Raw genomic sequence first — 140,700 nt, 5'->3', positions numbered from 1 at the left:
TGTTTGTTGCCATGATATTTTGTTGATCTTATATCGTTGTCTAATTTTTTTGTCATGGCAGATATCCTTCCAGCCGTTGGTCCAGTGTTTGGATGTTGATAATCTCATCAAACTATTTACTGCAGTTCTGCTGGAAAGAAGGATTTTGCTGCGCTCTGCCAAGTACTTTCCTTGGCCTTTTACACGAGGAATGATTTTCTACTAATTGAATTTTCTGGAGGGTTTCCAGTCATTCTTAGAATCAGTTTTTTCATGCATGAATAACACTATACATTCATTGTGCGCTTTGCTGTTCGTATAATCTCCAGTTCCCAGGATCCAATATACTTTATCTATATGATATGCATCATCAGGGAATGTGGATACTTATCAATTTTACGGGTCACTCATTTGCCTTTGAATGATCTCTGCAGATATTCTCTTTTAACTCTTGTATCAGAGGCCATATGCCATTTAATATATCCATTTCGATGGCAGGTAAACTAGTGTTTATTTTACTTTTTTTAATGTAATATGGTTACATAAACAATGCAATGAATTCTATATAATGAGATAGTTATTTTCCATATCTTCCAAGGAGATTTTCTGATAGTTTAATGTTTGTTGTGCTGAAGCATGTCTACATTCCATTGCTATTTTTCAGTGGAGTTGACTATATTGATGCTCCTACACCCTATATGATGGGCCTCCATTCAGGTGTTGATACTTTTGGCCTACTCATGGATGGTGTAAGTTCTTGGATTTAAAACATATGAAGACTACATATTACATATTCTGAGTTTATTCCGGTTTTAGACTTCTAAAAGTACTAGCAAATGTGGCCTATTCCTTTAAATTAATAATTTAATAATTTCCAAACAAGCATACTAATTTTAGAAATGGGATAAAGACGTAAAAGATGTGGTGTTGATGTGGAAATATAGAAGTTGTTTTTCTAGGTACACCATTGTAGGGATAAATAAAAAACTAGTGGATTTTAACTTTTGATGTGGCACTGATATGGCATGTCAGCCTCAATCATGCAAGCAAGTTACAACGTGTGTGTGTCTGTTTGACTGCTACATTTCGTGTCCTATACTCCTATTATCCGTTTCTAATTTCAGTCCCAATCTAGATCAAAAGCCATCTCTTTCTCTCTCATGCTCATGTTTAAGTCTAGCATGTTATATTGCTTCTGAACAACAAGAGCTCAAAGTCAGTACCATAAAGGTTCCAGTGAAACAGAAAAAGATACAAATATAACTAATTATTTGTGCTGTAAGTGACAATGAAAGTGATATTTTATGCCTGAAGTATTTTGGTTTTAGTTCTGTTTCTGGAAGTTCTTCATAAGCCTTATAAAAGGAATGACACAGCTGATTCATGAAATGCCGTTAACAGAACTATGTTATCTTGTCCCTGCTGTTGCAGGTAGTTGTTGTTGACCTTGAGCATAATCTCATCACTACAACAGAAGAAATTCCTCCATTACCAGAACCAGAGTATAGTTCATTGCGGAGTGAGATAATGAAACTAGCACATCCAAATGTTTTTGGCATAGATCACATGAAGGGTGGTTTTTTCACTGAGCAATATCCTAGAGTTGGCAGCAGGCTGTGGGAAGAGGATGATGATCTCCATTTTAGGTGATTATTGGTGGCTAATTTGAATTTCTATGAAGTAAATATTGATGTTCTGCCGTTTTCATCCAATCTGAATTAAGATGAGTTATTTCTAACTAAATTAAATTTTTTCGTGATTTCAAGTTTTCAACCTAAAAAGGAATTTTACTGGTTTTTGTTAATTATGGTTCAACCCCTCCTCTCTCCACGCCTACCCAGTTACTCAACCAAACATGCTCTTCTAGTGTTTTATATATAGACGTGGTTCACATTTGTTGAATTAGATCTTTGAGTTCCCCTCTCTTTAGAAAATCTATAAGCATCTCGTGGCCTTTAGTTATGGTCCTCTTATGGATCTAACTTATATACTCGGAGTTTTCAATGGTGTCAGAATATAGTCAATGATACTATGTGGAATACATCGTGGAGTCCCTTGAATCCTATTAGTTATTCTTATTGGCAGTTATACTTTATACTAGCCTTGCAGTACTAGTAACCTCATACTTATTAAGTAGTTAGATTGCTACCCTTCGCATAAGTGGTGTTTCTGATAAAAATATTGAGAATTTATTATGATCTAATGCAGCTTCTTCACTTTAAGAGAATGTCTTAAAGTCTATCTACATTGGACAATGATTGAATAAACACAGTTGAAGTACAAAACATGAAATTAATGATGGGGCTTAGTGTTCATGCTTGATATTTTGTACTACTATTTATACAGATACATGCTTAATTTTGAAGTTGTTTGCCAAATTGTTGCTTTAATACTTATGTGCTATTTTTATCTGGCCTGACCCGTATAAATGAAGAAAAATGCGTATAGTAGTACTTTCTTCAGCTCTGGAATAATTATTCTTTTTCTAATTTTTGCAGGATTATGTTCCTAAAATTCTTTGCATCAATTTTAGATGGCTATCGCAATTTTGTAGTATGAAGCTTTTACCTTATTGTTCTTAGAAATCAAATAGTTGATTTAGCAGCCTACATAAAACGAGCAACGGAAATTTTTCCCCCCTTTATCAGGAAAATGCTGGTACTAATGTCTTCAACAATCAGGCTTTTCTAAAGAAGCGTTCTCGGTCAACAAACCAACCTCCAGATCCAATGGTTAGCTGTCCCTGTTTTGCTTGACCTTCAGAAATTTAGACCTCCTATTCTTTAATATTCTATTATCCCATAATGTCAGTTTTTGTTTTTTTTTCTTTGGATGTAATAAGATACATGACCTTGTATTTCATGCACAACTTTAACAGATAACTCAGTTTTTAGAATCCCAAGGGTTCTTAGATTATCTGGAGAGAGGCATTGGTTCTCAAGTAAATGGCAATAATCTTCTTGATAAGTTACAAGATGCTATTAGCATGGGACAAAATCCTATGTCAATATTTTCTTCACTTTCCATAGAGCCTGAGGTTATAACTATTTATGGTCCTGCTAAAGGGAAGCCAGGTAACATCAGTACTTCTGTATCTAAATGCATCAAGATTAACATGTACAGTTAGATGAAAAAGGTCTTTGAGGTGCTCAGAGTTGGACTTCTTGTTGACCTACAGGATCGGATGTCAGATATTGTTATGACAGGTTCCCTTCAAATTTTAGAACCGAAGAGCAGGAAGAAAAAAGGAAGCAGATTCTAGCTGCAGCAACTGGAGCTATAGAGTATTCTGCAAAGCAGAACATGAGGTGTGACATAAAAGAAATGGAGAGGAATCTTTGCATTCTAACTAAATCGATTTTCTTAATTCTTGAAACCATAAATTTTCTTATTTCTCTTGTAGTTCAACTTGTGTGGACTCTAATTCTGGAAGTGTGAGTCCAAGAGAGAGGGCTGTGAGTATCATAACAATGTAGTTTATGTGGTCATCCAACTCAATGTATGTAACACCAATAATTGGACTAATACATACTTCTTGCAGGCTGAAAAGGAGCGCATGGTTTTGGACATTAAAGTGAAGCTTCAGGTCTGTTTGATCAGTTTTACGGATATCTTTCCAATTATTAGTACTTTAAATTGTTCTCATGTTCTGTTAGTGTACATTTCAAGACCTCTTCATTAACTGTCTATGCCTTTAAACTTTTTTGAATAATGAAGAATGGGTAATAGTTTGAACAGTAGTTTCATTCAAGTTTCTGATTTTGGGCTGAAAAATCTAAATTCTTAGTTACTTCCTGGCATTTCGAGTTGATATTCTTCCTGCATGTCCTTCGTTAACAATATTTTTCGGTAGGATTCATAATTTTATCAGTTGTTACAGAGATAATGATATTCTATGAGTTATATTTTTCACTTTGGTTAGGGCATAGCCATTTCTGAGCTAGCTCCAAATTTGTACCATGTCTAAGAGTACTCAATTAAAATGCTTCCTTGGAAGCATAATATCTTTGTCCGTTCTGTTAGCTACCAGAAAAATATCTTTGATTTCTTGAGTATTGGGCTTCCAATTAAACAGGGTTTGTGGCTACGCCTCTTGAAGCTTGAGACCACAGAAGATCCTCTTTCATCCTTTGAGTATGGAACTATTCTAGGTATGATCTTGTAACTGGATCGAATATATCACCCTTCCATAAAAGTAGAGTAATGCCCTTTGTTAAGGATGCAGAATCATTTACTAGAACATGTTTATTACTTTATCAGCTCTGATTGAGTATGATGCGGAGGGAATTGGTGGTAGTGGATTTGTTGAATGTATAAAAGAGCACATTTATTCAGTAAGTACTATCCCAGAGGCCCATGATGTATGTCCTTATGTTGATTTGTTAAATCAGTCGCTGTTTGCCCCTCACAGGGATGGAACTGTCAATTGACGGAAGAGCAGTTTATTGCAGTGAAAGAACTGGTTTGTTAAGCTTTCACACTCTCTTTTTCTACTATTCTTTTGAAAGCAAAAAAACACTCAAATGTTTGAACCCCTTGCACCAGAAACTCTATTATCATATTTAGGGAATGTATATAGCTTTTATATTAGAGGAACTCTTATGTAGATAATAATTTATCCTTTATTTGATTATTTTGATAGCTAAAAACAGCCATTAGTCTTGCTATTGCTCGGAATGACATGGAAACTATCAGAGATGCTCTTGAAGTGTCTGCTGTAATGCATAAAATGGATGTAAACAATGTCTTAGATTATGTTCAGCGTCACCTACGTTCTCTTTCCATCTGGGATGAGCTGCGGTATGCATATCTTCATTTCTGTTTGTCTCCAGAGTTGAATGTTATTTTTATGTAACATCTTTTATGCCATCTGTTCAATCACATAATCTTGCATATTAATCAGCTATAATATTAAGCTTGTTTTACTCTTATCAGTTCATATAGTGGGCATTAAATTATGTAGAGTCTGTTCTCAAAGATATCCAAATCTTTTATTTTGATGTCAGCATCTAATGATGGGTAATTGGAGCTGCCACTATTGCTAGTAAAGAGAATGTTTTATTTTAGCATAATATGTTGAACCATGAAACATGTTGCTCGTCAACTTGTAATGTTCCTGTGTTTAACGAGGAGGTGGAATTTCATGCACTAGTCAAAGGATTAATTGAAGTCCTCACATTTTCTCAAAAGAAACACAGTGATGCAAAATAATGAAACCTAATATCACAGAAATCTTTTTACAATCGAAGAATGCGCCTGTTAGCATAATATTTCTCTCAATGACGGTGTATACACATTGCTCAATTGTTTTTATAATCATATTTTACGTGATTAATTGCAGGTTTTGGGAAGGGTACTTTGACTATCTGCTTGACTGCTTCTCTAGCAAGTAAGGAACTTGTTGGCTTAGCCTGTCTATATGTCATATCTAATAAAGCTTGCAATGATGCAAGATATTGACTCACCGAATACAAAGGGAAACAACCCAATAGATTTTTACAGCTGCCTTAAAATGCCAATATCTGGTTATAATTTTTATTCTTAATGTCATAAGGTTCTACGCTATTGCATAATTCCTCTTGATGGAAACACTTTCACAGACTTTTATCTGGTCATATAAACTGTCATTTAATATATATCTAAAAAATGTAACTATTTACATGTAGATTGCAAAATTTATCACCAATGACTGGCTTCTGAGTTCTTTTATGCTGTTCTTATGTCAGATCAACCAACTACGCAATATTGGCGACAACACAATTAATCATTGTGGCAATACATATGGTAATTATTTATGGGGTGTTTCCTTCTCCATTCTCAATTTTAATAGTTGATATAAGTCTGCCACTCCAACTATCCTTTCTTCCTTTTCATGGAGGCTGGTCTTGGACTTCCTGACAGCGAAGCGTGGTATGTGATAGAAACAATAGCTGGAAAGAATAACATTGGGTATAAGCACATTGTAAGTTGAAGCACACTTTGGTTAATGGCCCTATTATGAATGCACTGTGGCTCAGATATTGCTATATAGATGTGAAATTTCTCCCTCAGTTTTTCAAGCTATGCATCACTTAAATTTGGTAAAGTTGAACACGTGTACATGAGTAAATCATATACCATGTCTTACTCCCTGGTTGTCATTTGGAATGCAGTGTAACTCGGTTGTTTTATTTCAACTAACCCTCGATATGAGCAACAATGGCAGCTGGAGAAAACTCTAGTGCTCAAAATCATGTATAGTTCTTAAGGTTAGACTGTTCACTAGTGAATCTACTATGTAAAGACTGTTATTCAAGGTGTGCTGCAAACTTCAGGCTACAATTAACCTTCTCATCATCAATCATTGTTCTGAAATCGAGGTACCTTTTTGCTGCAGCTGCTGCAGGAATTCTCAGTTAAACCAGACATTGTTTCCTTTCATAGAACTAACACTCATTGACTCTCTTTCATGTTGACTTAAAACTACTTCTCCAGCTGCAGCCGGTTCAAACTAGTTCCTCATACTACAGCAAATTCTGCTCTTACAAATTTCACACTTCTGCTCCTTTTCTCCATTCTCCTTTTGTGTTAAGATACTGTTATGCCATGAGAGGGAGCAGGAATCAGAATTTCCATGCCCATGACTGATGGAATTGATGTAACATTTTAAGTTGTAGCATTAGCCCTTCTGGGATAAGGTTATCTTGAAAATTTAATAGAAATGTCTTGTTTGCTTTAAAAAACTAAGAAAAATAACAATAGTTAATCCTTTTTTACATTTACACAAGAATATCACCGTAGAAGAATATCTTTAACAAATTATTGGAATTAATATACAGTAATCTATCTTACAGTTCACCGTTCCTAGAATCTTTGTTTGACCCATGACTTTGTAGATCTCTACATCGTTATCCTGAGCTTGTTCAACAATATTAACATAGAATGAACATATTTCATGGCTTCCTTCTTGAGGATTTCAATCTGATGCACATATACATTATTTTGATGGTTTTCTTTAGATAAATCTCAGAGGGTACCTGTCACACATAAGACAAACTTGTATTGGGTATTGGGGAATCCATGGTGGAAAATCACAGTTTGTATCTTGCTATGGATTGCCTGCTCTAGATCCACTAGAATCTCCAAGTACTGGTGAACAAGGTTCCGAGGCTTCTGGTGTTGGAAGGAGCTGGGTACAAAGCATGTTTAGCAGGGAAAGAGCCATCTCTTTTACTCGTTCGGGTAAGTGGACATCTGATAGTGGCAGTGTAGGTACATTATACTTTGTTTGGAGTTGAATCTTACATAATTTGATGGTCCTGAACCAACGATGGAATTTTTCTGATTCAGTTCCAACTTTGCGAGATGTGCCAAGAGTGGGGAAGAAAAAATCTCAGACGAACATACGCATGCTAAGAGGTCACAGTGGAGCAATCACAGCTTTACACTGTGTTACGAAAAGAGAAGTATGGGATCTAGTTGGTGATCGTGACGATGCAGGATTCTTTATCAGTGGAAGCACTGACTGCACTGTAAGGTTTTCATTGGATTCAAAATCTATGCCCAACTATCATTTTATGGCCAAATGGTAGTGTGAAGATACTCTCCTCCTACTATCTCTTTTATATATAAATTCTTCATATCTCCCGTCAAAAGGTGCTATTCGATAATGTCTGTCTAGCAACTTGAGATTCAAAAAGTGCTATCTGATTATATATTTATACACTGGAGGATCATATTTGATACTGTATATTCATTTATGGACATCTTTGCTATAGATTAGGTTTACTCAACACTTAAAATTTGCAGGTGAAGATATGGGATCCCACTCTCCGTGGTTCAGAACTGAAGGCAACTTTAAAGGGTCACTCCGGGTATCATTTTACATGCCCATCTTGTTTTTGCATGCTTTTGTTGATTATAGGGTAGGATAGTTGATCTTCACTTGCATGCAGATACAACACAATGCATTCCACACACAGTACTAGTTTCAGTTGCAAATGTTTGTTATTTATTCAGAATTGATACTTTCAAAAGCTGGTTTTAATAGTATTTAATATGTCATCATGATTTATCTCTTAAGAATTGTGAGAGCCATAAGCTCCGATAGGCGGAAAGTGGTAGCAGGATCAGACGACCAGTTTGTTCTAGTGTGGGATAAGCAGACGACTCATCTTGTTGAAGAGCTGAAAGGCCATGATGGCCAGGTCTGGTTAGAGTATTTATTGTTGTATCATACATATATAACTTTTTAATTTTTCTTTCTGTTGGGAAGGTAGAAAGTCATTATTTGTATCTTTCTAATTCAATTCTGTTCTTTTGAAAACACCACCTATCAATCAATGTTAACATGGACTTAGACACTTGGACATCTCACGCTGTGTCCCTGTGCAGAAGTATAATTTATTTTCTTTATCCAAAGGGCTGAATCAGATAAATATTTGAAATAAAAATTTATTCAAATCAGATTATACTTGTGAAACTCCAAGTTACTGCAAATCTTTTGAGATCGGTGTTGCTTAGGATATTCTCTAACAACCTTAGGCACTTCATCTGGACAATCAATAGAAATCAGATCATTCATTTTTCTGATGCTTCTTAAAAAATTTACTTTTAATTTCTAGTCAACAACATTTATTGGCTTATCCTTTTTTTATGTTGCCTTATAGGTCAGCGCCGTGCGCACACTGTCAGGTGAGCGTGTTCTCACAGCTGCACATGACGGAACTATAAAGATGTGGGATGTGAGGATGGACACCTGTGTTGCTACTGTAGGACGTTGTTCAAGTGCAATTCTCTGTATGGACTATGATGACTCCACTGGTATCTTGGCAGCTGCGGGCAGAGATGAGTACGGCACTTAAAATCCTCCTCTATATTTTTGATACATGCATCTGTAGATAGATCACTGCTAGGATGGTATCTGCTCATTACTCATAAGTTGTGTTCCTGGCTTCATTTCCATGGTCTGAATTATTGACACGTCCTTTTAAGTGTTGCAAACATTTGGGATATTCGGGCTGGAAAGCAGATGCACAAGCTGTTAGGGCATTCAAAGTGGATCAGGTGAGTCGCAAATTTACATATACTCGTGCCGGAATTGTGGTAACTGATAACTATAATACTCTATTGACACAGGTCCATAAAAATGATTGGAGACACTTTAATAACAGGTAGTGATGATTGGACTGCTCGGGTGTGGTCCGTCTCTCAAGGAACTTGTGAAGCTGTATTGGCTTGCCACAATGGTCCAGTTTCATGTGTTGAATACTCTAATGCAGATAGAGGAATTATTACAGGTTAAAATCACATCTCGGTCATTGTGGTGTTTCATGTTTAAAGTTTTTTTCTGAATAACTTTTCATTCATTATTTAGGATCAAGTGATGGCCTTCTCAGATTTTGGGAGAATGATGATGGTAAGAATGACTAAGTTAAAGCAATTATTGTACATGTGACCATCCTTGGTATTAATTAAGATTACACCTTTCACCAACTTGCTTCTTCTTTACTCAAAAAAGCACGAAAAAAATTAGTTATGTTGGAATTTGCAGTAGGGAGACTTGATGACATCATGCGGTGGACATGCTTGCTTTGCTCATTCATCATGTATACATCTCTGATGCATCGCACTCAAGGATGCTTGCCATGCACTTTTGCATCGAAATTGTTATAGATTTGGTTTGCTGAGACACCACTTAGGGCTAACAAGCTTACTCATGTTATACACCTTCACGATAGAGTTTGTATGTATTTTCTGCTTGGTTCATTGCTGAACTAACTTGAAAGGCCTTCATCTCGCATTAATATCTGGTTTAGAAAGCCTCTCTGAGATATTCGTGATTGTTGTGTGCATCACTCAGGGGCGGATCTACCTTAGGCTTAGGTGGGGCATTTGCCCCTCATATTTTTTACATGTATATTTTTTTCCATTATAAATTTTATTTCTTTTAATCTCTCACTAAATTCCCCTCCTCAAGTTCTTATAGTTCCTTCGTATATAAATTTGCCCCCTTTCTACAAATTCCTAGCTCCGCCCCTGGCATCACTCCAATTCATCGAAGATTATAATCTGATGATCTAACGATCAAGGTAAATGATTATTCTAGGATGCTACATTTTCTTTTGGTCCGGAATGATGTAACAAAAAGGTGACACAGGAGAGGGCCGTGCATGTAATCGAATGAATTAATTTTTCAAATTACACTTCTGACTGATAAGTTAAGGTTTTGATATTTGAAATGTAAACATGAGTGCATGATATCTGGATTTTCATAATTGTAGGTTCTGTAAAATGCATCAAGAATGTAACAGTTCACAATGCTCCCATATTGTCCATAAACGCGGGGGAGCAATGGTTGGGAGTCGGGGCTGCTGATAATTCTATGTCCCTCTTCCACCGGCCTCAAGATAGGCTCGGGGGGCACACAACAACAGGTCCAAAGATGGCTGGCTGGCAACTCTACAGAACTCCTCTAAAATCAGTCGCAACAGTAATTTTCTTTCCTGTTCACCGAGTTCATTATCATTCTTGCTAACATTTAGCTGTTTAAATATGGTGCATTCTGAACTTGTCCTAGCTACAGGTTCCTATAGTTTTGGTCCTTAACTGTGTTACAAATGACAATGTGGTATTTATCTGTTTCAGGTGAGATGTGCGGCTTCGGACCTTGACAGGAAGAGAATATGTGGTGGGGGGCGTAACGGAGTGCTTAGGTTGTGGGACGCAACTATAAACATCTAAATGCTTCATCTAAGTTTTGCTTCAAAATATTGGCCATGTTATACTCTCAAAATTTAGTATAATTAGCTCATCGTCTGCAGAATAAGATTACGTCTCCAAGGAAACTGATTATGTGATCGTCTAGTTTTTCTTCATACGGAGTTTAGTTCAGTATATGTAACTATGGAATAGTTTTCGGACTACAGTGTTAAGAATGCAACTAACGTTTATACTTACTTTCGATGACATTTTGCTACAACATTATTGTTCGAGAAGTCTACAATTTATCCGACATCCAGGGCTTATGAATTAGTATAACTTCTTTGTTCTAAATTTATTTGATCGTTCGTTCATTCAGATTAACTGTTTTCTTTCCTCTTTCATTTAAATAGTACTCCCTCTGCGGTTAATTGGCATGAGTTGACTCGATTCAAGTTTTAAGAATGTGGGTTCAACTTTTATGAATTAGCATTATAATAAAATATGAATGAGTGTTGGCGAAAAAAGAAGGTTATGTCAATTAATCATTGGCGGAGTAGGATATCTCTTAATTAATTATTTGTATGGAGAATTGCATAAGTTAGGCACATTGATTTTCTTTTCCTTGTCGGCCTCCGAAACTTAAAACATATTGATGGTACTGGTGGAGTTACTATTACAAGTTTTTACTATAGAAATAACATTATTCGAAGTCATTTCAACAAGTCGTTGTAGTATAGTGGTAAGTATTCCCGCCTGTCACGCGGGTGACCCGGGTTCGATCCCCGGCAACGGCGTTACTTTTTAATTTATTATACTAACGAATCACATTTTTGGGTAATTTTAGAGAAACATTAATTCTTTTCATGCTAGGTTTCAAAATGAAGACACTTCAGTTATGCTTGCTAAACTACAAACTTTCTTGCAAGCACTTGGGGTATGTAAAAGAGCATAATGGGCATTCACATCTGCATGAATAATGTTTTTTCTAAGAACAACTGGTTCATTGGTCCTCCAACATGTAGATATCAAAAACCATCATTAGTAGGTTTCTTACAAGTTACTACTACATAGAATAAGCCCAAAAGTGACTTGTTTCCGAGAACAAATCAGAAACATGAAAAAGCAAACCCACAAGCAGGGACATGCGAAGGGACCCCTCAAACCCCAGACTACAGAAACCAAAACATCATATACAAAAATCAAAGTCCAAACTTCAATAAGGAAACCAAATCCCCACTTTGGTTCTGCGGAAGATGCTACTGGGACTGTTCACCAGAGGAGGCGCTTGGGAAGACTTACCATCTCCGTAGTAGCATCGCGGTGCAGGGACGTTGCACCAGAGGAGGCACTGGGGAAGACATCCTTCTCTGTTGTAGAGCCTACGTCTGCACAGCCAAGGGAAGAAGAGCTTCCAAGAGAAGAGCACAGGGAAACCAAATCCCCAACTTGGTTCAGGGGCGACGGGGACATCTCAGCAGAGGTGGCGCCAGGGAAGACTTCCTTAGAAAAACTGCCCGTCTCACCAGAGGTGGCGCCGGGAAAGACTTCCTTAGAAGAGCTGCCCGTCTCACCAGAGGTGGCACCGGGGAAGACTTCCTTAGAAGAGCTGCCCATCTCATCAGAGGTGGCACCGGGAAAGACTTCCTTAGAAGAACTGCCCATCTCATCAGAGGAGGCGCCGGGGAAGACTTCCTTAGAAGAGCTGCCCATCTCATCAGAGGAGGCACCGGGGAAGACTTCCTTAGAAGAGTTGCCCATCTCACCATCAGGCGGAGACATTTTCTGGACAACAGAGAGAAGGGCGGCGTCGATAGCATCTTCAGAAATCTTGTCGGCATTTATTTCCCTCATAAGCTCATTAGCAACAGTGACAACAGTTTTGAAAGTTGCAATATCAAATAAGCCAACGGAATGAAGATAAGCAGCTCTTCCGTCATCAGCCATGTGACCCTCTTCCATTGTAATCTCACTGATTTTCTTCTGCTTATCATATGATGCCCTCACAGATTGAAACCTTCCAGGGTTTATGCTTCGACCGATGTCGATCATGTAAGCAATGTGAGCCGATACAAGTGCAGATTTAACGAGATCATCGCAATTTCTCGGTATCAAAGCAGCAAAACCAGAGTGCTTCATGCAAGCAGGCAATTCAGGAGTTCTCATGGTAGAACTATGATAATCTTTAACCAAACCAGGATATCTTTTAAGTATCTTACTAGCAATACCAGGAAAACAAACAAAGGAGCGAGTAAAAGTGAAAGTACGTTTTGAAAGCTCGATCCTGTCAGCTGAATTCCTCTTAGTAGGTATATCATAAATCCGAATCAACTGTCGAATTCTATCAGAGCCCCTTTTCACAATCCTATTAAGCTTGTCATATCTTATATTTCCATGGGATAAACCAATTCTGACACAATGATGCATGTCGAGAGTCAGCTGACTCCGAGTTCTTCTTGCCTTTTTAGCATTAGCAACAAATTTGTGAATGATGGCATTTAAGTCAAAATTATCAGAATTAGGCTCCCAAGGGGGACTATCATCATCCATTGAGGTTAGGAAGTCGCCTGACTGAGATGTATTTACAGTATTTTCGAGTGAATCAAGCAAATTTGCAATGTCAATGGAATTAAACAAAGTTACAAAGTCAGTATCCATTTCAATCCTTCAAATTGGTTCTGGATTGTAGCCTTGTGAAGGGAGCAATATCTAACAGCTTACCTTGAAACACTGTGCGTGAGAGAAGGCCGACGTCGACAGAAAACCAGAAGGAGGCGCCGAAGAGGAAAGAGTTTCCGGCGGTGTTGGCAAGGAAAGGAGGCGGTCGGCGGCTCGTGGTGGTGGGGCTGACGTCGCCGGAGAAAGAAATGGAAGCAGAGAACCGGAGAAGGATGCCGCTGTTGCTCAGCCTTCCCTAATCGCCCTAATTAGGGTTTCTAAAAATGTAAACCAAACACAATAACTTTGATAATTCAAGATCATTAGAGCATCCGCAGCGGTGGCGGTTGGCGCCACCGCCGTCCGTGCCAGCGGCAAGGCGAAGAACCGCCGCCGCTGCAACCGCGCCGCTGGCACGGCGCTGCTCGATGTATCGAGCACGTCCGTGCCAGCGGACGCACACGTGTCACTCTCCCACTCGCCAACGGCATAGCCGTTGGTTTCAAACAATTTTTTATTTTTTTTTTTAAAAAATCGGTTTTTTATTAAAAAAACCGATAAAAAATAAAAAAAAAAAAAATTTCACTTCCCCAAAAAATTATATCCGTTTATAACCGTTTTTCCCCACTTTTTAATTTTTTTTTATTTTTTTACCCCAAAAATACACACTTTCATCTATAAATACCCCCAATTTCACTCCCAAAAATTCACACTTTCACTACACAATTCTCATCATCATTCTCTCATCTCCATTCTCATCTTCAATCTCTCATATCCATTTTCATCTTCCTCTCACACCCTACAACACCACTATGTCCGGTAACGACGACAACCCAAGCGGCTCTCACGGTTGGAACCCCGAATGGTTCGGTTCGCAACCGTTTCCTAGTCCGGAAACGGAATATTCGGCCCCTCCTCTCACCCAAGATTCGGGCGTTCCGAGTGGCTACCGGCCATACCCAATCGACGATCAAGGTGCCTCCGATGGGCGCTACGGGTGGACACCGGAGCCTAGGCCTCGCGCCCCTTCCCAAATGCCGAATCCTCCATCTCGCGCCGGTGTCCGCACACCGTACTCACCGGCGGAGATGGAAAGATTGTTCAAGGCGTACTTGGAAATCTCCGAAGATGCGGTGGTTGGAACGAACCAATCCGGCGATCACTTTTGGTGGCGCGTCTCTAGCCGGTACAATGCACACCGGCCGCCGGGAACGATCGAGCGCAACGAGAGTATGGTGCGCAACTGCATCGGCCGAGCCAACGAAGAAATTGGCAAGTTCAACGGCTATTTCATCCAGGAGTCCCGGAATGCCGGGAGCGGCCAAAGCGAGGTCGACATCATCACCGCCTCGCTGAGCACCTACCAATCCATGAACGGTAAGTCGTTCAAATATCTTAACGTTTGGCAGGAGACGCGGACGCACCCGAAGTATAAGGGAGGCATAACATCCTCCTCTAGCGGCTCCTCCAAACGCTCACGGTCGGTAGCACTATCCAACTCCGGCTCGGAAGAAGTGGCTAGCCAACTCGCCGGAGCTAACTTGGGTAGCCCCGATGCCGGACCAAGCGGTTCCCGACGCCGACCGCAAGGTAGGAAGAAGGCGGCGGCCGAACGACGTCGCGCCGCGACTCCATCTGCCCCTGCTCCCGAACCCGCACCCTATGTTCCACCTCCACCCCCGAACAACTCGTTGTGGGCCCTTTTGGCCCAACTCAATATGGCCGATAGGTCAACTATGACCCCCACGCAACTTCAAACGCACGAGTCCATGATATTGGGTCTCCAAAAACAATTGGGGTTGGTGCCGCCGGATGCGTAGTCTTCCTCGGGTTATATTAGCCAATAATTATGTAATTTTTAATTTTTAGGAGTTTAATTATGTAATTTTTAATTTTTAGTATTTTAATTATGTAATTTTTAATTTTTAGGATTTTAATTATGTCTTTTTATTTTATTTGTAATTTGTAATTTTTATTGTGGTTTTTTTAATGAATTTTAGTATTATGAAAATGTTGTTGTGTAATTGAATTTTATATTAATTGTGCTCGTCCTTGCGGAAGAGCACAGTTGTGGGTGTTGTGCTCTTGCCAGAGAGCAGGCATGAATAGTACCGCTCGGGCCCACAACCGTGCCGCTGGCAAGAGCACGGTTGTGGATGCTCTTAGTGCCTTTGCCCTTTATTGGTCAAAAAGCTACATGTGGCTCCAAGCACTGCATGCGCTGTTGTTTCACACGACATAGTATATTATAATTTGAAGAATTTTTTTAACATACTCTCCCCGTTCATAAAAATATGTACAATTTTTATTTTCGTCCGTCCCACAAATATGTGCATTCCATTTTTGAAAAGTTATATCAATTTAATAATGTAGGTCTCACTATCTACTAACTATACTTTAACTATTATTCTCTTCATCTCTTCTACTTTACCATACCATTCACCTCATCTCTCTTACTTTACCAATTTTGTCTTAATTCTCATGTCATCTCATCCGCGTAAATTTTTGTGGGACGGAGGGAGTAATATTTTAATATTATAATTTATTATCAAAATATACTCCTTTTGTCACGAAACATTTTCCTTTTTTGAATTGTCTCATTAAAAATGAAACGTTTCATAAAATGGAAACAACTCTATCTTTTTTTCATCTCTCTTACTTTACTCTGTCATCATTAAGTCACAAACCAACACTACATAAAATCTCGTGTCGAAAAGAAATCTCGTATTCCATTTTGGGTTGTCTCAAGTTATTTGAGTCATTTCTCTTTTTGGCTAAAAACAAAACATCTAATCACACTTATTTATTTTTTTCTTTTACTTTACCCTTTCTTATCTCTCTTACTTTATTCTCTCTTCTATTTTATTTAACTCACTAAATATAACTTTCTTAAATATCGTGCCGAAAAGAAACACTCCAAGTAACATTGGACGGAGGAAATATTAAATAGTGCTCGAAGCCACAATAGCAGATCCAAATTCACTATTACACACATGAATTGTTACAACTTCATAGATAAGAGCATTTTCGATTTGACATAAAATTTAATATAATAATTTGTGGATGATGGTTCCGCGAATTTTTGATGATGATAAATGCTCGTAAAAATAAATTACGACACAGAGAATTTTACGTGGTTCGATTTACTGAGGTAAATCTACGTCCACGGGGAGAAATGGGGGCAGGTTTGTATTGCTTGATCTGCGAATTACAGCTTACAACACAGACTTGCTATATGATTATTTCTCTAGAGAGATTCTAACCCTTTTCTACCAGATCTAAGTTCTATTTATACATTGGACTAAGATCGTGGCTTACATCATCACTCTAGGTCGTGGATGTCGTGTAGGTCATGGCCTAAGATCGTGGCCTGAGTTGACGCCACGTGGTAGTGGGTGTGTTGGAAGTTGTGGAAATCCTGCATGGGTCCACTAACTCCTTGTTCGGTCGAATACTGAGACCGAACTGCTTTGGTTGCCGATCTGAGAGTAGAGCTTGATGCCGACCTGAGAGCAGAGCTTGATTGGTTGGCTTTTACCGAGCTGTAGGCTGAGGCCGAACTCTTTGGTAATGCCGAACTCCTCCGAACTCTTTGGTAATGCCGAACTCATACTCTTCCTTGGGCTTGTTTAGTTCGTACCCCATCACTACCCCCCCCGAAAGACGAAGTGAATCACTTCGGCGAAGCGAGTCACTTCGGCATTCTGGATAAAGGTACGGGGGAGGCTGACGTCAGGGGACGTGCCTTGCATGTGACTGCATTAAATGCGACAGTAAAATCCGGCCGTTGAATCCTGAAAAGGTGGGATTCGAAACGGTGCAACGATTTTGAAATCTTCGCCGAATCTGATAAATATGCTCTTTCTTCCTCATTTGAACACCTTTGCTGTTGCGTCTTCTATACTCTCTCTTTCTCGAGAAATTTTCTTCCGCTTTCAAGAGCTTCTTCAGACTTTCTTCACTTTCAAAAAGTAAGAAAAATGTCTTCTTCTTCTTCTTCGGTGTCGGGTAGCGGTAGGAAAGGGGATAAGGGGTCTTCTAGCCGGAAAGAATCCGGGGAGAAGACCGTAGAGTATTTTCACAGTATCTTGAGTAAGGATACTGTGATATCCCTTCACGAGAAATATTTTTTACCTGGGGGGAAGGCGGTGGTTCCCGACGATGATCATAGGGCTAACGACCCGCCGGAGGGTTATGCCACCGTTTACGAAGCCTGCTTAGAATGCGGGCTTCGTTTTCCTCTTCCCCCACCTTTTGTAGAGCTTCTTGATTTTTTTCAACTCCCTTTAGGTCAGGTGACTCCGAACTCTTGGAGGCACTTATCGGCTTTTGCTGCCGAACTGCGTAGGCTAGATAAGGATCTGTCTCTGAGGGCAATCCTTAATTTTTTCCAGTTTAAAAGGAAGGGATCTTGGTTCTACTTGATCCCCTTACAGCCTTTTAGGGCCTTCTGCCGAACCAAGTGGCCGAAATGGCAAAACCGTTTCTTTTTTTATAATAGGACTTCGGCTCCGGGCTTTCCTTGGAGAAGGCCGAAGTCCGTGATTCCCCATCCTCGGTTAGAACCGTTGGCCGAGCTCGAGGGCGAGCTCAATAAGATTCCTATGATTAGGAAACAGTATTCGGAAACTGAGCTCGTCAAGGGCGACCTCGTGTTCAATATCTCGTCTTCGGACGAAGAGGCCGAGGGTGAGGATTTCTCTTTATCTTTATGCTCTACTGCTTTAACGAAGAAAACTAACCTTGTTTTCTTGCCTTTTGGCAGTGTTCATGCTGAATAAGGCTATCCGAAAGTCCTCCGAGCTTGAGGAGCCGGAGAAAGAGAAGGCTACCAGCTCGGCGCCTGATGCCGAGAAGAATCCGAAGAGGCAAAAGACCTCTTCGGGTCCAAAGAAGCCGGAGTCGACTTCGGCAAGTAGGAAGGGGAGGACCCAGAAGCCCCCGAGAGCGCCAGAGAAAGATGTGGTCTTGGCGCCTCCTTCGGAGCATATCTGTGAGCCATTTTTATGGCCCACGGACTTCGCCGAGGTGAATTGTCTTCTTGATTCTTTGGCTTGGCTTCTGTCCTGTATTTTTGGTGCCCTCTGTTGACTTTTTTCCTTGTCCATTTTCAGAGGAACGATATGCTCTCCAAGCTCGTCGCCGTCGAACTCTCCAAAGCGTCCAACGACTATGCTGAGATGCAGAGGAAATTGGCGGCTGCTTGTCACCGGGCCGAGCAGGCCGAGGCAAACTTTGAGAAAGCCAGAGCCGCTAGGATTTCGGCCCAGGATGAAGCTCAGTTTGCCAAAAACCAGCTCGTCATCCAGCGAGAGCAGACGAAACGGAGTGATGCTGCCGCCGTGGTTGCCCAGGGGGAGGCTCTCCGTGTTTACACGGAGAAACTCTTTTTGAGTAGCCAGTTCTCGGCTTTTGTCGGTAGTCTGGTAAGGCTAATTGCCGATAAGGGCGAGCAGGGGGCCGATGTCGTACTGCCTCTGTACAGCCGAGAGATAGCAGCTCGGCTTCAGAATCTGCCGCTCCTTGAGGAGCTCGCTTCATCTTCGGTCCTGCTTTCTGCAGACCGAGTCCGGAGTTGTCGAGCTGATCGGGACGAGAACCTGGAGGCTATCTTTGCCTCCGTGGGACCCGTTTCACCCGCTTCGACTTACAACGGAGAGGGTGAGGCCGAGCCGCTGGAGCGGGAGGCCGAAGTCGAGCGAGCCGGGCATCCGGAGAAGGAAGCCGATCAGGAGGCGCAGCAGATCGGCTACGGTGGCGCCGAGCAGGCTGGGGAGAGCAAGGAGGCAGAGGCTGAAGCTGAAGCAGATAAGGAGAAGGAAGCTGAACCTCACCGAGAAGGCGGAGACGAAGCTAGCGAAGTATGATTTCGTCTCCCTTCTCTTAGTTTAGTTTCTTCCTTTATGTAAAATGGCCTTGAAGCCCTCCTTGTATAGAAAAATTTTTTTCTTATGAATGAAAAAATTCTTCTTTCTGCTCTTGTGTCTTCGTATAGCCTTTCGTACTCTCTTACTCCTGTTGTGGTTTACTACCTGCTCGGTAAGCTGAAATGCCGAACTGACGTAGCTGCTTTGTATTCTTAACTCTCAAGGAGCTGGAGATACTTCACTGGAAACGGCTGTACTCTTCGGCTTTAGACGAAGCTGAGAAAAGAGCTATAGCCGATCAGACGAAGAATGACGAGCTTCTGGCTCGTTTAGTGAAGCTGGAGGCCGATAATAAGGACTTAGAGTCCGATAAGAATGATCTGGAGGCCGAGCTGAATACGACCATTGCTGAGAGGACTGCGTATGAGGATTACATCCGTGTGCGCGGGGGAATGACCATATCAGATGCTCAGAGTCGAGTTGACGAACTGTGGGAGGAATATAATGTACTCCGGAGGAACAATGCGCTGGAGAGCTCGGCTTGCCAACAAGCCGTGACATCATTGCGGCGCTGGGCTTCTCGGTACAACATTGTTCTTTCTCGGCGCCCCTCCATAGAAAGATTCCTTCGGCATATCGCGCCAACAGATGCTCGCACTCCAGATCAAACCTCTGGTTCCCTTGTTCAAAATCCTACTCCCAGCCAACAACGAACTCCGGAACAGCCGGAAACGTCAAGACGAGAACGGGCTCAGGAGCAACCGGAATCGTCAAGACAGGGACGGACTGAAATTCGCCGAGGAGTTGTGACTATGAGCGAGCAAGATCAGCAGATGCTTATTGCAGAGACTCTTCATCGCCGAGGTGTTAGGACTTCTCGAGCTCGGGGAAGAGGCGTTGGGTCGAGGATAGCATCTCGTCGACCTGCTTATTCTTCATCTGCTCGGAACAACCGAAATCGGCTTCCAGAGGATTTTGCAGATAGGTGGCTTAACTTCAGCAACCCTGGACAGTAGAATAGTCCTTTGTAATAGCGTAACGCCATTTTGTAGGGTAGCGGAGTTGTGTGCCGAACAAGATTTGAAAATGAAATTTTGTTTTTGTTTTCGCTTCTAACACTGTGTATTTACAGCTTAGCGAAAAAATTTCATCGTACTTGTCCTCGGTCTTATGAAGTAAACTTCTTTGACCGGACTTGTCTTTGGTCTGATGAAATAAACATCTTTGACCGGACTCGTCTTTGGTCTGATGAAATAAACATCTTTGACCGGACTCGTCTTTGGTCTGATGAAATAAACATCTTTGACCGGACTCGTCTTTGGTCTGATGAAATAAACATCTTTGACCGGACTCGTCTTTGGTCTGATGAAATAAACATCTTTGACCGGACTCGTCTTTGGTCTGATGAAATAAACATCTTTGACCGGACTCGTCTTTGGTCTGATGAAATAAACATCTTTGACCGGACTCGTCTTTGTGTTCTAATTTGGCGATTTTCGTCGCCGGGATCGAACTTTCCCTTGTCCTAATTCGGCGAGTTTTATCGCGTGGATCGGACTTTCCCAGTTAACCGAAGTGGTCTTATGCAGTAAACCTCTTTGACTAGACATGGTCGTCCTCGGTCTTATGAGGTAAACTGCTTTGACCGAACTTGGTCGTCCTAATTCGGCGAGTTTTATCGCGTGGATTGGACTTTCCCTTGTCCTAATTCAGGCAAGTTTTATCGCGAGAATCGGACTTTTGTTGCAGTTCGTTTCAGACGAAGTGCTTGATTCTTAAGCAGAATTGTGGTCTTGTATCCTCTTTAGAAGCTTTGACACACAATCGTGGGCTTGTTGCAGCTCGTTTCAGACGAACTGCTTGTTTAAGCTGAATTGTGGTCTTGTATCCTCTTTAGAAGCTTTGACACACAATCGTGGGCTTGTTGCAGCTCGTTTCAGACGAACTGCTTGTTTAAGCTGAATTGTGGTCTTGTATCCTCTTTAGAAGCTTTGACACACAATCGTGGGCTTGTTGCAGCTCGTTTCAGACGAACTGCTTGTTTAAGCTGAATTGTGGTCTTGTATCCTCTTTAGAAGCTTTGACGCACAATCGTTGGCTTGTATGTTCTAAAAAGGGGATCAGCCTTTGAAGAACGAGATACCTCAGTTTTATTTGTAAGAGACGACACTCACATAGACAGACACAACGCACGTAGAGACAAGAACAAGTAAAAAACAAAGAAAACACATAAGACTGACTGACCGGACTGTCTCTTACAAATGGAACTTCTTGAGGTTGGAAACGTACCATGTTCGGGGTACTTGTGCTCCTGACGCGTGAGTCAATTTTTAAGACCCTTTGCCGAGGACTTCTGACACCCGATATGGACCTTCCTATGTGGGCTCGAGTTCGCCCAGCTTTTCTGCTCGGCTTACTTCGTTGTTTCTCAAGACGAGATCTCCCACTTGAAATTGCAGCTTCTTCACCCTTTGGTTGTAATACCGGGCTACTTGCTCCTTGTACTTGGCTGCTTTTATGCAGGCCAATTCTCTTCTTTCTTCGGCCAGATGTAGTTCGGCTCCGGTGTGACTTCGGTCATTTCGCCGGCCTCTGATTCCGGCTGCTGTGATTGCTATGCTTGATGGTGCCGAACTGATTGCTCGGCACTTTTAAGCGCAATCTGCGAACACACTTGCTCTTTTTCGATCACCTCGGATGACCGCTATCTCTCCTTTAGTGGAGAAGGTGTTCGGCGAGGATGCCTCTGATCGCTATGACCGGGCTTCTTTTTGTCTTCTCTAGATGAGCTGTCTAAAGACCGTTTTCGACGGTCTGCCTCATCGGCACGAGAAAACTTGTCCGCAAGGTCCCACATCTCTTGAGCTGTTTGCGGACCGCACTCCACGAGCTTTCTGTAGAGAGCTCCGGGCAGGATTCCATTTTGGAATGCCGAAATGACAAGTAGATCATTGAGATTATCTACCTGTAGGCATTCCTTATGGAATCTCGTCAGGAAGTCGCTGATCTTTTCGTCGCGACCTTGACGTATGGAAAGCAGCTGGGCCGAAGTATTTCGGGCTTCCGCTTTCTGAAAGAACCTCCTGTGGAAAGCATCCATCAGATCTCGGTAGGATCTAATGCTGCCTTGAGGAAGGCTGTCGAACCACCTTCTGGCGTTCCCGATGAGCAGCTCGGGGAACAGCTTGCACATATGGACCTCATTGAGACCTTGGTTCGCCATATTATACTGATAGCGTCCCAGGAAGTCATGAGGATCCACGAGTCCGTCATAGGTTATCGACGGAGTTCGGTAGTTCTGTGGAAGGGGAGTTCGGGTAATATCGTCCGAGAACGGAGTCCTCAATACTCCGTACATGGCGAACCCGACATTTCTTCGGTATGGAGGAGATGGAGTTCTCCTGTGATTCCGGTACCGAGGATTCTTTCTTCTGGAAGACATGACACTACTGCGGTAGTGACTGTCTCGTATGGAGGGAGAGGGAGAATCTGCCGTTTTTGTCCCCGGCTGCTTTTGGCTTTTTTGCAGGAAGGTTAAGAATTCCTCCTGCTTTTCCGCCAAAAACAGCTTGACAGCCTCGTTCAAATCGGGCTGCTGGGAAGACTCGGTGTGACGGCTTTTGGAGCGGCTTGTTCCTCCACCATGAGAACTGGTGGTGGATTTATCCCTAGGCTGTTTTCCCGACCTATGGGATGGATTGGCTTCCTCCTGGTTCTCACGGGCAGGAATACGGGTACTCTGCGATCTGGTATGCATTTTTTGGGTGGAAAAAATGGATCAAAAATTCGCTTTATCACAAATTTTGTTCTCTGTTTCCCACAGACGGCGCCAGTGATGGTTCCGCGAATTTTTGATGATGATAAATGCTCGTAAAAATAAATTACGACACAGAGAATTTTACGTGGTTCGATTTACTGAGGTAAATCTACGTCCACGGGGAGAAATGGGGGCAGGTTTGTATTGCTTGATCTGCGAATTACAGCTTACAACACAGACTTGCTATATGATTATTTCTCTAGAGAGATTCTAACCCTTTTCTACCAGATCTAAGTTCTATTTATACATTGGACTAAGATCGTGGCTTACATCATCACTCTAGGTCGTGGATGTCGTGTAGGTCATGGCCTAAGATCGTGGCCTGAGTTGACGCCACGTGGTAGTGGGTGTGTTGGAAGTTGTGGAAATCCTGCATGGGTCCACTAACTCCTTGTTCGGTCGAATACTGAGACCGAACTGCTTTGGTTGCCGATCGGAGAGTAGAGCTTGATGCCGACCTGAGAGCAGAGCTTGATTGGTTGGCTTTTACCGAGCTGTAGGCTGAGGCCGAACTCTTTGGTAATGCCGAACTCCTCCGAACTCTTTGGTAATGCCGAACTCATACTCTTCCTTGGGCTTGTTTAGTTCGTACCCCATCAGTGGACAACATTAACTTGAAGAATAATAAGAAATTACCCTTTTGATTGTCGTAAGAAGGGACTTCACATCCAATCCCTAAGCATGGAGAGTTAAAAGCTAAGAGGAAAGGAAAAAGCAAGAAAGGAACTAGCCGTTGGAGTTAGTTAGTTTGTTAGGAAAGATCCGTTGGAAGCTCTTGTTTCTTGATTCTTGATTCCATTCTGTTAGTGGCAGTTAGGGATGTCAATGTAACCCGAACCCGCGGGCCGGCCCGAATAACCCGATAAAAATACAGGGTTAGGGTTGTAATTTCGCAGCCCGAATTTAAAATCGGGCCATTCGGGCTGACCCGTTCGGGTTGTCGGGTTAGGCGGGCTGACCCGTTCGGGTTACGGGTCGGCCCGTCGGGTTGAAGGCTTCTGCACAGCGAGCAGTTTTTGTAACGGTCATAACTTTCTCTACAAAGCTCCGATTGAGGCGTGCAATATATCCACGCGAAGCTCTTTCGAAGACGAAGAGAATGATATGTATTAGAGGTTTATTAGACTTCAAAATCGCGAGAAACATTGACTCAAACAAGGCTGCTGCACATCCACGTATTTTGTGTACATTTTCTAATCAATTTTCTATCATTTCTCAACAAACATGTAAACATACCAAAATATAGAAATATAATCAAAATCATCCAAGACAACCCTCTAAAACCATGCAAAATCCAAATACGTCAACCGACTATATAAGATCACGAAAAAATTCATCATGTGGTTCATTGATTCATAAATACTCGTATATAAAAGCTTTCTTTTAGTATATTTCCAATATAATAGTGCAAAGTGTTTTGACGCCGCTTCGTTATTGAATTATGCGTACTTTGATGATTCTTAAAACAAAGATAAATTATTATTTGACTTATTTTACAGCTGGAATAAATTAAATTTGACCAATCATAATTCAAGAAAACTTAGAGTTACTCCAATTAGCTAGCATCTTGATAATTCACTCTTTAACAATTCAAAATATTTTTGTTACATCTACGATGCACCTCTCACGTTATGAAAATTTTATTTAATTTTCTACGAATTGATTTATGTTTGAATTTTGAAACAAAGTGTTTATTTATGTTTTAAATACATAAACATAAACATACTATTGATAGATATTTTGTAAATAATTATGTAATGAATAAGTTATTTAAATTTAAATAACTTAATCTTTTTTTAAATATTAAAGAAAATAAAAATATGTATTTCATTGTTGAATGATTAATTAAAAATATGTATATAATTAAAGAAAATTTAAAATACGTATTATTTTTTGAAAATATTAAAAGAATTAAAAATACGCATTGGCCCGAATAACCCGATGGGTTAGCCCGAAACCCGAAGGGTTAGGGTTAGGGTCGAACTTTTATAACCCGAAAAAATCATAACCCGAATAGCCCGTACCCGAATGGCCCGACAACCCGAACGGGTTGGCCCGAACCCGAACGGGTTGGCCCGATTGACATCCCTAGTGGCAGTTACCACAATTGTATGAGCTTTAAGTAGCTCGGTTTTCACTTGTATTCTAGTGTTAGGAATCAATCAATAAAAGAGAATCCTTTTTCTCCAAGCAATCATCTATCTCTCTTCTTCTTCAATTAGTGTGTGTTCTCTGTGTGTGAGTGTTCATACTGAGTGTGTGTGAGTTACTCGGAGAGTGTGTAAGTCTTGTGTGATGTGTTAACAGTGATAAATATAAATCTTTACATCTTTTACATTATTCGCTCTTGTACTTTATTTTTTTTCTCTTTAATTATTTATCACCATCATATATTTAAAATATGTATGAAAAAGAAATATGTCACTTGTTCTCAGACAAATGAGTAGAAAATTGAGGATTTTATGCACAAATAGACATAAATGGCACAAGTGAAAAACTCAATATTTAAAAGTTCATTGCCATTTACACCCTTTGATATTACTAATATATCACACCACATCATATATAAATCCACCCTTTGATATTACTAATATATCACACCACCCTTTAAAGCAGAAACAGTTATTTAGGACAAATGCAATGTACATGATACGGCAAGTAGCAGCCATCGCTATGGCTGCAGTGGTTGCTACATTTCCAATGGAAACTCCTGCACCCAGTGCACTAACAGCGGTTCCTACCGCTGCTCCACCGGAAACTAAGTTTACTACCTCACTTCCAATGTATTAATTGCTTCAAGAGATTTAGCAATTGTTTCCTGAAATTATTCACAATAGAGAAAAATTATTGATCTTTGATATACATTCATCACATGTGCACATATACACTTTTGTAGTCAGAATCTATTCCATTAAAACGAACACAATCATAACAAACAAGCACAAAGCTTACCATGTTACTTGAACGCTGAGAGTCTGATTGCATTTCTCCAGCTTTACCATTTTTCTTGGTTTTCTACATTGTTGATGAAAGTATTCTAGATTTAAATTAAAAAAGGTAGATTTATTAATGAAGTGAGTGACTGTTATTGCTAAGATTAGTTTGGTTCCTACTAGAAACAAATTAATGAGTACTATAATGAATGCATCATTTGGTAATTCATTTGGGATTTTATTAGTCGTTGAAATCTTATATTTCACACCCTATTGAAATATAAAGATTTCTACCTCACTTTCCTTAGCATTAACAGTGGGATTAGGTTTGTCACATTTGTCCACTTCCTCATGCTCCTCACCTTCTTCAGCTCCCTCCACGCCGCTCTTGAGAAAAATACATTCAAAAGCACACATATTATCATGTTAATAGAATTACTTAATACAAGCAGGGGTGGAGCCAGGAGATTGTACAATATGGGGCAAAGAATTGCATATTTTCTCAACAGCCCGTATAACTTTTCTTTTGTTTTTTTTTCTCTACAAGTTCCAGAGCTTTGGTCTTTAACACTCAATGACTTTTTGTTTTCTTTTTCAGGTTTTATTAAATATTACTCCTAATTACATGTCTGACTTTTCATTTTTTTCCAAGTAGGGCAATAAAGGTTTTTCTATTAAAATACTAAGGGGGCAAAAATAATATAAAATACACATATTATAGTGATATTATCTATATATCTTTGTATAAATGGATAACTGAAATGGGGCAATTGCCCCATGTATATATACACTAGATCCGCCCTTGAATACAAAGACAAGAAGTTAATGAGTGGAGACACTAAGACGTATTCAACATATTTTAGTTGTACAATTTACGTAATAGAATGACTTAATAAAAGCACAAGAAGTTAATGAGCAAAAACACTAACTAAATTATGCATTAAAACTCGTGCCGGACCAAGAGTTCAAATTCTTATGGGATGGAGAGAATATTAAATATCTCATTTTACTCACATAATATTACTATAAAATTTACATATAAAAATAAAACTCAATTTCCACTAACTTTTTTTACTCGCCTTTTCCGTTAAAAAAGTTTCTTAGAAGCCGAATTGGTGAAATATGAGACATTTGCTTTCGGGTACAAGGAGTAAAAAAAATGTACTAGTGAGAATTACCTACATGAGATCAAACTCATCCGTTTGATGGTTAGTAATCTGTGACTGCTTCAAGATTTGATCGAGCAGATTAAGCATTGCCCTTGTGTCGCCCTCGGCCGTAGCAGTCGCAGCAGAGGTAGTAAGAGATGTCGGCCTGACATCGCAAGCACGAGAAATACGAATCTAAAAGAAGAGATTCGCAAGCTCTGCACCTTGGAACCGAGACTTTTTCCATGTAATAAAGAGCCAAGACTTCGTCGAAATCGAGGGTTTTGTTGCAGTCAGCGTCGAGCTTCTCGAAGAAGTCGTTGTCAGTGAAGGAAGAGGAGTTCCCCACCGCCTTCTCGTACTCACACCGGCTTACTTTTCCGTCGCCGTTTGTGTCGAGTGATTGGAAAATTTGCCGAGCTAGGTTTTTCTCGGCTGCTGCTGCTCCATTGTAGGTACGCCTTTGCAACTTTTCTAACTTCATCCATCTCTCTCTCTTTTCTCTATTTTAATGTTTTCTATTTCCCTATATAAGAACTATGTCAATGTGGGAACAATTTATAAGCGAGGAAAGTATCTATTATAAGTTTTTATATAAATGCTGATAATGAAATTAAGAGCACCCACAACTATGCTCTTGCCAGCGAGCACGGTTGTGGGCCTAACCTCACTTTTTCTGCCTGCTCTCTGGCAAGAGCACAACACTCACAGTTGTGCTCTTCCGCAAGGACGAGCACAATTCAATTTAAAATTCAATTAAACAAAAATATTTCCATAAAATTAAAATTTATTAAAAAATCACAATAAATATTACAAATTACAAATAAAATAAAAAAGACATAATTAAAATGGAAGGGCGAGTGGAAGAAAGATTGAGAGTGGATTCGAGAGAATGAAGATGAGAATGAGAATGAGAATGAGAATGGGAATTAGAGAGTGTAAATGAGAATTGTGTAGTGTGGGGTGAATTTTTGGGTGTGAAAGTGAGGTATTTATAGATGAAAATGTGTATTTTTGGGGGAAAAAAAATAAAAAAAAAATTAAAAAATGAAGGAAAACGGTAAAAAACGGATATTTTTTTTGGGAAGTGGTTTTTTTTATTTTTAATCGGTTTTTTTAAATTAGAAAATTTTTAATCGGTTTTTTAAATTAGAAACCGATTTTTAATTTTAAAAAAATTATTCAAAGGCAACGGCTATGTCGTTGCCCAATCGCGTGCCGCCACGTCAGCTGCTTGCTGGCACGGACGTGTTCAATGCATCGAACAACGCCGTGCCAGCGGTGCGAGCGCAGCGGCGGTGGAGCGCGTCCTTGCTAGCGGCACGAACGGACGGACGCCGGCCGTCCACCGTTGCAGATGCTCTAAGTAGTAAAAGTGGTAGTATTTTTTTTTATTGTATATCAATATCATACCTACTTGTCATTTGATGGTTTGTTATTAATTTGGTACATAGAACCAGTCAAGGTGGGGAACTCACGCATGCTCTATCGCCACTTGATTTTTCAATATTGACATTTAAATTATTTTCGGATTTATTTTGGTATTAATTAACATCCTCATACTTGAAGGTTCTTTTTCTTTAATTAACTTCGTTCTAGCTATATTTTTTGTTTCATCGTCCCGGACAGGGGCAGATATTGAATTTTTTTAGCGGGTTTAATTGAAACATCGAGGGGAGAACTTTTCTATGATTTTCCCCATTGATAGGAGCTTTTGCATGCATGATTATTTACAAAAATTATCAAATATTCGATCATTTTAATTATAAGTAAAAATAGCTTGGTAGGAAAAATGGGCCCGTGCAATTGATTTATATTTTATACGTTTAATCTTGTGTTATCATGCCATTTTTATTAAAAAAATATATGTAGTTCTTATAAGAAACAATCTCCACATACATATTATACAAATTTTATCTTACGCATTTTTTATATTAAACCATTCTTACCTTCTTTTTAGCTATAAGTATGACTTTAGGTACTGTTTTTTTTCCTTATTTCAGATTGTGGACCATATACTAATACATTATTTAAAAAAATGAAACACGCGAATATAAAATTGAAGATAAAAGTAAAAAAAATGGAGTATTTAAATTCATTTAGGGTTGGTGCCAAATTAGACGTATACGTTTAAATCGAAAATAAATAACTTTCGAGTGTTAAGTTTTGAGTAAGTACTAACAATTAATTAATTAATAATATGAAATTCAACTAGTTAGGAAATACACTAGGCCAACTTGTGAACTTGGCATAATATATTTCAATACTCCATAGTGTATAAATATAAAGTTTACCTGTTACAGTACTTTTTAAATTATCTAATATAGTTAGGTGTATAAGGTTAAACATGTTGATATATTATTATATAACGTGATTAATAAAAAAATAGTCCACTAGAGTTATTTACAAGTGGTGAAGTTGAGACATTAATATTATGGTAGGTCCCGTGAACTAGATTAATTTTTATGGAATTGATCATACAAATATTTCAAAATTGTACTGTTACAACAAATTCTGCACAAACATTTTGAAGATTCAACTCGCTTTTATTCAGAATAAAATATAAATACGACAAACTTTAACCAAGCTAAAATAAAGTCCTCGCATTTGCTGGGAAACAAGAACATTTTAATACATTAATAGACTATATCAATTTTATAAACACCCCAACAAAATAATAAGTGATCATGCTCACTTATGGCTTTATATTTAGTCCATGTATATACACTGTTGAAGCCCACTTTCTTGTGTTTGGTGGACTTTGAAAATAAACAAGAGGACACTAGTAAACGGAAGATGTCCAAATTGTTAAAGTAAGAGAAAAGTAGAAAGAAGAAGTAAATAAAGTATTGTTAGTGGAGAATGGGTTCAGAGAGAAGACTTTACAAAATTAGAAAGTGCATATTCTTGTGGGATTGACTAAAAATGAAAGAATGCATATTTTTAAGGGATGGAGGGAGTATGGGACAATTGTGATTTAATTTGCTAATTTTATAAGTTATGAGATTGACCGGAAGTCAATCAAAAGTTATAATTTAAATGACAATTTTTTCAAATTTTATGTACTTCAATATCAGGAATGTATATCGCCTGATGGCTGCGCACTATCGATTACTACCTCCGTCCCTCAAATATTGTCTCACTTTGAAATGGGACAAACTTTCAGGGACGGAGGTAGTAAAATTTATGCTATTAGTAAAAGGTTTGTTTTGTATCTTGAAATATTGTATACATATCTGATAAAAGATTAGCTCGGAAAAATATGAGCTTAAAAAAATAATCTAAATTACCATAAATTCCAGTACTGAACCAAACTCAAAATTAAAAGTTTTTATCAATCAAAATTGAGTAATTTTCTGATAATTTTTCGTAAACTCATTCGATTATGCAAATTATTACCAAAGTTATATGTATATGCTGTATGCATAGTTTAAATATACTATGCATGAGATGAAGAATTAAAGGTGGACAAAAGTATGATGCAAGATTTAAAGGGGATTATTGACTATTGTAAAATGATTTGCATGTAGTTTATACTAAATTAATTAATATTTTATATTTAATTTCAAAATAAAATAAAAAAATCAATTATGCATGTATAGATATTCTTAATTTAGTTCCTCAAATAAAAAATTATGTTAATCGGTTTAAATAATTGTGACTTGTCGATTTTGACTGACGTGTTGTCGTTTTGTCGGACAGGTAAAAGTCGTTACTCGTTACACGAGACGGGAGGAAATTAGTAATTTCCAACCGGAAACAAAGAAGCGTGGCCGCGACTTCCATCTCCTCCTCACGAAACTCAATTTCCAAAACCAGAGATCGCCGTCGCCCTAACCCTACCGGCAGCCGCTTCCTCAAGGTACTTCCTTTTTATATTTCTCAAATTGGTCACGCCTTATTGCCCCTACTCCCTCTCTAATACAGCTATGTACCTTCACGCCAACTAGGGTTTTCTGGTTATAGTGAATTATGTGAGAATCTTGCTGTTTCATTAACTAGCCTTTTGAATTGTTATGTGCTTTTATTGGTCCATTTCGTCCCTTGTTAATTGGTGAAGCTTCGGCATCGTATTATAATTATTGTTACTATTTAACAAAATTCGAATTTGGGGTGATTTTAGTACAAAGATTCCCTTAATCGGAGATTTATTTTATGAAAGGGAAACATGCCAATGCTATTGGCTTGTTTAAAAGAAAAACACACTGATGTTATTGGCGTATTAGAGAACACACCAATGATATTGACGTGTTTCATTTAGAAGTAAAATAAAATTTGGACATGCCAATAACACTGGCGTCTTTGGCCTCAAACATTATCGCTCCACTGCTTGGCCAACTCACACACACAACTTTTTAGTACTACCTTACCTCCGACCCACAATAGGAATCCACATTTGACTCGTCACAAATTTTAAGAAATGTAAAGAAAGTGAGTTGAAAAAGTTGGTGGAGTTTGAGTCTCACTTTTATATACTAGTATTAGTTTCATAATGAAATGTGAGTGGAATGTGAGGCCTACTGCCTACTTACTATTTATAGTAAAAGTGAAAGTGGACTCGTATTGTGGGACCGGGACGGAGGTAGTACTCCCTCCGTCCCCAAAGAGTATGAACTATTTCTTTTTTTGTCCGACCCTGAAAAGTATGAACTTTCTAATTTTGAAAAATTCAAACAACATATTACCGCTACACATCATTTTATTTACGCTTATACTATTACCATTAACAACTTATACCATTACAATAATGTGGACCCCACTCTCCACTAACATTATTTCCACTACCCTTTCTCCCTCTCTCTCTTACTTTTCCCCTTATTTATTAAAACCCATGCCTAACCCGTTCTTCATACTCTTTGGGGGCGGAGGGAGTACTTCTTTTGGTTATTGATGGTGGAACCTATTGTGATCATATAAAACATGGATAAAATGTATAAGGTTCGTTTAGAGATCACCAGGAAGTTTCAATTTCTGAAAATATATGGGGAATCAGGGATGACTACGAACATCAATGTGATGATCACAGAAGGTATCCAATACCAGTGTAATATGTTTTCAATACCTGTATATGATTCTTTTATATTTTGTTAGTAAAGGTCATTACTTACTTCAAGAAAATCTGAAAGTAGGAAGTAGATACTGGAAATCCTTAATTTAGTTGAATGAGGTTACTACTGATGCCAAAGTGCTGCCTCTATCTCTCATGACTATGCTTTGAACTGAAATTTCCAGATCTCCTTGTCGAGAATGTTTCTCTTCTAAAACCTACTCTCCAATATTTTAAATTGTCTGACACAGTGAATTTTTGATCTGTAGACATGAGATCTTGATAGAATCAAAAGGTTTGAAGAGTCCAAGTACATCTTTCGGCATGTTTGACTTCAAAGAAGAAGGTCAGCTGAGTGAAATGACTGTCAGAAAGATTTCCCTCGAGTTTGGGTGTCCTCATGCCCTTAATGGTAAGATAACATCGATTATTATGGCTCTCTATCATGGTGTGGATGATGAACTTTCCACTTGGAAGAATCGTAATTTAATAGAATTATAGAACTCGAAAAAATGTAGAAAGGAGTCTTGTTTAAGTGATAGTAATAAATTTGCTATGCATGATCAAGGCCATAAAATTAAATGCTCTTTGTGTTCCGAGGTTTTAGCATTTTATTCTTGTACGCTGCTCATTTATCACTTTATGCATCTTTCGTAGTAAGCATTTACGTGTTATGTATTATGGTTTCCGTAACTTAAATCCAGCCTTAGGAGATTTCAATTGAATGATATGGTTGTTCAGACACTGGCATGATTGGTTCCATCCATTATGCTGATGGATGATGTTATTGCAGCTGAAAATTATGATGAGGAGATGGCTGAACTAAGCCCGGTTCTGCAAAGTGATCTTGTTAGCCTTGGACAAGCTGTCGGAATTGAAGAAGTTGAATCAAGAGTTATCTTGTCCAGTTTGGAATATGGTTCAAAGCCTAGTGCTACTCGGCGGCTGGAAGATCATTCAAATAACTCATTTCCAGTATATTCATGCAACGTAATGAAGTTAGCTATTTATTCTCTCTTTGTTGGACCTAAAAGTGCCTCCTGATTCCACATTATTTCTATCCAAATAATCTGCAGGTTAAGTCAGTTTGCTTGCCCTCAGATGCCACTAAAAGCATTAATGAAAGATCAACATCTGATACTTCAGATAATAATGGTTCGACCCAACAAATCTGTTTATATTATTGCTTTCCTTATTCATTCCTTTTGCTTTTGCCTTTTAATTTTAGAAAGGACACAGTTTGTTTAAATTGCTTTTCCTTATTCAATCTGTTTATCATATTTTTTCAGTTGCACCAGCTTCTTCTGATGGACCATCATCTGATAACTGTTTAGATCGTGGGGATTTGGTAAGCATTGTACAGTACAGACCCACCTGTGTATTCTTTTCATACCTATATTTTTACTGGGTTATGGACAATAGGTGAATATCTATTCATGGTTGCTAGTAAGCTGCTAGACTCATTTTTGGAAAATCAAAGTGGTTGTTGCCACATTATATGTATTTGTTGACTGTTGTTTGCAATGACAATTACTGTTCCATAATATTTTTCTTGTATAGCATGCTGTCATTGACTGTTATGAACTGTGTAATAAACTGGCTAAAGAAAAATATTTAACTCGTAGACTGATTAAACTCCTTTATTTTGTCAAGAAAAGAGAACGTAAAGTAGTACTTCTTCATAAGGGTAGCTTCATAAGTAGTGATTTTGAAGCGTTTGATGCTGAAACCTATGCTAATTGCTTTTTCTCTCCCTTCTCCTTTTGGATTGAATTTTAGGGATTAACCAGTTATGCAATTTATGAACCAAAATATGAGCTGATAAATGGCATTAGCTTCTCAATTATTTAATTTTTGAATTACGAAGTAGAGTTTAAGTTTCCATTAAACCATTTGTTTGTAGGTGTTATGTTATTCCCATCTCCTGTCGTATAAAAGTTCTTGATTCTAGTTTTGGTTATATTTAAATATTTCCATTTTCAATCTGATGTTCATCTTTAACTTTCTAGCTGTCAATACCTGATTTGTTTGACTATAATGATCCAACTTATAATATTATGGGGCTAAAGCAAACATCAAATGCCAAAGTTCTAGAAAATAAAAGTTTGCTTCCGAAATATTCAAAGCTTAACATGTTACACCCATCTCATGTTGTTAAGAGTTCTTGATTCTAGATTTCTAGTGTTGGTTGTATTAAATATTTCTTTTATCAATCGGGTGTTAATCTTTAACTTTCTAACTGTTCTTTTTGTTTTTTTTTGTGATTTGCAATTCTTGTTTTTTTGTTTGACTAGATTGATCGAACTTAAAATGTTATGGAGCTAGAACAAATCAAATGCCAAAGTTCTAGAAAAATATGTTTGCTTCCGAAGTATTCAGATCATAACATATTACACCGTGCTTATCACCATGATATACTACTATTTCCTTTGTCTCGTAGATTTGTAGTCCCTCTTCTCTCTCATTTTCTGGGACTTCCACTTGTTTCATAACTTGCAGACTCTGAACTGCAAGAATCGAGTTATTTGCTAGGGCAATTGGAAGGAGGTCATTCTATAGAGGTTCACGATGATGTTAGGAGGTGGGTTTTGGATACAACTGGAAGGTTCTCATGACAATCCCTTTTCAAATCATTATTTTTTTCCTGTGGCTTCCTCCTTATTTCCCTTTCTATAATCTTATTGGGGGGCTCCTATGCCTAGAAATGCTTGAGCCTTTTCATGGGTTTGTGTTCAGCAAGTTACGTTGCTTCTTTTCCCTTAGTTTATGGCGTTGAGTGTTAAGGAATTGGGTGAATTTTTGAGGATCAAGGAACCCTTAGAGGAGGTATGGGATAAGGTTAAGGTAATAGTTTCTTGAAGGGTGATATATCATAAACAATTCTAGGCCGTTTTAAGAAGAATATATAAAACCCAGATATAGATCAGGATTGAAATCATATGATATGATTAACTAGAAGATTATCACCAATCTAAATGACTCTTCATGTTGTTAAACTTCTCATAAATTTTATCTTGTTATCCATAAAGAGAAAAGAGTACTTCCACTGAATTTTTGTGTTAGGTGCTGCTGCTATGTGCTGCCTTGTATTTTATGATGTTTCATAATTTTCATTTAGTCCTATCTACCATATTCTTAGAACGTGGATCATTTTGATTGACCGAGTGCAACTCAACACACTTAAATCACTCTTACATCGACACTGAGCTTGTCAGCTTGCTCAAGCACTAGTCTTTCTATTTGGCAGGGTGACAAGGGGGAGGTAATTCATTTCTATGCTGATTATCTTGATTACCGGGGTACACAATACATGGATTATGTGGTAAGCTTCTTTAGAAGTTATGTTGAAGCTAGAAGCAGAACTATCCATGGAGATTTTCATATTCATATGGAAACTGAAGATATTGTCAAAATAGAGTCTCAGTGGAGTGCTCAGGTAAGTAAAATATGCTGGTAGATTTATCTTATGCTCTTCATATAATATAATACAAAGCTGAAATTGACATAAAAATTACCTTTGTTAAGATTCAGGCTGGTACAATTAATATATATTTCATTGCAAAAGATGCAGAACAAATCGAATTTGACGCTGTCCACAATGCTTCAGGTTGGTTGACTTGGTTTACTTTTACTGCTGCTTGTATAACGAAATTACTGTTGCAGTTTTATGAGATATCCAGATGATTCTGTTAGCAATCAGCACACTATTTATTAAACTGAATGTGTAATGTTTATTTTAACTAATTGTATGATACTTAATCCAGAAGTTTAGCTTGTTTAGTTTAAAGTTTTGATGAGCATGATATTTTATATGAAGACACAAAAGTGATAAGATTTGGTTAAATACGGTTGCAAATTATAGTTTAATTACCTTGCTTCATAATAAATTGTTGCAAGTGTACTACCATGATCATATTGGAGTCATTTTTTTTCAGTATTTTTGGTTCCTTCCTCCACTCACATATGGTGGGTCCCTTTCTTCACTCAAAACAATTTTACCACACATTTATTGAAACCCGTGTCGAACCCAAAGTGATACACTTATGCTGGATGGAGGGAGTATTATTAATATACAGTAATGATCTCAATGAGATTCTTGTGGTCCTGCTGCTGATGGATCTCAAATCTTTGCTCTCTCAGCTGTATCAAGAGTCCAAGAGCTAAAATTCCCAGCTGTTGATCCGAACTGGTACCAGAAACGTGAAGCAATTGAATCTCTGGATGGCAAATATAAGGCAGTTTGGAATGTCCTACTTGAGTGAGTATTTAAGCACCTATATTCTCTACAAATATTAGGTATATGACTGACACAGGAATTCCCTATGCTTTCGTTAACATGCGTGATTGTGTGAATAACTTGCTTGTGTTATGAGTTGTAGTTGATATTTCAAGGTGTATTGATTAAGTGGCTATTAACTTAGACTAGTAAACATTTGGTTTATATGATTCTTTGTGACATTTTCACTGGAGGAGAGCTTTTGGGTGCATGTTTTTCTTCACTGGTAGACTCGTCTAACATGCTAAGATATACAGTACTAGTTATTATTAAATCTAAAAGAAAGTCATGTAAATTGGATTAGGTAGACTTAGCAGTCCATAATTAGATATGATATGATTTATAAAATTGTGTCCTCTTGTTACTGATTTTTCAGCCTTGTGCTTAGGATCTGGCATAATATGTTTCTTGTGACTTTAGGCTGGAATCGTCTAAGAATTGAATAATAAATCATGTCATGTGCTACAGATGGAGTTTATTGCCTTCCATTTATATCATGAAGAAGTTTGCAATGTTTCATGTAATCTCACTAATCTGGGGGCTTTAAGCAAGGCAAACAGGGTCAGTCAGCATGATATTGGTCTGCACATCTTGGTGGGAATACCACATGTGAAAAATGCATCTATTAGCCAATATTATGTTTAAGAGTCTTCATTTTCAACTTCAAATAATTGAGATCATCATCCACTACTCTACCAATAGCTTTTGCTATACTGAGACAAACAAGCCCATTACAAAACTTCTAGCAATTTTCTTTGATTGATCTTGTCTCTTGAGGTGGATTCGTTTCCATTACATGTGTTTCTTTACGTCTTTCTTAAGTTCCCTGGAAAGTATCTAATGATAGTAGCATTGTGAAGCTTGGAACGTTATAAAAGTATTGCATGACTATGTTATATTCCAATTCCAAATACTACAACATCAACGTTTATATGAGTTTCTTTGATATGTAGGATGGATATTGCCATTAGTTCAAATCTCTAGATCTTTCATGTATTCATGTGATTTAGGTTCTTTGTTTTGTATTTAATGGGAATTATATAAGTAAGTAAATAAATAAATAATTGGTGTTATTCAGTGAACCTATTTTTTAGATCTTTTAGGTTCAGACACATTTCTTGAAATGTTTTTATTGTATTTTTGTTCATTGGTGATTATTGGTTTATTTTGAAGCACTGGAGTGGATTCTTCTTTCAGAGAAAGGGAAGATCAGATGCTCACGAGAAGCTACTTTCCCAAGTGAGTGCAATTGTGCCTAGGGATTGCTTGAGTTGTGTACTTTTATGAATGCTATCATCTGTTCCAAGGATTGAAAACTGTATGCTTTCTGTTCTCCTGTTTCCAAATTATTGTTACAGACCTCTTTGGTCACATTATTTTGTCATCAGTTCCTTAGCACAGACAATGTTTTAACATTGATCACTGATTGAGTCATTATCAATTTGGTGATCTGGTCAGATGTCTTGTTGTCTGGAGTGACTGAAATTTTTGAATTTTACTATATTCCCTTGCTACGTATATATTTTAGGTTTATATCTGAAAATTTTCAGGCTTCTCACCCACGTATGAATATTAGTTTGTAAAATTTTCTTTTTTTAATATTGGATCAAACTGGAAATCGTAAATTATAAAATTGGATATGGAAGTACAATATTCCCACTGGTTCCTGCGACATAATAGATGCCAGTCTTTTCACATTTCTTCCTCTTAGCATCAAGTTGAGGAATCAGTTAAGTAAGACATGAAGTAATTGAATTGGGAAATGGAAAACAGCTTGTTCTTACATGCGAATCAACCACATACTGAAAATTTGCAACTCTTCAGTTTCATAAAAACCGTGTTGAGAGTAGATCCACTTTCCTAATTTAATCCCAAGTTGAGCCTTCTATAATCTATACTAAGTAGATACTATAGCTGATCATTCCAGCTAAATAAGACTGTCAGCTGCATCTTTTATAATGTCAGGTGGATAACAATTTGTTTCCCATTATGACCTATTGTTAAGCCAAATAGGTTATTCTATTTTGTTTGTTAGTTATCTGCGAGAGCTCTGTTGATATATATATAAACTTTCATTCCTTCTTTTTCTCCAGGATGCAATATTCTTAAAACAACCCTGTGCATTTTAATGGTTGATGAGGAGATGTTTTAGGGCTTGCTATTATTGGCATGACATATTTTATGTTTATGAAGCATCCATTGTATTGCAGCTTGAGAAAGCTGCGAAAGATACACTGTTTCAAACAAATGAAATTATAGTAATCGCTATCTGAACTAAGCTACTTTTAAATGTTTCAGATTTGAAAAGCCTTTTGAAGAATTGATTTATCCAAAAGGCGACCCTGATGCTGTTTCCATCAGTAAGAGAGACGCAGATCTCCTACTACCAGATACATTTGTTAATGATACAATCATAGACTTCTACATCAAGTGAGTTTGTATACAATTGTAAAATTCTTTTCCACTAGCATTGCCCTGCACCTCAAGCTTTACATTGCTCTGGAGATTTGAGGAATTTACCTTTATGTATTCTCTTATTTGGTAAATGTGTAGTAAGAATGGGATTCCGGTAATATTTTGTCATGACTAAACCTGCTAATGTATATAACATCATATTTGATAAAAAGTTTCTCTACATTAGCTGGAGGTTGACTAAGAATGAACAGAAGAAAAATATTCCTCAAGTACATATAGCCCTTTGCAAGAATAGTTGTTAGACTTTTCATGTCGTAATTTGTTTCTTGTTCGTTGGTTGTTTTTGATAACTTCTCATTTCTGTTAAATTCTGCTGACATTTGAAGTCTTTTCAATTGACAGATATTTAAAAACTAGACAAATTGTGGATGAGAGGACTAAGTTCCATTTCTTCAATAGTTTCTTCTTTCGAAAGCTGGCTGACATGGACAAAGATCCATCCAGTGCTTTTGATGGCAAGGCAGCTTTTCAGCGTGTTCGTAAATGGACAAAAAAAGTAAATTTACTTGAAAAGGATTTCATATTCATTCCCATCAACTACAAGTAAGACACTAAACATAAACCCCAGTTGAGATTTTGGTAGATTTTCCGTGCTTAACTTCTGGTATCAAGGCTTGGAGAGTGGTAACTTACAGTGCAATGATATGGCAGTCTCCATTGGAGTCTTATTATAATTTGTTACTTTGGCGAAGTTGCTAGCTATAAAGGCAAGTTCTTCACAACCTGGACACTATACATAAAAGATTTTCAACTCACTGATATCATTATTTTGTTTCTCTTTTTTGCTTTTGCTGCAGGGGATGACGAATCGGGAAGAGTTCCTTGTATATTGCACATGGATTCTTTGCGAGGAACTCATTCTGCCCTTAAAGATCTTATGCAAAGGTATATTGTTACTATGTTCTATGTGGCTTTGTTTCTCTCTGTGTAAGCGTAAGAGCTTGTAGGTTTTGCTTTTTCTTCCCGTGTTAAATTGTTGGCTGATGTGTTTGGTTTTTCATCTTTAACTTGAACTGACAGCTATTTATGGGAGGAGTGGAAAGAAAGGCAAAAAGGAACATGTGAAGATCTTTATTCCAAATTCAGTAACTTAAAGTTCGTACCGCTTGAGGTATGTATGAATTATGACTAGGCTATATGCTCATATGATGTTTCACAAGCACAGTAGGATTTATGAAGTATCTAAAAAAGGGTATTAAGCAACCGCCTCTGGAGATCTTTTTTAGTCTGGGTTTTGAGTGTAGCATGCATCTTTATCTTTCTCAGATATTCTCTCACTTAATATGGATTTATAGTTTAGAATGTGAGAACCACCACCATTATGCATCATTTGTTAATCTCAGTTGTTGGAATCTGCAGGTTCCGCAGCAACAAAATTTATATGATTGTGGTCTATTCTTGCTTCACTATGTTGAGCTCTTTCTCGAGGAAGTTCCCACTAACTTCAATATCTACAAGATTACACAATCCCTTAACTTTGTAAGTACTCTGTTATATCGTATATCAAACTTACTCTCTTATCTTGCCTTATATATTCAATAGACGGTGGTATTCCCACTCAAACAGAACACTCTAATGACATTATCCTACCACAAGTCCTTTGTTTTTATCCTCATTTTTTCCACTCATTTACAAATTTACCATACATGGGCCACCTTTTCTCCACTCACAACATACTCTACCTAACACTAAAACAACATGTGCCACACGAAAGTAATGCATACGCTGGGGGACAGAGGGAGTATATAAATTGGTCTCTCTCAGCATTTTGTTAAATATGACGATATTTTATTTTATTTTAATACACTGCATTTTATTTTCTCGCCTGTGATCCATAAAATATCACAAATTTTAATGATTATGTGAACCTTTGTCCATGTTTCCAGCTCCAGGAAGATTGGTTTCCTCCTGCAGAACCCTCCATCAAAAGAACTCATATTGAAACATTAATTAGTGGTTTGCTGGACTCCGAATCTGAAGAGTGTCTTCATTCTGGTAGAAGTGGCATGCATTCCCCTAAAGATCTGAACACCAATCATGGGTTTGACGATGGCATTCAGTTAACTTTAAAATCTGGTCCTCCGTTGGGTGGTTCTCAAGAGAGCTCACTATGCGAGGTCGGGCAGGGAATTGAGATGACTTTACTACCTACTTCATCTGCCAGGAGCACCCAATGTACCAAAACTTCAGGATTGGTTTTAAAGGAGTTGTTTAAGCAAGAATCTACTCCAGAATCTTTAACTGATGTACCTTGGGGAGCTTTAGACAGCAGAGCATCTATTTTTGAGCTTAAAAGCCCTGCCTCTCTCCCAGAGGTACTTTAAATACCATCATTCTTCGGATAGCCTTAGGTTTTGCTACTCGAGGTTGATGATAATGGATTGTCATTGATATGGCTGAATGGCTCTTTATTATCCACACTATTGTAGCGCTGCTTAGATTTTTGACAGGTTTATGCATATTATGTGTGTGTGTGAGTTATGTCCTTACTACAGAACCAGTCACCGATTGAATGCGAGTATGGGCCTGAAAGGCTGTAGAAAGACTCCCTATCTTTCTAGGTTTGTGAATTGACTTAAGTGATAGGATTCTTTAGGTTCGGAAATACATATTCGAAACTCTTTGCAGATCTAACTGTTTGATAACCAGAAGATAAATTATGCTTGTTTCTTTCCCCTTTATTTTCTGCTGTTGTTTCTGTTGAGTCTCTTGCTGGTTAATTTCATTCATAACTATATGTCTATCAACAGGAAGAGGTGAAAGCTAGTGAGTGTTTTCCGACCACAGAGACAGAGTTAGCCAAACAAGTCTTCCAGCATCCAGATGATGTCACCCCGGAAGCACCTACCGTTCCCTACCAATCCGAAGATTATAGATCAGAGGCAATTTACCAACCTACACCAGACGATGCCGACTCAACTCCAGTGGCATCAGATCAAGTCTCAGGTGAATATTTAGGAGTTTATCGAAGTAGTTTGCTTGATACGCATAGATCACGTACACAAAGGTATATAGTGTATAGCTTGATTGCTTTGTCTGCAGGAGCACTGCTTAATACCGAGGGTCTTGTCGACATCAATGCCCCAAGCGATGACTCCTTTTTCCTGAAGATTTTCTCAGAGATCGGTCAAAAATTAAACCAGTTGAGCGATAATGTCCTCCCAGACGAGGCCGAGGGTGCTTGTGCTTCATTTGCTTCTGGTGACAGATTGAATGTCGTGGAGTGTGAGAGCCCGCATCAGATTCCTGACTCCAACGATCAGGACGATCCACACCTGCTGACCTCTAACTCTCATCCCGGGTCAGGTGAGCAGGGTAATGATGGTGTTGGGCGAGAACGGGTATCAGAATCGACGGAAGAGCAGCATGCTGCGAAAAGGATGCGAACAAGCCCTGCTGATGATGGGGAAGAGCTTCGTGATCATCTGTTGAAGGACCTTAACTTGTAAGGGCTAAACTCAAATATTTTTTTGGCTTCTTGTTTTTTATGAGATGCTTTGATTGTATTAAGTCCTGAAATGTGTAGATTATTATGTGGCAAATTGGATTGTATACTTAAACTTGCTCATAGATCACAAATTACTAATTTAAGGCTTCGATTTTCATTTGTTTATGAATTAGTTGAATACAATGATGTAATTATTTGCAATACAAAATTTTATGTCTATCGCAGCCCGTGTATTTTACTAAAGAGAATCTACCTTTTTAAAAGAATGGTTCTAGTAAATACAAGTATATACATACAAAATTACGCTGTGGTCGTGGCAATGTGTGTTACTATTAATTATACTATTTTCCTCCATTAATTTTTATTCTTTTTATTTTTGCAGTGAAGATTAAAGAAAAAAAAAAGTATACTAATTTACATCAAGGCGAGGATATTATAGAGATTTTGGCAATAATTTACCGTTAAATATTGAAGTCAGACGTTTATTCATAAACAAAATTCATACCCCAAGTAGAAATGATCAATTGAAATCTTTAGTGAACCTCTTCGAATAATTTGCTCAACTCAATGATATAGCTATACTATTTAATGACTGACATATCTTCTGAAATTATTAATTCAATCAATATTTCACCTGTAGATATGTGTAAATTTTTCTCCACCAGTAAGCTAGTATGTATATGAACATGCGATATAAATTTTGAATTATTGGGGTGATGAATTTAGTAAATATTTGAGGGTAAAGTCAACAATACACGCCACCAATAATTATCCAATGTCCTAATGTTCAAAAGCGTTCAACAATTGTCCTTTTACTTTTGGCAAACCAACATTTTAGAATTTCACATCTTTCGATACATCTCAATCAAATTGAACTATTTCCTTTTTGTTGTATAGTATTTTGGAAGAATATGGTCTGTTGTTACGGTGGAGTTTGTACAATTCTTTTCCCACCATCATCGGAGAACTACATTGCCCTTTTGCATAGTTATGTCACAATTTGTGAATATTTAATCATTCTCTTTCAACACCATTGTTATATACTCCCGTCGTAGTAATATAATCATTGTCATTTTAGTACGTTTTAAAGTAATGAAGTCATTTCTCTTTTTAGTAAAAATTTCAATAGATTTTTTCTCACTTACTTTAATATCTCTTACTTTATTCACTATTTATTTATCTGTCTTTTTCATTTCCTACTTTATTCTTTCTTTATTTCACTCACTTAACACATTTTTCTTAAATTGCGTGTCAAAAAGAAATAGGTTCATTTCCCAAATATTTGGACATACTAGCACTTTAAAGTAAATGGATAAAAAAAGGTTTAAAAATTTTAAATCTTTTTTTATTTATAATACTATATTAATTTTACAGTGGAGCGTGACTTAAATAATGTTTAAAAATTAAAGAAATGAAAATCTTATTTTATATATACTATATTGAAGTGTGACTTCAATAATTTAATGTAGTGTGTGATTTATTAATTTTTTTAAATGAAAAGAGTAATTTTTTTTTTTAAATTTCGAATATACTAATGTGATAAAATAAGATGTTTATAGTGTGCTACTTATGAATTGGCCAGCCAAAATCATAATAAGTGCAAAAGATCAGCCTAGTAGATTCCAATTAAAAGGCAAAAAGTAGCTTGTATTCTACTCAAGAAAAGGCTTTGCTTCAATTATTTCTGATTCAAGTGATAATAACATCTACATTATTATCAAACTTAACAATAAACCTAGGGTAAGTTGAAGCAGTAGAGCATATTATAATTTGATAATTGCATGGGCACTAATTTGAATTGGAATAAATGCATACAATTACCACCTTTGGAAGGACAGAAATTTAACTAATTAGGAATCGAAATTAATTAGTTTGCGCTCTAGCATTTATTTGGGCTGAAACCAACAACTTTATTAGCGAGATCGTAACTGACACGTGTCCCCTGCTGCTGCACGTTGCCTATGATCGACAGCGACCCGCTCGTCGCCGCGAACGCAAAGCAGTACTTCCCGCCTTCGTCCACCGGAATTAGGAAATTGCTCGGCCGCAGAGCCACCGTCTTCCCCCCCTCGAACCGCAGCGCCACTGTCGGCACCCTCGCCCTCGCCATCCCCGACAGGTCGTAGCACGTGTCGAAAAGCGAGAACCCGCCCGCCGCCGGCAGCCCCCGCGCCATTCCGGCAAACGCGTCTCTCACAGCGCCGTACACCTCAGACCGCAGCCGCGTCACCGCCGTGCCGGAGTCGATGATCACCCCGCCGCGGCCGTCCCGGCCGATCGAGAGGAGGCTCGGGGAGAAATTCACCGGGCGGCCGCCGACGTCGATTCCGGATAGGGCGATGTAGCGGTAGGTTTTGACTCGGGGATTGGCGAGTAGAGGGGCGAGTACCGAATCGGCAGGGCGGGGAGAGTTGAAGTCGAGAGTAGATGAGGAGGCCGAGTCGCGGTTTACTAAACAGTAGGAAAACGACGTCGCTTTGATTTGGGAAGTTAGGGAGAGGGGCCCACCGCCGAGCCCTAATAAACCGGCGGCTCCGGCGAATAAGCCCTCGTTGTGGTGGCCGCAGCCGATTGCAACATTTGGGACGGAGGCAGAGGAGGTAAACGAGACGGTTTCAGTGGCGAAATTGCCGACGGTGTAGGAGCCGTCGCCGTAGGAGACCTGTGTTGAAATAAATAAAATATGTGTAATTAAATTAAGTTATCAATATTTACGATTTCTCTAGTAAAATAAGTGTAATTAAATTAATTAAAAGGTTGTAGTAAACTAGTCATATATTACTGGTACTACAACCTACGTTTCATACTGAATTAATTAAAAAAAATAAAATAGGAAATGAAAAAGGTAGAGAAATGAAGAAATGTGAGGTAAGTAAGAAGAAATACGTTAGACATGCTCGACTACTATGAACGTACTAAAATGACCAAAAAGACTCGAGTAAGTCTTATATTTCTGCATTATTTTTGGTATTTTATTTTGTATGAACCTGGTAGAGGCAGGCGTTGGTGCGGCAGGCGGAGGTGTCGAGGGCGGAGCACTGGGGGGCGGCGCAGGGGAGGGGGCGGTAAGTGGAGGAGGTGGAGGGGTTGAAGATGGGGTCGGACTGGTTGTAGCAGGCGGCGCAGGGGCGGCATTGGAGCCAGGTGACGTCGCTGCCGCTATCAAGGACCATGTAGAAGTTTTTAGCGGGGCGGCCGACGCCGAGGCGGGCGAAGTACTCGCCGCTGCCGAGGCGGATGCCGGAGATGACGGGGGACTGGAGCTCCTGTGGGGAGAAGTCAGGCGCGGAGGTGGCGGAGAGGGCGAGGGAGTGGCGGAGGAGGAGGGAGTGGACGCGGGCCTGGTCGCAGGCGAGGCGGGAGAGGGTGAGGGCGGTGTAGTTGGCGGTGGGGGGATGGAGGGAGGAGCGGGGGTGGAGGGTTAGGGAGAGAGGGGGGGAGTGTGGTTGGTGGTGTGTGGTGGGAGAGGAGAGTTGAGGAGGTTGGTGGAGGTCGAGGAGCTCAAATTGATGATCGGATGAGGAGGTGGAGATGAGAATCAGAGAGAGGAGGATGGAGGAGGTGAGGGAGAGGGAGAGGGAGGGGGAGGGGGAGGGAGAAGCCATGTTTTTTTAAGGGTTGTAGTACTACTCTAAGAGGGGAGGGAGTTGGATTTATAGAGGTGGAGTAAATGTGGTAGCTGGTAAGTGGTAACATAATACAATTGGAACATTAATTTGGATTTTGTTTTTGGTTTTTAACAATTGGGGTTCGGCGACAGCACACTCTAACTACACATTAGTTGGGGTATTCCGTATATATTGCTTGTAACTCTGTCTATTCTCCGATATAGGAAGTGGTTTGCACTCCAACACTAAACTTACATTTCTACATCTAGCTATGCTCGGATATATATGCATGTGAAATCACAAGGCGTGAGTTTGGATTGTAAAAGATAATATACACTATTTAGAATTTGAATAATCATACTCCCTCTGTCCGAAGTTACCTGAGTCGTATTCCATTCTGGAATTTCAAATATCTAATCTCACCCATTTTATTCTTCCTTTTATTTTACTTTCTCTTCTCTCTTTCACTTTATTCTCTTATCTACCTTATTTTATCTTTATTTAACTCACTAAACACAAATTTTTTAAATCTAGTACAAAAAAAATGCCTCAAATAATGTTAGACGGGCGAGTATTGTCTTTTAGACTTTTACCCTCTAAAGAAAAAGGTTTGTGAAGGTTCACTTACCCATGCCCTCATAGACATTATGACCAGTTTTTTTAGTATGCCATAAATAGGGATCCACTTAGTGCCGTGATGATATTTTCTTGCAATCCCCAAAGTATTCAAGAAAAACATCATAAATTACTCTTTCAACTATTTTCTTTTCAGTTTGTATCTACTTTTTAGGAAATGTAGGCTAACAAAATATATCAACATGAATACGTGCTCCTTAATAATCTGAATGATAAATCATTGTGATTTGTAATTAAATGGAGGTTATATTCTCATTTTTTAACATCAACAAATTAAAAAACAATTTTAAATTATTAAATAATAAAAATTTAAATTAGGTTGTAAGAATTTAGATAAATGGGCATCAGCAATAAGGTCAACCACAACTCGGTTACAACCTCATTTTTCTCCAGTTAAGTGTGTAGAGTTGTCAACTGTGAACAGCCGATCCAACCCAGCATGGCTCAGAATTGTAAAATCAGTCTACGCATGTATCTCCCTAAAGAAGTGAGTTACCATAGTCATAATATTTACATGTGTTTAAAACCGGTTGCAACATCATTGCATATTTCGCCTAAAAGAAGTTGAATGGAACAATGGCGAAATTCTCAACTTTCATAATTTAATTTTCAGATTTTGAAATGTGTAAGACAGACCAAACTTTGATAGTTTATCTTGATTTAATTTAATCGCAATCTGCCCAACTAAAAAATAATGAAAGTATTAACAATGTCATATCCAGTTTGAATAGAAATAGTTTATCAATAAATTATGGAAAAAAAAGTAAATACTTCGTCCATCTTATTCAAAGTGAGACATTGATGAAAATAAAAACAGCTCTCTTTGCTTTACTATCTCACCATTTAACAAATTAGGTAATGCTCTATACTTCCCAAATTAGTTGAACTGTTTATTTTGGACACAAAATTTAAGAAATTAATATTTGCATGAAGAAAATAAAGGACGAGAGAGAATAAAATTTTATTACCAAAAAGGAAACAAATCTAACTACCTTGAAACGACTTCAAAATAAAAATAATTTAACTACTTTGAGACGAAGAGAATAGTACATTAAATTACATCTAAAAAAAGAAATGTTTTACTTTAAAGAAGACGCAAGGAAGCATAACTTACATATAGATATAGGATAAAGATGTTAATTTGGGCCTCATTAGAATGTACGCCCTTATTAATATTACAAAGGGCTGTGGCCCTAGAAAAGTAGAAATATGGAACCTATAGAATATGAGATTGTACTTATTTAACTACACTGATTTAGATGATAAATTTGGAGCGATTCATCGTGTTGTTTTGTAGAGTTCATATGTGATGGACATAAAATTAATAGCCATTTTAATGGTAGAGTAACTATTTTTTAGAGAAAGTATTCCTAGTCTAGAGATACTAAGTTGGCAATATGACTTGGCGTGTCCAACTAATAGTTTTTTGACAAGTGCAATAGATAATCATATATAACATGGAAACTATTTATGCTTAATATGTGGAAATTTTTTCTCAATTTTATTGGTCTTTTTTTTTAATTTGAAGTTTTGATCTATATAAATTTTGGTACATATAAAATTAAAGTTTTCTTCTGCCTTTTTTTTATTGGACTAAATATAGCAAATTGGGACTCCTAATGAACTGAGGGAGTACTATTAACTTAGAAAACTTCATTTTTTTCACAATTATGTTCTTTGTCAACACAACAAGATCCATTTAAAATGTTGAAACAACTTCGTTTTATTAAAATATTTTTTTTTCCTTCAATTTTTTATTCTAATAAAACAACATCGTCTTAAGCGTTATTACTAGGAGACCACACTTGAGAAATTTTTAATTTGTAATCTAAAGAGTAAATTTTATATTAAAATTTGATAAAATTTCATGATTTAAATAATTATTAACCTATGCAGGCGAAGTACTCGCCGCTGTCTTGGCTGAGTCCAGACGTGACGGGCGACTCAAGGCGGGAGAGGAGGGACTGGAGGTGGGCTTGGTCGCGGGCGAGGCGGGAGAGCGTGAGGGCGGTGTAGTTGTTGTTGTTGGTGGTGGTGGTGGCGGAAGGGAGAGAGGAGCGAGGGATTAGGCCATCCACTACGCTGTCTCTATACCGTCTCTTAAACCGTCCCTTAACTACTATTTGAGCACTATTTGAGGAAGGCGGCGGCGGTTGGTGATTGGTAGGTGCGGAATTTGGAGAGACGATTTGCCGAGTTTGTTCTAGGGAAGCAGAGACGTCGAGATTTTGAAAGTGTTTGTGTGGAGATGACGAAGAACATGTGATTGAGAGGAGAGACAAGATTAAGCATGTGGTGCATGATTTAAGGAGGGCCATTGTCTTAATTTTTTTCCTTTGGATTTTATTCTTGTAGAATCTGGTTTATTTATACGTGCCTCATGCATATATGAATATTGAAAAATAGCCATTTTGTTCAAGCCAAAATTGTTTAACAATTTATGTATATGATTACAGGGTTGGGATGAATTATTAACTAGTTACTCCGTCCCTAAAGAATATGCACTTTGGATTCGACACAAGTTTTAATGTAAAATTAGTAAAGTAAGATACGTGTAGAGAGAAAAAGTAATTAAAGTATTGTTAGTGGATAATAGGTCTCACCTCAATAGAGAGTAAAAACTTTTCAAAATTAGAAAGTGCATATTCTTGTGGGACGGACTAAAAAGGAAAAAATGCATATTCTTATGTGACGGATGGAATATTTAGCAATCACATTAAAGGTAATTTTATAACGCTTTCAATTTAAATTATTTTTCATAAAAAAGTTATCCAATTAAGGTAATTTTATAAGGATTCTAACAAGATCTCAATTGCATATGTGTTGACGATGATCGGATGATGAAATTTTATAATTTTTATTTTATTTTTAATTTTCGTATATGTTGATAAGCATATTTTATATCAATAAATGAATTAAAAAGTTTAAATATAATGCATCTATCATATCAATAACATGGTGTTGAAATATTCCTGTCATTGTGTTGATATTTTTAATAAACTATGTTGATATTAGAAAAACCGCGAAAATTAACATATTATGATAGATTGACGATTTTACCCTTTTATTGACATTTTATCTATTCCCCCGTCCCATAAGAACATGCATTTTTTTTTCCTTTTTAGTTCATCCCAAAAGAATATGCACTTTGTAATTTGGAAACTCTTTACGTATATGTTGATAAGCATATTTTAATAAACTATGTTGATATTAGAAAAACCGCGAAAATTAACATATTATGATAGGTTGACGATTTTACCCTTTTATTGACATTTTATCTATTCCCCCGTCCCATAAGAACATGCATTTTTTTCCTTTTTAGTCCATCCCAAAAGAATATGCACTTTGTAATTTGGAAACTCTTTACGTGAGACTCATTCTCTACTAACAATACTACTTTTTCCCTCTACCACGTTCTTACTTTACTAATTTTACATTAAAAATTATGACGAATCCAAAATGCATATTCTTTTAGGACGGATAAAGTACTATTTATTGAAATTCATAATATTTAATCCCATCAACTCATATTAACATCTAAGGGTTAAATATTAATCTTAATTTTATACTGTTCGAGTAATGTATGCATTTTAAAAGACCCACACTATTAAGTATATATGCTATTTACCCCTAATGAATATTGTACTAGTACTTAAGTTGGAGTAATGTATGCATTTTAAAAGACCCACACTATTAAGTATATATGCTATTTACCCCTAATGAAAATTATACTAGTACTTAAATTTTTTTAGACTCGTTGACCTGCATTTGAAAACTGAATTAATTTTGCGCCGCAATTTAATTTATACAGCTTGGGCTATATCAACCTACATTGTTACAACTTACAATACCAGTCCCCTGTTGATATGTCACAATTGTTAGGATCGTCGACTGCAACATTAGTTTGATATTATCCGCTTTGAATCAAGCCCGCACGGATTTGTTTTTGGGTCACTCCCAAAAGGCCTCAAACTAATTGGGGTTGGACAGGAATTATATACACCTTCCAACTTCCCTCCCTCATCCGATGTGGGATGGGTTTGTAACCCATCAAACCTCCCCTCAAACCGAGACCACATCGGTAACCCAGTCGACACAAACATGGGTCGTTCCAGCCATGGCCCCTGGGTCGTCCTGGGCCCGACTCTAACTCTGAGTCCTTCAGGGCCCGACCCTAACCGGGGCTCATCCAGGCACAACCCATAGCCACCTGGGCTCTGATACCACTTGCTAGGATCGTCGACTGCAACATTAGTTTGATATTGTCTGCTTTGGGTCAAGCCCGCTTTGGGTCAAGCCCAACAACAATCCCTTCTGTTTTTGAGAATTTGTCAGTCTTATTTTATTAATCGTCTACAACCTTGTATAAAGTCTCTAGTTAAACCATATTATGAGAGGTTATGAGTTTATTAGTAGTTTATTAAAGTTCCGTTTTGTAATACTAGTAAAAAACAAAATGAATCCATGCGTACGTCAGTTAAACTTGCTTTAAAAACTTACAATTGTCAGTGCTAACTACAAATAAATGATTACTAGTAATTTTCCTATTCAGCTATTGGATGACCATCTCTTTAATTCAATTTACCAACGACGATTCAATTTGCAAAATTATATTTTATAATTAAATATATATTATCTTTAATTTATTAAATTAAATCTCATAAATTAATTTTAAATAAACTATTATAGTTCACTAAAATAATTTCACAATATAATCTTAAATGAATTATGATATCCTATAATAATTAGTCACAAGATTTTGTTGGGCCCTTACTACATGACGGCCCGGATGGGAAGGCCCAGTTTCAGTCTGGATGTGGACGTATAGTGGGATTGCATGAAGGCAATACTGAACAGCCACCACCTTTACCGACGGAGATGGACGGTGCTTCTCTAATCGACGATGGGTTTCCGGCCACAACGTTGTTCAACCAGGGATACTCCTACACATATGACGACGTCATCTTCCTCCCTCACTACATCGACTTCCCCGTCGACGCCGTTTCTCTCGCCACCAAGCTCAGCCGCCGCGTCGCCCTAGCTATACCCTGCGTCTCGTCTCCGATGGACACCGTCACCGGATCCTCCATGGCCACCGCCATGGCTTCCCTCGGTGGCATCGGTATCGTACACTATAACACCCCCACTGTCGATCAAGCCTCACTCATTCTCCGCGCTAAATCCCATAAAATACCTTTCACTCATGAGATTGTGTTTAAATCTCCTTCGGATTCAATTTCATCCGCCGAAGATTTCTGCTCCGCCCCCTGCATTTTCGTGACCGATGCAGGGAGCGAGAGTTCGAAATTTTTAGGTTTTGTGAAGAAATCGGATTGGGATAAATTGGATGATAAGGAAGTTAGGGTTTCTGAGTATATGACCAAGTCGTCGACTACTCTCCCGTCTAGTTATAGTTTTGAGGATGTTGCTGGATATTTAGCCAAGGATAGGGCTGAATTTGTGCCATTGGTGAGGGATTACGGGGAAGGGGTAGAGGAAATTGTTAACTTAGTTACTAGTGAAGATGTGGAGAGGATTGAGGGGTTTCCGAAGCTGGGGCTGCCATCACTGGCGTCGGATGGGAGTTTCTTGGTGGGTGCTGCGATAGGGACTCGAGATTCGGATAAAATGAGGCTGGAGCATTTAGTGAAGGCAGGGGTGAATGTGGTGGTTCTTGATAGCTCTCAAGGAAATTCAATCTATCAGATTGAGATGATCAAGCATGTCAAGAACAATTATCCGGAACTGGATGTGATTGGTGGGAATGTAGTGACTGCTTATCAGGCGCAGAACTTGATTCAGGCAGGGGTGGATGGACTTAGAGTTGGTATGGGGTCAGGTTCCATTTGCACCACCCAAGAAGTATGTGCGGTTGGACGTGGGCAGGTACTTCATAACATGGCTTTGTCTGATTGCTAGTGTTATCAAAATCTAGCATTTCCTAATTTGTGAAGTGAGTTGTTGTTTTGAATTTTCAGGCAACAGCAGTTTATAAGGTTGCATCAATCGCGGCTGAGAGTTCGGTGCCTGTGATTGCGGATGGTGGAATATCAAACTCGGGGCACATTGTGAAAGCTTTGGCCTTAGGGGCATCAACTGTGATGATGGGTGGCTTTTTAGCTGGAAGTAATGAAGCTCCTGGTACTTATGAAAATCAGGTAAAGCTACAAACTACTTTAAAGTTACGTATTTTAACTTCAAATTACAAGATCTGCTGTGAAGTTTCAATTTTCATTCAAGGCCATGCCTATTCATATAGTAGTATTTACTCATATACAGTGTTTTTGCATATGTTGATACATGTCCTATACATTATGTAAACTTATGTCTCTCAAAGGTTTAAGTGAACAAAGATATTAGGTCGTAATATTAGGCCACGAGAAGTGCCTATCAGCTACATGTCGTCCCTGCAAGCTTTGCGTTCCCTCGATCTAATCTTGATCTTGTTTCTTTGTGATTCAGTTTGTATCTATCTTTTGGATATGTTAGGCTTCACAAAATATACCAACATGATTTTTAGGAATACTTGTTAGTACTTAATAATCTGGATGATAAATCATTGTAATTTGTCATTGATTGGAGGTTATATTATCATCTTTGTCAAGGGTGGTTGGCGAGTGAAAAAGTACAGAGGTATGGGATCCCTTGAAGCAATGACGAAAGGGAGTGATGCCCGATACTTGGGTGATACAGCAAAGCTGAAAATAGCACAAGGTGTAGTTGGAGCAGTGGCTGATAAAGGGTCTGTGTTGAAGTTCATACCCTACACAATGCAAGCTGTGAAGCAGGGATTCCAGGATCTCGGTGCCTCCTCCCTGCAGTCCGCTAATGACCTCCTGCGATCCGGTGTGCTAAGGCTAGAGGTTCGCATATATTCATGTTTGTGAATATGGAAAATGAGTGATGTCAAACTCAATTATATGTTCTACTTGTACAGGTTAGAACTGGGGCAGCGCAAGTTGAAGGCGGGATCCATGGATTGGTCTCTTATGAGAAGAAATCCTTTTAAATTACCATATCTTTACCTGCACCTTTCGAAGATGGTTTATCAAGAACTTCTTACTTTCTCAATAAAGGTTTTCCACTGCTATCGTTTTCAATGTGCTCAAGAATGCAGGCCAAAGTAGAAGAAAAGACATCTTTCTTTAGCAAAGGGTGATGGTGGGGATAAGCCTGTGAACAACCATCAGGGCACTGGCTCTCCAGCAAGGTTCCTCACACGAAGTCGGAGAAGGTACCATAGCAACCCAAGCTGTATCATATAACGACAAAGCGCAAAGCATCAGCCGAAGTTTCTCCTATTTTCGGATAATCCGCATTCCCAGAGCGGAAAATAGCCGAGCAGATACCTTAAGTAAGTTGGCCTCAGATCCGAGCTCAAAGGCGGAAGAATTAATGCATCGAAGCATTGATGAAGCCGAGGTACATTCAGTATCCAGCTCGCCGAACTGGATGACGCCGATCTTGCAGTATCTGGATCAAGGACAATTGCCCGAGGATAGGAGAGAAGCTCGGAAGATCACGTGCCGAGCACTTCGGTACGAACTTCATGAAGGAGTCCTCTTTAGAAAGTCTTACCTCCAGCCATTATTGCGGTGCGTAGGACCAGAAGAGACGGACTACATCCTCAGAGAAGTTCATGAAGGATCGTGCGGTAGCCACATCGGAGCCAGAGCTTTAGCTAAAAAAGTTCTGAGATGGGGATATTATTGGCCAACCTTGGTACAAGAAGCAGTGCAGCTCGTCAAGACCTGCCCGAAGTGCCAAATCCATGCAAATATCCCAAAGATGCCGCAGACCGATCTATCCACTATGCAGAGCCCTTGGCCTTTCATGCAATGGGGCATAGACATAGTGGGACCACTTCCTCAAGCTCCTCGGCAAATGAAATTCCTAATCGTTGCCGTGGACTACTTTACGAAGTGGGTGGAAGCTGAACCATTAGCTACGATAACGAGCTCGAAGGCATTGGATTTCGTCTGGAAGAACATAGTGTGCCGATTCGGCATACCCCACATCCTCATCTCGGATAACGGGACTCAGTTCACCGACAAGACGTTCAAGAATTGGTGCCAAGAGCTGAATATTCAACAGCGGTTCACTTCGGTCTCTCATCCACAAGCAAACGGACAAACGGAGGTAACAAATCGTATCCTGGTGAAAGGGTTAAAAGCTCGGTTAGAACAAGCCAAAGGACAATGGGTAGAAAATCTCCCTCAAGTCCTATGGTCCTACCGAACTACACCCACAATCTCCAACGGTGAAACTCCGTACAGTCTGGTGTACGGCACTGAAGCCGTAATTCCGGTGGAGATCGGCGTACCCAGTCCCCGAACTCTAAATTTCTCCTCAGAAATGAATGACGACGGACTGAGAGCCGAGCTAGATCTTGCCGAAGAAAAAAGAGAATTGGCATGCATAAAAGCAGCCAAGTACAAGGAGCAAGTAGCCCGGTATTACAACCAAAGGGTGAAGAAGCTGCAATTTCAAGTGGGAGATCTCGTCTTGAGAAACAACGAAGTAAGCCGAGCAGAAAAGCTGGGCAAGCTCGAACCCACATGGGAAGGTCCGTATCGGGTGTCAGAAGTCCTCGGCAAAGGGTCTTACAAATTGGCTCACATGTCAGGAGAACAGGTACCCCGAACATGGCACATTTCCAACCTCAAAAAGTTCCATTTGTAAGAGACAGTCCGGTCAGTCAGTCTTGAGTCCTGTTCGGTCAATGTGCTTTCTTTGGTTTGCTTGGTCTTTTATTTGTCTCTGTGCGTTTTGTCTGTGTGTTTTGTCTGTCTCTGTGCGTGTCGTCTCTTACAAATGTTATTGAGGTATCTTGTTCTTCGAAGGCTGATCCCCTTCTTAGAACATATACAAGCCCACGATTGTGTGTCAAAGCTTCTACAGAAGATACAAGACCACAATTCAGCTTAAACAAGCAGTTCGTCTGAAACGAGCTGCAACAAGCCCACGATTGTGTGTCAAAGCTTCTACAGAAGATACAAGACCACAATTCAGCTTAAACAAGCAGTTCGTCTGAAACGAGCTGCAATAAGCCAACGATTGTGAAGTCCAAGCTTCTAAAGAGGATACAAGACCACAATTCGGCTTAAAAATCAAGCACTTCGTCTGAAACGAACTGCAACAAAAGTCCGATTCTCGCGATAAAACTTGCCTGAATTAGGACAAGGGAAAGTCCGATCCACGCGATAAAACTCGCCGAATTAGGACAAGGGAAAGTCCGATCCCCAAATTAGGACAACGGAAAGTCCGATCCGAGCGATAAAACTCGCCAAATTAGGACACAAGCTTAGTCCGGTCAAAGATGTTTATTTCATCAGACCAAAGACGAGTCCGGTCAAAGATGTTTATTTCATCAGGCCAAAGACGAGTCCGGTCAAAGATGTTTATTTCATCAAGACCAAGGACCAAGTCTGGTCAAAGAAGAGTTCACTTCATAAGACCGAGGACAAACATCAACTTACCCCGTACCATTATCCAGGGTGCCGAAGTGATTCACTTCGCTCTTCGGGGGGGGTAGTGATGGAGTACGTACTAAACAAGCCAGCACAAAGCCCGAGAAAGAGTATTAGTTCGGCATGACCAAAGAGTTCGGCTAAGAGTTCAGTTCGGCACAACCAAAGAGTTCGGCCTCAGCCTACAGCTCGGTAAAAGCCAACCAATCAAGCTCTGCCCTCAGCCTACATTTTTTCCCTATGTGTTTTGTCTCTATGTGCTTGTCGTCTCTTACAAATGGTACCAAGGTATATCGTTCTTTAAAGACTGATCCCCTTTTTAGATCGATTATTAAAGACTATTGTGAGTCCAAGCTTCTAAGGAGGATATAAGACCACAATTCAGCTTAACAAGCAGTCCGTCTGAAACGAACTGCAATAAGCCAACGATTGTGAGTCCAAGCTTCCAAGGAGGATACAAGACCGCAATTCAGCTTAATAAGCACTTCGTCTGAAGCGAACTGCAAAGGGAAAGTCCGATCCACGCGATAAACCTCGCCGAATTAGGACGACCAAGCTCGGTCAAAGAAGTTTACCTCATAAGGCCGGGGACGACCACGTCTAGTCAAAGAGGTTTACTGCATAAGACCACTTCGGTTAACTGGGAAAGTCCGATCCACGCGATAAAACTCGCCGAATTAGGACAAGGGAAAGTTCGATCCCGGCGACAAAAATCGCCAAATTAGAACACAAACCAAGTCCGGTCAAAGATGTTTATTTCATCAGATCAAAGACGAGTCCGGTCAAAGATGTTTATTTCATCAGACCAAAGACGAGTCCGGTCAAAGATGTTTATTTCATCAGACCAAAGACGAGTCCGGTCAAAGATGTTTATTTCATCAGACCAAAGACGAGTCCGGTCAAAGATGTTTATTTCATCAGACCAAGGACCAAGTCCGGTCAAAGAAGTTTACTTCATAAGACCAAGGCCCAAGTCCGGTCAAAGAAGTTTACTTCATAAGACCGAGGACGAGTACGATGAAATTTTTTCGCTAAGCTGTAAATACAGTGTTAGAAGCGAAAACAAAATTTCATTTTTCAAATCTTGTTCGGCATACAACTTAGCTACCCTACAAAATGGCGTTACGCTATTACAAAGGACTATTCTACTGTCCAGGGTTGCTGAAGTTAAGCCACCTATCTGCAAAATCCTCTGGAAGCCGAGTTCGGTTGTTCCGAGCAGATGAAGAATAAGCAGGTCGACGAGATGCTATCCTCGACCCAACGCCTCTTCCCCGAGCCCGAGAAGTCCTAACACCTCGGCGATGAAGAGTCTCTGCAATAAGCATCTGCTGATCTTGCTCGCTCATAGTCACAACTCCTCGGCGAATTTCAGTCCGTCCCTGTCTTGACGATTCCGGTTGCTCCTGAGCCCGTTCTCGTCTTGACGTTTCCGGCTGTTCCGGAGTTCGTTGTTGGCTGGGAGTAGGATTTTGAACAAGGGAACCAGAGGTTTGATCTGGAGTGCGAGCATCTGTTGGCGCGATATGCCGAAGGAATCTTTCTATGGAGGGGCGCCGAGAAAGAACAATGTTGTACCGAGAAGCCCAACGCCGCAGTGATGTCACAACTTGTTGGCAAGCCGGGCTCTCCAGCACATTGTTCATACGGAGTACATGATATTCCTCCCACAGTTCGTCAACTCGACTCTGAACATCTGATATGGTCATTCCCCCGCGCACACGGATGTAATCCTCATACGCAGTCCTCTCAGCAATGGCCGTATTCAGCTCGGCCTCCAGATCTTTCTTATCGGACTCTAAGTCCTTGATATCGGCATCCAGCTTCACTAAACGAGCCAGAAGCTCGTCATTTTTCGTCTGATCGGCTATAGCTCTTCTCTCAGCTTCGTCCAAAGCCGAAGAGTACAGCCGTTTCCAGTGAAGTATCTCCATCTCCTTGGGTACAAAGCAGCTATATTAGTTCGGCAGCTGTACCGAGCAGATAGTAAAATACAACAGGAATAAAGGCGAGTACGAAAAGCTATACGAAGACAAGTGTAGAGAATTTTTCATTCACAAGGAAAATTTTTTACACTAGGGCTTCAAGGCCATTTTACAAGGAAGAAACTAGACTAAGAGAAGGGAGACGAAATCATACTCCGCCAGCTTCGTCTCCGGCTCCTCGGTCTGGTACAGCTTCTTTCTCCTGGGCTACCTCAGCCTCAGCCTCGCCTCCTGCCGGCCTCGCCTCCGCCTCCTGATCGGCTTCCTTCTCCGGATGCCCGGCCTGATCGACTTCGGCCTCCCGCTCCAGCGGCTCGGCCTCACCCTCTCCGTGGTAAGTCGAAGCGGGTGAAACGGGTCCCACGGAGGCAAAGATAGCCTCCAGGTTCTCGTCCCGATCAGCTCGACAACTCCGGACTCGGTCTGCAGAAAGCAGGACCGAAGATGAAGCGAGCTCCTCAAGGAGCGGCAGATTCTGAAGCCGAGCTGCTATCTCTCGGCTGTACAGAGGCAGCACGACGTCGGCCCCCTGCTCGCCCTTATCGGCAATTAGCCTTACCAGACTACCGACAAAGGCCGAGAACTGGCTGCTCAAAAAGAGTTTCTCCGTGTAAACACGGAGAGCCTCCCCTTGGGCAACCACGGCAGCAGCATCGCTCCGCTTCGCCTGCTCTCGCTGGATGACGAGCTGGTTTTTGGCAAACTGAGCTTCATCCTGGGCCGAAATCCTAGCAGCTCTGGCCTTCTCAAATTTAGCCTCAGCCTGTTCGGCCCGATGACAAGCAGCCGCCAACTTCCTCTGCATCTCGGCATAGTCATTGGACGCTTTGGAGAGTTCGACGGCGACGAGCTTGGAGAGCATATCGTTCCTCTGAAAATGAATAAAGAAAAAAGTCAACAAAGGGACCACAAAAAATACAGAAAAAAAAGCAAGGCCAGAAAATCAAGAAGAGAATTCACCTCGGCGAAGTCCGTGGGCCATAAAAACGGCTCACAGATATGTTCCGAAGGAGGCGCCAAGACCACGTCTTTCTCTGGCGCTCTCGGGGGCTTCTGGGCCTTCCCCCTCCCCTTTGCCGAAGTTGACTCCGGCTTCTTCGGATCCGAAGAGGTTTTTTGCCTTTTCGGAGTCCTCTCGGCATCAGACGCCGAGCTGGTGGTTTTCGGCCTCTCCGGCTCCTTGGACTCCGAAGATTTTCGGGTAGCCTTGTTCAGCATGTACACTGCCAAAAAGCAAGAAAGCAAGGTTAGTTTTCTTCGTTAAAGCAGTAGAACATAAAGGTAAAGAAAAATCCTCACCCTCGGCCTCTTCGTCCGAAGACGAGATGTCGAACACGACGTCGCCCTTGACGAGCTCAGACTCCGTGTATTGTTTCCTAACTACGGGAATCTTGTTGAGCTCGCCATCGAGCTCGGCCAATGGTTCTAACCGAGGATGAGGAATCACGGACTTCGGCCCTCTCCAGGGGAAGCCCGGAGCCGCTGTCCTATTATAAAAAAAGAAGCGGTTTTGCCATTTCGGCCACTTGGTTTTGCAGAATGCCCTAAACGGCTGTAAGGGGATCAAGTAAAACCAAGATCCCTTCCTTTTAAATTGGAAAAAATTAAGGATTGCCCGCAGAGACAGATCCTTATCTAACCTACGGAGTTCGGCAGCAAAAGCCGACAAGTGCCTCCAAGAGTTCGGAGTCACCTGACCTAAAGGGAGTTGAAAAAAATCAAGAAGCTCTACAAAAGGTGGGGGAAGAGGGAAACGAAGCCCGCATTCTAAGCAGGCTTCGTAAACGGTGGCATAACCCTCCGGCGGGTCGTTAGCCCTATGATCATCGTCGGGAACCACCGCCTTCCCCCCAGGAAAAGAGTATTTTTCGTAAAGGGATATCACAGTATCCTTACTCAAGATACTGTGAAAATACTCTACGGTCTTCTCCCCGGATTCTTTCCGGCTAGAAGACCCCTTACCCCCTTTTCTACCGCTACCAGACTCAGACGAAGAAGAAGCAGACATGGTTCTTACTCTTTGAAAGTTTGAAGAAATCCTGAGGAAATTTTTGAAAGCGGAAGGAAATTTTTCACGCAAAAGATAGAGAGTGCAGAAGAAGCCAATAGCAAAGGTGTTCAAATGATGAAGAAAGGCGGTATTTATCAGATTTGGAAAAGATTTCAAATCATCGCACCGTTTCATATCCCACCTTTTCAGGATTCGACGGCCGGATTTTACTGTCGCATTTAATGCCGCATTTAATGCAGTCACGCGCAGGGCACGTCCCCTGACTTCAGCCTCCCCCGTCCCCTTTTTCAGAATGCCGAAGTGACTCGCTTCGCCGAAGTGATTCACTTCGCTTTTCGGGGGGGGTAGTGATGGGGTGCGTACTAAACAAGCCCAACAGCAATGACGGCCCATCAGCCCAAAGCCCAAGGAAGAGTATGAGTTCGGCATTACCAAAGAGTTCGGCCTCAGCCTACAGCTCGGTAAAAGCCAACCTATCAAGCTCTGCTCTCAGATCGGCAACCAAAGCAGGAGTATGAGTTCGGCATTACCAAAGAGTTCGGCCTCAGCCTACAGCTCGGTAAAAGCCATCCAATCAAGCCCTGCTCTCAGGTCGGCATCAAGCTCTACTCTCAGATCGGCAACCAAAGCAGTTCGGTCTCAGTATTCGACCGAACAAGGAGTTAGTGGACCCATACAGGATGTCCAACACACCCACTACCACGTGGTGTCAACTCAGGCCACGATCGTAGGCCATGACCTACGCTACATCCACGATCTTAGGCCATGACCTACACGACATCCACGACTTAGGGTGGTGATGCAAGCCACGATCTTAGTTCAAGATATAAATAGAACTTAGATCAGATAGAAGAAGGTTAAGCTCTCTAGAGATAAAATAGCAAATAGCAAGTTTGTATTTGTAAGCTGTAGAAAACAGATCAAGCAATACAATCTTGCCCTCCCTTCTTCCCGTGGACGTAGATTTACTTCAGTAAATCGAACCACGTAAATTCTTTGTGTCGTAGTTTTCATTCTCTACCAGCAATTACTAACATCAGAAATTCGCGGATCCATCACATAGCAAGGAGTTGTCTCCGCTGCACACTACTTCGTTAGAGTGTCAAATCATTATTTTTGTGTCCATTTCTCAAGTTCTCGTCAAGTAGTACCAATATTTGGCTAATTTTTTTTATTGGAGTAGGTAAATTCCTTCTGCGCTTTATGATTAAAAATGTTAAAATCTACTTTTGATTTAGTCCCAAAAAGTATACATACTTCAAAATGTTGCGAATCTGATAAAGATTTTAAATTCAATTTGCACCTTACAAATCCGACTTGAAAAGGATTTCGTTGAGAAAACTCCAAATACAGTAAACTTGTGCTTACATTTTTTTTCTGAACTTCGGTAATGTGCTCATTTACTTGTATCTTAAATTTTCAAGATCTATTTTATACTGAACTTATATGATTTTAAGGACAAATTAGCACACATTATGCCAAACCTGATTATTCGAAACATTCTCCAAACGAAGAGAACAAAATAAAATGCCCAAATAACCAATTGATTCCAGAAGGATAGTATATTTGGTCCGTATACAAACACGTTTTTATCTATTTTTATAAAATTATTTTTTAATGAGGTGAACTTAATTTTTCATTAATTATTAATTTAATAACTTTTTTTTAATTTAAAGTTGATGCATTTTTTTTGCATGATTCAAGAAAATTGATGTTTGAAGGTTAAATAGAAAGATAATAAAATATATAAAAAAATAAAAGTATAATAAAATATTTTTAAAAAAGTGTAAAATAGGAAAAAATAATTTTTTTTATCAAAATTAGAATAATACAAGTACCTTGAATGATCGAAAATGGAGGAATGAGCATTGAGCAAAGTTGTTTGAAATGGAAAAAATACTCGCATAGTTCTCTACTTCTCTCATAATTGAGTCATTTTTCCATTTTAAAAAGTTTCTTTATAGTTGATTCATTTTCATATATATTAGTCATAATAATAAACACTTTTTTCTCACTTTTTTTACTCTTTCATCTTTATTCAGTAAAAATATTCGCTTTACTTTCTACTCTCTCTTATTTTTTATCTATCTACTTCCATCGTCCTATTTAAGATGTTCATATTCTTGAACGTCACAAAATTTGAGGAAGAGTTATTAGGTGGAGTAAGTAAGAAAAAAAGATAGTTGAATATTTTAATGAAGAGAGATGAGATAGAGATTTATTTTCAAATACAGAAAATAAATATCTTGAATAGATAGTACTCCCTCCGTCCCGCACTACTCGCACTTATTTCCTTTTTGGGCGTCCCAAGTTACTTGCACTCTTTCCATTTTTAGTAAAAAATTTCACCTACAGCCGTCATTTTTGACTTTCCTATACACCCATTCCTTAATCTCCGTGCCGAAAAGGAAAGGGGCGAGTAGCCCGGGACGGAGGGAGTACTTAACACGCTAAATATACAATTTTTTAAACTCCACCCTAAAAAATTCCGTTTATAATTGGAACGAATGATATTAAAACTCGTATAGTCTATTTCTAACATGGATTTTTGGACGGAGGCAATATTATTTTTATGACATTGTACAATTAATTTTGTAAGTTTGAGCTATTAAATGCTGTAATAAATGGCCAAACCGCCTTTCAATATAACAAAATTATTTTGATAAAATCGGGTAAACGCCCAAGTAAGGGACACGTCATCAGAAAATAAAACAAGAAAAACGCAGGAACACCACGTATCAAAAAGTAACAGTTATTTTCTTTGTCGCGTGTGTAATCATGGCTTCTGCAGCCTTTATCCGGACGACAAGAATCGACTTCGTTGCACTTGAATACACTTTATTTTGATTTGGCGGATTCTCTCCCTTTTGTCAATCCCTATTCTCCTTCCACATTTCTCTCGATCTCTTCCTTGATTCGTATCACTCCTCGGCTATTTTTGGGAATTTCTTAATAATTAGAAAAATTCAACTAAAAATAGGAGCAGAATACCGATTGCGATGCAAAGGGCTGTTGACACTGTTCTAGCTGTAACTAAAGAGTGAGTCTTATTTCCCCTTTTTTCCCCTCGTTTCACGCGCCTTGCTGATTTTTAAAATCGTTAATTGTATGATTAATTTGGGGCTGGGTTTTGCTGATGAATATGATTTGATCCTGGAGCTATCTGTTCTTCTGTTCAGTTAGAGAATTCGGCTCGTTTTTGTTTATGCTTTTTAGAATTATGTTGATTATCGTTAGATGTTGATTAGTGGCGATTTGAGCATATATGGTAATTAGCTGGCTTTTGGAGGGATGTCTATGAAGACAGAGTTAGTAGTAATTGAGTCAGATTTACATAACGGATCAGGAGCTGCTTGTAAAGGATTATGTGGCGGAATTAACATGAACTAGTCTTGTTACTCAAAAAAATTGGATTTTTTTTGGGGAGGGGGGGGGGGGGAAATAGTTAATTGGATTGCATTACTGGCAGCCAAACTCTGTTTGTTTGTTCTTAATATGGAGTTGAGGCTGTATATGCATATCCGAATATCAAAATGGAGCTATTTTATGTTCACTGGCTGCAGAGAATGGTTAGACATGAATATGAGGATAATGAAATGTCCGATTAAGTTGATGTCTTTTATTGTTGGAGCTTCTGAGGGATTTCTGTGTGATTAAGTTTATGTATCACCTGATGAAATACGAAGTATGTAAAGGTATCTATAAGTTCTATGCATTTGTGTTCAGGACAAATTTGTGATTTTATCACGTGGGGCATTTGTGCAGCAGGGCATGCATAACGACATTATTGCAACAGCAACACGTTACTTTCGGAAAATCCTTCATACTACACAAAGTATGATATATGTTCTGTTAGTATGCATTGAATCTGGACCGTTTGCCGCTAGTCAAATGGGGGTCTTGCTATGCAATGTTTTTGTATTAGGCCTTAATTGTCTTGCTCGTTGTCTGTGTGCCTATTTATATAGAAGTATGACACATAACTCTTTAATCGGAAAACACAACCCTAATACATTATGTTCTCCTTTCCTGCCCGTGGACGTAGCCAATACAACGTTTGTGAACCACGTAAATCGGTGTCTCTTTACGTTACTGTTTGTCCCGACTACACAATTACACTAGTATGTCATAACATGTTCGGTTTCTTTGTGAACGAGTGAGTTTGGTAGTTCTGTACCTCTTCCCGCTTTACAAGATTTAAAATATGTCAGCAAGTACCACCTTGAGAGTGTTGAAGTGATTCTAAAGCTTTCATACATTTTATGATGATTCTTTTCTATAGCCATTTATTCTCCTCTTCGTAATCTTTTTTCTATGAAAGACATTATGATAACCCTTAGAGATGTTACACTTTTAATTCTTTTACTTGTTGATATAATTTTTAGGTCCGTAAAGACGTTCACTTATGAATCTCTTCACAATATTGTAAGACTGATAAATGGAGTGTCAGCACTTTTATTGTCTATTTTGCCTGGGAAGGCTTCCATTCTTGAAGGCATTCATGGTTGGGAGCTTAGGCCAACTTTCCGCGGACCTCGACTTCCTCGTTGGATGGAAAAGTAAGTTTCATTTCTTTCAATATAAAATCATTAAAGAACTGCAGTAGTTACTCTGTGAATAATTATCTAGCTTTTATGTGTAATGTTTTTCAAATTTAGCAGATTTATTGATTATTATGTTCAGCATTGCCCTGAAGATGATAACATCATATATGTTCTTCTGCTGATAGTTCTGAATGTGCAGTCAAAGTCTGAATAGACGCTTAAAATGAAGGATATTCTTTTTCATCTAATGTACTAAGTTATTGATGCGACTGCATTCTGCATAATTTTTCCACTCATTTTGAATGTATGGGGCTGACCTATTCCAAAATTAAGCACAAACCTGCTTAGTTCGTGATTTTCGTGTATCTTTGTTGGGAATGCATTTTTGGTGCATCTTTTGAAATTTAATATTAGGAATATGAAATTTTACAAGACACGGACGATAAGATCACTTATGTCTGAGTTGAAAACTTGGTATCCACCCTTGTCTGTCACTAGATGATTTTTTGTAAATAATCCTTGCTTGACATGAACAATGTTTGAATGTGTGCAGTGGTGTATCGTCTTTCAATCAATTCATTCATGAATTTTCTGTTGATTCTGACACGTCCTCAAGTGTGGATTATTCATCCGATGGAGAAGATTGTGATATTTATCCTCCATCTCCTCTGTCACAAAGTTCCCGATTCTCACGAGAAAGTAATTTTACGAAACAGAATAGAAGTTGGATATGGTGGATAGGATGTATAATCTCATGGGCTTTGTATCCTGTGAAATTACTTTTTGCCCTGCCACTATATATCATTAATACCCCGAGGAGTTCTGGAAACTATCCTTCAGTTGCACAATCTCCTAGAAGACTGCAAAGTCTAAAGGATCATTTTGTTCAACGGGCCACTGATCGCAGACATGGCGTCGTTGAGGTATGTTGCAATGCTCATTTACGTAATCTTTTCCCAAGATGATGATGGGGCCTCGCTACAGTTGTTTTCAGTTTCTTGAGTTCCTGTTATACAATACCCACAGCGGTATTCTAAACAGTCTCTATTTTGAGCATTGATGTTGTGATTTCTGTTCTTAAACTGCCTTTCCTTGATTATATCCTGTGATGCTTGTCTATTATCTACAACTCAACAGGAATGTGAAATATAAGATTGCTTGACTGAATTACATATGTACATCTGTTCCTCTTCTTTTTATTATCTGGCTGGCTCTCAACCTATTGATTAATTAACTAGAACTTAATGAAAATGTGATATAAGAGGGCCAACTGATTGACATACATAAATTTATATCTCATCCGTTTCTTGTTAGTCCCTCAACCTCATAGGGTATAATATGTGCTTGACATCAGAAATGATAACAAAAATGGTGACATGATACATTTCTTATTGTGGGACCATGAGTTTACTGGACTATATCTTGATTGCAATTACATTACAACAGTATGCCACATAATATCTTGCTTATTTCTAGGATCTCCACCTAGCAATTGAGTTTTCTATAGAATCTGCATTCGATGTTGTTCACAAGGCGGCCCATAGCATTCTATCTCCAGCAGATACCTTGGGAAGTGTATGCCGGTGGTTCTTATCCAAACTCAGTTTTCACAACGACATTCCTTCTGAGGATTTTGTCACTTCTTGCCCCACTACTGTTCTATCAGATAAGGATCCAGCTCCTTCAGAAAGGAAATCGTCTTTCAACCTCAATACCGATGCCAGGACATGTCAAGATGTCATAACGGAGCTTGGGTATGAGAAACATGACCTAATGTTATCTTTTCTGTGGTCATTTCCTCTCCCATATGAACAGTCTAAATGGCGTTGTGTGTTGAGGCTCCAGTTTCGTAGGGATATGCTGGACGTTTTATCATTTATGTTAGAAATAAGTGCATGTGCATTGAGGTCATACTGTGTAGTTTTTTCCATTTTGATCTTCAACTTTTGGTGGTTTGCCACTTCAGATCAAACCCCCTTCCCCTGCCCTATGTCCTATCATCTCTAGTTTTCAAAAGTCGTCACTGCTCCTTATGAATCACTATATGTTAATTCATATATTTTTTGTTAGGGTTCAAGTTATTAGCGTTGGAGGGCAAAATAATTCTTATCTATCTAAGAATTCTTCTCTGTTTTCTTTTTATGTTTTAGGTATCCTTATGAAGCTATCCGTGTAGTTACAACTGATGGCTATGTACTTCTTCTGGAAAGAATTCCAAGGTTTGTGAGCAAAACACATGATCAGTTGTCTAGTTCACTTCTTGTTTTATTGCGATTTATATCAGAAGCACTTTGCTGTTCCACTCCGAGAAAGGAAATAAAAAATTGCAATTTGATGTTTGTAAACTTAATGCAGGAGAGATTCACGAAAAGTTGTCTATCTGCAGCATGGAATACTAGATTCATCTATGGGGTAAGTTATGTTATAGATCAATCAGGGGGGTAATTTATAGGGAAGTAATACTTGTTTTGACCTGTAAAGTCTTCTAATTGTTTCGCATGTCTTATATAGTATAAGTGTTGAGCATTTGATAATCGTGCTCATGTTATTTTTGTATCCTTCAAATAATTTTATTGTCCTTTACCCATATTCTGACACTAGATAAATTTACAGTTGGGTGTCAAATGGTGTTGTCGGTTCTCCTGCTTTTGCAGCCTTTGATCAAGGTTCGTATAATATACCAATAGCCAAACTCGGTTCTTGAACATATCTAGTGCAAGTATAATCCTTGAGAGTGATTTCCCCCCCTCTTATATGCAGGTTATGATGTTTTTCTTGGAAATTTACGGGGATTGGTTTCAAGAGAACATATCGACAAGAATATCTCATCACGGCAGTAAGTGGCTCCCTATTTGTGGCATACTAATCAATAATGATAAAAAAATGGACTGGTCACAATTTATTGATCAGATAATCTCATAGAGTAAGTTTATAATAAGCTCCAGCAGTATCTGGGTAATAAAGATTGTTCTATTACCGGTAGATGGTCTTTGTCAATTCACTTTAATTCCATATTGTATGTGCATTACTCCTCCTATATCCAGTCTTCCATTGCGGACAGTTCAATTCAATGTTTATGAGGGCAGGGGTAGCTAAGTTGAAGTGGTTGTTAATTTTGTTTGAACTCTTAATAAATATATCTAGGTGGAAATAGCCAAAAAAGTGTTGCAAGTAGAAATCTCCTTGCTGATGCTAGGATTTGGCTTGGAAGGAACCTACTGACATGAACATGGATTTGTTTGGTTCCCATTCTCCAATCCCACAAATTAGGCACCATTCTGCCACGAATAGCTTTAAGATCTAAGAGTACCTGCATATGGAAGTATAATCTTTGTAGGTGCTTCATATGTTGCATTTGTTCAAAGACAGACCAAACTAAGTTGTGAAGGCAAAAAACAAGAGAACTGTGTCTCGTGGAAACACACTAATAAGTAGTGCCCATTAGTTATGTTTACCACTGATTGAAGTTGGTATCCCATATTGAAAGATGCTTTTCCTTTTTCTGTTTCCATCATAAAAGGATATTACTTGAGTACTAAGTATTCAAATTATATATTTTTATATTTTCACATTATGGAAAGCTTCAGAGTTTATTATGTCTCATACCCTTTTTAGAGGGTTGACCTTATCAGGTTACATTTTCTATAATGCTCCTGATTAAACTAAATTTGTGCAGATATTGGAAATACTCAATTAATGAGCATGGGACTCGAGATATACCAGCAATGGTAGAGAAGATACACGACATTAAGATTTCTGAATTGAAGTCTAACCAATCTGATCCCAAGGAAGAAAGTAACAGCGATCAACCTTACAAACTTTGTGCAATTTGTCACAGCCTAGGAGGAGCTGCCATTCTGATATATGCTATAACTCGTCGGATAGAGGAAAAGCCCCATAGACTGTCCAGAATGATCCTACTCTCACCAGCTGGCTTTCACCATGATTCTACAGTCGTATTCACAGTATCGGAGTTCCTGTTTTTCCTGCTTGCTCCTCTGTTAGCACCTATCTTGCCAGCCTTCTACATTCCCACTAGGTTTTTCCGTATGCTGCTAAATAAGTTGGCTCGCGACTTCCACAACTTACCTGCTGTCGGGGGACTGGTACAGACACTCATGAGTTATGTGGTGGGTGGGGACAGCTCAAACTGGGTAGGCGTTTTAGGTCTACCACACTACAATATGAACGACATGCCAGGCGTCGCGTTCCAGGTGGCACTGCATCTGGCGCAGATGAAGCGCTCCAAGAAATTTGCAATGTTCGACTATGGCAGTCCCGCTGCAAATATGGAGGTGTATGGTTCCCCAGAGCCGTTGGACCTGGGGGAGTACTACAGCTTGATCGATATCCCCGTCGATCTCGTGGCCGGGAGGAAGGACAGGGTGATCAAGCCATCCATGGTGAGGAACCACTACAAAGTGATGAAGGATGCAGGAGTGGAGGTGTCCTTCAGCGAGTTTGAGTACGCGCACCTGGACTTCACGTTCTCTCACCGTGAGGAGCTCCTGTCCTACGTGATGTCGCGTCTGCTGCTGGTGGGTCCGCCCTCAAAACAGATGCAGAGGCCTAAATCTGTCAAGGGGAAGAGAAAAGATCTGCAGGTGAAAACAGGCAAATGAACAGAGGTGGGAGCTGGTTTTTCGAAGCGATGTTTGTATGAAATGTTCGGTGGTCAACCTATGTACATACATAGAAAGAGACTAGTTTTAGGAGTGGTTGGTGTTGTGAGAGAAATGTGAAGCCATCTTAGGTCTTCAGTTTACCCTTCTCTACTTTTTTTCCTTCTCAAACTTTTTTTCTGGGATTAGTGGAGTTAGGGACTGGGTGTGGGTGTGGACCTATTAGCAACCATCTCTAGCTTGTGTACTATTATGTCAAGTGTGTTGTATCATGTATGTAACTTTAAAGCTCTGAATATTCATTAGATGATGTTCAAGTTGTGCAATTTATGCTGTTACTATTTTTGTCGTTCAATGATAGTATGGTGGGGTTATATTTTATTATCGCCTCATTAATGCTTTGGTAACCAAAGATCAAATGATACCCTCTCTATAATTGCTACTGTAAAAGTTAACTATAATTTTCACTCTACGATTGTTAAGCATACTCAAATAATTACCGAACTAAAACTAGCTAAACACATAGTTTTAACTTGAATCTTGTTAGACTTCTATTTCTATGAAAGCATGGTAAATAATAATCCAACGTCTAACTTCCAAAACTTGATAGTCTACTCAAGAATCCCTCTAAACAAGATACAAAACTCTATGTTATTTATCTATCTTTTCAACTGAACTCAGAGTTAAAGATGCATCTTAATTCGCCACAGATAGATAAACTACAACCTCGGTTCATAAAGAATATATATATATTTTTATTATTTTGGATCATCTCCCAAAATTAATCCTCATCTATTTATACTCAGTAAACAAGGTGGATCCCATTTTTCCTAATAACACTTCAATCACTTTTTTTCCTCTTTTATTCTCTTACTTTATTTATTTTGCATTTAAATTCTTATTCACAATTAAGATTTTTTTATGGACAAAGATAGTATATAATCTTTAATTGTTTGTTTCTATACAAACTAAAATAAGGGTACAGCCGTACAACAATCAAAACTTAAAATATAACATGAGCAACAAAAATCAGTAAATTCCAAAAAAAGGCCCATTAAATTCGGCCCAATAAGAGTCCAATTACAGCGCCGTTTATAAGAGCCATTGCCCTCTTATTCATACCTCTTTCTTTCCTTTCTGTTTGCTTTGCCTCGTTGCATAGCAATTACAGAAACCCTAGTCCTCCTCGCATCCATACTTCCGGCGACAGCGGCGGCGGCGGAATACTTCATGCTTGTAGCGCTCCTTGCAGATTTTCGATTAACGCATGTATGTTTTGTTTCTACCTCTCTAATTTTTCTCCGCAGAGGATTATACCCTTCTTGTTTACGAGTCCTCTTTTGAATCGTCCAATAGTCGAACTAAGCAGAATGCTTTAATTTAAACTTGCTGCTTTGGTTTTGCATGTTAAGGAATTTATTTCTGCTTTATGTTTAAATTGTTTTATGGCAGCTCTGTGCTTTTCTGTAATCGGTAGCTTATTCTGGATATATTTTTATGTGGATAGTGATAGATATGACTTCTGGGAAAAGCATGCTTTTGATTACCTACTCTGAGGAAATTGTGGATGGTGAACCAATCATAGTTTGCTCCAATAGCCTTCCTATCAAGTTGCACCGAGAACCAGCTGGGCATGCCTTCCATGATGCTGCTCTTAAGCTATCAGGACAATTCATGGAGGTGGATGAAAAAGATGACGGCAAGGCAGTTCCCGAAGAGAAAGAGTCTGTTTATGTTCAGTCATCGGAGCCTTACAGCAGTAAAGGAAAGAAGAAACCTGGCGGTGATCCAAAGCAGCAAGATCATTATGCTTTGTTGGGGTTGAGTCATTTGAGGTATTTGGCGACTGAAGATCAGATAAGGAAAAGTTATCGTGAGGCTGCTCTGAGACATCATCCTGACAAGCAGGCCGCTCTTTTGCTCCTTGAGAAAACCGAGGATGCGAAGCAGGCGAAGAAGGATGAGATAGAGAGTCTTTTCAAGGGCATTCAGGAAGCGTATGAGGTGTTGATTGACCCAGTCAGGAGAAGAATCTATGACTCCACAGATGAGTTTGATGATGAAATTCCTGGTGATTGTGAGCCTCAGGATTTCTTCAAGGTTTATGGACCTGCCTTCTTAAGAAATGGACGGTGGTCTGTTAACCAGGCTGTCCCACCTTTGGGAGATGATAAAACTACAATCAAAGAAGTGGATAGCTTCTATGATTTTTGGTATGCATTCAAGAGCTGGAGGGAGTTTCCGCATGCTGATGAGTTTGATCTGGAGCAAGCTGAGTCCCGTGATCACAAAAGGTGGATGGAAAGGCAAAATGCAAAACTCTCAGAGAAGGCAAGGAAAGAAGAATATGCGCGTATACGAACACTTGTTGATAATGCCTACAAACGGGACCCAAGAATTTTGAGAAGAAAAGATGAACTGAAAGCTGAGAAGGTAAGGAAGAGGGAGGCCAAGATCTTGGCCAAGAAAATGCAGGAGGAAGAAGCAGCTAGAATTGTTGAAGAGGAGAAGAAACGGAAAGAGGAGGAGGAGAAAAGGGCTGCTGAAGCTGCTTCAAATCAGAAAAAAATCAAGGAGAAAGAAAAGAAGCTCCTTCGCAAAGAAAAGACCCGGCTTCGAACATTTGCAGCACCTATTTTATCCCAGCGTTTGCTTGGTCTTACTGATGATGATATTGAAAATCTTTGCTCGTCTTTTGATAAAGATCAGCTCAAAAGTCTCTGCGATCAGATGGAGGGAAAGGAAGCGGTTGAGAGTGCAAATCTTCTAGCCGAGTGTCTCAACTCCGATCAGAAATTGAAAGATGTGAAGGAAGTTGAGAAAATTTCCAAGCCGAATGGTTCTGTACCTTTGAATGGGCAGGTTGCTTACAGCAGCTATGAGAAAAAGGAAAAGCCTTGGACTAAAGAAGAGATTGATCTTTTAAGAAAGGGAATGTTGAAATTTCCTAAAGGAACTTCTCGAAGGTGGGAAGTGATTTCAGAATATATTGGTACCGGGAGGTCTGTGGAAGAGATTCTCAAGGCTACAAAAACAGTACTTCTACAGAAGCCAGATTCTGCTAAGGCATTTGACTCCTTTCTTGAGAAAAGGAAGCCTACGCCCACGATAGTATCTCCTCTCACAACTAGGGAGGAGGTTAAGGGCACACCCATTAACATTGATGAGAGTCAATCTTCGGCTCCTAATAATTTGCCAGAGTCTTCAGATCATAGTGTAAACAGCCTGAGCTCTGAAGACAGCACTGCTGCAAATGGATTGTCTTCAGGTGCAGACCAAGATTCGTGGTCCGTTGTACAGGAAAGAGCTTTAGTTCAAGCTCTCAAAACCTTCCCAAAGGACACTAATCAGCGCTGGGAACGAGTCGCAGCTGCAGTTCCTGGGAAAACTGTGGCTCAATGTAAGAAGAAAATTACTGTGATGAAGGACAGTTTCAGGAGCAACAATGTGGCAGACAGAGGAACTGAGGACTCTAAGGACTCATCCAGTCAGAAGGAGGAAGCTACCAAGGTCTCAACTGACAGTGAAGCTGCTGTAAACGACGTATCATCTAGTTCCGATGCAGACATATGGTCTGATGTCCAAGAGAAAGCATTGGTCCAAGCGCTGAAAACGTTCCCAAAAGACACTAACCAAAGATGGGAGCGCATTGCTGCAGCAGTGCCCGGGAAAACAGTCAATCACTGTAAGAAAAGGTTTGCATCTCTAAAAGAGAACTTTAGGAGCAAGAAAACTGCAGTTTAGGCTTACAATTATGTTATTATTGGTTGGGGGAGATTGAGGGTTCAGGCCCTCCGATGTTTACACTGCCATGATTGTGGAAGCAGCTTCTCTTACATCATTCCTACAACTGTGATTGTTGTCATTTCATACGGGTAACAGAAACTTCTTATTTTGCATATGGAGCAATTTTGTAAGAGCTGAGAGTTAATTATGTGTCTTTTTTGTTCTCAATTCTTTATTTTTCTTCAAATTACTACAGAGGATTGCACTTTATTTATGGTTCTTGAGATATTTCATATATTTCTCTGTTTATCGTCACATTATATGGGTAATAAAAACAGTGGGATGAAACTTGTTAAATAAAGATCCTTCTAAACGACACGCTCTTCAATCCAACATCGGTTTCATGGATTTTGCAATTACTAAGGCAAGGGAGATCTGTTATTTACATATAAAAAGAATGTGGAAAGAACATTATTCTAAGTACACTTTCCCCTTTTGTAAGAGCCTATATTGTTAGATTCTCTCTAGCCTCGTATGCTTTTTTAAGCAACTGGGGCTAAATTGTGCTCTACAAGTTGTGCCAGAATGGTTGTTTAGTTTTACTTAGCCATTAATTCATGGGTGGCGGTGGTGGAGGCGGCATGGGACAGCCGACCGGAAGAACATAAGGTGGGTGGTGGTGATGCCCCTGGGGCATCATTACAGGAGTGCCGACTGCAGATGCCATGTGACGGCCAGGAGGAACAGCCACCGGCTGCCCCACTGGTGCTCCACCGTACATGCCTAATCCATGCATGTTTGGCCTCTGATGATGCTTCATTGTGGCTGGTGGTGGTGGATGGGCATGTTGGCCGGTTATAAGAGGCGGCGGCAGGTGGGCCGCTGATGGGTTGTCGCTGCTGGTGATGTCGTGGATGCTGGACCTCCTCCTGTCCCTGTTGATGGAGTTCAAACGGATGAAATACTTTTGAGCATGGCTTGCCACTTGTGTTGGAGTTCTTGAAATCACAAAGTTTCTTGAAATGCTCCTCCAATCCCCTTTCCCAAACTTGTCCAATCCCAGTAAAAATAGCCTGCAGCATCCAACAAAAATGGTCGGCGTAAGTTTATTTATTTTAACTTTTTACTGATTTCTGGTATAATACAGTATTGGAGAAGTACCTGTGCTCCTCTTCGGTCCAGGGAATCCCCTTGCGCCGTTCTTGGTCTGAACGGCTGGAGCCTCCGCCACCCTTGGGCGGGTCGACTGGGGAGAAGCTAGAGTTTGAAAAGGGCTTGTCTTTGTGATGAAAGGGGTCCTTATAAGTAGTGGTGGATGTTAATGAAGATGAAACTGCTGCAGTGGTGGGATTGTAATCAGGCAATGGCACATTCCCAGCTTCAATGGCAGCAACATCTTCAATCAGAAGCAGGTAGTGATGCTTCAATTCTAAAATGCTTTTAGTGGGGACCATTGAAGCAATCTTGGTCCAGCTCTGCTCCCTGCATTCCTCCTTCCAGTGCATCGCAATGCCATTCTCGAACGCTTTTTCCTCTTCCCTGCTCCACCCTGCCCCCGACCAACCTCTGCTCGTGCCCGACATGTGTGTATATATATGTAGATGTGTTTATGTATGTGTATGTTGTGAGAGCTCAAGGATAGTTGAAGAGAGTGGGAGTGGCAGGGATAAGGAGAGGGGGAGGAATAAGAGTGGGTGCAGGATAAGAACGGTGGGTAGCAATGAATTTAATTAATGGAAGAGGAGGACCACCTGTGACTAGTGAGGCTCAAAGGGATGGGTACCTTTGTCATATACATTACAAAATCATTGCATTTCTACTTCTAATCTATGTTTCTTCTATACTTTCTTTTAATATTTACTACTATTAGACTACTAGTAGTATTTTACATGTTGCTCTATTGCTTATTGTTTTATTTCATTTGATGGCTCCGTAGAAGAGACTGCAGTCATATACTTTATCCATTTCCAAATAAGCATCTCATGCCATTAAAACATGGAGTATAGAAAATATTAAAAAAACTAGACAATTTACTCTCTACTACTCTATTTAAATTACATTTGAGAGTGAAAATATTAAACAAAATGTAGGAGTAATTATGCATTAGTTCGGCCACACATTGTATAACATAGAATTGCAATGATTGATGAGGGTCACAGTGATTTGGAGTTTGACGCGCCTATCCAACGCGCGTGTGGTCACGTTCCACCAGAGAGAAAGAGGTTAGATACTGGTGGTGTGGATTACTAATGAAAAGTTTGCTAATTTTAAGATTAATTCATTTTCTGCTTTTTGTAATCTACCTAAATTAACAAAAACTTCACTTTAATTGCAATACTACGTTGTAAGAGTATGTTGGAATTTGGAATCATTAACACCGGATAATATATACAAGAAGAAAATTTCTCTCAATAAGATTTCTTAGAATAAAGATAAATATATTTAAGTTATTTTCATATTTTCTGTCGTCGATTAAAGTCGAAGAGTTTTTATTGTTTGTTTGTGTGTGTCCCTCTCAACCAAGAAACAAGCAGCCACAGTTTGGGCTTCCAACTTTGTTGTAAAAACATTTTAATACTCCGAATAAAATAAAGTACAAAATCCACCCATATCGATTTCATATTCTCTGTGAGAAAACTTTTACCAGTCTAGATTTAAACTTTTCGTTTTAGTGGAAAGAAGTTTCAAGATTTTTCAGTAGTTGGTAAGTCCAATCAAAATTTTAAATATAAAAAATTCAAGGAGAATAGCAAACTCTATGGCAATTGATCAAAATAAAATTTCAAGAATATTTCGCCACTATTATTAATCAAGTAGTACTTGGAAAAAGAAAATACCTTTCTTTTGCTAGCTTCAATTATGAAAATCCAAGTCGAATTCAACCTTATTTTAAGCTGTCACAACTAAATAAACTAATTTCATAACAAAAGTAGAAAGAAAACACAAATCATATTTCCATATATAGATATAAGAAAATTAAACATGACCCTAGTCTACCAATATTAGACATTACTTTCTCCATTCAGCTTGGGATTTCCACAGCCATTTCAGAGAACAGAGAAGAAATCCTCAACTGACGCCTACCGTAAAACCATCCTAAATCAACATTGAAGACACATTGCTCTTCCATTGAAGAGTTATTTATAAACTACTAATGACCGACTCTCAAGGACTCCTAATCCTAAACCGAACTCTGTTAGGACCGTCGACTGCACAGGCACGAAAGGGATACTAGGACAATCTGCAGAGATTGCAGAGAACGATAGGAATACAAGGACAATCTTGTAAGGAAAATTACACAAGAAACATGGCATAGGCAAATAGAGAATAACAGGTAAAAACTACTAAAACTATCACTGGCAGGAAATGGACGGTGGAGTTACACCATAATCAAACGGCATACACATAGACAAGACAAGACAAGAAAATAAACCAGAAATGGCTGCCCCGATAGACCTCATGCATCAATTATGAATGAGTCTGAATAAATATTTGCTTCTAATAACAAACACGAGATTTAGAGAATTTGTTGATAGGCTACAGTCTACAGACATATGATGATGAGATCATTCAAGCTTGAAAAGTAGGCTGAATTTCGAACATCAAAGAAACAATAGATTGGTTTTACAGTTTTATTCATATCTTACAAGTCTCCTGGTCTTATTATTCAGTCTTTTACGAACTTATTGCTAAATTAATCTTGGTATCTATAGGCTATCCATGAGTCATAAGGTAGTCTAAGACTCTAAGTGAAACATACACCAAACAACCTGAGAACCATACAGCACAAAACACCTGATGTTGTGTTGTCTTTTCACATATGATACACAATAGGAAAATTCATTGAAATTAAAATAGTGAAGAACAAGGGAATGCATATAAAGTAATGGTTAATGTTACATGCTATGTGTATAGTCAAATCTCTGTTATGACCAACAATAACATGAAATTTACACTTCACTTTCATTCTCTAGTTAAATGGCATACTTATAGCTGCAAAGTGCAACCTTGAACATTTTATATGTTTCCCTTTCTCTACAAGATTGATTGATAATGTCAAATTAAGTTTTCAAATCTCAATTGTTGGGATAACATGCAGGAAAAAATGGATATCTCCTCTTACTGCTATTCTTTTTGAATTTGCAGCTTAGTCCATGTCCATAGCCTAAATAAACCCTACTCCAGGAGTAAATTAGATCTCAAACCTCAAAGGTACATTAGGATCACAATGGGAGACTGGGAAAAATAAGAATCCATATAACAACATCCAATCGAGACTAGTGTGAATAATCAGACATCTGAATTCACGAATTTCTTTCTCTCATCATCTAACCTGGTAAAACCAGCTCTTTTTCAGAATTTTGTGGCCTTGAACAGTATTTCTTGAGATTTTTGCCTCAGTCTCATCTGGAAAATTAATAAGGGAATCAAACAATGAAAGGTATCCGGTAACTGGTGCTTTGAGAGTATTACAGGGACTAGTTTTAGAAGTCGCTTACCTAACAGAGCGTCAATAATTTGTGCAATACCAGTAACAGAGCGAGGTATAAGATTTTAGATTTGTGAATTGCACTTCCAACATTCTGCATGTAGACTGGGTCAAGCACAGATGAAGTGGCATTATGAGACTTAGGACTATGGATTGCGTGTCATCTTAATGACACGGAGGACAATACACCGTCTGATGGATGAGTATGTTCAGGAAGCCCAGAGTACTCATGGGTTTCTTGTAGAAGAGATGCCCTGTCTGGGTTCATAATCAGAAGCTGTTGCATGTCTTTTGGCAGCATATTGAAAACTATTTGTAGATCTTTCTTTAACTTGTTACAGACTGCTTCTGAATCTTCATTTTCTCTTCCATACTGCCATGGTAGAGAATTTCAGTTAATGGAGCACATAGACACACAGACTGATGACATACATACAAACAACTGCCACTGATAACAGCAAAACTTGTGTTGATAAGATAAAAGCTGCAGCAATGAATGATTAAAGTTGCAATCTTGGCTTCCTTGTGTGAAAAACATCAGGCTAATAACCTATAGGCTGTTATCACTTACAAATTTTACTCTATAAACAGAGAGAGGAGTTGTTGAACAAAGGGGGAGCTGATCAGAAAACTGATTAATCTTGAAGGAATTAACTATCTTAAGTTTGTGAAGTATGTGACTTTTTGTCATGATATTCTCCAAAGTTGTGTACTATACCTAATATTCAAAAGTTATACAGGATATAATGCTTAGGGAAGTTTAACACCCGAGCCCATAAAGCAGGGTCCCAACAGTTTAGAACTCCACAACTGACTCCGCTAGCAAGGACTTGACATCCATTATATCTGAGTTGTTATGAATGAGAGTCCACTGAATCCACTTATAAACATAAAACATTCTCCTTTGCAGGAAGAGAAAAAAAATATGTTCGTACTAAGATCCTCATTATCTTTTATAGTTCATACAAAGATGCATATAGAATCATTGAGGCAATAAAACTCATCCATGATAATCAGCACTTTCTTGTGACTGTTTGAGCAGAAGGAATCCAAGTCCATTATGTAAATATAAATGTATAGATATTATATAGGATGTCAGACCATAACACTAGATCTTATCCACATAAATAGAGTTGAATCAACTGAAGTATAAGGTGAAGCAAGGAGCAATTCATTGAATAGATATTTCTGTGCAGAACAGAAAATTGCAAAGCACAGATTTTTGAACTAATCACACAACATGCGTTTCACTAAAACCACAACTGCCATGAAATACTGCACAAATTTATTGACAAGAATACACATTTATAGAGAACTTGCCTGCATTTCTCCATAAAGGTGCCTCTCAATTGCATTGAAGGAATCAACAGTTTCCAACTCTGACATTCTACTTATTAACTGATGTATATTGGTCTTGACTCTAGCTTGCCTCCACAATTTATATTGTTCTTGCTCAGCAACAGCACGTTTTCTTCGGAACCAAGGGAGAAAATTATACCCTTTTAGAAACTGCCTGCATTAATCAGAACATATCATTTTCTTTAGGAAATATCAACAAAAGAGTGTTAGCAAACTAAGTTAGATCACTCAATAACCTAGAATATTCAGTTAGGAATATAACATCTGAGAGTCAACGCAACTATAAGCCAACCCCACAAGATAGAATGGGAAAAATAGAGAAAAGGAGATATGATGAACGTAACAGGACAGCAGAAAATTCATAACCAAGGTAGTCCAAAGATAACAGGATTTGCAAATGCAAGAAGCGAATTAAGAAAGTCTCTTAAAAGAGAATCATTTGTGAAGAATCTACATATTGCTTATTTGCTTCAAAAGAGTACAAATCATTGCGTCATTAGTAGCTAAACTTTTATGGCAACAGAGCTTGCGTCTATAGGCATGACCAGGGCCAAGAAGGCATTGTGGAAACTTTTTGAGTCAGACAATATTAAACACAGAGATAAATACCAACAGATAGAAAATGCTTCAACTATGCAAATTGGGAATGGTGCATAGGAAGGTGCATAATAACAGAACAGTGGACAAAATAAACAGTTATGGAGTTTAAATTTTGGTAGCTTACTCTTTCTATAGATGATTTTAGAACAGTCAATGGACTGATGTGCAGGTTGGCAAGAGAAAAGGCATTAACTGAAACAAGTGATTTGAGTGGAAGAACTAAGCAATACCTGTAAAGATCCAGCCAATTTGACTTCATCCGTTTCAACAAAAACTTTCCAGGACCTCTGGCAGACAAACTCTCCAAGAACTCCTCGGCATTGAATGTGGGTAAAGGAGGGGGATCGGAAAATGGAGATGATGTTTCTGAAGGTGTACTTGGTCTAAAATATGGACCAAAAGGAGCCAAGAAGTTTGTTGTCAACTCCAAAAAATGGCGACGTAGTATATCATTGTTGACAACCGACATCGACTCCTCAACCCTGGGAGACAGTCCAGCATCAATAAGTCTATTCAGGATAGATGTATCTGGCTTTGTCACTCCAGCATAATTCGTCCATACAGCTTCTTTGTGCTCTGTCATTAGACACAGAGGACCATCTCTCTTCAGCTTCACAGCATTCAAGAAGTTTGCAGGGGTAAACCTCTTCAAAGAAACATTTTGACCAGGCGGAGTTCCTGCAGCTGTCTTAGAACCAAAAGGATGGCGACTAGAATTTGAAGCGGGATTTCCAACTGAAATTATGTGAGGCATATTACGCAGTGCCTTTAAGAAGAAAAGGTTTGTCACACCTAGAATCATTGGAGGAAAAGAGAAACCCTGAGGAAGAGAGTTCAAACTGGCAAATTCTGGGTCGTGAATGGTAAAGTAGGGTCTGAAATCAACACTCAAAAGAAGTGGGGCAACCAAACTAACCAGACCAGAAACAGCTTCAGAACATTGGGGAGGTGTTGGTGCTATTATTAAGATGGGTTCCCCCAAAAGTAGAAGTTCCCACAGCTTCCAAAGTTGCAGTAAGAGTCCACGAAATGTACCAAAAAGATCTGAATCGTGAAATAGGCCCTGAGGAACTGATAGATTTGAGGGGAGAAGAGGAGCAAGTGAGGAAGCAGAGTCGTCGAAAAGCCCACTATTTGATGTCAAACAATGAGAAGGTGGCAGATTCACTTTTAGTGATGCATTCCCAATAGGAAGTTCCATTAGTTGACCAGGCACAGGTGTTGGCCACTTGGATACATAAGCAGCAATGTAATTAAGTGCCTTGTTTCCAATGTCAAAGTACAATGGCCCCATAATTTGTAATAAAGGTCTAAACACACTCGTGTATGGACTGTAAGAAAGAATAACCACAGATTTTTGCTCACCTCCACGTTTTAGTCTCTCATCATGTCTCTGTCTATTAAACACAAAGCCATACAAGAATCGGGAGTTATAGCTGATTTGGTTTTTACCTATTGGCTTTTGGGGGGATATTTTATTATCTACTACTTCAACGATTTCTGTAGATGCTACACTCGAAGCTTGAAGGTTTCTCGCTCTCTTTGTGCGGAAAAAGAATATACAATCATGGATGCTTGAGCGATTATGATGCTGTGAAACTGAATCCGGGAAAGAATTAAAAGAGACTTCAAGCTCCTCACTTTGGGTAAGACAACCAGGAGGATAACACTCCTCTATTAGCTGACCCTGCTCAAGATCAAACCTGATGATGCAAAATGCAGCCACCCATTGTTGCAAAGATTTTTCATCAATTACTGGTGCAGGCTCTGACTTGAGAGAAAATGATGGTGACCGGCTCATCTCAAGATGACAAAAAAAATCACTACACACCAATCATATAATCTCCACAGTAAATGGAAAGTGACAGTAGCAGCCAACAAGGAAATGGCACGGAATCTACACTTCAAACTGTACACCAACAGAACCTACACCCATGCTGCCAAACTTAGTTAAACGAGCATTAGCAGAACACGGACAGAAACACAAGTAAAACTCGTGGATATAGTAAAAATACATGAACTCGTGTATCCTATTATCTAGATTCTAAATGCATCGAATTAACATAATTCACTACAAGCTATGACGCCAGCTCAAGTTACAGTGTCTTCACTTTTGGATAAAGAATAGCTGCAAAAAAACAATGTTTCCTGACATTACCAAAATCTCATTGACTAACAATCTAGCTAAGATTTGACACTCTTGTTTTCCAACAAAACATTATAGTTCAAAACATACCTACTGATTATAATACAAAGCTATCTGTAAGTTACTATAGATGGACTCCAATTATTTGTAAAATTTTGACTTTAACTACCGTTTTCCCACAAAAATGCATTCTTGGCGAATTCAATAGAGCTCACAATGCCTTGTCAACAAATTACAGTTTAATTAAACAACGAAAACATTAAGGGCTCAGCAAATGCAGTATGTATACGGAAGAACAATTCATTGTAAAATAACATAAAAGAGAGAGAGAGGGATACGAATTGTGCGGAACGTAAATAAAAGGGGGTTCCTTTATTCCACAATAATTACCTGAATTGTGCCGAAACCCAGAAGCTGAAATGCAGAAGCAGCTCGGATCTGCCAAAAAAAGGAGAGATTCGAAAAGAAAAACTAACTTCTTGTTGTGGGAGTTGCTAAAAACGAACAAGAAAATGTGGGTTGGAATTATTCGCGCTGATTTTATCTTTAACTTGGAATATAAGAGTGCCCTGCTTCTGTGCGTTTCTGAAAGCGCAGCCGACTTGAAATGGATACAAATTCCAGCTTATTTAGCTGCGTTGCTCAGATTTTGGCCTTCAATGTTGCCCCTCTCTGCTTCCTCGTAGTAGTAATTTTTAAGACATAGATATTATGTAAAAATATTTAATTTATTTTCTTTACAAATCATTAAATAAATCTATAATTTTTATAGACGTTACAGTAAAACCTTTTTTTATAGAATCTATAAAAAATATTATTGTATAGAACTATATTTTGTTTGGTATATGTTGTAGCCAATGCAATGAATAGAAAAGGTCACATGTGATTTAATCAGTTGTGTATATATTCCTCTTGTATTATATACATACCATCAACGTCCAGTTAATTTGCAACTTGCAAGTAGAGGAGAATTTAGCACAGCTGTTTGGTCACCTAACAACATATGTCGATTTTACTTTTTAAATCTTTGTTGTCTTTTAAAAGCCTAAATTTATGCACTCATAATATGCACCAAATAAATTAGTCTCTACATTCTACAATTTTACCTACTTTAGAAGAAACGAATATGATTATCAGTTTACATAATAATAATCGATTTGAAGGTAGGTAAACCCCCACAACAAAGAAATTAAGGTCATCCACATTCTCAATACTCTCATCTCTTAACTATTCATGGGTCTTACTGCACTTTTTACCTCATTTATTAATTAAGAGACAGCATCTGCAACCCTTCATCTCTTAGTTATCTTATCCCTTAACTATTCATTCAATTTCATTTTTTATTTTTATTTCCAACAAATTCAATTAATATTTCATTGAAATGTTAAATTAATAATAGTTCATAAAATGAAGAATAATGTTTTGAGATGAAGAATGGATTAAATTTGGGAGAAGAATAATATTTTGATATGAAGAATGTAAAGTATTTGAGTGAGAATAGAGAGTGTTTTTATGGTGGATAATTTGTGGGAATGATTTGATATTTATAGAAGTGATTGGGGGCTTAAAAAATAGAAAAAAAAATTAAAATATTGAAAAAAACGGCTATAAACGGCTAGTATTTTTGGGGATTTTTTTTTCCGAATTTTTTCTTAAAAAAAACATTTTCAACGGATATAAACGACGCCCACTCGCGGGGCGTCACGGCCGCACGGGAGCTCTCCACGTGGCCAACGCGCGTGGCGAGCTAGCTCGCCAACCTCCTCTTGGCGGAGGGACACGGGACGAGACGGAGCACCCGCATCGCCGTCTCGATGCCGTCTTGTCTCGCCGTATTCTAAGTTGTTTACACCTCTAAGACGAGACCGAGCCCGCATCGAAACGGCGATGCGGATAGTAGATGAAAAATTCCACAAATATCATGTTTACATGTCTTTTTTCAGTTAGAGGTGTAAACAACTTAGAATATTTAAGTCATTGTTTAATTACATTATTCAAGGGTCTCACATATTTTTCTGGCATTTCATAAGATCCACAATCTTATATTTTATTCATCACATAGTCACATCCCTTGTGCCCATTTTGTTTTTCAGTGTGTTTGAGGACATAGCAGCAGAGGATACGGTACTTTTGAGTTTAAGTAGAAGCACATTATAAATTTTATGTCAATTTTAGACACTGTAGACATAATGCGGTTAATATATAATGGACAAGGCACATAATTACTAACATGATTAAATTGGACACAAGATAATTGATTTAGCGATCTTATGTACACGGATTAGGAACTAGTTATTCATATGTCCGACAAAAATACACACTTTTGATTAAACACCGATTTTAATGCACAATTAAAAAAAATAAAAGAGAGAGAAAAAAAAATAATTAAAGTATTATTAGTGGAGAATTAGTACACCTATTAGGGATAAAAGAGTTTCCAAAATAAGAAAGTGCATGCACTTATGGAACAGACTAAAAAGCAAATAGAGCATACTTTTGTGGAGCATAGAGTTACTTACACTATTTCGCGTGTTATTTGATCTAACTCTTAAATCATATTTGTTGGGGCTATTCAGTTTGCAACTCTTCCCCTCTAACCAATAGGTCAGTGGTTCGAATCACCATGGGGTAGATGAGGAATCATTATTGACCATCTTTAAAAATTAAAACAAGATTATATTTTTGGGATTAAATATTTATTGTGTTTGGTTCATGAGATTTGAACTCACAAATTTTTATGTAAAATTGGTAAAGTAAGAAAGAGATGGAGAGAAAAAGTAGTTAAAGTATTGTTAGTGGATAAGAGCATCCACAGCGGAGAGCACACCGCTGTCCGCCGCTGCGCTCTTGCCGCTGGCATGACGCTGCTCTTAGCTAAGAGCACGTCCGTGCCAGCGAGCAGGGCGACGTGGCGCGTTTCTATTGGCCGTTGGCATTTTCTTTTTTTTTTCTTTTTTAAAAAAAATCGAAAATAATACCAAAAAATTAAAAAAATATATATTTTTGGATTCCCAAAAATATACAAATTTTATTACCATTTTTTTTTGAAAATTTGTTTGAAATTTTTTTAAAAAAATTTAATCCCAAAATCATCTATAAATACACACATTCATCATCCATTTGGGCGGATGTTTTAATTATGTAATTTTTTATTTTTAGGATTTTAATTATGTAATTTTTAATTTTTTGTAATTTGTAATACTATTCCGATTATTTTTAATACATTTTAATATTGTGGAAATGTTTTTATTTAAATTGAATAATAGAATGGTGGGACCCTTGAGCATGTCCTTGCGGAAGAGCACGGATGTGGGTGTTGTGCTCTTGCCTAAGAGCAGAGAGTAAAAGTGGGTCTGGGGCCACATCCGTGCTCTTGCCAACGAGCACGGATGTGGATGCTCTAATGAGTTTCACTTCATTAGAGAGAAAAAAGTTTTCAAAATTAGAAGGTGTATATTCTTATGGGACGGACTAAAAAAAAAAGAGTGCATATTCTTATAAGACGGGAATATCACGACTCAACCCTAGACTACATCTTATAATTTATTTGTCTAACAAACCGTGCAATCATATTATGTATAATAACCAAGTTTATATGGTTAAGACCGCACATGCAATTTTTTCTGTACAACTCAAGCATCCATTGTTCAAGAAATGATTTCAAGCTAGTGGAGTGGTACCTAGATTGGTGTTTGACTTAAGGCATTCCCAATGGGAGCCTTAAGTTCGAAGCTCATCTCAAGCCAATTTCCATTTCCTCTTGTCACGTCAACAGTCCATCTCAGAATGTATCTCTCTGCAATGACAGCCATCATAGTGCCTATCTTAGAGTCCATTTCATTTCCACATCAACACTATTTTTATATATTTCACTTTTAATTGTTGGTGTAAATTAAAGACAACGTAATAAAAAAACAACTTTCATTAAAAACAAAATAAAGCATCCTACATTAAAAGAAACAAGATAAAGATAGATAAAAACATAGAAAACAACAGAAACACATCAATCGGACTCGGGTTCATTTTGCTAGAGAGAAATAAAATTGAGACTGGAGAGGGATGAATGTAAATTGATGGGGAATGAGGTATGTATAGTGTGTAAAAGATGAGATGAATTAAATTATAAAAAAAATAGGATATCAACGGCTACATCGGCCCGACACCCTGCAATGGAGGCCGATCGCCGAGCCGATGAAGGCCGATATCCGGATCAGCTGGGCGATGGATCGGCGTTGGGGCGGAGGCGTTGCGGAAAGGAGATCGGCTCCCGCTCCACAATGGGAGCCTTTGAGGGCCGATGGGGTGGTCGATCGCTCGCCCTTGCATCGGCCAACATTGCTAATGCTCTAAGTGATTCGATCCAATTGAGGTGCACTCCATCCCCAAACAAGCATACATTATAACATCAACACACGTCTCAATAAAGATCGTCTAAATTCAAATTCAATGAGCAATCCTTAGTCTCGATTATGATACAAGAAGTGATTTTGTAATTAATACGCTTATGTATATGAATATGTGTATTTAGTCTCACACTATGATGAAAGCGACCTCTAGTGCATAACTGAGACCTACTATCAACCATAGGATCGGGATTTTAATAATCATAATTTAGTATTCATGATATTACTAGTGTCATCACATTTGTAATATAGTTAAGACGAAAAAAACCTAGGTGATTAATTATGTAACAAGTTAATGACCACAAACGAGCAAGACTCTTGCAAGGAGGGTTGCTATAACTATTGGATGTAGAGAAGTCTCCTCTTTAAATACCAATGCTGCCATTGCATGAAAATCTCTTTACAGTATGTACTTGTGAATTAGGGATTTCTTCTTCGTTTTCATTCTCCAGAGGACTCCTTTTAGGAAGAGGAAAATATGGTTTGAGCAAGGTCAACCCAGGTCCAGGCCTGTAACATCAATAACGAGATATATTAATCAACATCTTTTTCGACACATTTAATATTTTATAATTTGAGCAGTATTTATCATCTATAATTCATCTTAATATTTTTAAAGTCCTAATACATATAGCTTAACATTTTTTTATAATATTAAGAAGCGTACTCGAATTACATCTATGCAATCTCCCGTTAAATTCCTTCTTGATAATATACTTTTAATAATAAAAAAATGAAATTTCTTTTATGTGTAAAAAGAGCCGACGGTTGTTCTCCCAAATATCAGAGCAAGTCCCGGATACTGTTAGGAAATCTATATATATATATAGGGTAGTGTTAATCTCCTTTTCCTCTCTTAGATTTAAGTTCCTTCTTAATTTGGGTCGTTGGATTTGGTGGATGGAGGGACCGGATGAAACCCCATTTTTTAATCCCGTGTTGCATTATATGGTGAAATTTGTGCATTATAAGGGTAAACTAGTAAAACAACTAAATTGGAAACCGCCCAAAACGGAAGGAGCGAATTTCCAGCGGGATTTTGATACAACCTTCCATCTACTCACTATCTCTCTCATAAACCTTCCATCGTCTCATTCACTCTCTCACTCCATCCCATCAGCCCACGATCAAAACTATTCTCCACCATTTCAAAACCGCTGAAACCCTAGTCGCCTCTCCAATTGAAGAGAAACCAAATCCACAGTCGATTCTCGCCGCGGAATTCACCGTCGGTCGACGATTCACAGGCTTAAAGTTCCGATTTTCAATTGTGCGCGCGTCGATTGAGTTTCTATTCGCAACAATGTGGGTTTCCAAAGTTCCGTTTTTGGGTAATAATCACTCTTAAACGTTGATTGTCGTCATTTACGAGACCACATAGTAATCGATTCACAGTTTTTAGTGTTGATTAAGTTCCTAGATGCAATAATGCACAATTTTTTTGGGAAAATTTTTCTGTAAACAATGAAATGGTAATCATTCGGATTAGGGTTCTGGTCATTGTTGAAGTGTGTAGTTGACTTTTGTGTTACATTTGGTATATGTTCGATTATTCCGGGTGAAACCATACTGATGTCGTAGATGTTGCTGAAAATGTCCGATTTTGTGTTCAATGTGTTGTTGATTTTGTCCATTATTGACGATTTGGGTTGATTATTGAGTTATATCTGTGTTTTTTATGATTTGGATGAAGAAATTTAACTGATTTCCATGGTGTGTCTGACAGTGCATCAATGACGAAAAGAGGCAGACCCTTCAAAACCCAACCAACACAGACTACAGGTGATAAATCTTTTGCATTCTTCTTGAATTTGTTCAAATCTGATACCATTGGTTCAGCTAGAGCTCTGCATTATTTGGTTGTTCGTTGTTCATTATTGCACTCTGTTTTGTACATCATGAGTTTGTTTCAATAAAAAACGTTTGGTTTCCACTGAAATTGTACATTATTGTACAATGGTGTTTAGGCATTGGTTATTAAATTGTAATAGGTAGTGGTCTGTTTCATATTTGTTCTTTTCTTTTGTTTACACGTTGTTCATTATCTATACCGTTTTGTACATTACATTAGTTTAATTTGATGCATTATTCATTCTGTTCTGTTGTAAGCTACATTATTGATATCGTTTTGTACATTACATTACCACTTTTCATATATTACTGACAAGTTACAAGTACGTAATATTGTGTTCGATGTAATACATGCATTATATATAAAGTTTGGTACATTAATAGTCAGTTACTACTCATTATATGAACTTCTTGGTATATTACTGAGTTGCATGGGAAAATTTAAATATCTTTTGGTACATTATTGATATGTTGTCGTGCATTATGTGTTATTTATCGTACATTACTCACATGTTATATTAACCATTACTGTTGTTGCTATTACACATGCATTATACATATATTTTTGTACATTATTGTTCTGTTACATCACTAATACATATAATTTACTTTTGCTAAACCAGGAGGTGTTGGAGGAACTTGGCAGCAATGACGATCTCAATTCACCCAACCAGGAGGTGTTGGAGGAAGATGAACCAAGTAGGCTTGTTTGAAAATGCTCATGCCCATGGATCAACTGCATTCCTTGTGCGCTGCGGTGGCAGCGACGGCTCTGTGGCGGTCCCGGTGAGAGAGGATTTTGCAGCAGCTAGTTGAAACAAGAACGACAACAACATTGTACTTCAAGATGTGTCCAACTGATTTGAAATAGATTTGTAGGGTATTTTTTTTAGATTTATGACGATGTAAAGCACTTGGGATGGTTTGAATTCAATTTCCTTTCAACATTATTTTCTTCAATATGTACATTATTAACTGATCCGTGCACATTATTAGACACTTTTGTACATTATTTACTGCACCAAATCTTAAACGCATTAAAAAAATGAAATTTAATTCATGTGTTGGTGCTATAACCTAGCCCCATGGGTTGCTAAACCCAAGGGGAATGATTCAAACTCTTTGCCCTTTGTGATGGTTCCGTTTGTGAGTGTGTACTACAACCTAGCCCCATGGATTGCTAAACCCAAAGGGCATGAATTCAATTTCCTTTCAACATTATTTTCTTCAATATGTACATTATTCACTGATCCGTGCACATTATTAGACACTTTTGGTACATTATTTACTGTACCAAATCTTAAACGCATTAATTAATGAAATTTAATTCATGTGTTGGTGCTATAACCTAGCCCCATGGGTTGTTAAACCCAAGGGAAATGATTCAAACTCTTTGCCCTTTGTGATGGTTCCGTTTGTGAGTGGGTACTACAACCTAGCCCCATGAATTGCTAAACCCAAAGGGCATGAATTCAATTTCCTTTCAACATTATTTTCTTCAATATGTACATTATTCACTGATCCGTGCACATTATTAGACACTTTTGGTACATTATTTACTGTACCAAATCTTAAACGCATTAAAAAATGAAATTTAATTCATGTGTTGGTGCTATAACCTAGCCCCATGGGTTGCTAAACCCAAGGGAAATTATTCAAACCCTTTGCCCTTTGTGATGGTTCCGTTTGTGAGTGAGTACTATAACCAAGCCCCATGGATTGCTAAACCCAAATGGTATATGGATTTAAATCTCGCCAAACATTAAATACTTACACAAGCACATCATTTAGATACCTATACAATTTAATTGGACTAGAACTTCATGATTGTCTCGAAATTAATGAAGGACTACTAAACTAACTTCTCAAAAAAGAGCTTCATGATTTTCTTGAAAAATTGCAGAAGAATGTCTTCCCAATACATTTACCGTAAATAGGAAGAGAGAAAAAACTTAATTAAGGAAAATAAATCAGATTATATATTTACCAAACTAGAAGGAGAGAATTTACGAATTAAATTAACCGATACAAATTTGAGCTCCCGAAACTACCCTTTTCGAAATTTTTTATGATTAAAATTAAATTGATGAGGCTTTATTTTCGTCCATATGATTATGAAAATGGATGGACGAGATTGAGAATGAGATTGGATTTAATAGGTGCAAAGGATTTGAATACAATCCTATATATATATATATATATATATATATATATATATATATATATATATATATATATATATATATATAGGTATTGACAAGTGATTAATTGCTAAGTCATTCTTTAGTTGCTAACTACAAATTGCGTTTTTATTAATTAAATTGAAAAAGATAAAAAAATTACCAAATTAAGGTTTTGGATAAAAATGTCAATATAGTGTTTTGAAAATATCAACACAATGCTTTGAGAATGTTGACACGTTGTTTTAAGAATGAGATTCTACATGTATTATATTGACATATTTTAATGTATTATATTGACATATTTTATATACTATGTTGACATTTGTTTCTGTACGAAAAAATTTAAAAGATTTGATTTTTTTTTCAAATTTTGACATCGAAACATATGCAAGTGGGATCTCGTTAGAATCCTTATGAAATTATCTTTAATTTGATATATGTTGTGCGAAAAAATAATTTAAATCAAAAAAGTTATATGCGTTTTAAAGTTATGGGATATTTTTCAAAAGTTAGTTACAACCAATATATTGTAAATTGACCTTAATACCCTTATTGTCGTTTTTTGTTGATCATATTGATATTTCAGGACTGATGATCTAGGACCTTAATTTGAATATCTAAGGATTATTATTTAATTGTAGTTAATAATTAAGTATTGAGTTAGCAATATAACACTCTTATAGGTCTTAATCCTACTAATTTAATACTAATACACGGCTAATAATTGAGACAAATGGCACCCTATTAATAATACACATGAAAATTTTATTTCTAGATTATTCTAAATCACCATAATTCTCGGCACTTCTAGATTTTAAGGACTCTAAAAAAATATCTCTTCTTCTTTCCATTAGAATAAATGTCATTATATCACAATTGCATATATTATATTAATTTCAATATTTATTATTATTATTATTACTATTATTATTATTTTATAGGAGTTTGACCAATTACACGCTTGATCCAATTCTCCTGCCCTTCCTCGTTACACGACAATTTCATTTATCTTGGAATATACTTATGTATTAAATTCTTGTAAAAATATCAAAATGGTTAATAGTTATTCTTTTGTTTTAACCATATTATCACCCGTGCTATGCACGAGACAAAAGATTTTCAAATAATAAAAATATATTAACAGCTAAATATATTAAAATAAAAAATTTAGTAGAAAATGAATATAAAAACACAAAGGATAAAGTGAAAATATGTTTGCATTTCAGAAATGTAATAAGACATTAAAAAAATACTATAGTTGGATAAAGGGAGTATATGGTACGCAACTCTATTATATGTATTCATATCCTTACACTATATGTTTTGAAAGCACAAAAGTAAAAAAAATATAAATTTGATCACGATAATGTTGTACTCCGTCCGTCCACTATAAGCGATTAACATTTTTTTGGGGCATCCCACTGAAAATGATATATTTTTCTTACTAGCACGGTAGCACCCTTGCTACCCACGGACTAAAGAATTTTCGACTAAAGAATACAAATTGTAAACAGTTAAAACAATTCATCATTATATGCACCTTATAAAAAAATGATACTCTAGTCTTAATCTAAACAAAAAGATTTTCTATTTGAAACAAAATTTAATATATTTGTAATTTGTGAGAAGAAACATAAATTACTCACACAACCTAGATTTTTAATAAATAAATAGTAGTAGTTCATAAGTTCTAGGGACTAAAAACATACATCTTCATAAATAGAAACAAAATTTAGAAGCAAACAATAACAAAAAAAAAATACATAAGTTTTGAAACACTTCCTTATAAACAACATTAAAGTTGTATATGATTTCTCAAAAACAATCCAATATGAGAAATCGGTTGAGCTTGACTTTTATTAATGGTCATTGCGTATGAGATAATCAAATGAAACTTTCATAGTTGAAATTTGAATGATAATTTTAGATCAGATGGGTTTTAAAAAATATAATAAATCAAATTTGAATGATGTGACAAATTTTTAGGGATGGACAAAATGATAATAAGTGATAAATTTTCAGGGACATGAGGAGTAGTATTTTTTTCTGAATTTTAGTAATTCAAGAGATTTGGTCTCTTTAAAGAATTTTCATAAGTTAATTTATGAAAAATATAAACACAATTTGCAAACACTTGAGTATGTATTAATAACCAAATAATTTCAGTTCCAAGTAGTATTTGGGTTTATTTGTGTTGGGATTTTAGTTTAAGCAGTGTATTATTTGGGCTTTATTTGTTTTGAAATTTTAGTTTATGAAGTGTAGGGAGCTCCTTATCTGCCCTCTTGTCCCGTATAGAAAACACAGGCTCCACAGCACTGCCAGCCCCACCACAGCAGGCGGGTTGCTTCCTCTGTTATCGCCGGCAAGTTCTTCACGATTTATCATGACCAATCTACTCCATAATTTTTTTCCAACCGTTACCTACAATCAATTCACGATTAATATCAGCAAATAAAACCATTGATTGACAGTTAAACCAAATTAATACCCCATCAATACCAATTATACCAAAATTAACCCATTCTACACTACACCACGGTCTATACTCAGTTGATTCTCGCAATCTATAAAGAATTTTATCCCAAATTTCACATTTCACAATTAAAAAAAATGTCTAGAGTAAGAAAATGAGAGAGCGCAGAGGAAGGAGCACAACACTTCCTATATCAGTCTGAATCATGTTCAAGGTAGATTACATTCCAAATTTATCTCCTTATATCTCCAATCTCTTACAATCAAGCTCATCTGATTTTGGCATAAATCAAGATAACCACAATCAAAAGAGTTCTCCACTTTTTTTCAACGGAGGTAAAAGTTCTCTACTTTCAAATTCTGAGCATGAGCATGTTAAAATATGTAACTCATGGGAAACTCCACATAACTAACAATACCATCTAAATCTTCCAAACTAAAGTTTCAAATCAATAACCAAATGTTTGAATTTTCAAAAGTCGAACTTTAAGCAAGATTTTAAAATAAAATGCTTAGCTTTCGTGGGTGGGACTGTCGGCGAGCAGCCGCACGACGACGCTGACAGCAGCAAGCCGTGGTGACCCACGCAACGACGGTGCGACATCAGAGTCCGCGAGGTAGCGGCAGAGCGCCATCAATGGAGGCGGTCAGGCGCTGCGTGCAGCCTCTGGAAGGAGAAAGTAAGGAGAGCGGAGGAGGCGAGGTCTCGAGGCAGACGAACTGCAGCGGCGGATAATTTTTGAGGGTGAGGGAGAGAGGTTTGGTTTTAATAAGTGTTCATTTTCATAAATAATTCTACCAAACTTTTTTGGTAAGCCAACTCTTTTTGGGAAGAGCAAACACACGGAGAACACGAAGAGAGAGACCACTTTTGCTCTATGACAGCATATTTGCGGTCAATCCATTTCTCGAGATGATGAATATTTTACTCCTAATTAATGGACTCTTGTTTTCCCGCCCAAACTGCTTTCAGTGGCATTTCTGTTAATATCTCCACAATTGTCACTTGATATAGTTATAGATGTGTGTCAATTTTGATTAAATGCAAAACAATATTCACTTTTGATTTTTGTATCCAACGATTTTACTTAAGTCTTTCTTAATTAGTTATTGATTAAATTGATATTTTACTAATTGTATGGTTTATGGTAGTTATCGTATTACATTTTTCGTTAGTTTTAAGATATTTCCAATATTTAAGGTACTTAATTAACTAAATACTTAACACTTTTTAGTGGCTCTAATAACAACATTCCTATCATGTGAGTCCCTTTATGGCTCATGTACAAATGTACGGCAACGTTTCCCATTATTAATGTAGTACTCTACTACTTCTTTGATTTGTGTTTTGGCAGCTTCACTTAATTTAGATAAGCATTCCAAGAAATACAAGAAATAGTTTTATAGTCTATCATTCTATCCTCTTTGCACGATACAATTTATAATAACTTAATTAAGAATTGCAAGTTTGGTTAAACTTTAATTATAGACTGATTAGTTTAATTGTATCGATTGATATAATACTATAATACTACTAAATAGATTACTCATATTTATTAATCTGTTTTGAATCTAATTATAAAGCGTATAACTACGATATTTGGTCATTTATAATTCCAGAATTTAAATGTTCGTATAATTAAATTTTGTTAATAAATATATCCCATTATATGAAAATCCACTCCTTATTGTCGAACCACATAACCATACCAAATTAGGGCTTTTAGATCTAGTTTTTATGGATGAGATACACAAATTTATAAATTATTTTCGCCTTAATCACGAGTCTATTTTAATTCATTCGAAGGCAAATAAGTCATACTAACATGTTACAAAGATTTAACTTCATTCTTAATATATTACTTCATTTCAGTAGGTTTTTACTTCATTCCAATAGGATTATTACTTCATTCCAATACGTAAATGCGGTTTCGCCTTCGCGTACCGTTCTTTCTCTCTACAATGTCTATCACCACTGCCACGACGCTGATATGGTGTAATAAACACATGGAATGATGTAATAAATTATTTGAATGGAGTATGTGTAGAAGCATTCGAAGTCCTACTGGAATGAAGTAAAAACATTATCCAATGAAGTATAATGTTTCTGAATGAAGTATGTGTAGAAGCATTTGAAGTCCTACTGGAATGAAGTAAAAACATTATCCAATGAAGTATAACGTTTCTGAATGAAGTAATAACCTCACTTGAATAAATTGCATTTTTAAAAATGAATAAAGTAAAAACTCAGGTCAATGAATTCGAATGAAGCACATGTTGAATCATTTCAAAACCTAGTGGAAGCGAGTAAAAACATGTTATAGTTTCAAGGTATTACGTACGGAATGAAGTAATAAACCTAATACAATGAAGTAAAATGAGCTTGTAATGAAGACCGAAAAAAATTTACACAACAACACATCTCATCAAAAAACTAGATCTAATGGCTTTAATTTGATCTCTAGTTCGGTCTTTAAAATTAGTTCGACATTGTCACAACTCTATATAACAAACTTCTTTTAGATTTTAAATTAAATGTTAGCTGACAACTTAAACAAACTAAAATATTGAAAATATTTAAATACAATTACTGTTAGGTTTTTACTTTTTACCACTGACAATTGACAAAAATATATGTGGAAATTGGATTCATGTACTACCATGTAGTTTCATTATATATTTTTTAATGCTTTCCAAATGTACTGTCAAATTTCACATCAAACTCTTATTAATCGAGTTTTGCACGATTAGAAAACTAAAATTAATCAGAAAAATTCTATTAACATACTTAGAAAATTATTACTATTGCACTACAAAAAATTCGATTCATTATCACGAGAGGGATAGTGGCCAGCTACCGGGGAACCGCACCGTATTCCCGCCAATCCCCAACCTTAAAACAATGGCGTTCTCACACTCCACTCTCGTAATTATACAGCCAAATTTCCCCAAGTGTTTCGAATTGTGATCTGTGAGTAGCAGAAGAAATATCAATCTCATTGCTGCTTCAATTGTAAATTAAGCTATCCTGCACAGGATAATGGGTGACAATTTTGAGGAGCACAGCAAGCTTCCCGAACTCAAACTCGGTACTATCCAAACCACCCTAATTTCTTACTCATATTTTTCTGTTGTTATAGATAAGCAACTTTTTTTTTGTATTTTTTGCTAATATCGCTATTAACTTGGGATTCATGTGCTTTAGATGCCAAACAAGCTCAAGGGTTTATCTCATTCTTCAAAAAGCTGGACGCTGTAAGTAATCCATGCACTTCCTTTTATTGGTTTTATCTGCAGGGGGTGAGGGTGGGTTCTAATATTATTTTATTGTGAAAGTGGTTGGTGATACATTTAATTTCATCTTACTGTTTGCAGGACCCACGAGCCATTCGATTCTTCGATCGCAAGGTCAGTGCTCCTCATGGAAGCGTGCCTTTTCTTGTGTCAGTTTGGTCATGCTATACCTGGAGCAGAAATGTATTTGGTCTGAATAGTGAATAGTTGAAAGCCTTATGTTCTTATAAGCTATGCTGTTTAGATGTCAAAAGAGAACACAATTATCTGCTTCAGCATGGGCAGTACTTGAGTGTAAATGAAGGATGTGAAATTTGAAGATAAGTGTAAATATAGGCCACTAAGACCATTCGATGAATCACCAGCACTTGGTATCGAATAGCCTTGAATGCAATTGATGGTTTCAGATATTTAAAGGTCGGAAGAGTTAGTTATTTTAGTTGGATTAACTGCAGTGTCATCACCTTGCACCAGTAGACATGCTACCTCATATGTCATTTTTTGTCCCTTTTCCATGACGATTTGACAAATTTAGATAGGCTTGTTTGCAACATATTTATTAAACTTGAGATTGATATCTTAAACTGTTGTATACTTAAGGAAAACTGAATACATGCTTTTTTATATCATGGTGTTTTATCTTTGATCTAAGTGGTTTATGCAAATTAGTCAAATAACTTGCCATTCTTTTCCCAGGATTACTATACTACACATGGCGACAATGCAACCTTCATTGCCAAGACCTATTACCACACTACAACTGCTGTGCGCCAACTAGGAAGTGGCTCGGATGCCATTTCTAGTGTCAGTGTAAGCAAGAATATGTTTGAGACTGTGGCCCGCGACCTTCTTTTGGAGAGGACTGATCACACTCTTGAACTGTATGAGGGCAATGGAGCGAATTGGAGACTTGTGAAAAGTGGAAGCCCTGGAAATTTAGGCAGTTTTGAAGAGATTCTGTTCGCCAATAATGATATGCAGGACTCTCCAGCAATTGTGGCTGTCCTATCAAATTTACGTGAAAGTGGATGTACTGTAGGGTTAGGCTATGTCGATCTTACTAAGAGAGTACTTGGATTGGCTGAGTTCCCTGATGACAGCCACTATACAAATTTGGAGTCAACCCTTGTTGCTCTTGGCTGTAAGGAATGCCTCCTGCCTGGAGATATTGCAAAATCTAGTGATTTTAAATCATTGACTGATGCATTGTCCAGGTGTGGTGTAATGGTGATGGAAAGAAAAAGGGTTGAGTTTAAAGGGAGGGATTTGGTACAGGATCTTGGTAGGCTCGTGAAAGGCTCGATAGATCCAGTAAGAGATCTGCTTGCTGCATTTGAATTTGCACCCAGTGCTCTTGGGTGTGTAATGTCTTACGCAGATCTACTTGCAGATGAGACCAATTATGTTAACTACAAGATCCAAAGGTATGATCTTGATAGTTATATGAGATTAGATTCTGCCGCGATGAGGGCACTAAATGTCATGGAGAGTAAATCTGATGCTAATAAAAACTTTAGCTTATTTGGTCTCTTGAATAGAACCTGCACCGCAGGAATGGGCAAGCGCCTACTGCACATGTGGCTGAAACAACCCCTGTTAGATGTAGATGAGATAAACTCTAGGCTGGATTTGGTACAAGCTTTTGTGGAGGATGCTGCCCTACGCCAAGATCTAAGGCAGCATTTGAAAAGAATTTCAGATATAGAGCGACTTACGCGCTCTCTTGAGAAGAAAAAAGCTAGTCTAGTTCATGTTGTTAAGCTTTATCAGGTATCCTCTAGTTTTCTTGATATACATTTAATAAATACACAATCTTGAGTCAAATGGTGGAGCATCCCTGGTTGTGTAGAGATAGTTTATGTCTTTTGGTATCTAACTATTGGTTACTCTAATGCGTGCTGCTCTTTATCTAATTCTTCACCATTTTCTCCATTTTATAAATGGAGTATCTGTCTCACATACAAATTTAGGTTCCATGTCTCTTTAAACAATTGTTCCTTAAGATATTTGCACAATATCTTTTTGAGATCTGATAACTATTTGATTGATTATTAATGCCACTTTCTGAATCAGTAGACAAATACCTATAGATATTGTCAGTTTCATACCTTACATGATTTCTGGTGCTTTTTGTGTCGTGCAGTCCAGCATCAGGCTTCCATTCATTAAAAATGCATTGGAACAGTACAATGGCCAATTTGCTTTGTTGATTAAGGAAAGGTACTTGGATCCTCTAGACACATGGACTGATGATAAGCATTTGAACAGATTCATTGCTCTTGTTGAAACTTCTGTCGACCTTGATCAACTTGAGAATGGAGAATACATGATTTCATCAGGGTATGATTCACAGTTATTGACTTTGAAAAACGAGCAAGAGTCTCTGGAACAAGCGATACATGATTTACACAGAAAAGCTGCTAATGATCTTGATCTGCCCATTGATAAAGCTCTGAAACTAGAGAAAGGGACACAATATGGATATGCTTTCAGGATTACCAAAAAGGAGGAGCCAAAAGTGAGGAAAAAGCTCAATGTGCACTTTATTGTTCTTGAAACTCGTAAGGATGGGGTGAAGTTCACAAACACTAAGCTAAAGAAACTAAGTGACCAATACCAGAAGGTGGTTGAGGAATATAAAAGTTGCCAGAGAGAATTGGTTGCCCGAGTAGTCCAAACTGCTGCAAGTTTTTCAGAGGTATCTATTCTGCATAATCTCTACTTGGATGTCATCTAATGGTCCAGTTTATATTACACTGATCGCCATGATATCCATAACCACCACACTTGTTATCGCTTTTGTTGTTGATTTTATTATTGCAGGTGCTATTATGGGTGTTAACCAGCTATATTTCTTTGTCAGGTGTTTGAAGGATTAGCTTGGACGCTTTCCGAGATGGATGTTTTACTTAGTTTTGCAGATTTGGCTGCTGGGTCCCCCACCGCTTACACACGACCGACCATCTCTCCATCAGTAAGAGACTAAGAGTTGATTAATCATTCAATTCTCATGGAAAGAACTAGAGTTTAATTTTTATTAATTTATAATTTCTCAATTTCCCCCCACGATCATGCTACCACTGATTCACAGGACGAGGGAGATATTATTTTAGAAGGGAGTCGGCATCCTTGTGTTGAAGCTCAAGACTGGGTGAACTTTATCCCTAATGATTGTAAACTTGTAAGCTCTTATATCAGGACATCAATAATTTTTTGGACTTTGTAGAACTGACTCATTCCCTGAATGTGTCGGTGGTTACAGCTTAGGGGGAAAAGCTGGTTCCAGATTATCACAGGACCTAATATGGGTGGAAAATCAACATTCATACGACAGGTCAATCACATCACTTAACTGTAATCTTCTTTCGGTTATTTTCAACTTTTGGACATGCACGATGTCAAATCCTTCTTCTGCGCATTAAAACCTGTGCTGTCCACAACTAGACTATTTTTCGTGAACGGAGGGATTATTAACATGTGCTAACCATTCTATAAGCTCGTGAATTGTAAAAAGAGTTTATTTTGTTGTATATAACTTTTGTCACTCTACATAAGTTATATCTATATTTTTTATCAGGTTGGTGTGAATATTCTAATGGCACAAATCGGCTCTTTCGTTCCATGTGACAATGCTAGCATTTCTATACGTGACTGCATTTTCGCTCGTGTGGGCGCTGGTGACTGCCAGGTAGATCAGGCTTTCTGGGCTAAACTTATCATCGCTGGCTATTAAAAGAGCTTTTGACATATTTTTCAAACGATAATATACATATAGTTTAAATTTTTGGTTAATTATGTTCTTTCAATAGCTACGTGGGGTTTCAACATTCATGCAAGAAATGCTAGAGACAGCATCTATCTTGAAAGGAGCAACAAACAGGTCGTTAATCATCATTGATGAGCTAGGTCGTGGCACGTCAACATATGATGGATTTGGTGAGTCTCACATTTGTTTACATATTGAACCTGCTCCTGATCCCTCAAAGTGTGCATACCTGAGCATAATTCATAGAAATCAGGTGCAAATTAAAACATTTTGTGTATTTTGCTTGGTCATGCAAAGCTCATAACATTATATGTTTAACATTTCTTTCAATCTAAAATTCTCTTTGAGGTTGTTTTGATGGCTCATCATAAATGTGACAAAGAGTGTGCAAATTTCAGATAAACTCAGCAGCACTGATGACCATGGAGTCTCTCTTTTAGATTTCTTTAATATGCTATCAAGTTAATGATTAAATGAGTAGTCCGTAAGATGGCCGTAGGCCGTAAAGTTGCAGAAGATATTTTAAGTGTGTAAATCAATGCGAAAACCCCCAATACATTATTTGCAGAATATGAATTGACAGTCTCATCAAGATCACTAAATATGTCTAGGCCTGACACTTGAACTATTCTATTTCGAAGTAATTGTTTGAATTTGAGATGTTTTTGTTTGAAATAATCAAATTCTCTAAAACTTGTGCATTCATATGTTTATTCATAGTCTTGCATATTTATCTAACTATTTGCTTGGGTTTCTTGCAATTCAGGCCTAGCTTGGGCAATTTGTGAGCATATAGTTGAAGTGATACAAGCACCCACACTATTTGCAACTCACTTTCATGAGCTGACTGCCTTAGCTCCTGAAAGCGCTAGCAACGAGCAATCTTCCAAGAAACTTCCAGGAGTATCTAATTATCATGTGAGCGCACACATTGACTCGTCAAGTCGCAAGCTTACGATGCTTTACAAGGTACTCTCTCCCCTCCTCTCTCTCTCAGTGTATGTGTGTTCATGCGCTTTCCGTGTTGTATGGGTCTCTATCTGTGTCCCCCCCCCCTCACACACCCACTCCCACGATTTACTATTTCAGATACTTGAAAGTTCATAAAATCTTTCAGTTTCAATTGCCTTTGCTTATTTAAAGGTGTACACACTGCCTCTTATTTTTCAGGTTGAACCAGGAGCCTGTGATCAAAGTTTTGGCATACATGTTGCAGAATTTGCTAACTTCCCAGAAAGCGTTGTTGCCCTTGCCCGAGCTAAGGCTTCTGAATTAGAAGATTTCTCACCAGCAGCAATTTTACCTTCTGATCCTAAAGAGGTACTTATTGTTGATCCTATCACTTCAGGTTGGAACCAAACGGAAGCGAGTAGAGGACTCTGATGATGTAACCAAGGGCGCTGAACGCGCTCGCCAGTTCTTGAAGGACTTCTCTGAGCTACCACTAGACAAGATGGAGTTGGAACAAGCACTAGAACAAGTCAGAAAATTGAAAGACGGATTAGAGAAGGATGCAGTTAACAGCTGCTGGCTCCAGAAATTCTTCTAGTACGTTGTTTGGAAAGGAAGAAGCGCAAGAAGTTGCACTCACTCCTTCACTAGCATCGATCTGGTTGCTACTTACAGATTGATTTTTTGCCATCCTATGATCTAAGTCATTTGATACAGTAGTGTTCATTTTGCTAATGGTTTGTTAGGCGTTGTTTGTTTTGGCTGCACTTCGAGGCCTGTGTTTTGTAGATAATGGATGTCGGAAGTTGGAACTCAGTCTTCGTGTTCATATCTATCTAATGCTGTCTCATCTTGAAATATCGTGCTCATTACTTATCTCATTTACATTTACTATACATGATAAATAGACTTTATATTAGTTCATCTTATTCACACTCATTTTAAAATAAAATACATAAAAGTAATACTACTAGTATTCACATTGGACTAATTTTTTTGCCCGTATTTTTTCTAGTTACGATTTTTAGAACTCAAGCTGCAGAAAAAGAATGTAATTACTGAGGCACGAGGGAGTAGGGGTGTCCATTAAGAAGTCCAATCTAATTTGAAAATTCGTATTTTATGAAAAATGAATATGATCTTGTTCGAATTGTCCTAACTATGAAATTCGATTTAATCTAAAAAATTAAGAAATTGTATGAAATATACTAAAATCCAAAAATTTAATGCCAAATGCCATTATCCGATCATTAGATATTGACAAAAGAAAAAAGAATCGGTAAAAAATTCCTGCATTACTAATTACTATCGACTAAAAGAAGAAATTGATTTCAGTTAAAATTATTTACAGTATAACCCAACATAAGAGCAGCTCCGGCGTCCGTGTAGAGAGACGGAAGAAGAAAGATGGCAGAAGAGTCGGAAAAGAGGTTCGAAGAGATAATGAAGAAGCTCTTTCATGCTCCTTCCAATTCCAGAGCCAAATCATCCGATGCCAGGTTTCATTCTAATTTTCCCTTTCCTGATATTCCTCCGCACCATTTTTCTGCCAATCTCGTCAAACTTCGTTCATTTCTGTGTACGGAAACCCTATTTTTCTTCATGTAACTGTGGCGAGGATTACAGGAACTTGCGAATTCTCTAGTTCGTTAGAAGAGTGGTGCAGTTTATGGTTGTTGAATTATTAATTCTTTTATTGCTAGCGGTAATTGTGTTTTCCTATGCAGCGGGGTCGGAGCTCAACAATTAAGCGGCCGAAAGCGGCCTCACTCGTCTTCAGCGGGGAGGAAATTAGTTGGCAATGAATTGGGGGGCTCATTGTCACTTTTGCCAGCGGCGGGTCAGGCACCAGTGTGCAGGCCTTGGGACCGTGGCGATTTGGTTAGGAGGTTATCCTCTTTCAAGTCGATGACCTGGTTTGCCAAGCCTCAGGTCTGCCAATTTTCACGAGTCACGACCTTTATTATCTATCTAGACTGAATGCAGTGTGGAAGTTGGATTGTGATTTGTGATATAATACAATGATACATGTTTTGCTTATAGTGAATGTGCTTGTGTTGCAATATCTTGGAAGCCTTCTGATTTTGGAAGAGCGGATCTGAATCTGCTAAGTGTACTTCTGCTTGACAACGTTGGCATTATAGAAATGCTTGAAATTTCTCTCTCATTTTAATGTCACTCCTTACTATTTATGGCCAGTGAGGTCTCTGCACATGTTTATGCCCTAGTTCAGTGAAAAAGATAATGCACTTCTCTCTTTTCACTACAAGGACAAGCACTTATGTGAAACTCACTTTTAAATCTAGACTTTTTTTTGGTACTAGAAACTTATAAATAACGTAATCCATCCTTCTAGGTGGTGAGCCCTTTGGAATGTGCTAGAAGGGGTTGGGTTAATGTGGATATGGACACAATTGCTTGTGTCTCATGCAATACCCGCCTCCTCTTTTCTACTCCATCAGCTTGGGGAAAGCAACAAGGCTAGTCACACTTTCTTGATTGGCTCTTCTGTTGAACTATTATTATTGGCTAGTTTTCTTTTGTTTGTAAACTTATCACTTTTCTTCTAAGGTACGGCATGATTGTTTGTGAGAACATATGAAGATATAACTTTAGCACTGTTCCTTAATCCAGATTCCTTTTGGTTCATGTGTTACCAGTTGAGAAAGCAGCTATGGTATTCAGCTTGAAGCTGGAAGGGGGCCATAATTTACTGTGCCCTTGGACTAATAACTCCTGTGCTGAAGAACTTGCTCAGTTTCCGGTTCTATCCAGGGCGAGCTTGATTGAGGACTACAAGGGGCGAATTTTATCACTATCACAGCTAATAGCTCTTCCTGTTATTGGCCCTGTGGCCATTGATGACTTGAGAGCTTCTCAGCTGGAGAAATTTCTTAGTGACTCTTCAAGTTTGGGTTATCAAGAACCACTTGAAAGCTCTGGGACAGAATCTTCAGGGCATGTGCCTGCAACTAGTTCTCCCATCTTGTACTATCAGGTTTGGAAGCAAATTATAACAAGTCAGAATTCCATTAGCAAAGTTATCTCACCTTTAAGAAGCACATGCCTGTAAGTCCTACATTGTCTGCGTAATGTGTTCGGCTAATCATGCAAATGTCCAGAAGAGGATGGAAGCCTAAGTCCTGGAAAGTGGGAAGTGGGCCCTCTGAATATCCAATTCTACTTGTAGATGATCTGTAATAACATAAATAACATATGGAGTACTTAATTTTGTTTCTTAATATGTATATTAATCAATAAGATACTCAGGGTGAATGAAAAAAGTGCAAATTTGGAGAGCAGAATTTAGTCAAATTTTTAGAGACATTTTCCACCCCCTAAAAACATCTCTGGTGTATTTATTCTTTTTCAGTAAACTTAGTTACTATATAGTTTATTGTAATTTAGATGACTAAGCACTGGAAGGTAGGGGGGAAAATATTTTCGTTCAGATTCTATTGGACACATTCCTTGTTGCATGGAAGCGGACAGAATGTAACCCAGGCTCAGCTTGAGTAATGGAGTCCAAAGCTACTGTTAGCTATCACCGTAGCTGCACATCACCTTTTCTTCTGGATAAAATACTGATCATTGTCTGTATGAAACATCTAATGTATGTTTTGTTAGATCATACATTGTCTGATTCTTGTCTATATCAGACAATGTAATTAGTTGTGCATAGGAGTTTTAATAACATTCTCTTGTTGATATTAAGATGTATCCTTAACTGGATCTTGTAGTTTGTTTGTTCTTTCAGTTAGCTGTTTTTAACTGGACCAGTTAAAGTAAAGTATAGTGACTTTTGTAAGTGTACAGGCACAGAAGCTGATCAGTTTGCTTGGCTGGGAACCTCGTATATTACCTTACAGAGTTGACTTCAAGGATGGGCAAAGTTATGCTATTAAAGATGCCAATGTAACAATTGCAACAGGGCACAAACCGAAAGATAATATCCAGTCTTCAAGTGAGGACACCGACCCTTCTAGTGAGCTGCAGGTTGATCCTAGTTGTGTTGTTCTCGATTGCAAGTTATGTGGGGCCAGCGTTGGATTATGGGCTTTCAGTACTATCCCACGGCCTTTGGAGTATATAAGATTTGTGGGGTTTACAGAAGTTACTGATAAAGGTATTGTCGCCCATGATGAGGCTGGTGCAAAGGAAGGTTATTCAGACAATCGAATATGCACTGGAAGTAGTGGAGGTATTGGGAATACTGGTAACAGTTCTTCAACGTCATCAGGGTTCACAATTGCTGGTGGTCCTCCACCTGCGTCGCTAAACTATGGTGCAACCATATCTTTACCCATTGTTGGCCAGAATTTGAGAGCAAGATTGCCAATAAAAACTGGAAATAAAGATCACTCAGATGTACAAGTGGAGAATCAAGCGGTGGTGCATCAAAGTGAAACCATCAGAGCTGAAGAAACCTTTGTAACCATAGAGCCAAATGCCATTGCAGATAAACCTTTGGAGGCCCCTGAATCTGTTGCAGAAGGCACTGATTTGAATTTGTCTGGAACAGGAAAGGGAGTCAATTCAGCAGCTGCTGGTGAATTATCTAGCTCAACCCCTGAGGATATTTCCTCAATTACAAATGCAGGAGGGCTTGAGCCTCACAGAGAACAAGTGTCCGGAAACCAAGAAGAAGGTGGCAGCTACGGAAAAAACTATGTGGATAGTCTTGGGATAGGGGCTTCACAGAGCGAGAAACCTATGCTCTTTAGTACAAGTAAGTTACTTCATCTCTCAAACTTTCTAATCCAGTTCTTATTTTGTGGGTATCATGTTTCTCAGCTAGTTTTATATTTAGCCATTATGTTTTAGATTTCCTTATATTTCTCTTAGGAGCTTGTGTACATGAAAAAGGTTAGACATGCTTTTGTCCCACAAGTGTCTCTCATTTCAATTAGACATGGGTTAAGAAAAAGGTGATTAGAGTATAAAGTGTATTGCTTTCCCTACATGTGTTCTTAGAGAGAGAGAGAGAGAAGTCAGAGACAATTACAGCCCTTATTGTTTCCTAAAATGGAATGGGACAACTCCAAAAGGAATGTGAGACACTTCGAATGGGACAGAGGGAGTATGTTACATGCGTTTCTAATTTGTCTTGCATTCTACCTCACCGAGAGTTCAATGGAGAAATGATGCATTTTTATTAATTTCAAAGAAAATGAATCTCTATTGAAATTATGATACGAAAACTCGTACATTCCTTGTCTCATCTTCGTTGAAATTCTGTATCTTGCATTACACATTTATTACACACCAAAGCCTTATTATAATCTGTTATTATGTTGGTGGATAAAGTTACCTATCTCACTCTTGCAGGAGAGCATAAGAAATTATTATCTTTTAGTAAACCGATGGAGTTCGACCCAAGCAAACAGCACAGGCACTTTTGCCCCTGGATTTTGTCTACTGGAAAATCTGCTCCTGGATGGCTACAGACACTATCAGCTTTAGAAGAAAACAAGGAGCTCAGCAATGTGTGCTCATCAAGCTTGGTAGAGGTAATGAACTACAGTAACAGTTATTTAACAGCTTTCCTGCTTATAAACCTTAAAACATTACTGACACCCAACATCCTTAAGATACTTGACCTCCAATGAATCCTAAGAGCGCGCACATGCATGTAGAGTAATTTTGATTTGCTTTCTCTTGGCGCATCTTCATTTGGTTACTATATATTTGATTGTGTAGGTTGATGACCCTGTTGAGTCTGTGAGGACATTATTCACATCTCCTGACAAGAAGAGAGCCAAAATTTGTGGTGGGAGCTGTTAAATTACTACTCGTAACATCATTGTGTCACTAGTATTCTGAAAGTGGCGGACACTGGCATCCCTCAGCATCAGAGCCCTTCAACTCCTACAACTTGTGACCTGCCAATTTCTTCTTTATTTCCGCTTATTCTTGAAGAAAATTCTATTTAGCAGGGAGTAGTAGGATTGGCCAGAACAGAAATTTTTAGGTGAGATTTTCACAATCACCTCATAGCTAGTTTGTATCATCATCATTAATTGTTTGCTAATAGACTCTTTCAACTGTAGAAGTTGAAGGAAATGGTTGTTATCCCAGATATATACCTTTTTCATGTTCGATTTATGTTCTTAACGAAATCGAGGCGGAGAAGGGGATTAGAGTTGGGATTGGGAGATGTGGAGGCCGAGAGGAGCGGGAATCATGGTTTTTGTTGGGTTTAGATTATCTGCTTGGAATGTGAACGTTGATTGATATCTGTGGCTTAAATTCACTTGGTTCATTTATCTTCATTCCAATATTAATCTTTTAGCTTTGCTGTTTTTCATTTTTTATTTTATTTTAGTTTAGTTTACTTTTATAATGATTAAATTATGGTTTATATGAATTAAAGTTAAATATCAAACAATGCGAATCTTCAAGTGCATAGTAGTGTCGTATCTGTAAATTGTAATCACGTATAATTCATCCATAGATCAATTATTTGGAGATTAAAACATGTACAATGCCGACAAAACTTACATAATTTATGCTCTCTCTCAAACAAAACTAATGTATCATAGATAGGCAAGCAGTTAAAATGACGCACCATACACCTCATTCCATCACCCAACAATAATTCTCCTTGCAATTTCTTCAATCAGAAAACTTTGCGACCAACTTTTCCACATGAATCATGATATCATCAATCCTAGGCCGGACCGTAGCTTGGGGCTGCAGCATCCATTTTACAAACTGGTGAAGTGCATCTGGGTAAGGTGGATTGGGACCGGCTGGCCACTTTACTTGGGCGTTTACGATAGCAAGCTGTAAGCTCCCACCTGATTCTCCGAGTGCATATTCAAAAGGAGACTCACCATACCTGGAAAATGCATCATTCGATATGTGAAATTCTCGAGGTGATTATACATAGACAAACGATGCTGAAGACTTGATGTCCAGATAAGGAAAAAACAGTTCTTACATTATGGCAAACAACGTGCAGCCTAACGACCAGATATCAGTCCTCTCATCTATGTCTGCATGACTTGGGCAATCCCACAATTCAGGAGCTCGGAATGGAGCAGAACAGTGTTCGGAAGCCCACTCCTACATGATCGACATTAATACATTATAAGAAAATATAACAATGAAATGCAAACCACGACTAATATGACAGTTTAATTTATAGATGAGATGTGGCAGTAGAAAGGGAAAAAAGGGCACCAAATTGGTCTGTATACATAATTAGTTCAGATTACGATTTAAACTACCAGATACCAAATTGAAAAACTCTTAAAGTTGGGGACCCAAAACAGGATTAACCATAACATCCTATGATGATCGATATAAAATAACTCAATGAATGATTTGAAGATTTTAAGCAGCAACTGACTTGGCGAAGTATGAGAATGCAATGATAGCTTTAAAAATAAAATGGAACCTGAAGTTGTAATGCTTCTGAACGACTACGGATTTGCTTTCTTGCAGGACGGGCACTACCAAAATCCATCAATATGGCTACAGGTGGCTGGCCTTTACTGCGTGTCACAAGGACATTGCCAGGTTTGACATCATTATGTGCACAGGGAGGGTCAAAACTGTGCATATGCTTAAGTCCTGCACAAAGCTGCAGATGAACAATATGTTGGTAAATTGTTTCTTCATACTTTGATACAAGTATAGCCATAGAGAGATATGTCACTGCGTATTAACTATTAAGTTTTTTTATTCCAAACATCCCGATGCAACAATTTAACTTCATATGCAGTAGAAGACTGGAACTCCACACTGGATGTGTATCAATAATAACAGCAACACAGTAGCATGAATGCATGTTTCGATGCGAAAAGAAAGAAATCCATGTGTTATTGCAAGATAGGAATCAGGAAATCAACAAAAGATGTCTTTAAAACATTTTCTGAAAATAAAAAAAAGTACCTTAGCATAGAACCAACATACATGATATACAACTAATGTTCAGCAAAATGGAGGTATAATTCTTCCTTCATATTTACCTGATGAAGTATCTTAAGCACATCCGAGGTGGAAAAGAACTCCTTCTTAGCTTTCATAGCTGTGGTGTTGTCCAATAATGTTCCGTCCAAATGAACAGGAAACAACAAGTAAGCTTCATGCTTCCAGGACTGATCTTGTGAAGCCTGATCAACAGAACATATTGTTATTCAGATAACTAATCCTGTGCGGATACAAAGATGCAATTAAGGAAGAGCAAGGATCTTTTCCTTGAACCAAATGACATGTCATTCATGATCCATCCATCACTTTCCAAACAATTAAAATAAAAAGTCATGGCAAGATCTTGCCTAGAATAATGGAAAAATGGAATGTGCATAGAAGAATTTTATCATGAGAATCACTTAGTTCATTTTTCAGATCTGATTTTTTAAATACTAATATTTGTTTCACACCTGTAAAGCATTTACATCTAAAAGAAATCCTTATAATGGCCAAATGTACTCGCATAATTATGACCCAAAGATGATACTATTGACTTTCATTATTAGAAAAGTGGCCCAAAAGTTAATAGTTCTTGGAGTACTGCAGCCTTCAAAATGAGTTAATACTGTTAGGAGGCGTTTCATCTGGGTAAAAAGGCAGGACGGATAAAATAACCTAACGTAATCAAATGTTTGGTTTGCAAGATTAGGCCCAAGCTGGATAACTCGGCCCACACCTTAAATTCAATTGGATGATTATTTTATCACTCCAAATTGGGTTGATGATTTTCTAAATGCAAAAGTCCAATACCCTCACAAATATTATTATTGGTTATTTTTTTCCTTGATTTTATGTATTTTTGCATGATTATAAAAAAGGAATCCTAATTTTTTTTATTTATAATTTTTGCATTTTTTTAGCTCTAATCTTTCAATTTATCATACACCATAATCAAGCAATCTAACCACAAAACTTAATAAGCCATTCCAACTCTATTCCATCACTCCTACTCATCTAATCCATAAAACCAAATGCTGAGCACCTGCTCCATTAAGTATCTTGCTAGCGAAACATATTATTTATTTCAATAAAAATATAAAAGAAAATTTATATCTGTCATATTGCAACTCAGAATCACTAAGAACGGACCACCTGGCAGGATCTTTTTACATCACTTCTCCCATACAGCATGCAAGTGTATAGAACTAAAAGGTTTCAAGTTAACTGCCTCCTTAATCAGAATATAGTCACTTCAGCTCAAAGCTGTAACCTATGTATCAAACATCAAATACATGCTTGCTGGTATGAAATGACGAAGACCGCACAAACCAACGAAAACAGCAATTACCTTGACTTTAATGATTGCATGATCCAGAAGAGGAAGCAAATTAGGATGGTTAAACTGAGACGAAACACGTATTTCATCCCTCACCATCTCTAGCTGATCACTGTTTTGAATCAGCACTTTCTTCATTGCATATGTTCCATCACCTGCATAATGAAACACACCATGTAGAGTCAAATCAGAGCATTGTTATGCCTTTGCAGCTGAACTCAACCATGCCTTCTCTAAAACAGATAACTATGAACTAAGCTACTTCTCATGGAGCTCAACTCAACCATGCCTTTAATTGTACAATTTAGCCATTATTTTTTCCATTTAACTACTACACCTACTATAGTTTGAGTAGACTTTGGGCTGCTGTTCTACTTCTATCCTATATGAAACTGATTAGTTTAACCTTATAGGCAAAATGTTCTTACTCGATTGGCTACCTATCCAAACAAGTTCTCAGTCATCTTTTTGCATCATCAATTGAGCAATTCAAGTAGCTACTAAAGTCCTTGCATAGCTAATCACATCTTCTTGTCCAAGCAGATCCATCTTTAGTTCGTCAGAAATTAACTAAATAATTACCAACTTCTCACTTCCAGATCCTACTTAAATTGAGCAATAATTAAGCCCTACGATATTTTACAAACAGTAGATCCTAACACAACATCAAATTCTAATCAGGGGACTCCATACGCCTCATTATTCTATTCTATCACTTACTGTAGCGTATAAAATTAATTCAATCAACAACTCGAGTAAAAATCGAATCACCAATACACACAAGACAAAACACTAGGAAAACCCCAAAAACCGCGGATCAGGCGATGGAATGTGAAAAATTACCGGAGATATGCGAAGAATCCTTGATTTTGGCGGAAATGCCAGCGGCGGGATTGGAAGGATCGGAGATGAGCTCCTTGACGAGGAAGACGAAGGCAAAGCCGCCCTCTCCGAGCTGGCGTACAATCCTGAAACGGTTCTCGTTGATCCAAACATCGCCGCCGCCATTGACGGCGTCGTAGAGAGCATTCAAACCGGAGAACGAGCACCCCATCTCTCTCTCCGATTCTCAATCAGAGAGAATCACTAACTCTGTCGAACTCGAATTCCCAATTCAAAGCAGATCAGAGATCTGCGCACGCACCTTCCATTTTGTATAACGTGTTGTACCTCAACCAATAAACAAATGGAGCTAAAAAATTGGAAACATTATACTTACAATAATGTTGTAATTATTTCACATAAATATATATTACCAGAAAATGGAAACATTATATCATCATGTAATTATTTCACATATAAATACTTGATTTTGTAAGTTGAAATATTAAATTAATATATGGAACTGAAAACTCTTACCTATGTTCAGATTTTCATACCTAAATGCACTCTAATCTATAAAGTAAACTTTTTTTACTTAATTTTCATATTTTATGCGTCGCATCATTTCATACGAACCATTCCTCTATATTTTTTTTTACTTTTTTTTTCTATATGAAAAATATACATAGATGATACTTATTACTCGTATTCTTGCGAATTTGATACTTTTGTTATATCCAACTTATATGTTTATTTCTATTTTTAATTTGTGATAAATGTATTTTTATTTACAATGTTGATGTATACATATTTTGGAACCTAAGCATTAAGATTAGAGTTGGTAAATTTTTAACTTGATAACCTTAACCCACCAGTCCGATTAGCCTAATTTCTAATCTGGTTATAATTTTTCAGCCCTAATCATCTAATTTTAGTGGATTAATCGGGCAATCCATTTAAGCTGACATCCAACAGCGAGCCACTTACCATAAATCGGTATGCAATACTTTTAACATTTCAGTAAATTGAAAATAGTGTTTCCACGTGAAATTTAAAAAGTTATACGTATTAATTTCAAGAGAAACTATATAGGAGTATAAAAAGTAATAGACTCGTAGTCGAGATTAAAGTTATTTAATCGAATTACTTTGCGACAACAAAATTGACTGTTAATTAAATAATGGATGGACTAGTTTTAATTTGATTATTTTCACTAAACCTTATTGACATTAAATTTTTAGTCATTTACTTACTAGTTAAATAAGGTTATAGGGTTTTCCCGTGATAAAACTGCAACATTCTTATTACAAACGACATTACTAGTATAAACTTTGAGTTCAAGCAACAGTCATATTATCTAGTCAAAGATTTAGTCATACTGTTTATTAATTAATCTCACAAATTATAAGGTAATTTTTTGTTACTACTTTCCATAGTTACTATTAATGGAACCCTATATATAGACCTTATGCGCGGTATTGATCAAACTGAAATTCCTCAGAAATCAAATCGTTCCTAGTCAATCATCTCCTCTCTATTCTCAGAAATCAAATCGATGGGGCGAAGAAGGTTGAAACTGGAGTCCATTGAGAAGCAGAAATCACGGCTTCTAACTCTGAACACTAGAAAGGAGGGGTTGAAGAAGAAACTCCACCAACTCACAACTCTCTGCGACGTCCCCGCCTGCATGATCATCCGCGACCCCTCCACCAACTCCACCTCCATCTGGCCGGAGGATTCCGCCCAAGTCCGCCGCCTAATCGACTCCTACAAGGCCGATCCCGGCGCCGTTAAAACGTACAGGGTGTCCGATTTCTTCAACGAGCGGCAGAGGAATGCCGAGGGGGAACTCGCGAAGCTGCAGAAGAAGAATTTGGAGACCGAATTACGCACCTGGGACGGTCGCCTCCACCTCATGGACGAGCCCCAGTTGCGGGAAATTGGCGCGGCGGTGCGCTCCGAGGCCCTGGCCGTGCAATCAAGAATCGACTTCTTGAAACGGGAGGCGATGGTCAAGAGCAATGAGATGCTTGATTTGGGCGAATTTGGAGAAATTGTTGATCAAGATGTTATCTTTTCGATTGCTGATGGCGTGGCTGGGATAAGCGCCGATGCTCAACTTCCGGTGGTGCCGGACTACTCTCTGAATCTGCCGCAGCCCTTGATGAAGAAGAGCACCAACAATGTGATGCTTGATTTGGACAAGTTTGGAGGCGTTGTTGGTCAAGATGGCGGCTACTCTATTGCTGATGTTATGGATTTTGCTATGAGGGCCAATGCTCCTCTGAATATGCCGCAAGATGGAATCTTTTCTGTTGCTGATGTTATGGGCGACAACGGTCAACTTCCGTTGCCAGGCTACTACTGCCCGCCGCCTCTGGAGATGTTCGTGGATCACAATTATCTCAACCAAGGCTACTGCTCTTCAATGGATGTGAATCAGAATGTGGATTGGTTTGGTGGGGATGAATATGATGGTGGTGACTTAGTTACCTAGCTTAGCTATCTCTGCCACTAGATGCTACTAGTGGTGTATTCTTTTTCCTTTTGTGGATCTTTGCCACTTGGGAATTTTGTCATGTAGTAACTGTTTATGTTGTTTATACCCAACAATTCTTGGGAATTTTGTCAATGTAATTGTTTATGTTGTTAACATCCATGAATTAATTCTTTGCCCCTTTCAAATTGTTTCACTGTAACTGTTTATGTTGTTATTCCTATGTAACTTTTGCTCAACTTCTGTCAGTAAGCTTTGTTTCTACACAATATCTTTGTAACTCAGGCCATTGGTCTGTCACCATTTTCAGCTTATTGAATAGCCCTTGCCTTGGTTTCAGCTCTTCTCATCAATGGGTAGAATTAGCCCAATAATACTCCTAATGATAGTGATTCTTTCCATCTTGGACTACTTCAGCTTGTGATTAGGTGTGTGATCATTTTCCTCAATCTCACAATCCAGCAGGCTCCCTGATCTTGCTGCTTCACACACATTCCAGAGGCAGCTGCATCAGTTTTTCCGGCTGCCTGACTCCGGCCTCGACCAGTCTCTGATCAATGCTCTGCTACTTTTTTTTTTACCACAGGGACATCATAGGATTGGAGGAGTCATTAAATTGTGTTGTACTACATGTTTGTCGCTCTGAATTCTCATTTCTTGACAAGCTCAAGGTTCTGCCTGATTGCAGATTTGCAGGCATGCCTTCAGCATCCACAGCATTGAAACATGGCTGCTGTCGAATACGACTTGCCCTCTATTTTCGAAGCCTAATTCAAAAGGTTACTTCTGCAATTTCACTGACACTGATAAATCGTGTACAGACATAAGCAAGAAAGATAAGTAAACATCCTTCTTTCATCGATCTAAAATGAGAAAACAGATCAGTGATGAGAATAATGTGTATCCTAGTCTAATCTGAAGCAAAAGAAAGAAAAAAAGTGAAAAAAGATGAGAGGAGAAAAAGCTTTAATCAAAGCATTCAAATTTTAAATAGTAATTTTCCATTTGAAGGTAGATGGTCAGTTACATATGTTGTGAAGGCATGCAATGGCAATCCATAGTTGTAAAAAGTCTCATAACAGATTAATAAGTAATCGAATGGAAGTGAAAAGACAGCATAAATGTGAACAAGCGTTTGGACAGCCAGATGAGAATCTGAGAGAAATGAAGTTAGCAGCAACATTGATGGTAGGAGATGTTATTCTATAGGTGCTTTTCAATATGTTGTTGGTGACACCAGCCTTAAAGTGGCGTTGCCTTGTTGCAGTGGCGTTGCAACGAGGGCTAAAGCGTGATTTGGCAGCGAGGAAGCAGATGTGAAAAATAATGGTGATAGCTCTGTATCTAAGATTTGGCTATGGTCCAAGAAAGACAAGTTCCATTTTTTGGCAATAGCCAATAGGCATGCCAATTCACAAATTAGGATTGTAATTTTGTAGGATATAAATATCATTGGAGTAATTTGTAAATAATTAATAATGATGGATAGAAATTATATGTGTTTATATTTATTCTATTACTATTTCAAATTGATTATTACTTTATATTTTAATAATTTATAAAAAGTTTAATTCTACAAAATTCGACTTAAAAAATAATCTATTTTTTTTTTGGTATGGACATCTCCAGATCTGCAAGAAAATTCGGAGTATTTTTTTGGTGCTTATACATGAATTTAAAAAATGTTTGCAGCTTCCTAACTGTAACTTTCTTCAGTCACATTATACTATATTTTAATTTGACATAAAAAGTACTACTCCCCTTAGCCACTCAAAATTAGTCACATTTCATTTTCTGCACTCATTTTGAAAAATTAATAATAAATAGTTAAAATGGATATATGGTAAAGTAAGAGGGAGAATAATATAGAGAAGACTCTCGTCTACGTTATTATCTTTCTTATTTGACCCTCTCTCCACTTTAGGTATTTATTACTCCATCCGTTCATGAAATGTTGTTCAGTTTTACCATTTGGTCCGTCCGTGAAAAGTTGTCCACTTTGCTTTTTTCTAATCTTGGTAAATGGTCCCCACTTTCCACTAACTCTTTACACTCACATTTTATTATAAAACTAATATATAAATGTGGGACCCTCATTCCACCAACTTTTTCTACCTACTTTTCTATCAATTTCTTAAAACCCGTGTCAAGTCAAATTTGGACAATATTTTGCGGACGGAGGGAGTATTATTTTTCTAAAACGAGTATAGAAAATGAAATGTGATAAATTTTCAGGGATGAAGGGAGTAGTTAGTAGTGTGGGTGTGCTGCAATCACTCAAACAATCCTTTTATATTTCAAAAACCCTATAAAATATAAGTGACATCCAAATCGTTATAAAAAATAATAATGATACATAGGCAGTATATAATAGTATAACATACATTAAAATAGAGGTAGCCTAAAATTAAATTAGTCATAGAAATAGGGTGAGATAATTAATTATAGATACAATGCAATTTTAACCTTATGGAGACATATCAAGATACATTTCCACGGGTCAAACTTTCAAGAAAAAAATAATCGAACAAGAAATAAATGATTAGACACGACATTTAATTACAAGTAAACACCGACCCCATAATATAATCATAAACCCATGAAACAAAAGTACTAAGAAACAAAAGTGCAAAGAAAATGGACAATTTTCGACGCATTCCAATTAACTAAACAAAATAAGTGTCAATATATACATCAATATCTATACATACATAATACCAAGAAATGAATATCCCAAATACTGATTTTGTGAAATAACAAAAAAGCTTAGAGCATATATTTACAATAACTTATTACATGTTGAACTAATTAGGGAATATCCCCTTCGGAAGAAGACTCTGAGAAAAACCTAACCCCAGCTTTGGATGTACAAGAATTAATGGTGTTATTATTCACTAATCCCCATTGATTATCCGAGTAATCTCCATCAACAGCACCACTGCTCTGCATTAAACTACTCTCACTAAAATATGATACTAATTGCTGCTCATTTCCATACTGCTCCACCATTTCACCTGTACACCACAAATTCATCCATCATTATTAATTAATTAATCAAATAAAAAAAATCAATTATAGAGTCGTCGTCAAAAGTGAGGTTATAATTCAATAACTTAATGAATTTAAATTACAATCTGAGTCAAGCAGTCGTGGCACTTTTCTTTTACAACACGGCCAAGTTGACATGAAGTCAACTTGATTTTCGTAAGAATCAATTAATATTAATACATTTATTTAAAAATAAAAGAAGTAGGAACACGTCAATACGTAAAATAAATACATCTGGCCCATGAATCTACGCAACGCGAAAATAAATAAATGAATGTCTGTTGCTATTTGACTCGAAACTATACCTATAAAAAGTTATTGACTGTTGAATAAGTCCAATGTTTGATTCAACATTATTAATCAAAATTTAATTTGAAAGAGAAGTGTTTCATTTATTAATAATATCCATCTAGCACCTAATCCCTTAAAAGAGGCTACAAAAGTTTTAAATTAATTAAAATAAAGAGTTAAAAAAATAATTGAATGATTAAAATGAAATAGGATTGTACCTTGGGTTAAAAGTGGGATACCATCCAATTCCTCTAAGGAATTCCATTTTGCATATGCATCTTTCACCAAGCTTTCAATATAAGCCTGCATCACACCCATATATAATAAAGCAAATCAATATAATGCAAATCAAAATATGCCAATGAGAGTGTCCCCTTTGCGCGCGCGCATAGTTAATAGTGCTAATTAAACGCGTAAGATGCGCACCCAACAATCTCCTTTTATAATTGGTAATGATCGAGTAAAAATATTGTGAATTGCAGTGATTAAGATTGTGAGATCATAAGTTTCACAAAGGCAAGATGTATAATACGTATGTAAATAAGATCAGATCGTTGTCGAAAATAGATAGTCGTATAATGTATACCATTTGCATCGTCTTGAAGTCGGACTGGTGGTAGACGTTGCCATTGAACTCAGCCTGGATGAGTTGACAAATAGGATTGAAAATGAGAGTATAGTCGTTGCCATGACATCTATACACTTTGGTGCCCATCACACAATTCTTAGCATGCTTAAGAGTCGCATTCCACATTTTCTCCGACATCCCATTTCCAAGTATCTGCTAATTACAACAATATTGTCGTTATTTTAAGTTAATATTCTTCAAAAAAATATGTACTACTAATATATATACCTTTTTAAGTTTGGGAGAATCAACAATGTATAGCTTGAGAAAATCTTGAACGGTGTTGATTCCATTAGACGAGAGTTTCTGATGGAAAGCTCCCGATTTTCCGATCTTCTCAAGGCGCCACACTTCGTCGTCTAGTGCAGGAGGGTGGTGCTTCTTGTACACTACAACACCATTGCAAAACAAATTAATTCACTATTTTTCACTCAAAATGCTATGAGGTTGTTTAATTTGTTGGTTCAGTAATTGAGTTTGACTGAGAAACTGATCTTAATTAAATCAATTCCCAAGTTGGTTTGATTCTACTTGAATGATTGAACATCTTAGATTAACTTAATCACTTCCTTTTGTGGGCGCCGCCAACTAACTTGTCGTAAAATTTATTTCCACCTAATTCTGAATTTAAAATTTATTGCCACATGTGAAACGTAACGAAAACCTTCCCTTAATATTGTAATAAGATTAGTTATTTAGGTCAATCTGTAAGTGTCTCAAGTGTCGAAAGAATGTTTCCTCATCATCAAGTAGAACACTATATATAATAATATAAATATTTTCAAAAACATTTACTCTAAGATACTCCACTTATTTATGTGCATACCACGAAGACTCGGCAGTTTTCTTGGGACAGGATACTTCATTTTTCCTAGAATATATCTTGCATTTCATTTAAATAAGTATTTTTTTTATTTTCTTATTTTAATAAAATAAATTCGTTTTGAGTATTACTAATATTCCATATTCAAATCTTACTATCTGAATCTAATCTAATTTCCTGATTTAAATTACTATTATCCATTATAATTATATCCACAACAACCCTAAGTTAAAAGGTTATAATCCCTACCCTTCTACTAATCACTTATAATTAATAAAGTGTGATTAAGAAGTGATAAATATTCTATATGCAAATATCATTACTATTAATAAGTACTTATCATAGAATTAAGCAACATTTAGCTAGAAATATAGTACTATTATGATTTATGTAGAGAGAGAAACTCACACTCCCCACGGTGGTCCTTAACGACGAAGGGTTCGGTGACAGCCTCTTGTATGACTTGCGGCTGAGCTTGGCCGTGCTGCGCCACCACCCTAGCCGCGAGCCGGAACTTCCTGCTCCGAATCCAGCTCGAATTGTCGGTGAATTCCACATCTCCGACGAAGCAAACCCCATCCCTCATCGTGATGCTCAGCTGATCCCCGGCCAGCAGCGGCCTCTTCCCGGCCCTCTCCCTCACGATGCTCGATGAAAACTCGTCGCTGCTCCACGCGTCTTTCCCGGCGTGGAAGTCCCCGTCCACGACCAAGATCTCCACCTTGATCGGGTACGCGAGACAAGTGGAGATCTGTTTTCGAATAAAATAAAAAATTAAATATAATAATATCCCGAGTTGATGTAAAAAGAAAACATAAATCAATTTTAAGATAGGAACTATTGTTGGGTTGCAAACTCACGCCAGACCAAGAAAAACAAATTGGTATTAGTTTGAGGAAGTGACTAGAAACAAATTTATGCGGGCTTGATTCAAAATAGATAATATCAAATTAACGTGCAGTCCACAATACTAACAACTAAGGATTTCTAACGGACCTTGTTGTGATCGGTGAGCACGATCTGGAGGGGACCGCCGTCGTTGTCGACGATCTTGGTGCCGGTGAAGATGGGGAGGTTGAGCCTCTTGACGAAGGCGAGGCGAAGGGCCGGGGCGTGGCGGATCATTTTGAGCGAGGGAGAGCGCTGGATTGGGCCCATGCAACGCCGCTTCAGCCCATTTTCCACTTCCTCACTCACCTATAAATAATAAATGTAAGTCTTTGAAGTTTTTACATAACTTAAATTAATTGAAGATTATATAATTATATAAAAATATAAATGTTTTACCACTCTACGAAGCATTGGCTCCAAAGATGAGCAGAAGTTCTCAAAGAAATTCACCATAACGACTTCTTTTATGACACTGCAAAGAAGCAAAATCAGAGATGTTCATTCACAATAGAAACACAAGCACGAACACGAAATCTTACGAAGCAAAAGACGGCCTAGTTTTTATCCGTTTCTGGTTAGGTTGATCCTCATCGCCGCCGAAAAACCGTTTAGCTGCCATTTTTGGTAAGGGTTTTTTCTGATTGAAGATCTTCCTATTTTTAAAATTAATTTAGTTCTTTATATATAGATATTAATATCTTATTTATAGATCTAGCGAGAGAGAGAGAGAGGTTAGATGGAGAAGGAAATGAGATGGTTTGAATTTGGAGAAAAAGAGAGGTGGAAAGGATTCCTTATATAGAAAATGAAAGACAAGTAAAGTAGGAAGCACGTAAGAAATTTCATGGAAAGATGTAAGAAGCAACGCGGTAAGAGAGTTGTTTCATACAGTGATGTAATGGTTTTGACGTCAACTATGTGTTAATATATGTAAGTCAATTTATATTACTTTTAAACGACATATATTCGTTTAATCTTGTTTTCATGTAATGAAATTATTCTATAAAAGAGATTAGAGTGAATTGTTTTTCTCATCCCATAACATATTTTTGACTTCGTCGTAGGACTAATTACTACTCCATTTTTAATATTGACTTTGTCGTAGGACTAATTACTACCCCATTTTTAATATATACTCCTAGTACATAATTTCAGCATTTTATAGTTTTTGTCTTTATCTAAATACATGAACTTTGAAATATTTTGATTTCCCATCTATCAGAACAATTTCGATCAAATTAAAGTAGTCATGACACACATGACATATATATTACAATCTATTGATAAAATGTGGCTTGGCAATATCACTTGTAAGTTGAGTTTTTTTTTGGCATGAAATTAAAGTCTAACATGCCAAATACTAATAGTCACTCTTGTTGTGGTCACCAGTTTTAAGAAAAGTAAACACTAGTAGGATGAAAAGGTTAGTTGAATATGCGTCCCCCATTTTTTTTATTGGTTTTATAATAAAATGTGAGTGAAGTGAAGTAGTGGAATGTGAGACCTACTTATTATTTATGGTAAAAAGTGAAAATGTGACTTTTATTGTGGGATGAACCGAAATGACAAAATATGACTCTTAGGGCTCGTTTGGTTGCACTGACAGGGTTATATGAGATAGTCTCCTCACATTGATTTTACATGATAGTGTGGTAAGATATGTATCCCACTTCGATGTTTGGTTGTACCGACAGCAACCCCATGATAGCTTATACTCCCTCCGTCCCGTGCTACTCGCACGTTTGCTTTTCGGCTCGTCACAAAGTCCTTACACTATTTATAATTTAAGTTAGAATTAATGCATTTAATTAATATATTAGTTTAAGTTAAGAGCTCTTTTATTAAGTGATGTCTCATTACACCTAAAATTCTTTTTTAATTACACAAAAAAATCAATCCCAAATTTACGGCCTAAAATGAAAAGTGCGAGTAGCATGGGACGGAGGGAGTATTATGTTTGGTTTGGACTGTAGAAACTGCTGATACAAAAATACATGGACAAATTTGTCCTTCTAAGATTATTGTAGTGACATTTTTATCCTTGCAAACCCTATTTCTAATTTTGGCACAGCAGAATCGCCCGCCTGCTGTCTATTGATTAATAATGATAGTTTCAGTGGGTAAAATAATAGGTTCAGTGATAAAATGATATTTTTGTTTAATAATGATAGTTTTAGATTTTTGGATGATAAAATGATATTTTTGCATCATAAAATGATACTTTGACGGGATAAAATGATAGTTTCAAATGATAAAATGATACTTTTGTTTAATAATGATAATTTTAGATTTTTGGATGATAAAATGATACTTTTGCATCATAAATGATACTTTGACGGGATAAAATGATAGTTTCAAATGATAAAATGATACTTTTGTTTAATAATGATAGTTTTAGATTTTTGGATGATAAAATGATACTTTTGCATCATAAAATGATACTTTGACGGGATAAAATGATAGTTTCAAATGATAAAATGATACTTTTGTTTAATAATGATAGTTTTAGATTTTTGGATGATAAAATGATACTTTTGCATCATAAAATGATACTTTGACGGGATAAATGATAGTTTCAAATGATAAAATGATACTTTTGTTTAATAATGATAGTTTTAGATTTTTGGATGATAAAATGATACTTTTGCATCATAAAATGATACTTTGACGGGATAAAATGATAGTTTCAAATGATGAAATGATACTTTTGTTTAATAATGATAGTTTTAGATTTTTGGATGATAAAATGATACTTTTGCATCATAAAATGATACTTTGACGGGATAAAATGATAGTTTCAAATGATAAAATGATACTTTTGTTTAATAATGATAGTTTTAGATTTTTGGATGATAAAATGATACTTATGCATCATAAAATGATACTTTGACGGGATAAAATGATAGTTTCAAATGATAAAATGATACTTTTGTTAATAATGATAGTTTTAGATTTTTGGATGATAAAATGATACTTTTGCATCATAAAATGATACTTTGACGGGATACAATGATAGTTTCAAATGATAAAATTATACTTTTGTTTAACAATGATAGTTTTAGATTTTTGGATGATAAAATGATACTTTTGCATCATAAAATGATACTTTGACGGGATAAAATGATAGTTTCAAATGATAAAATGATATTTTTGTTTAATAATGATACTATACGAGTTTTCTTGTGGTGTGATAGAACACATAGGAACATGGCAACTTGTTCTTCAACAGTGACAAATTTTTGATCAATTAACCCTGCACAATCACGGAGTATACGGCATAGTCGGCCAAATGTGTTTCTATCCATCCGTAAATTATCAACGCAAGACCGATCTATGAGACGGACAAGCCTATCTAACTGCTTGACATGAGCAGGAATTGAATCGAGCATTCGGGTTGGATCCTCTTTGGACCAACGTTTGCGCTTGCGAGTATTTGGTCCAATTAGAGTGATTATGAGAGATATCAGCGACAAATTAATTTGAAGATTACTTAATAACTCCTCAAGTAAAATCAAAACGGTTGTCATCTCATCACGCCTCCTTCCAACCTGAGTTGCACAGACAAACAGTTGGACGCAAATCCAATTACTCTAACTAAGACAATCAAACAGACTCACAAACATCAGTTCCACGAAATTCAGGTCAGCAAATACTCTGTGCAAATGCAGCAACACGAATGTGCTATTTCCAATTGAAACCAATGCAACACCCACTCAATTTAGTACTAAACAAAGTCAAATCCTTCATTCACAATGTGATAAACACAAATGTAGACAAAAGCCCATACAACCAAGACAATTGTACAAAGCTCTTAGTAGAGATCGAAACTAGACTGATTATAACTAAGCCCTCAGAGTATTCAAAAAGGATTCATAACTAGTTAAAATGAGAAGGCTTTCAAGAGTAATTGGATCCAATAATCCATTTGCATAATAAGCCACCATGCCTCATTAATGATTCAGTCATAGGTTAATCAAGATTTACCATATAATACAACTTTGAAGAATGAGAGAGACATGAAATCTCCAAAATGCAGTTCAAGCATACTGATTATGTAGATAAGGGGAATGAGAGAGAGATGGAGATGTTCAAGAACAAATTATCAGCATCTAAATCAAGATGTTTTGATGGAAAAGTAGAACAAGCAAATTACCTTGCTATCTTTTTTCTAATATTTCAAATCCAGAAATGAGTACTTATGCTGTTACTATAACGGGCCCAGAACATATTTCATTAACTAGATGTTTCTGTCTTGATTAAGTAATTAGCGTATTAATTTATTCAAGTAGTAGATGTTAGTACTCACAAGCACTAATTTGACTCAGATGTGCATCCCATTAACTAATCTAACAACCATTTCAGCTGAATTTTCCATTAGAACTACAAATCTTGCCAAGCTGCACACGGATTGCAAATTGAGAAATGCAAATCTGGGAGGAAGTATATTTTAGCAAGCCCTACATACAAATTGAGAAATGCAAATATGGAAGAAAGTCATATCAATCTAGAAAAGTATGTAATTCCCAAGCACACATGCACAAACATTTGAAACACAATCCAAATCGGCGATGAAGACGAATTAAATTTTCAAGCATCCATGTAATTGTTGTGTAGTTGGGAATTTAGTGTACCTTGCGAGATTCCTCTTCATTAGCCATGGGTAATCGCTTCAAAATCGAGCCCAGGTTACGATATCACCAAATGTGGTCGACGAATCTGCAAATCATTCACAGATTACCTAAAACGATGATTACCAAACGCGCTAACAAAATTTCATACAAAATTGAATGCAAACCCTAAAATCGATGGCCGACCTCTCTTTGAGGAGCTGGGGCTTGAAACGGTGGAGTGAAGGGGTATAATTGTGACTTGGCCGAATTTCACCAAACGGGCTTCGCGAGATTGAGCAATATCGGAGGGGAGGACCTGGACAGTGTTATAGGTGAAATGCCGGTAGCAATCTTAAATTTCATCCGGATCTTGATTGGTTTACCGGGTCGCGAGATAGTATATCAGTACAACCAAACGGCTGATATACCTCCGATAGGCGGCCCTATCAAGGCCTATCAGTACAACCAAACGACCCCTTATTGTGGACGGAGGGAGTATATAATATTCAAAAATAATTTCAGATAAAAAATTAAAAAATATAAAAAATTTATGTATCAACATGCATATAATCCTTTTATTAATCGAATTTATTTATTTTATGGTTGCAACTGGAAATCGAAACATAAACCCATCGCTCTAGTGAAGCATACTGGTATATCATAATCTACACGGTATTTATACAACTATTCTTTATGAGTAAGAGTGTTGTACTCTGATGATAGCCATCCATGTCAAAACTAATCAAAATTGCATACTAGTAATCATTTTTTATAAGAAGGAGAGAAATAAATAAATATTGGTATGACTAATATATGCGCGTTAAGAAAATGGTACTTGTGAGTTGTGACACTGACCTATAGTTTTCGCGTAGATGTTTGTATTTATAAGAATATAAATCAAACCACAATAAAATAGTAAAACTGTAATTGTTATTTTTTTTGTTTTACGTAACACCTCTGTATTTATGTCATTGATTTCGGACGTTTGTTTTAATAAGCGGTAGACGCATGTAATTATTACTATTATTATTGAAATATAATTAGTTTCGGAATAAGTGTCTATGGTTAAAAAATTGCTACAAAACGTAATTTGAAATGATTGTGACTCAATAGAATGTTTTGCAGAAATCGAAAGTGAAGTGAAATTAAAAATATCGTCATTTAACTCCATACAAATTGGTGTTTGATCTCTAAGCATGGACAAGAGGGGTTAAATTGTTAAACCAACATTCAAGTCCTCACTCTCATTCATCCAAACAAATCAGCAACCAAATCTACAAATCCAAGCAATTCTATACATTGTGACGTAAATCAAAAGAATTAATTTACTACAAATCTACAACCAAATCCCAGTATGGGAAAAAACAAAGATGTTAATTACAACTGTGCTCAACATTTTGGAGTGGAAGACCTTGCTATAAAAGAAAATCAGGAATCACTGGTGCTTGAGCTTCCAATGCTTTATCTGCTCTGTGCCGCGACCTGTGCTTACCATGCGCCGTGCTATCACTTTTCTGCTTGTCTTTGTGATCATGATCTTTATCCTTTGCTGAGCTTTGATGTCTCCTCTCTTTACCATGACCATGGTGTTTGCTACCAGCTTTACTGTGCTCAGATTGATCAATTTTAGCTATGCCAGCACTTGACTCATCAGTCACCCTTCTTGATTTTGGCGGTTTTCTTCTTGATGACGATGAAGTAGTGGCTTCATCGCCTAGAAGCACTTTATTGACAGCACCCGATATTAGATCTGCCTTGATCCCAGTTCTATCTGTCGTGACATTAGTTACTTCCCCATCATCAAACTTCACAACCACTGGCCTAGGCTTGGATTGACTAGGCTTTTTCCCAGTGATGAGCGATTTCTCTGTTAACTTCACAAGATCTTCAGCCTCATCGGCAACCTTATCTTTGGGGTCATGAGCAGGCGGGTAGTCATTGGACGTCGCCATTGTATTTCCTAGAGCAAGGTAATACAAACCATGCCTCTTCCTATGCTCTGCAAGTAACGATGTTGATTCAGATGATGGTTCGGACTCTTCCTTACCCTGGGAATCTGCATTACTAGAGGCTTCCGTGTATTGAGGTCTGACGAGAGAAAATGATGTTAATAATGGCAATTTAACATCACCGCATATTTCTTCCAAATCGTCAAGATTTTCCTTGAGCCCCAATCCATCGGGTATAGGTACCCTCTCTTGAGCATTAACTGAGACCGGACCAAGATCTTCTGAACATGAATCAAAAATCATCTTCACTGTTTCAGAAGCTGTCAGTTCTCCCTTAGCCTGATCTCCTTCACCATTGTCGAGAGAACCAAGGAGCATTGGTTTTATCAATTTAATCAATCCAAGGACATTGGTCGATCTCTCCAGCACTTCTAATTCATTACTTCCAGCTAAAGGTCCCAAATTAATTTCAGCAAGATTGACTAGAGCCAGGATGGATTCTTGAGTAAGATGATCTATTACTGAAGAAGTTGATAATGGCTGGCCATTGGTAACAATCATATTTTGATCATCCAATTCAACATCAGATACTAATTCTGAATCTATCAATGTGGAGGGAAGTGAAGAATCATCTCCGTTCAACCTGAGATACGAGTACATACAGAACATCAACACCTTAAATGCGGAGTGTATATAGACAGCTCGCACAGATGGACTAAGGAGACTAGTCCGTGGCTGTAACAGTGCTTCCATGATCTCAAACGGGTTTCTTGAAAGCATAATGTACTCTCCTGAAACCCAGGCCGCAGCAGCAAGCACTGCATGCATAAACGGATTGCCAAGTAATGCAGGATCAATCACCAGGTCACGAGTAACGTGAACAAGCTGAGATCTAGCATCTTTAACCCTCATGCCAATATCAATAAGTTGGGTTGCAATTTCATCCCCTTTTTGACAATGTGGTACCCTTGCCATTTCTCCAAGAAACAACACATACCAATCGAAATAAAAAATCACTTCGTAATAATTCCTACCACAAGTCAATAAGATGAATCCCAGAATCTCATTACAGAACTCTGGGTCAGACTTCAGAGAATGGCTGATCAAGATCCTACAAATTTCCATCACATTATCCTCAGAGACGATACACATGACAAGCCTCAAGGCCTCAAGCCTAATATTTATATCAGAATCACTCAAGGATTTCACCACTAAATCCTTGTTCTCAACTACTGCCGAAATATTCTTCTGTGCAACTATAGAAAGCGCTTGCAAGCCTAGATACTTAAGATTTGGATCATCTTCTAAAAGAAACTCCCGCACCTTACCCACTGCTAGCTTCACAGCTGAATCATGCTCACTCATACTAGTCAAGATCGTCCTCACACACTCAAACACCAACGACTTAGCTCCCATCGTGCTCATGATCTCACAGATAGGCTCCACCACTCGCTTACCCAACCTCGGCTCCAGAGGAGCCAATTTCGCAAATATTTTCAGCACTTTGATCAGAACCCAATTATTCTTACAGTCCACCAAAATCTTGTAAAATTCAGGCGCCAACGGCAAATATGATCTAGGCTCATTTTCAGTGAGCTCAGAAAACAACCCTACAACCGCGGACAAAATCCCCAAATCCAAGTTCTCGAGATTTTCCACAACTCTCTTAAAACAAACACGCACTGAATCAGGATACTGTTTGAAAACCCCCAAAACAGTGGCGATCGCTTTCTTTCTCACAGTAATTTTACTACTACTAAGCAGAGTAAAAAGCTCGGGCGTCAAATCACGCGCCAAATCGGGGTTACAAATGGAGGAGAGAGTGGAGAGGGCGAGACTCACAGCGTGGGCGTTGGGCGAGGAGAGATCCTTGCGCAGATGGTGAGTGAGGAGGAGGATGACATCGGTGGTGGCGGGGTTGAAGGAGAGGGCGGCGGAGAGGTAGGCTGTGCGCTTGTGGGAGTGGGAGGCGGAGGAGGAGAGCTCGACGGAGTGGAAGGCGGCCCACGACATGTCGTGGCCGTGGAGGGAGTGGAGGTAGGTGAGTTTCTGGAGGGCGAGAAATTTTGTTTGCGGGTCGGTGGATTTGATCTCGAGGCGGATCTCTTCGATGGCTTTGGCGATGAAGGCGGGTTCGGTGCCCGGCGGGGTGAGGCGGAGGGCTTTGATTAGGTCGTCGATGGAGCGCTGGAAGAGGGAGTCCATCAGTGAAGGACCTTTCATTGGATCGATTTTGCGATTCAGCAATTCGATTTGTGTGAATTCATGCGGTGGGGGGTGAATGAACTTTGTGAAATTTAGGAGAGAGAAAATGGTGAGGAGAGAGAGGAAGAAGAAGAAGTTGATTTTGGCCGCGGAGGGGCGGAGGCCGGCTGACTGTGCAGTGCACGTGCTGATCTTCTTGTAGATTTAATTTTAACTTTTATTAGAAGTAATTAACAGTAATACTATGATTATCTCTAGTTTATTCCCAAACAATTTTATAATTTTCAAAATTAACGAATAAACTGTATAATTAATTTTATAAGACTACTTTTTGGTGAATTGATGGTGAGGTGGAGGCCAAATTTTCCAACATAAACATATCGTATGTTCTTTGAATCATAGAGTTGAAACGATGCCATTCCATTATTTTAATTAATTTTGGTATAATTTTATTTTTAAATTTATATTATTGATGTCTGAATTTTAGGCAAAGTTGCAACTTCGACTCGTGACTCAGGTTCACAACTCCCAAATTGTGATTAAGGGAATTAATATGTAAATTAAAGCTCGCATTAATGTGTAAAAATGTTCACAATTTTAAATAGTACTGTAGTAGTAGTTTTTTTAATATTATAATTATACTAACTAGCACAAACAAATACTCCATAACTATAAGCGAATAATTGTACTCCTACAAATTTCTTAGACGAATCAAATATTCCCGTGATAAAATGCAAACTCATATATTGTACAACTTAAAACTATGATTTGAACCATTAAAAAATATCAATAGATGACAAAATAGTAGCAACAAAAAATGTCAACACAATATCAACACAACATCAACGACACTGTGTTGACATTTCTGTTACTACTATTTTGTCATCTGTTGACATTTTCTAACGGTTCAAATCATAGTTTAGAGTTTGTACAATATTTAGAATTTGCATTTGATCAAGTTTCTATTCCCTAAACTCCTAAATATAAATCCCCGATGATTCAAACTAAACTCAAATTATCATTGGGAAACACAGAACAAGTTTCACTCTTCTAATTCTATAGGATTAGAATTTTTTTATTATGTGTTTCAGTTAACCTTTTTTTGCTCTAAATGGTTTCATCTTTAAAATGAGCTATCATTAGGCCATCCGTAACGCTGGCTCTTATTTGTCTCTTAACCGTCTCATCTATTAACTATTCATGGGCCCTACTATACTTTTCACTCAATCTCTTAATTAAGAGACAACACCTGCAACCATCTATCTCTTATCCGTCTCTTAACCATCTCATCCCATAACTATTCATTCAATTTAATTTTTTATTTTTATTTCCAACAAATTCAATTAATAAAAACACACTTCATTAAATAAAATAAAATTACGACTTAAAATCCTTAAAAAATACATAATTAAATTCGTAGTAAAATAAATAAAAAAAAGACATAATTTAAAATACAAATTTATAGAAATTATAAAAACTACTCCGCCGACGAATCATCCCCCGAAGGCGGTGGCGGTGCACCGAATGGAGGCGGAATACCAAGTTGTCCCGCCAGATACACAATGCCGGCATGATGGGCTTGATATTGGGCGGACGTCATCCGGGAAGTGTCCGCCATCGTGGCGGTGAAGTACATGGACATTAGGGAGGAGGGCGGCCCTTGGGAACCCGCCTGGCTTGATTCGTCTCTGCCTCTCCTCCCTCTAGCCGCCTTGGTCCCTTGCTGCCGACGGCGCACACGGGAGGACCCCCTGCATCGTCTGTCATGCCCTCAACCTCCTGCGAGGCAACCTCTTGTGCGGCCCTGCCTGAACCGCCCCCACTAGACGAGTATTGACCACCCGCCGTGTGCTTCGTGCGTTTCGAGGTCGAGCCTATGCTGGACTGGACACTGCCGGCCCACCTTTCGATATCTTTGACGGCCTCCCAAACATCGACATGTTTGAATTCTTTGCCGTTGTCGTCGAAATAGACTCGCAAAGCCGATCTCAGAATGTCGGCTCCAGTGGCTCCGCTTTGGTAATGAGCCACTTCATTCTTGTAGATGCCGCGGAATTTTTTGATCTCTCTGTCGACTCGGTCAAAATGACTTCGGAGCATCTTCAATGTGCGGCGGCGGGATCCCTTCAGCTTAATCTCGTTATAGGCATCGGTGACCTTTTCCCAAAAATACTTCCGGGATTGTTGATTCCCGACGATGGGATCGTACGAGACGCTGATCCAGGCGTTGTACAGAGTCATCGTGTCCTTGCGGCTGTACGGATGATAGCCTCCATCCTCCTCCTCCTCCTCCTCCTCCTCCTCCTCGGCCGCCTCCTCATCTTCCTCCACGGCATCGAATGCCCTGTAGCTTCCACCGCCTCGTCCTCCTTCCGGATTGGGTTCATCCGGACAGTCCTCCCTAATTTGGGATAATCCCTGCGAATACCTCGGGGCGGAGGGACGAGCGTATACATCCACATCAAAATGGGGTGGTTGGTACCCCGCCGGTGTCGACGAACCGGAACTGGAACCGGAACTACCCAAGACATTGTACATGCCCCCTAGTCGCCAAACGCGTTGATGTCAAACCCGTCGGAGCCGCCAGAGTTTCCGTCGCCGGACATTTTGTGATGAAAATTGGAGAGGTTAGATGAAAATTGAAGAGGAAATGGAGATGATTTGGAAAGAATAGATGTGTGTTTGTGTGTATAATGAGGATGAAATAGGAGTATTTATAGAGTAAAAAAAAACGGTTGAAAACGGTAACATTACCGTTTGAATTTTTAATTTTTTTTTTATTAAATTCGAATTTTTTAAAAAACAATTTATTGCGTCGGCCTGACGAAGCCCACTAGCGGGCCGGCGAGTGGGCGTCACGCCTAGCGCCAGCGCGCGCCACGTCGCGCGGGCGCGTGGCGAGCTGGCGCGCCAGCAGTCTCGGTGGGACGGGCGTCTCGGCGAGATCGGGACGAGACGGGACGCTGCAACGCGTCTTGCTGTCGTCTCGTCTCGGAGGGACGAGATGCGAGACACCCGCGCGACGCGTTGCGGGTGCTCTTAGTAATACTATAACAATACGAGCTACTAGTATAGCAGCGCAGATCTCCACATTATTACTAGTGTTTAAATAATGGTATAAATTGTAAATAACTTGATGTATATGAATAATAAAATGAGCTAACTTTCCATAAATAGAAATGATCATATATTTATGGGATAGAACGAAAATGAAAAATATACATATTTTTATATTTTTAATAGAGCAGCAAGAACTTTATCACAATTATCATCAAAATTAAGGAAGTCCGTGATGAGTAGCGCACTTGCTATTCGCTAGCATAGTGTATAGTTTAACAAATTCAAATCAAACTTTTAATGTGTCTTTCACGATTCAGATCTAGAATTGACGATGATGTTTTGTCAAGATTTATGAATTAGAATGTTTTGAAAGTTACATGTATAGATACACATTACTACTATCATTTTGATTATAATTTCCGCAACACTATAGAAGTCTAAATATTTCTAAACCTTTTAATTTACATAAAAATGATATTCTACTCACACCGTAATAAATATTTAGGGTTTAGATGTTGCTATCTTCGTTCCATCCATTTGCTTAGTATTTTCTTTTTCCTTAGGTATTACCATTCCATTCCACATGAAAATAATCATTTATTCTATTTTGCTAAGAATGATCACTCCATTCAATTTAATTCTCTTTCCTTTTATTTTAAAATTTTTAAAAATATAAAATATATTATATTATAAGTATTTAAATTCAATATCACTCAATTTTATAGTTTATAAATTGTATAATAAAATTAAAATTTTAGAATTTTCAATTATTAAAAAAATCAACATACCTATATATTGCAAAAACACACACTATGCACACTATACACAATCCACACACATTACACGCACCAAACACACTACACATAATTTACATACGCTACACAATTCCATCCAAGCACGAGAATGGAATGAGTTCTCATCTCTATTCCATTCCATCATATCGAGGAACCCCTTATTGGAGCTAACTTTTATGGTATATGGAGTATCTGATAAGCATGTCTAGTTTAAAATCGTGAAAAAATTAAAAATAAATTAATATGAATTTTATATGGAGCTAACTTTTATGGTATATGGAGTACCTGATAAGCGTGTCTAGTTTAAAATCGTGAAAAAATTTAAAATATATTAATATGAATTTTATATGTTATTATTTGATAAATAATATTGAAATAAGATATAATGAACAAACGATTGAAATAAGGCAAAAATAAAAAATTATCAGCCTAAGCAGAGTGCAAGTTTTGAATGGAGATAGAACAAAGTTTATAACACAACTTAATGAACAAATATTCAAACCATTTGAAGATTCTAAAACTAAAATAAAACATTAAAAATAATCCATTAAAATGATTAAAGTCATTGGAAATGTCATTATTAATTTACGGCTACAATATTATTTAGAAATTGCTTGAAATTTTGATTTTCATAATTTACACAGCAAGACTTGAGATTTAAGAGAGCCGTTGCACATTTAAACTAGCCGTTGTGTGTTTTGAACTCAAAATCCTATCACCTCTCTTCTCTGAGTCTCTCTCTCTCCACTTTATCCTACCTGCCTCTTTCTCTCGCTCTCATTTAGCTTTCCATTTTGATTTGTTTATTTCTGGATAATCTCAGGTATGCGGACTTTATTTAGTTTAATTCCTCTATTTTTGTTAAATTCGCTGTGTTTTGGTAAGAATTTCATATGCGACTCCGCATCTACGGATCTGTGTGATTTTGCTTCGATTGAGTTGGGGCAATTTGCCAAAATTAACATGGACTTGGTTTTTGTTAAGTCTTTTATTTTTTGTAAGATATATGTATTCCCCTCTGGATCTATGATTGTGCTCTGATTCGGTCCGCATTCTTCTATTTGCGTTGATTTGATTGAGTTCGTAATATTTGGGCTTTCTGTAGCTTTCGTCTTAATCTTTCTAGTTAACAGTTACCGTTCCATGCTTGTCCACAAATTTCATCTTCTTGCTCAAAGATCTCAGTCTTCATACCATTTCTGCTCAATGAAAATCTCATCGTCTTACTCACAGCTTGCAGCTTGTTGCCTGAGATTCATTTCAGCATATCCAAATTTGCATCAACTTCTGAAATTACGATAAGCTGATTGATATGGATTTATACCATGAGATGCCGATTTTAGTTAGATGATGCTAATTACTTAATTTTATTTCAAATTGGAGCCGACCTGGGAAATAACTGGAAATAAGTGAACACTGGACTTTGTCAATAGGGAAAATCGTTTTGGGATTGTCTTTCACTGTTCAAATGTTTGTGGTCTATAAGCTTGGGGTTTCGGCTTCCTCTCCATGAATTTACTTTTTGACCGAGTGACTATGAATTGTTCACAAACTAAGTGGTTCATTTGTTGGTTCATTCCACTCCTTCACCTTATGAATATCAATATCCTTATTCCTTACGTTATGTCATTAACATGGCCTCCTAATATGCAGATTGTTGTGTGTGGATCTTTTCAATCAAGGTCTGTCAAGGACTACAGAGCAGCTTCAATACAACAATCTTTAACTTATACATTAAATTATAGAGCCTCTGGTGAGGGGGCCTTACGTCGTGCTTCAGGTGGTGCTCCATTAGAGTGTTAGAAATTTAATCGGATAAGATGACTGTTAGAACGCCAGGCACACCCGCCTCAAAAGTGGACAGGACACAAGCAGCCGCCACTCCAGGTGGAAACACAAATAGAGCAAGGGAAGAGAAATTTGTTGTAACTGTAAGATTAAGGCCTCTGAGCAAGAGGGAGCAATCATCTAAAGATCAGATAGCCTGGGAATGCATTGACGATCATACAATTGTGTACAATCCTAGTCCACAAGAACGTGCAGCTCTACCTGCATCTTTTTCATTTGGTAATTACTAACCAAACGTGGTATCATTCTTGCACAAGATTTTGGATGCCCTCTCTTGTTTTTTATAATTTAGTTGACAGCAACTACAACATGTTGTTCGCAGATAAAGTGTTCGGTCCTGATTGTTCGACTGAAAATGTCTATGAGGATGGAGTGAAAATGGTGGCATTATCTGCACTCAATGGAATCAATGGTAATTATTTTTCCTTATTAGATAGGAAAATTTATTTTCATAACTTTGCATATCTTAATTAATTTTCGCTTGATAAATTTCTGCAGCAACAATATTTGCATACGGACAAACTAGCAGTGGGAAAACTTATACGATGAGAGGAATCACGGAGAAGGCTGTTAATGATATTTACATGCATATAATTAATGTAAGTTTACACAACATTTTCTTTTAGCTATTTCATAACTGGTAGAATAATATATACTTTATCACATATTTGCCAAAAAAATTGGAGCTCGACACAAATTGGTTAGAAACTAAAAGAAGTTGAAAATTTCACCAAAGAACTAGTTTTGTAAGATAATTAATTGAAAAACTTATCCATCCAATTTTAATCTTTTTATGCTTGGCTAATTGTTCTAATGAGTATTCATGATTTTTACCTTTTGACTACTATAGACACCAGAAAGAGATTTCCGAATAAAGATATCTGGTCTTGAAATCTATAACGAGAATGTCAGGGACCTGCTGAACTCTGAATCTGGTCGAAGTCTGAAACTACTAGATGATCCAGAGGTAAAACTCTCTGCTGTTTTCACTATATTAAGTCCAAAGATTTCAAGTTCATACTTCCTCTATTGGTTCCTGATGTCAATTTATTTGCAGAAAGGGACAGTGGTTGAGAAATTGGTGGAAGAGACAGCAAAAGATGATCAACACTTAAGACATTTAATCCATGTCTGTGATGGTAAGAAAAAATTATCTCATCTATACAACTTTATGTGGATTAGATGAAGTACCTTACTTACGAATACTCTACTCCTTGCAGCTCAAAGACAAGTGGGTGAAACTGCACTAAATGATACCAGCTCCAGATCACACCAAATCATAAGATTGGTATGTTTGCTTTTGTCATATCTATTGAATTAGAACAAATAATTAGAAGGTACTACTATTATTTTTTCTTAACTGTATATCTTCTCACCTAAATGCAGACAATCGAAAGTACTCTTCGTGAAAGCTCAAATTGTGTTAGATCATATGTTGCCAGCCTGGTAAAAACCAAACATCAGATATTCCTTCTACTTTAATTACTCCACAAGTTTTATTAGCAAACTGCAAACCGTTTGATTTCTTTCTCTCATTCTGCAGAACTTTGTAGATCTAGCTGGCAGTGAAAGAACCTCACAAACAAACGCAGAGGGTATCAGGCTTAGGGAAGGGTGTCATATTAATTTAAGCTTGATGACCCTTACAACAGTAATCCGGAAGCTTAGGTCGGTGTTACCATCTGCTTTCCATCATTCTCCTAGTTACACTGCTTGAATAGTGATTAATGCGACTAATCCATTTCTGTGCTCATCTTGTTCAGTTGAAGTTTAATGCATGAAATAGAAGCATAAGCTAATAATATACTCCATAAAACTTGAACACCATTTATATGTGGAACTATGGATTTTTGCCGTAATTTACTTTTCCTAGCTTCTGATTTCTTTATTTTTTTTCACATCCAGTGTGGGAAAAAGAAGTGGTCACATACCCTACCGAGATTCAAAGCTCACACGAATCTTGCAGCATTCACTGGGAGGAAATGCTCGCACGGCCATCATATGTACATTGAGTCCAGCAACAAGTCATGCGGAACAATCTCGTAATACACTTTTATTCGCAACCAGGGCAAAGGAAGTGACAAACAATGCTCAAGTGAACATGGTATTTTCTATTATCATATGCATGTTATACAAGTAAACATAGTTGTGCAGATGCATTATAATTTCTCAGTGGCACAAAATCGTTCATTTATTTTACTTGTTTGAATCATTCCATCAGGTAATTTCGGACAAACAGCTTGTTAAGCATTTGCAAAAGGAAGTAGCGAGACTTGAAGCAGAGTTACGCACACCAGAACCATCCAATGAGAGAGACATAAAACTTATACAGGTTAGCTAACACTTATTGCTGTATTATAGTTCCAGTGTATGTCTACTACGTTAAAATTTTCATACTTAGTCAATCTGTTCGCTTAGATGGAGAAGGAGATGGAAGAATTGAGACGCCAAAGAGATCTGGCACAGTCTCAAGTAGAGGAGTTGCGTAGAAAACTTGAGGATGAAAAGGTCTGTATTTCTTCTCTCCATCTGCCCCTCCTCCCACACACACACACTAATCTCTGTTATATTGCATCAAAACAATTTTATTTACCTGGGGTCTCATTTTAACCCCTTTTTTGTGTGCAGAAATTAAGACCATCTGATTCACATAGCCCTTCTGTAAAGAAGTGTCTGTCGTTTTCTGGAACTTTATTACCCAAAATTGATGGAAAGGAAAGAGTACGCACTCTGGGAAGGCAGTCACTGAGGCAATCATCAACTGCTCCTTTCACGTTGATGCATGAGATCCGGAAACTTGAACATCTTCAGGAGCAGCTGGGTGAAGAGGCTACTCGAGCCCTTGATGTACTACAAAAGGAGGTTTCTTGTCATAGACTAGGCAACCAAGATGCAGCAGAGACTATAGCTAAGCTTCAAGCTGAGATAAGGGAAATGCGCTGCATTCAGCCTTCTGCTAAGGATGTAACTGAAGTTGAAAATGTCTTGCCCGTCAACAAGAGTATCAGTGCCAACCTGAAAGAAGAGATAACAAGACTTCATTCACAAGGAAGCACCATAGCTGATCTTGAGGAGAAACTAGAGAATGTCCAGAAGTCAATAGACAAATTAGTAATGTCTCTTCCAACTAAGAGAGATCAGCCATCTACTGATAATAGTCCGAAGACGAAGAATCCTGACAAAAGGAAGAAAATACTGCCGTTGGCTTCAAATAGTGGTTTGAACATGCAAAACCTCATAAAGTCTCCATGTTCTCCATTAACTGCTTCTGACCAAGTATTGAACCGAGATATTGAAAACAGACCTCCAGTTTCTGATGCTCTATCCAGTGAAACTCACTCAGTTTCTGATAAAGACACTCCCACCAAAAGTGAATGTGGAGATGCCTCGTCAAAGGAAAACACCCCATATAGACGTTCAAGTTCTGTCAATATGAGAAAAATGCAGAAAATGTTTCAAAATGCAGCAGAAGAGAATGTAAGGAGCATAAAAGCGTATGTCACTGAACTTAAAGAACGTGTAGCCAAGCTGCAATATCAGAAACAGCTTCTTGTGTGCCAGGTACATTAACTCTCCTTGGTTATCTGTAGTGGTCTACAGAAATAGTATCACATGTGCCCCCACCCTCACATTTGAATCTTTATCCCTTCAGGTGCTTGAATTGGAAGCAAACGAGGCAGCCGGATATAATTTGGAGGAATGTGAGGATATCCCTGAGATCGAGGAGGAACCACAAGCTCCATGGCATTTGGTTTTCAGAGAGCAGCAGCAGCAGATCATCGAGTTATGGGACATATGTCATGTCTCCATCATTCACCGCACCCAATTTTATCTGTTGTTCAAGGGTGACCCTGCCGATCAAATATACATGGAAGTGGAGCTCAGGCGCCTGACATGGCTGCAACAGCACCTCACTGAGATGGGAAACGCAAGTCCTGCCCCTCAGGCAGGAAACGAAGCCGTAGTCTCATTATCTTCAAGGTCTGATCTCTCTACAAAAAACATGTTCAGTTTTTTACTTCATTGGGTTATCATTTCCAGATGCCTAACTGTCATTGCAATCTGTGGTGGTTCAGTATCAGAGCTTTGAAGCGTGAGAGAGAGTTTCTTGCAAGGAGGATGAACACACGCATGACAGCTGAAGAAAGAGAAGCATTGTTCATAAAATGGGACGTGCCATTGGATGGGAAGCAAAGGAGGTTGCAGTTTGTGAACAAGTTGTGGACCGATCCCCACAACGAGATGCATATACAAGAGAGTGCAGCGATAGTGGAGAAGCTTGTAGGCGTTGGTGGAGGAGGAAATTTGACAAAGGAGATGGTTGAGCTCAATTTTGCACTTCCTAGTGATAGAAGGCAATGGCATATGGACTGGAACCAGATACTCAAACCGCCATCTTTTGTGAAGAATATTCTGTAAGTAAAGTTAATTTGATTACTTCATTTATTGTTTGCAGTTGCGGAGACTCCTATTTCTTGGAGTCTGTCTCTTAGTTTTGTTGGATGTGTATAAACGATGTGACTGCTGATTGTTTTGCTTCACTCACATTGTGATGCAATTTGTAAGAACTCAGCTGCTGCTCACATTGGCTATTTTGTTCCAATTTTAGCTTTTTCATATTGTATTATTTTGGCTTACCGGAGATTTGAAACACCATACAATTGTTGAATGCTTAACATCATTAAATAGAGAGGTAAAGAGATATAAGTAGGAGTATCAATTTACCTCTTCTTCATAAACTCCAATAGAAAGGGTATTTGAGAAGGTATTAATACCTTCTTCAATTTTAACAAGATGTATATTTACACCTCTTCTCCACACATAGGTGTATTATTTATACCTTCCTTCCTTGTTGAATGCTCTAAACATCATTAAATAGGGAGGTCATTTACCTCTTATTCAGAAAAACTTTCTCCACTAGAAAGTGTATTTGAAAAGGTATTATACCTTCTCCAAACAAAGATAATATGATAGTTGTATCATATTTACTTCTTCTTAATAAAAACTCATTTTCCAATAGGAAAGATATTTGAAAAGGTATTAATATCTTCCTCAATTTTAAAGAGGTATATTTACTTCTTCTTCATAAAAACTTTCTCTAGTAGGAAGAGTATTTGAGAAGGTATTATACTTTCATCAATATACACCTCTTCTCCACACAATATAATATGATAGTTATTAAACTATCGTATTTACATCTTCATAAAAACTCATTTTCCAATGGAAAAGGTATTTGAGAAAGTATTATTGTCTTCCTCAATTTTAAAGAGGTATATTTACCTCTTCTCCACATAAAATGTAATATGGTAGTTATTTTTGTATATCTTTTACACTTTACCTTCTTCCATTGAAATTCACTACTTTTTAGGATGATATTTTACCTTTTTGAAGACTCAAATGTGAAATATACCTTCTCAATGTATTTTCAAATGGGAGATAAATAGAGAGAGAAAAATAACTACCATTTTATCTTTTATTCATAAAAACTCATTTTCCAGTGGAAATGGTATTTGAGAAAGTATTATACCTTCTTCAATTTTGAAGAGGTATAACCTCGTCACACAAAAGATAAATATGATAGTTATTCTTGCATACCTTTTTCAAATTACCATTTTTCCTTGGAATTCACTACTAGTATTTTTTAAGAAAGTATATTTAGCTTTTTGATTGGATATATGAGAAATATACTTTCTTGATTTTTGTATACATTGGACAAGGAAAGAGGTAAATGGAAAGACAAATAGGAATAACTACCATATTTACCTTTTGTACTAATGCATTCTTCAACAAGAAGAAGTATTTGAAAATATATATTTACCTCTAGTGCACGCAAAAGGTAAATTTATATAGTTATTTTTCTAATACATTTTAATTTACCTTCTTCCATTGGAATTCACTACTTTTTAATAAGGTATATTTGCCTTTAAGAGATAAATGAGAAATATACATTCTCAATTTACATCTTTCCTTGGGAGATGAGATCAAACCATTCACAGTGGAGAATAAGAAAACGCGCAAGACAATATATAAATGCAACAACCCCTACTCAATGTACCGGGCATTTTGGAAAGTTTCCCAAGAACAAAAAGCAAACTCTTGAGTCCTGAGAGTTTAGCCCAAAGCGGAAAATATCACAGCAATGTGAGTTTAGGTGTGTATCGTCGACCCTCATAGTAGTATCAAAACCGAAGTTTGGCGGACTTTTTGTTGTCTGGGGTTCGGTCATGTTCTCCGATGTTTTTGTATGAGCTCAGAAGTTCGACGGACTTGTGTGGTACGAGGTTCGGTCAATTTCTTGCACATTCTCAAGTGTTTTTATATGAGCTTGATCAAGAATAACTATAGATATAGATAATACGGACTAAGTTTTAATATGGAGGTCAATTGCTTGCACGTTCTTCGGTTTTTCCGTTGCTAACAAATATGGACTTCAAATGTATATAGTTGGACCCCCACATTCTCATTCTCATGATAGAATCTTTTGTCTAAAAGATTGAATATCTTCATATTATTCTTATTGAATGTAAACCACACAAGCAATATTTGTTAAAATGCTATCAAATCTTAATCATCAAGTTCAAAACTTATTACTCCCAACTAAGTTTGATTGGTTCATGCAGTATTATACAGTCTTCATCAAAACTAACCGAAATAGTGAACTGAAATTTTAAATTCTCTCAACCATAAATATACTCCATATCACTCTTGTTCAAGTGCATTTAATATTTATCAAAACCAAGGCTAAATGTGAACTCTCAACTCAAATTCATCAAGTTATATATATAGACTACAGTGATCATCGTCATCATTCACAGCCCATTCCTGCTACTACACAAATGGAAATTCCATAAATTATATTACATGTTTATATAGTCTAAAGTTAACAACACAATATTACTAATAACTATCCCACCATCCAGCCAAAGCCTGAGCAAGATGAGCTTCATCATCTTATCTGCAACACAAACACATAAACTCCCAAGATCAAATATAGGTATGTGAAATCTCTAGTCCGTCATGCTTTAGGGCAGTGCATAATTCAATAGTCCTCCAACGAGCTGCGTGTCTCAGTGATTGTGCATTTATATTACGACCAAATGTCGAACGGTGAAACATATATGGACAATCTGTTGGATAAGTAAAAGTAGTTGAGTTCAATTTAGTAACTTACCCGACAATATTGTCCCAGTGCAGAAAACCGCCGTGACCTCTAGTATTAGTGAACTTGTAAACCGGGCCAGAAACTAAGGCAGGGAATGTATCGGGTTAGTAATTCGTTAAGAAATGAATCCGTGATGCTAACTACAAGCACGAACTAGAAAAGGAGAAAGTACCTTCATTGCCCCCGAGAACAGGATCCTCTGCTAGTAAGAGGGGAGTGTCGAGGTCAATGAATCTGCAAACAAATGAGTGAAAATATGCTTTTTACACATAACATTGCTTGAATTAAAACACTGGTATTGCTTACTTGAAACACCCAAGACCAGCTGCCAAATGACCGGCAAAGCCCATAGCAAGCCTTGTTTCGACC

The 140,700-nt window shown here is 37.9% G+C and overlaps 15 protein-coding genes, 1 non-coding gene and 1 pseudogene across 21 annotated transcripts in view; 10 read left to right on the top strand and 7 right to left on the bottom strand.

The window, feature by feature from the left end:
• LOC121787930 (DENN domain and WD repeat-containing protein SCD1-like) overlaps window positions 1-10,916 on the top strand; it is a 12,814-nt gene extending 1,898 nt beyond the window's left edge. The window contains exons 3-30 of one of the 2 annotated variants that reach the window (XM_042186775.1): window positions 62-162; window positions 414-477; window positions 615-728; window positions 1,411-1,625; window positions 2,478-2,532; window positions 2,628-2,711; window positions 2,858-3,053; window positions 3,158-3,287; window positions 3,383-3,434; window positions 3,521-3,565; window positions 4,055-4,130; window positions 4,240-4,313; window positions 4,391-4,441; window positions 4,622-4,779; window positions 5,321-5,368; window positions 5,706-5,763; window positions 5,858-5,941; window positions 6,978-7,200; window positions 7,309-7,490; window positions 7,768-7,832; window positions 8,042-8,165; window positions 8,628-8,652; window positions 8,734-8,809; window positions 8,953-9,024; window positions 9,097-9,257; window positions 9,335-9,376; window positions 10,242-10,450; window positions 10,606-10,916. In XM_042186775.1, the coding sequence (XP_042042709.1) occupies window positions 62-162; window positions 414-477; window positions 615-728; window positions 1,411-1,625; window positions 2,478-2,532; window positions 2,628-2,711; window positions 2,858-3,053; window positions 3,158-3,287; window positions 3,383-3,434; window positions 3,521-3,565; window positions 4,055-4,130; window positions 4,240-4,313; window positions 4,391-4,441; window positions 4,622-4,779; window positions 5,321-5,368; window positions 5,706-5,763; window positions 5,858-5,941; window positions 6,978-7,200; window positions 7,309-7,490; window positions 7,768-7,832; window positions 8,042-8,165; window positions 8,628-8,652; window positions 8,734-8,809; window positions 8,953-9,024; window positions 9,097-9,257; window positions 9,335-9,376; window positions 10,242-10,450; window positions 10,606-10,701 (2,880 nt within the window). In that variant the 3' untranslated portion in view covers window positions 10,702-10,916. Of the gene's footprint in view, window positions 1-61; window positions 163-413; window positions 478-614; window positions 729-1,410; window positions 1,626-2,477; window positions 2,533-2,627; window positions 2,712-2,857; window positions 3,054-3,157; window positions 3,288-3,382; window positions 3,435-3,520; window positions 3,566-4,054; window positions 4,131-4,239; window positions 4,314-4,390; window positions 4,442-4,621; window positions 4,780-5,320; window positions 5,369-5,705; window positions 5,764-5,857; window positions 5,942-6,977; window positions 7,201-7,308; window positions 7,491-7,767; window positions 7,833-8,041; window positions 8,166-8,627; window positions 8,810-8,952; window positions 9,025-9,096; window positions 9,258-9,334; window positions 9,377-10,241; window positions 10,451-10,605 lie in introns of both variants that reach the window. The other variant, XM_042186774.1, reaches the window with a different exon arrangement.
• Window positions 10,917-11,384: 468 nt separating this feature from the next.
• On the top strand, window positions 11,385-11,456 carry TRNAD-GUC. Its single transcript has one exon. It is a non-coding gene; the product is annotated as a tRNA-Asp (tRNA).
• A 172-nt stretch (window positions 11,457-11,628) lies between these two features.
• LOC121787449 lies at window positions 11,629-13,597 on the bottom strand. The gene has a single exon (XM_042186178.1). It carries the CDS (start codon window positions 13,315-13,317, stop codon window positions 11,932-11,934), a length of 1,386 nt encoding a protein of 461 aa, XP_042042112.1. The 5' UTR covers window positions 13,318-13,597; the 3' UTR covers window positions 11,629-11,931.
• A 17,201-nt stretch (window positions 13,598-30,798) lies between these two features.
• On the top strand, window positions 30,799-42,493 carry LOC121787507 (probable ubiquitin-like-specific protease 2B). 3 transcript variants are annotated; one of them, XM_042186245.1, is made up of 18 exons: window positions 30,799-30,944; window positions 32,399-32,541; window positions 32,923-33,119; window positions 33,206-33,284; window positions 33,419-33,477; window positions 35,377-35,565; window positions 35,661-35,736; window positions 36,270-36,387; window positions 37,579-37,644; window positions 38,704-38,835; window positions 39,223-39,423; window positions 39,532-39,587; window positions 39,678-39,765; window positions 39,901-39,991; window positions 40,240-40,359; window positions 40,767-41,195; window positions 41,631-41,826; window positions 41,923-42,493. In XM_042186245.1, the coding sequence occupies exons 2-18, from the start codon at window positions 32,454-32,456 to the stop codon at window positions 42,327-42,329; spliced, it is 2,592 nt and encodes an 863-aa protein (XP_042042179.1). In that variant the 5' UTR covers window positions 30,799-30,944; window positions 32,399-32,453; the 3' UTR covers window positions 42,330-42,493. The 3 variants fall into 3 exon arrangements, with proteins under 3 accessions (XP_042042179.1, XP_042042178.1, XP_042042180.1); XM_042186244.1 differs by having other exon boundaries at window positions 35,655-35,736; XM_042186246.1 differs by lacking the exons at window positions 30,799-30,944; window positions 32,399-32,541; window positions 32,923-33,119 and adding an exon at window positions 34,629-34,710 and having other exon boundaries at window positions 33,225-33,284; window positions 35,655-35,736.
• A 1,576-nt stretch (window positions 42,494-44,069) lies between these two features.
• Window positions 44,070-45,948, bottom strand: LOC121785679 (protein ASPARTIC PROTEASE IN GUARD CELL 1-like). The gene is made up of 2 exons (XM_042184083.1): window positions 45,316-45,948; window positions 44,070-44,990 (listed from the first exon to the last, which is right to left on the bottom strand). Exons 1-2 carry the CDS (start codon window positions 45,931-45,933, stop codon window positions 44,208-44,210), a joined length of 1,401 nt encoding a protein of 466 aa, XP_042040017.1. The 5' UTR covers window positions 45,934-45,948; the 3' UTR covers window positions 44,070-44,207.
• A 5,502-nt stretch (window positions 45,949-51,450) lies between these two features.
• Window positions 51,451-53,681, top strand: LOC121786449 (inosine-5'-monophosphate dehydrogenase-like). Its single transcript, XM_042185098.1, has 4 exons — window positions 51,451-52,458; window positions 52,551-52,730; window positions 53,178-53,435; window positions 53,510-53,681. The coding sequence occupies exons 1-4, from the start codon at window positions 51,451-51,453 to the stop codon at window positions 53,579-53,581; spliced, it is 1,518 nt and encodes a 505-aa protein (XP_042041032.1). The 3' UTR covers window positions 53,582-53,681.
• Window positions 53,682-62,775: 9,094 nt separating this feature from the next.
• LOC121787626 (lipase 3-like) lies at window positions 62,776-69,559 on the top strand. The gene is made up of 9 exons (XM_042186413.1): window positions 62,776-63,078; window positions 64,424-64,597; window positions 65,136-65,505; window positions 66,059-66,336; window positions 66,733-66,801; window positions 66,938-66,994; window positions 67,196-67,248; window positions 67,343-67,418; window positions 68,259-69,559. Exons 1-9 carry the CDS (start codon window positions 63,038-63,040, stop codon window positions 69,202-69,204), a joined length of 2,064 nt encoding a protein of 687 aa, XP_042042347.1. The 5' UTR covers window positions 62,776-63,037; the 3' UTR covers window positions 69,205-69,559.
• A 785-nt stretch (window positions 69,560-70,344) lies between these two features.
• On the top strand, window positions 70,345-73,200 carry LOC121787245 (dnaJ homolog subfamily C member 2-like). The gene is made up of 2 exons (XM_042185927.1): window positions 70,345-70,473; window positions 70,712-73,200. Exon 2 carries the CDS (start codon window positions 70,720-70,722, stop codon window positions 72,946-72,948), a length of 2,229 nt encoding a protein of 742 aa, XP_042041861.1. The 5' UTR covers window positions 70,345-70,473; window positions 70,712-70,719; the 3' UTR covers window positions 72,949-73,200.
• Window positions 73,201-73,313: 113 nt separating this feature from the next.
• Window positions 73,314-74,705, bottom strand: LOC121787246 (transcription factor MYBS1-like). The gene is made up of 2 exons (XM_042185928.1): window positions 74,092-74,705; window positions 73,314-74,003 (listed from the first exon to the last, which is right to left on the bottom strand). Exons 1-2 carry the CDS (start codon window positions 74,511-74,513, stop codon window positions 73,541-73,543), a joined length of 885 nt encoding a protein of 294 aa, XP_042041862.1. The 5' UTR covers window positions 74,514-74,705; the 3' UTR covers window positions 73,314-73,540.
• Window positions 74,706-76,803: 2,098 nt separating this feature from the next.
• On the bottom strand, window positions 76,804-82,209 carry LOC121785704 (protein DENND6A-like). The gene is made up of 5 exons (XM_042184114.1): window positions 81,915-82,209; window positions 79,609-81,304; window positions 78,740-78,932; window positions 77,430-77,792; window positions 76,804-77,337 (listed from the first exon to the last, which is right to left on the bottom strand). Exons 2-4 carry the CDS (start codon window positions 81,177-81,179, stop codon window positions 77,580-77,582), a joined length of 1,977 nt encoding a protein of 658 aa, XP_042040048.1. The 5' UTR covers window positions 81,180-81,304; window positions 81,915-82,209; the 3' UTR covers window positions 76,804-77,337; window positions 77,430-77,579.
• A 13,007-nt stretch (window positions 82,210-95,216) lies between these two features.
• Window positions 95,217-101,305, top strand: LOC121785975 (annotated as a pseudogene).
• Window positions 101,306-101,786: 481 nt separating this feature from the next.
• On the top strand, window positions 101,787-106,758 carry LOC121787833. Of its 2 annotated transcripts, XR_006047540.1 has the most exons (8): window positions 101,787-101,946; window positions 102,175-102,379; window positions 102,804-102,927; window positions 103,108-103,445; window positions 104,264-105,176; window positions 105,776-105,957; window positions 106,148-106,418; window positions 106,498-106,758. XR_006047540.1 is itself a non-coding variant. In XM_042186676.1 (7 exons), exons 1-7 carry the CDS (start codon window positions 101,855-101,857, stop codon window positions 106,229-106,231), a joined length of 1,938 nt encoding a protein of 645 aa, XP_042042610.1. In that variant the 5' UTR covers window positions 101,787-101,854; the 3' UTR covers window positions 106,232-106,758. The 2 variants fall into 2 exon arrangements, 1 of the variants encoding a protein (XP_042042610.1); XM_042186676.1 differs by having other exon boundaries at window positions 106,148-106,758.
• A 106-nt stretch (window positions 106,759-106,864) lies between these two features.
• LOC121785688 (serine/threonine-protein kinase 16-like) lies at window positions 106,865-110,940 on the bottom strand. The gene is made up of 6 exons (XM_042184091.1): window positions 110,547-110,940; window positions 109,716-109,858; window positions 108,424-108,567; window positions 107,850-108,035; window positions 107,391-107,515; window positions 106,865-107,288 (listed from the first exon to the last, which is right to left on the bottom strand). The coding sequence occupies exons 1-6, from the start codon at window positions 110,755-110,757 to the stop codon at window positions 107,063-107,065; spliced, it is 1,035 nt and encodes a 344-aa protein (XP_042040025.1). The 5' UTR covers window positions 110,758-110,940; the 3' UTR covers window positions 106,865-107,062.
• Window positions 110,941-112,029: 1,089 nt separating this feature from the next.
• Window positions 112,030-113,189, top strand: LOC121786519 (agamous-like MADS-box protein AGL86). The gene has a single exon (XM_042185152.1). It carries the CDS (start codon window positions 112,081-112,083, stop codon window positions 113,020-113,022), a length of 942 nt encoding a protein of 313 aa, XP_042041086.1. The 5' UTR covers window positions 112,030-112,080; the 3' UTR covers window positions 113,023-113,189.
• Window positions 113,190-115,684: 2,495 nt separating this feature from the next.
• On the bottom strand, window positions 115,685-119,475 carry LOC121787774 (protein SAR DEFICIENT 1). 2 transcript variants are annotated; one of them, XM_042186612.1, is made up of 8 exons: window positions 119,243-119,475; window positions 119,100-119,175; window positions 118,809-119,009; window positions 118,221-118,563; window positions 117,218-117,378; window positions 116,948-117,145; window positions 116,580-116,664; window positions 115,685-116,036 (listed from the first exon to the last, which is right to left on the bottom strand). In XM_042186612.1, the coding sequence occupies exons 1-8, from the start codon at window positions 119,320-119,322 to the stop codon at window positions 115,831-115,833; spliced, it is 1,350 nt and encodes a 449-aa protein (XP_042042546.1). In that variant the 5' UTR covers window positions 119,323-119,475; the 3' UTR covers window positions 115,685-115,830. The 2 variants fall into 2 exon arrangements, with proteins under 2 accessions (XP_042042546.1, XP_042042547.1); XM_042186613.1 differs by having other exon boundaries at window positions 116,948-117,142.
• A 5,048-nt stretch (window positions 119,476-124,523) lies between these two features.
• LOC121785934 (AP-3 complex subunit delta-like) lies at window positions 124,524-127,765 on the bottom strand. The gene has a single exon (XM_042184419.1). It carries the CDS (start codon window positions 127,483-127,485, stop codon window positions 124,729-124,731), a length of 2,757 nt encoding a protein of 918 aa, XP_042040353.1. The 5' UTR covers window positions 127,486-127,765; the 3' UTR covers window positions 124,524-124,728.
• Window positions 127,766-132,054: 4,289 nt separating this feature from the next.
• LOC121786336 (kinesin-like protein NACK1) lies at window positions 132,055-137,811 on the top strand. Its single transcript, XM_042184953.1, has 15 exons — window positions 132,055-132,144; window positions 132,975-133,388; window positions 133,492-133,581; window positions 133,668-133,768; window positions 134,020-134,136; window positions 134,227-134,308; window positions 134,390-134,457; window positions 134,556-134,615; window positions 134,713-134,837; window positions 135,075-135,273; window positions 135,391-135,501; window positions 135,588-135,677; window positions 135,798-136,730; window positions 136,822-137,150; window positions 137,246-137,811. Exons 2-15 carry the CDS (start codon window positions 133,142-133,144, stop codon window positions 137,586-137,588), a joined length of 2,895 nt encoding a protein of 964 aa, XP_042040887.1. The 5' UTR covers window positions 132,055-132,144; window positions 132,975-133,141; the 3' UTR covers window positions 137,589-137,811.
• The last annotated feature ends 2,889 nt before the right edge of the window (window positions 137,812-140,700 follow it).

The sequence above is a fragment of the Salvia splendens genome, chromosome 22, assembly GCF_004379255.2.
Source record: "Salvia splendens isolate huo1 chromosome 22, SspV2, whole genome shotgun sequence".
Lineage (NCBI taxonomy): Eukaryota > Viridiplantae > Streptophyta > Magnoliopsida > Lamiales > Lamiaceae > Salvia > Salvia splendens.
Note: the sequence above shows the minus strand (reverse complement) of the source record. Positions and strands in the feature narration are given on the sequence as shown.

Bases quoted from the DNA above. Each gene is read 5' to 3' on its own strand.
- LOC121787449 (XM_042186178.1), bottom strand. From the start codon at position 13,317: ATGGATACTGACTTTGTAACTTTGTTTAATTCCATTGACATTGCAAAT.
- LOC121787507 (XM_042186244.1), top strand. From the start codon at position 32,454: ATGTTTGACTTCAAAGAAGAAGGTCAGCTGAGTGAAATGACTGTCAGA. The intron at 35,737-36,269 runs GTTGGTTGACTT...TTGCTCTCTCAG, and splicing joins CGCTGTCCACAATGCTTCAG to CTGTATCAAGAGTCCAAGAG. The intron at 39,766-39,900 runs GTATATTGTTAC...TTGAACTGACAG, and splicing joins CTTAAAGATCTTATGCAAAG to CTATTTATGGGAGGAGTGGA.
- LOC121785679 (XM_042184083.1), bottom strand. From the start codon at position 45,933: ATGGCTTCTCCCTCCCCCTCCCCCTCCCTCTCCCTCTCCCTCACCTCC. The intron at 44,991-45,315 runs GTTCATACAAAA...ATTTCAACACAG, and splicing joins CCAACGCCTGCCTCTACCAG to GTCTCCTACGGCGACGGCTC.
- LOC121786449 (XM_042185098.1), top strand. From the start codon at position 51,451: ATGGACGGTGCTTCTCTAATCGACGATGGGTTTCCGGCCACAACGTTG. The intron at 52,731-53,177 runs GTAAAGCTACAA...ATCTTTGTCAAG, and splicing joins CTGGTACTTATGAAAATCAG to GGTGGTTGGCGAGTGAAAAA. The intron at 53,436-53,509 runs GTTCGCATATAT...CTACTTGTACAG, and splicing joins CCGGTGTGCTAAGGCTAGAG to GTTAGAACTGGGGCAGCGCA.
- LOC121787626 (XM_042186413.1), top strand. From the start codon at position 63,038: ATGCAAAGGGCTGTTGACACTGTTCTAGCTGTAACTAAAGA. The intron at 66,802-66,937 runs GTTTGTGAGCAA...AACTTAATGCAG, and splicing joins CTTCTGGAAAGAATTCCAAG to GAGAGATTCACGAAAAGTTG. The intron at 67,249-67,342 runs GTTCGTATAATA...TCTTATATGCAG, and splicing joins TTTTGCAGCCTTTGATCAAG to GTTATGATGTTTTTCTTGGA.
- LOC121787245 (XM_042185927.1), top strand. From the start codon at position 70,720: ATGACTTCTGGGAAAAGCATGCTTTTGATTACCTACTCTGAGGAAATT.
- LOC121787246 (XM_042185928.1), bottom strand. From the start codon at position 74,513: ATGTCGGGCACGAGCAGAGGTTGGTCGGGGGCAGGGTGGAGCAGGGAA. The intron at 74,004-74,091 runs GTACTTCTCCAA...TGGATGCTGCAG, and splicing joins TGGACCGAAGAGGAGCACAG to GCTATTTTTACTGGGATTGG.
- LOC121785704 (XM_042184114.1), bottom strand. From the start codon at position 81,179: ATGAGCCGGTCACCATCATTTTCTCTCAAGTCAGAGCCTGCACCAGTA. The intron at 78,933-79,608 runs GTATTGCTTAGT...TGATTAATGCAG, and splicing joins AATTGGCTGGATCTTTACAG to GCAGTTTCTAAAAGGGTATA. The intron at 77,793-78,739 runs GCAAGTTCTCTA...CTACCATGGCAG, and splicing joins ACCTTTATGGAGAAATGCAG to TATGGAAGAGAAAATGAAGA.
- LOC121787833 (XM_042186676.1), top strand. From the start codon at position 101,855: ATGGCAGAAGAGTCGGAAAAGAGGTTCGAAGAGATAATGAAGAAGCTC. The intron at 103,446-104,263 runs GTTTGGAAGCAA...GTAAGTGTACAG, and splicing joins CTCCCATCTTGTACTATCAG to GCACAGAAGCTGATCAGTTT. The intron at 105,177-105,775 runs GTAAGTTACTTC...TCACTCTTGCAG, and splicing joins ACCTATGCTCTTTAGTACAA to GAGAGCATAAGAAATTATTA.
- LOC121785688 (XM_042184091.1), bottom strand. From the start codon at position 110,757: ATGGGGTGCTCGTTCTCCGGTTTGAATGCTCTCTACGACGCCGTCAAT. The intron at 109,859-110,546 runs GTAATTTTTCAC...TTCATTATGCAG, and splicing joins GGATTCTTCGCATATCTCCG to GTGATGGAACATATGCAATG. The intron at 107,289-107,390 runs GTAAGAACTGTT...TGCATTTTCCAG, and splicing joins TGCACGTTGTTTGCCATAAT to GTATGGTGAGTCTCCTTTTG.
- LOC121786519 (XM_042185152.1), top strand. From the start codon at position 112,081: ATGGGGCGAAGAAGGTTGAAACTGGAGTCCATTGAGAAGCAGAAATCA.
- LOC121787774 (XM_042186612.1), bottom strand. From the start codon at position 119,322: ATGGCAGCTAAACGGTTTTTCGGCGGCGATGAGGATCAACCTAACCAG. The intron at 117,146-117,217 runs GTATATATATTA...TGTTGTAATTAG, and splicing joins ATTCTCCCAAACTTAAAAAG to CAGATACTTGGAAATGGGAT. The intron at 116,665-116,947 runs GTATACATTATA...GGTGTGATGCAG, and splicing joins ACTTCAAGACGATGCAAATG to GCTTATATTGAAAGCTTGGT.
- LOC121785934 (XM_042184419.1), bottom strand. From the start codon at position 127,485: ATGAAAGGTCCTTCACTGATGGACTCCCTCTTCCAGCGCTCCATCGAC.
- LOC121786336 (XM_042184953.1), top strand. From the start codon at position 133,142: ATGACTGTTAGAACGCCAGGCACACCCGCCTCAAAAGTGGACAGGACA. The intron at 134,137-134,226 runs GTAAAACTCTCT...ATTTATTTGCAG, and splicing joins AACTACTAGATGATCCAGAG to AAAGGGACAGTGGTTGAGAA. The intron at 137,151-137,245 runs GTCTGATCTCTC...GTGGTGGTTCAG, and splicing joins GTAGTCTCATTATCTTCAAG to TATCAGAGCTTTGAAGCGTG.